Source organism: Silurus aristotelis (assembly GCF_946808225.1).
Source record: "Silurus aristotelis genome assembly, chromosome: 8".
In the NCBI taxonomy this organism is placed as follows: domain Eukaryota; kingdom Metazoa; phylum Chordata; class Actinopteri; order Siluriformes; family Siluridae; genus Silurus; species Silurus aristotelis.
Genome location: NC_139581.1, coordinates 25,830,398 through 25,974,576, shown reverse-complemented (window position 1 = coordinate 25,974,576; position 144,179 = coordinate 25,830,398). Strand labels below are relative to the sequence as shown.

At 39.7% G+C, this 144,179-nt stretch overlaps 3 protein-coding genes and 1 long non-coding RNA gene across 7 annotated transcripts; 2 read left to right on the top strand and 2 right to left on the bottom strand.

Moving 5' to 3' along the window:
• Positions 1-37,323: 37,323 nt before the first annotated feature.
• On the top strand, positions 37,324-37,861 carry LOC310730294. The gene is made up of 2 exons (XR_014534793.1): positions 37,324-37,491; positions 37,628-37,861. It is a non-coding gene; the product is annotated as an uncharacterized lncRNA (long non-coding RNA).
• Positions 37,862-78,305: 40,444 nt separating this feature from the next.
• On the top strand, positions 78,306-121,752 carry wdfy1 (WD repeat and FYVE domain containing 1). 2 transcript variants are annotated; one of them, XM_083548929.1, is made up of 13 exons: positions 78,312-78,587; positions 81,452-81,519; positions 83,722-83,795; positions 83,903-83,957; positions 86,391-86,541; positions 89,074-89,186; positions 89,751-89,846; positions 98,321-98,447; positions 115,556-115,661; positions 120,537-120,638; positions 120,896-121,026; positions 121,160-121,268; positions 121,403-121,752. In XM_083548929.1, the coding sequence occupies exons 1-13, from the start codon at positions 78,451-78,453 to the stop codon at positions 121,454-121,456; spliced, it is 1,323 nt and encodes a 440-aa protein (XP_083405055.1). In that variant the 5' UTR covers positions 78,312-78,450; the 3' UTR covers positions 121,457-121,752. The 2 variants fall into 2 exon arrangements, with proteins under 2 accessions (XP_083405056.1, XP_083405055.1); XM_083548930.1 differs by lacking the exon at positions 89,751-89,846 and having other exon boundaries at positions 78,306-78,587.
• LOC310730124 (uncharacterized protein) lies at positions 86,673-140,253 on the bottom strand. Of its 2 annotated transcripts, XM_083548936.1 has the most exons (3): positions 138,926-140,253; positions 87,058-87,364; positions 86,673-86,965 (listed from the first exon to the last, which is right to left on the bottom strand). In XM_083548936.1, the coding sequence occupies exon 1, from the start codon at positions 140,234-140,236 to the stop codon at positions 139,172-139,174; it is 1,065 nt and encodes a 354-aa protein (XP_083405062.1). In that variant the 5' UTR covers positions 140,237-140,253; the 3' UTR covers positions 86,673-86,965; positions 87,058-87,364; positions 138,926-139,171. The 2 variants fall into 2 exon arrangements, with proteins under 2 accessions (XP_083405062.1, XP_083405061.1); XM_083548935.1 differs by having other exon boundaries at positions 86,673-87,364.
• dhrs12la (dehydrogenase/reductase 12-like a) lies at positions 123,082-136,821 on the bottom strand. 2 transcript variants are annotated; one of them, XM_083548941.1, is made up of 10 exons: positions 135,859-136,821; positions 132,786-132,919; positions 132,619-132,701; positions 125,758-125,853; positions 125,587-125,668; positions 125,282-125,343; positions 125,106-125,210; positions 124,871-124,961; positions 124,640-124,777; positions 123,082-123,934 (listed from the first exon to the last, which is right to left on the bottom strand). In XM_083548941.1, exons 1-10 carry the CDS (start codon positions 135,912-135,914, stop codon positions 123,819-123,821), a joined length of 963 nt encoding a protein of 320 aa, XP_083405067.1. In that variant the 5' UTR covers positions 135,915-136,821; the 3' UTR covers positions 123,082-123,818. The 2 variants fall into 2 exon arrangements, with proteins under 2 accessions (XP_083405067.1, XP_083405068.1); XM_083548942.1 differs by lacking the exon at positions 135,859-136,821 and adding an exon at positions 133,023-133,229.
• Positions 140,254-144,179: the final 3,926 nt, after the last annotated feature.

Genomic DNA, 144,179 nt, shown 5'->3' with positions numbered 1-144,179 from the left:
GGATTCACCGCTGGCTATTTCTCCGAACTCCATTTCCTTATTGAAGTACTCATTGCCGAAAGCTTTACTTGCATTGGGATTAGGCGTTTGACAGTCGCGCTTATAGTGGATACTTCGTTACGAGCGGATGTCTGGGTTTGCTTTTGTTTTCATTGGTGTATGAGTGTTTTGTGTTTTGCACCTCAATAAAGAACATGATTGGACTTTATCTGCTTCCGCGTCTGCAGCCTGACAATAGCCTGAATAACTGCATTAGACATTGAACTTTTGTGCTATAAATGGAATTTCATTTGACTATAAGTTTCATTGAACTAGAAGACATCGGAAAAAAATGCATTAGCTGAGAGATTTATTATATATATTTATTTCTAAATATTAAGAATTCATGAATAAAAGGAAACCATGGCAATTTTAGTTTTAATATAATACAGTGTGTAATGCAACATTTACTTTTAGCCCATGGCCCTTAATCAAGTTAGATTTTTTTGGAGCCTCATAAGAAAAAGTTTAAGCACCTCTTGTGTAGAATGATCATTTCTTTTCATAATTACATAATTTTTTGGATTACAATTACAATTTGATTAAAATATGTACAGGTTTCTTATGTGATGCTGAATGCAAAATCAGCTGAGGGGTGGAGCTTCATGAACGTTTATGATGTTAACTGGTTAGAGCACAGATATATTTCAGAATATTCTCAATCAGATAAAACCATTCATCATGTTCACTGTTATATTGATGTGTCTGTGGCTTTCATTAGGTGAGTTATACATAGATATTTATTACTCATTCAGAAATATTAAATGTTCATTTAATCATTAATTAGACAGTGTAGTGGTGAAAAAGCTTAATATATGGTATATGATAGCTGTAGCTTGATTGTGTAAAGGCTAAAAACATTGTGTTCTCTTCTCTATGACAGGTGACTCCATGGCAGATTCAATAGAACCACTTTTCACTCATAAAGTTGTAGATGAAGGTGATAATGTTACTCTGTCCTGCAGATACAAAACAAGTGCAACAAACATCTACCTGCACTGGTACAGACAACATCCAAAATTTAATCCTGATAGAGTTTCATACAACCCTGTTCACATCCTTCAGAGATACTGATGAATTTGATCATGAATTTCTTAATATTCTCTGTAATATTGTTTGTCTCCTGCATGAAAAAACACATGATGGTGCAGTAAATGAAATGGGATGAGATTCTGTTGTAATGGAGGTTTAACCCTAAACACTTCTAACTTTACTTGTGTACACAATGTTCATGTTTAAATGACACCTAACAGTTATGGAATCAGATGCAATATTTTTTACTCAACTTCCCTTTAAGGCCTGACAGTTCAGTGACATTCAAAACCACCTGTTTTTCTCCTCATATCACCTCAGTCATATACAATCAAAAATGTTAATTATATGCGATAAACTAAATAATATTAATATATATATATAAAAAAGGAGAAATTACTAAATCAAAATACATTTAAATAATCATTCTTAAATAACTATATATATATTTTTCAAAATGTACTCAGGACAGGTTTCCTATGTGAGGCTGAATGTAAAGTCTGGATGCTTCAGAAATCTGACAGTGACACTTGTGACACCATGATGTGATGCTGTGGGGTGGAGCTTCATGAACATTTATTATATTGACATACAGTTAATACAGTGAACATTACATACACGTACAGAAAGAATATTTTCATTCAGCTAAAACCATTGATGATGTTCACTGTTATATTCATGTGTCTGTGGCTTTCACTAGGTGAGTTTTACACCATGCAAATGCAAATTAATGCAAAATAATTTGTAATAAAAAGATAAATGTAAATCTGTTTTGATTTTTACAAGAAAACATTATGTTCTCTTCTCTATGACAGGTGACTCCATGGCAGATTTAATAATGCCACTTTTCACTCATAAAGCTGTAGTTGAAGGTGATGATGTTATTCTGTCCTGCAAATACAAAACAACCGGTGCTTCAGCATACACCTACCTACACTGGTACAGCCAATATCCAAAATCTGGCCTAGTTCCTTCTTTATATTACACAAAGTGGAGATCTAAGTCAGAACAAACCCCCAAGAATGTCTGCTACAGTTAATGGAGATCAAGTGGATCTGATCATCTCCTCTGCTGCTGTATTAGACTCTGTTCTGTACTACTGTGCTCTGCAGCCCACAGTGACAGGAAATCCAGCTGCACTGTACAAAAACTCACAGTTTTGTTATGCTAAAAGCGGAGATACAAGCCTAAGCCATGACACTTCACAAACCATTAATGAACAAAAGATCTCATGTTTCCACTGTTGATTTTTTTCTTGACAGCTTGCACAGTTTTTCTGTCATTATCTGCTGATGTGATCTTTGCCCAAACTTTTCAATGTCTGGTTGTTATTACTTTTTCAAGACATTGTTGTACTGAAAATGCCCAAACCTTTTACAATGGCTTTGATAATTGTCCTCTTCTGTCCACTTCTAAATGACTCCAACAATAGACAGCTCTCTGAGTTCATGTTGGTTTATGTTGGTTTATAATTCACACTAAGCACATTTATAACATTCAGAGCTTTTAATTGTTACAGCTTAAAGATCCACGAATTTACTGTACAACTCATGAACTATAAGGATTTGGACTTGGTTTGGACTGTAATTAATGTCAACAGTCTGCTCCTAAGACATTGTAGCAGACTGTTGACATTAATTACAGTCCAAACCAAGTCCAAATCCTTATAGTTCATGAGTTGTTCAGTAAATTCGTGGATCTTTAAGTCCAAGGAAAGAACAGCTATTTAATGCATGTGGAGAGCGAAGGCTGGCCCATGTGATCCTATCCAACAGATAAGCTACTGTAGCTCAAATTGCTGAAGAAGTTAATGCTGGTTTTGATATAAAGGAGTCAGAAAACCAGTGCATCACATTTTTGTTGCATATATGACTGTGTAGCGAGAGACCAATAAGGATGCCCATGCTGACTCCTGTCCACCACAGAAAGTGCCAACAATGGGCATGTGAGCATCAGAACTGGACCACAGAGCAAGGGAAGAAAGTGGCCTGGTCTGATGAATCACATTTTCTTTTAAATCATGTGAATGGCCGGGGGAGCGAGGTGTAATGCTTTGGGCAATGTTATGCTGGGAAACCTTGGTTCCGGCCATCCACAATACTAGGCAGGTGATCATAATGTTATGCCTGATAGGTACAGTTGTATGCAAAAGTTTAGGAACCCCTGACAATGTAAATGATTTTCATTTATAAATATTTGGGTGTTTGGATCAGCAATTTCATTTTGATCTATCAAATAACTGAAGGACACAGTAATATTTCAGTAGTAAAATGAGGTTTATTGGATTAACAGAAAATGTTTAACAGAATATTTTATGTGGCCTGCCACTTCTGGCCTTAACAAGAACTGTGCCTGTGGTCTTCCATTTCCTCACTATGTTCCTCACACTGGACACTGACAGCTTATATCTCTGCGATACCATTTTTTAGCCTTCCCCTAAACAATAATGTTAAACAATCTTTGTTTTCAGGTCATTTCAGAGTTGTTTTGAGACCCCCAGGTTGCCACTCAGATGATTCTGAAGGAAGAGTACAGTAAGAGTGTAGTGGAGGTGAAGAGAGTTTCTGATAGGGTGATGATCGTGAAGGTGAAAGTTGAAGGGATGAGGAGAAATGTCATCAGTGCCTATGCTCCACAAGTTGGCTGTGAGATGGAGGAGAAGGAAAGATTCTGGAGTGAATTAGATGAAGTGGTAGATGGTGTACCCAGGAAAGAACGATTGGTGATTGGGGCAGACTTTAATGGGCATGTAGGTGAAGGGAACAGAGGTGATGAGGAGGTGATGGGTAGGTATGGTCTTAAGGAGAGGAATGTGGAAGGGCAGATGGTGGTAGATTTTGCCAAAAGGATGGAAATGGCAGTGGTGAACATGTATTTTAAGAAGAAGGAGGATCATAGGGTGACGTATAAGAGTGGAGGAAGGTGCACACAAATGGACTATGTGCTATGCAGGAGATGCAACCTTAAGGGGATTGGAGACTGTAAGGTGTTGGCAGGGGACAGTGTAGCTAGACAGCATCGGGTGGTGGTCTGTAGGATGGTTTTGGAGGTGAAGAAGAAGAGGAGGAGAGTAAGGACTGAAAGAAAAAAAAGATGGTGGAAACTGAAGGAGGAAGAGTGTAGTGTGAGGTTCAGGGAGGAGGTCAGACAGGGGCTTGGTGGTAGTGAAGAGGTGCTGGATGATTGGGCAACTACTGCAGGAGTGATGAGGGAGGCAGCTAGAAAAGTACTTGGTGTGACATCTGGAAATAGAAAGCAAGACAAGGAGACATGGTGGTGTAATGAGGAAGTGCAGGAGAGCATAAGGAGAAAGAGGTTGGCAAAACACAAGTGGGATAGACAGAGTGATGAGAAGAGTAGGCAGGAGTACAAGGAGATGCGGCAGCAGGTAAAAAGGGATGTGGCAAAGCCATGGAAAAGGCATATGAGGAGCTGTATGAAAGGTTGGACACTAAGGAAGGAGAAAAGGATTTATACCGATTGGCCAGGCAGAGGGACCAAGCTGGGAAGGATGTAATGCAAGTTAGAGCAATAAAGGATGGAGAGGGAAATGTGTTGGCTAGTGAGGAGAGTGTGTTGAGAAGGTGGAGGGAGTATTTTAAGCAGCTGATGAATGAGGAAAATCAGAGAGAGAGAAGGTTGGATGATGTGGAGTTGGTGAAGCAGGATGTAGATAGGATTAGTAAGGAGGAAGTGAGAGCAGCGATTAAGAAGATAAGAATGGAAAGTCGGTTGGACCAGATGACATACCGGTGGAAGCGTGGAGATGTTTAGGAGAGATGGCAGTGGAGTTTTTAACCACATTCTTTAACAGGATTTTGGAAGGTGAGAAGATGCCTGAGGAATGGAGAAGGAGTGTGCTGGTACCGATCTTTAAGCATAAGGGAGATGTGCAGACCTGCAGTAACTACAGGGGAATTAAGTTGATCAGTCACACTATGAAGTTATGGGAAAGAGTAGTGGAAGCCAGGCTGAGAGAAGAGGTGACCATCTGTGAGCAACAGTATGGTTTCATGCCGAGGAAGAGCACCACAGATGCCTTATTTGCTTTGAGGATGTTGATGGAGAAGTATAGAGAAGTACAGAAGGAATTGCATTGTGTATTTGTGGATTTAGAGAAAGCGTACGACAGAGTGCCAAGAGAGGAGTTGTGGTATTATATGAGGAAGTCAGGTGTGTCAGAGAAGTATGTGAGGGTGGTGCAGGACATGTATGAGGACAGTGTGACGGCAGTGAAGTGTGCAGTAGGAACGACAGACTGGTTCAGGGTGAAGGCTGGACTGCATCAAGGATCGGCCCTGAGCCCTTTCCTGTTTGCAGTGGTGATGGACAGGTTGACGGACGAGGTCAGACAGGAGTCTCCCTGGACTATGATGTTTGCAGATGATATTGTGATTTGTGGTGAGAGTAGGGAGCAGGTTAAGAAAAAACTGGAGAGGTGGAGATATGCGCTGGAGAGATGGGGAATGAAAGTCAGTAGGAGTAAGACAGAGTACATGTGTGTGAATGAGAGGGAGGGCAGTGGAGTGGTGCGGTTGCAGGAAGAAGAGGTGGAGAAGGTGGAGTAGTTTAGGTACCTGGGGTCAACAGTGCAAAGTAATGGAGAGTGTGTTAGAGAAGTAAAGAAAAGAGTGCAGGCAGGGTGGAGTGGGTGGAGAAGAGTGACAGGAGTGATTTGTGATAGTAGGGTATCTGCAAGAATGAAAGGGAAAGTTTATAAGACTGTGGTGAGACCAGCGATGTTGTATGGTTTAGAGACAATGGCATTGAGTAAAAGACAGGAGGTGGAGCTGGAGGTAGAAGAGCTGAAGATGTTAAGGTTTTCGTTGGGAGTGACGAGGATGGACAAGATTAGAAATTCGTTTATTAGAGGGACAGCGCATGTAGGATGTTTTGGTGACAAGGTGAGGGAGGCGAGATTGAGATGGTTTGGAAATGTGCAGAGGAGGGACATGAATTATATTGGTAGAAGAATGCTGAGGATGGAGCCACCAGGTAGGAGGAAAAGAGGAAGGCCAAGGAGGAGGTTCATGGATGTGGTGAGGGAAGACATGCAGATAGTTGGTGTGAAAGAGGCAGATGTAGAGGACAGGGTGGTATGGAGACGGATGATCCGCTGTGCCGACCCCTAATGGGAGCAGCCGAAAGATGAAGAAGAAGATGTTGCCACTCAGAAGAGAGTCAAAAGAAGAAATTCAAAGAGAACAACAATTGGCCACCTCAAATACCTTTTCTCATGATGGGATGCACCTGTCTATGAAGTTCAAGGCTTAATGAGTTCACAAAACCAATTGTGTGTTCCAATTAATCAGTGCTAAGTAGTTGCAGGTATTCAAATCAACAAAATGACAAGGGTGCCCAAATTTATGCACCTGTCTAATATCGTTTTGATGCATATTGCGCATTTTCTGTTAAACCAATAAACCCTCATTTTACTCATAAAATATTATTGTGTCCTTCAGTTATTTGATAGATCAATTTCATTTTGATCTATCAAATAACTGAAGGACACAGTAATATTTCATGACTAAAATGAGGGTTTATTATCCAAAACAGCCAAGCACACAATGTGTCTGAGACTTTTTTATGACTGATTCTTAATCTTGAGACACAACACAGGTCTCTAATACTAAAATATCTGTGTAAGAAGTGAACTTAGATGCAGTTTATTTGGAGACTCAGTTCACTGTCACAGATACTGTGAAGTGATGATCTGTATAAAGGTATGCTACAACAGCAGCACTTCCTGTGTGTGGCCTTCTAGATACGTGTAAAGTTCATCACATACAGCACTATTATACAGAATCCTCACAGAGCTGTGTTCAGAAATGTCTCAACTCTACAACTTACTGTACATAGTAAGATACACACCACTGATTCTCACTGTAGTTACAGGTATGTTTTCACCAGTTAATAATATTGTTATTGTAATATTGATACAACCAGGGGGCACCGGTTCTCCTCGTGTGGCCGTGCGAATGTTCTCGTCCAACTCCCATGTGATCGGGCTCAGAATGATCGTCGGAGGCAAGATAAGCCCAGGCTCGGCGGGTTCCTCAGGTCCATACACCCTGGAGAGAGCATCGGCCCTACCGTTCTTTGACCCTGGGCGATAGGTGATGCTGAAGTTAAATCGGGTAAAAAAGAGAGCCCACCGTGCCTGACGGGGGTTAAGGCGCTTGGCCTCACGGAGGTACTGAAGGTTCTTGTGATCCATGATGACTGTGAAAGGATGAACAGCCCCCTCCAGCCAGTGTCTCCACTCCTCCAGGGCCAGTTTGATGGCTAGGATTTCTCGGTTACCAATGTCGTAATTCTGTTCAGCTGGAGAAAGCTTTTTTGAGAAGTAGGCACAGGGATGGAGTCGAGGGGGAGTCCCGACTGCTGGGAGAGGGTGGCCCCTACGACCGTGGAAGATGCGTCCACCTCGACAACAAATGGGAGCTGGGGGTCAGGATGACGGAGAAGCGGAGCGGCACAGAACCTTTTGCGTAGGTCCTAGAAGGCCTTTTGCGCCTCTGTGGTCCTGGAGAGAGTCTTGGCTTTTCCTCGCAGGAGAGACGTGAGTGAGGCGGTAACCAGGCTGAAACCTCCAATGAACCGGCGGTAGAAGTTGGCGAAGCCTAGAAACCTCTGGAGTTTACCTCTGGACCCCTAGAAACCTCCGTACGGCCATCACCTTCCTTTCATCCATCCTGATGCCTGCTGCGTCGATGTTGTAACCCAGGAACTGTATCTCCGAGCGATGGAATTCACACTTGTGAAGGTTGAGATACAGCCGGTGTTGAAGTTCCCCGCGGATCCAGAGTCATCTAGGGCAATGGCTGACAGAGAGAGAGCAGGGGTTACCAAGGTGACCCCGAGCTTAGATAAATGAGTAATGTCAGAAGAAAGCGTGACAGTACTCACCGTCCGACAAGGAGGCCTCATTGGGCCACGTGATGTCCTTCCTCTCCACAGTAGAGGCAAGCTCTAGCCTCCCTTACCTGCCGAGACAGCCGCTGTGACCCGAGTGCATGGGTTCGGGTTCTGGAGCTGTGGGCACTGCCATAGCCTGTGCTGGTTTGACCTCGGGGGATTTGCAGGCTGCCAGGTGTTGAGAGACGTGGATGGATCTCTGGATAAAAGCCTCAAGCCCCAGAGAGTCATCATAAGTGGCCATCGCCAGCCGGGGCTCCTGATTTAGGCCTCTGCGATATACTGCCAACAGCGCTTTCTCATCCCAACCAGCAGATGCCGCCAGAGTGTGGAAGCGGAGGCTGTAACTCGACATGCTGTCTGTCCCCTGGTGGAGGTTGAGCAGCTGATCGGCGGTTGAGGTATCCCCGGGGGCGGTGCTAAAAACCTCGGTGAAATGGCTCGTGAAAGCGGCGTATGACGTCAGGGCCGAGCTCGCTGCGCTCCAGAGCGCTCTCGCCCACGCTAGCGCTCTTCCGGTGAGTAGCGAGATCGGAAACGCGACCTTTGCTCGTTCGTATATTTCATAGATTTAATATTTTATTCATTTTCTTCTTTACAGCAGGCAGTTTTGCAGATAAAATTGTTTCAACAGATGAAGATACCATTGGAAAGGAAACAGACACTGTTACTATGACATGTTCATATGAGACAACCAGTGATCACATTTATCTTTACTGGTTCAGACAATATCCTTACAGCGCACCACAATTTTTACTGTATAAAGGTGCAAGATCATATAGTTCTCATAAGAGCACTCCTGCTGACAATCGATTAGAGTCAAAAACAACCAGAGACTCTACTGAACTTATGTTGTGTATTTCGTCGTCTTGATGGAGTGTAGCTGTCGGTTGGAAGGAATCTCCGTAGATGCAGTTATTTTGTGTAAATAATGATTTTTATTCAGCACAGAAATATAGCATCTTTACAGGCCTTCCGGTCAAGCCTGGAGTCAGCACGCTCTGATTCAAAGTCTGACTCCCGATCCATGGCTGCACACTCATTATATATTCTGATCATTCTCTGGGTCCGCCTCTTAATGTATAACAGATGTATATGAGCCTACTGTGCAATAATGTTTATCTTAAAGAGAAACCTGTCTTTGTCCAGATTTAATATATCTCAAATGTACCAGCGCTAACTTTCCCAGACCATTCATCTTAACAAACAGTGAGAACGGGTCAGAGGTCTTTTCCCAAGAGGACATGCATCCTGGATCATATTCTATACTTCGGCTTATACTGATTTAAGGACGACCATCCGTCTCATTTTCCCAGTCACGGCTCATAAGATAAGCACTATGGGCCTTTCATACATTTGGCTTAAAGGAAAACATCTGGCCAGATGGTTCAGTAATTAACTTTGGCCTTTCCAGGACTGTCACCATTTGTAGAATTGTATGAGTTAAGGCTTTTAGATATTACACATTTAAGATACTATACGTTTAAGACACTACATATTTCCCCCCTTCGGGGGATCAATAATCCCACGACAAACGAAAAAATATAGCATACATATTCATCATTGGTTACAGAAATAGTAATAATACATTCTGTCACAGAACCTTAACAATATAATGAATTTATGGAGTGTGAGAGAGAAAAAACCTGTCAGGCAGCCGTTTCTCCTTAGATATCCTTCAAACAATCAAGACAGGAAAACCGCTCTCACGGCCCCTCTGCCCCAGGTGGCCACAAGTTGTACTCCAGCCCAATCAAGATTTTAACAAGAAGTAATACATATGCATTGGTTATGTATCAGAAGAAATTTAAAAACTATCATGACTTACTATGATTACTACTAGTATAAACATTTTCTATCAATGTCACTGGATATACTGTAACACATAAAATCCTGTCGCCGATGTGTAGAATCACAGCATTCCTTGTTCCGAGCCTTCAAATCTCCCCCAATATTGTTTCCTTGGAGAGAAGAAAAGAAAAAAAAAACCAACCAGTATCGTCTTCTCAGGCAACAAATTAATCATATCACATTCCATTCCCCCCTTTCACCCGAACACAGTATAGGGGGAAACTATTAAAAAGTAAGCCTATAGCCAAATAACATGAAGAATCACAATAAGAACTAATATCAAAACGGATACTTCTCCATCAGTTCACCATCTAATTCCATTCCATCCTCATCTGTTGTTCGCAGCAGCGCCATCTGGGTACCGTCCCCAGGCATCACAACTCCAACCCATCGCAATATCATTGCTTTCGCAAAGGTCAGCAACAGCGTGCAAAAGCAAAACATCACACACAACGAAACGACAACTGCCATAAAAATCTGTACTAGGACTGCACCTAACGGCCCTAATTTGTCCTGCAGCCAAGAATTAGCAGACCATCCGGCTCCTTCAGCTGGACCGAAGGCATCTCGTATGTTTCGCAATGCCTCTATAACACTAGTCATATTATCAGAAGAATCGGGGATCAAGGTGTAACATGCGTCACCAGTTAAGTTCAAAGCCACACATAGGCCACCTTGCTTGGCCAATATATAATCTAACGCCATGTCATGCTTTAGCAGGGTCAATCTGTGACTTCTTTGAGTATTAGACAGAAAAATCAAATCCCCTTATTGTCTCATTGGCGAAACCCTGTAATGTATAAGTGATGTTATCAATATGATCAGCTAAAAATGTCACACCATACCATGGGAACAGTCCTATACCCCACTTTTCTCCTAGGCTTATTCTCCAATGGTATGACTCCAAATTATGGAACTGTGCCAATGCTCTTTTCCTCCTATTAGCAGAAACAACATTTGACTGATTTGTATCAGGACCGTCTCCCTTCTGTACTGTAAAAACCTCATATGGGAGCTTCAGTTTTGCCATGTAACAGCATCCTATCCATCCATAAGGCAGAAATATATATGCCTTATCACCACAAACCCACCAAATATCTCTAAAATTTCCTATTGCCACATTTCCAGGCAAATCTTGATTCCTTACCATCAAAGTTTTACTATATTTCTGATGTGGCGCACGAAACTTTACTTCATACAACTTACTAATATTTTTATTATCATGTTGGCCCAAATTCATCAAATAGCTGTCACAATCAGATACTCCCATATACATCCCCGAACCAGTATACGTTTCATTTGAACAGAAACAACCAGCAGCTTTCACTTCCATCGGCTCAGGGACTGCTGTTATTATATTTTCATGTTGATCCAGTAGATTCACATAAGGTAATTCTTCCAACCATGAACAATCATATTTAGGTCTAAACAGACTACTTGACAAAGCCATTATTATATCCGTCGATGCCTGCTGCTGAAACAACAACCATGATAATGCAAAGGACTGACACCTAATAGTTAGTGGTTCTGGCACCGTTTCTGAAATTGAAGGCCATGTGCCTAGTGATGAAACTTTCACCACACATGGACAATTCAAATTTCTAACTGATCTAACAGAATGAGTTATCTGCTGGAACCATAAGTTCCTACTTGCCCAGGGGTCAGCAATCTGTAACACCGATGAATCGAAACCATATGCTTTCCAGTCACTGTCTCTCTTTTGCAAAGTACGAACTTGAGTAGAATTAAAATAGTCACTCATTGTATCTGATATATTTTCCTGAGTTATCTCAGCTGAGGCTACAACATGCTCATCCCACATCTGTTTCCCGGCTTCAAAGGTCTCTTCACTACCATTTACTGTAGGCTTTGTTTTTAACATGGGTTCCTGAGTCATATTTAACACTTCTGTCGACTCTAAGGTCACTACGTCCGGCGCCTGTGTTACGTTTACAAACTTCACAGGCATCAAAGGTATTGGCACTATTGTATCATTATACTCTTTTACAATCGTAGATAAAGTAGGAGTAGTCTGGGTTAATGTAATAACACTCGTAGTTGTATCCAGAGCTGTAGTGACAAGCTTTATCTGTGACAAAGTAGTAGTCTGGGTTGATGTATCAACATTCTTAGTTGTACCCAGCACTACTGTAACAAGCTCTGTTTGAGAATTATTCATTCTCGGAGTAGTCATTGCATTAGATTGATCTTGAACCTTTGTAATATCCGCGACATTCCCACTAGGTTCCAAACATTTTATCACAAGTGTCACTTTACGCGTTACATAATCATCCTCCCAATAATTAAGAATTGGCACAAATTTAAATGCTGGTTCTAAATAAGTGCACACATATTCACCTGCATCTTCCCATGTAGCATTACGCAAAACTAGTGAACAATCCGTCTGCATCTTCACCAACTTCATGTCATTGTACAAAAAATACTTTCTTTGATCGCGAGGCACACTTTCAAATCCGGGTCCTGTCAACAACACATCTTCACCACGATTATTCCTCCACTTAGGAGGATTAGTACTACCAACATTCCATCTTCCACATTGACAAGGAAGAACAACAGCTTTCCCTAACTTAGCTCTGATAACAACCTTCGGAGGAGAGGGTGTTGTAGCGATCTGCTGAGGAACTATAGCCACATGGGCTCTAGTTCTCGTATCGTTTTGGTCTAACCCTTCTCCGAGCCGGCCTCGGACTCCTTCTGTCAGCTGTCTCTCTTGATTCTCCTGCAGTTGAGTTACAGTCCTTCTTAACCTGTGACGCATTTCTCTCCACCGCCACAGGCTCTGCTGATTCGGGAACCTGCTGGAAATCAATGTCCCCAAATGTTCTTTCCTGTCCGTTAACTGTACTGTCATTTCTGGCATCATCAAAAGCTTACACATCATCATCACCATTGCCCATATCACGGACAATCTCCCCTTCTGGGATTTGACTCTGGTTATTGTCATGCATCTCTTCTCCTGCTGCATGCTCACCCATACCTTCTTCCAATTCTCTTGAACCTTCAACATCCTGACTCTGGGAACACGTTATCTCCTTTTTTGGTGCTTTAACACAATGTGATAAATGATACCACGTTGGAGACCCTTTGACCTGGACCGCTGTTCCAGTACTGCGGACCACTTCAAATGGTCCTTCCCGACGTTCGTTATACCACTTTCTTCTAAACACTTTCACAAACACCTTGTCTCCGGGTTGCACTGTGGTGCTCTTTTGCTTATCAAGTTTCTGCTGCGCCTCGTCTTACCTCTGCCTGTCAAAAACATATGTGGATATCTTTTTATGTAAGCTGACCATATATGTTACATAAGTTCGCATTTCGTCTTCCAAAAGTGCTAGACTTGGACCTTTCCCACTGGTACGCAAACAAGGAGTCGGCATCCGTCTTCCCGTTAGCAACTCATGAGGTGTCATATGCAAATCACGCAGCTCACTTGATCGACACGCCATCAGTGCCAACGGAAGCGCTGTTACCCAATTTAAACCCGTATGCTGACAGATCTTAACAATGCGATTCTTTAAAACACCATTCATTCTTTCACACATTCCTTGACTTTGTGGGTGGTACACTGCTCCAAGACGCTGTTTAATTCTCAACTTTTGTAAGATTAATTTGACTGTTTTATCCACAAATTCTTTACCGTTATCTGAGGATATTCGATCCGGAAGTCCCCACCTGCTTATAACCTCTCTGCACAAAAACTTGGCAACAGACTGAGCATCCTTTCGCTTAGTTGGACAGGCCTCAGGCCAACGAGAAAACCTATCCACGACGACCAACATATACCTTTTCCCTTCAACTGGTCTTATCATATCAACAAAATCCACAACTAATTCGCGCATAGGACCCCTCGGAGTGGGAATGTGCCCAGGAGGAACTGGCACACACCTTCGAACGTTATTTTTCAAACAGATAATGCACCTACCTATGACATAATCAATCTGTTTAAGTAAACAGGGTGCCCAAAAACCATATTCCTTCATGATTTTCCTTCTAACTTCCCCCCTTGCCACATGAGCTAACCCATGTGCTTCCTGAATTAACAAACCTAACAAATCTGGAGGTGCTATTATCAGTCCCTCATGATTTCTCCAGAGACCAGCAGAATCCTGAGTAGCACCTCGATCTAGCCACAACTGTTTATCCATGGCGGGAGCCGCTTCCTGCATTAAAATCACATCTCTAATGGTAATTTTGTCTTCCAAATCCACTCCATGAGTAATCAGAAACACTTTACCCAATTTGTCCGCTCCTGTGACAGCCTTAGCAGCTTCATCAGCCGCCTTATTCCCTTGAGTGACCCTTGACATATCCATCCTATGTGCTGCACACTTAGCTATTGCTATTTCCTTAGGTCTCATCATAGCATGTAACAGCTTCATTATTTGAGCATGATGTTGTATTGGAGAACCATCTGTCTTCTTAAACCCTCGGTTCTTCCATACAGCTCCAAACAAGTGGCACACATTATGCGCATACGCGGAATCAGTATATATTGTCACTCGCTTGCCTTCGGCTAGCAGACATGCTTCAGTCAGCCCCACAAGTTCAGCAAGCTGAGCAGATGCAGGCTGTGGTATAACTTCAGCCTTTTCTACTACAAACCCTGCTCCTTGTGCTCTTACCACTGCGTAGCCAGCACTCAATTTATCTCCCACCCGATAGCAGGACCCATCAGTCCAGTACTCCAAATCTGACTCACGCAGCGGGAGGGCTTGCAGATCTGATCTATGCCTTGAATATTTTTTCTGCTTCTTGTACACAGAAGCAGAAAAAAGATGGGGTTCGCCATCTTCTAGAGTTGGCAAAGTTTCAGCTGGGTTCACTGTAGCACATCTCACTAGAGTAACATCTTCCTGCTCTAGGAGTCTATAGTAATCTCTGAGTCTAGGCATAGTTAATGTGTATTTACCATAATTCAAGAGATTTCTAAGGCTATGATGGGTAAGGATTGTTACTGGGTAACCCATAGTGACAGATGAAGCTTTATCGTACATCAAATAGACCCCTACCATTGTACGATAACACCACGGTAGCCCTAGCTCTACTTCTGAATATGCGGTGGAATAATAAGAAATGGGTTGGGGGCTTGTCCCAATACCTGTTGGCTGACAAAGAACTGCACATGCATATTTACCTCCGGTTGAAGTAGATACATACAACAAAAAATTATTTGTGTAGTCAGGAAGTGCTAACGCTGGAGCCTCCTGCAGTCTCTGTTTAATCGTTTCAAATGACAAAAGGCCATCCTGCGTCCAGGTAAGATTACAATGAAGCTGAGCATTGCCAGTGTCTTTAATCATAGCTCTCAAAGGCCCTGTTAAACTAGCATAATCTTCTACCCATGCTGAGGAATAACCAGCAATACCAAGAAATGTCATCAACTCTCTGACAGTCCTAGGCTTTGGGGCCTTACGGATGGCTTCTACCTGGTTGCCGGAGATGCTTCTGTGTCCCTGCATTATTGTCTGACCCAAATAAACTACCTTCTCTTGACAATACTGTAGCTTTTTCTGAGAGGCCTTATGTCCCTTCTCAGCCAGTATCTGTAGCAATTTAATTGAGTCCTTGTGACACGTTTCCTTATCTGGTGAACAAATAATAATATCATCCACGTATTGAACAACAGTACTTTTCAATACCTGATCTATCCCTGTCAAATCATCCTTCAATACTTTGTTGAAAATATGAGGACTATGCTTAAACCCTTGTGGCAATCTTCTGTATTCATAACTCTGTCCATTGTACGTAAACCCAAACAATCCCTGACTTTCAGCACTGAGTGGAACACTGAAAAATGCACCACACAAATCTAAAACTGTAAAATGTGTTGCATCAGGCGGAATTTGAGCTAATAAAGTATGTGGATCCGGTACGTCTGCCGGAAAATCCGCTGCTATGTCATTTACTGCTCTTAAATCATGCACCAAACGATAAGAATTATCAGGTTTCCGCAAAGGTAGCAACGGTGTATTACTCTGTGGATTTTGAGTTATTTTCAAAACATCGGCTTTTAAAAGTCCCTCAATTTGTGATCCAATCTCTCTTATTGCCTCTTCTTTCAGTGGATATTGATTTCTCCACGGGGGTTTAACTCCTGGTCTAAGTTCCACTTTCACTGGTTGTGCTGACTTCACAAGTCCTATATCCGTGCTATGTTGAGACCACAGACTTTCTGGGACTTGCTTCAACATCTCCTCTCTCATGGGGTCTGAGTCTATTTTGACATTACAAATTGACTCATGTGTCAGCCGCACAGTTTGTGGCTGTCCCAAACCTTGAGCAGAGATCATGATCTTAATAAATCGTTGATCTTCACTCTTCCAAATGGTTAAATTCTCTGTTAACGGCACAAAAACGGCTTTCCCTGCTTCTGCCATCATCTCTCCTACATGCTTCTGATCATACTCCTCAGCTACCAACAAAGTCAGATGTGGAACACTTTTCTGAATATCAAATTCCTTTTCCAAATAATCATCCACGTGCACCTTCATAGCTGCTCCTTGTGGTCCTAAAATGATACAGCTCGAACTGAGTTGAACTTGGTATGGCTGATTCCTCAACCATTCATCTGGGCTTATTTGAGCAGTATTCTTAAAATACTTAAGCGTGCAATGTAGTGGATACTCGGGAATTTGCACATTGGGCATATTTGCCATAATAAATTTTTCCCACAACTTAGCAGGCTCCAAAAATTCAGCACTAAGACTTCCAACCCAGAATACAGAGGAAGCTTCAGTTTCCTTAGTCATCAACAATTCGCAAGCAGTGTCATTTGGCACTTCCACCCGACAACCGTCAGGTGTGCATTTTATAGTACAATTCAATCTACACAAAGCATCTCTTCCCAAAAGTGCAATAGGTGTATGTTCTGACACTAATATAGGTATTGTAGTTTTCAGATTTTTATAGCAGAGCTCGATTGGTTCCGTGAGAGGAATCAGCTGTTTTATTCCCTCAAACCCGATTGTCCGAATCAATTGACCAGACATGGGGAGATGTGTAGCATCTTCAGGCCGAATACAGGTGAAAGCAGCTCCGCTATCTGCCATTACTTCTAATGGTTTATTGTTTACTTTCACCACTATTGTTGGATCTATCTCCGGCCCCGATACTACCAGCTGACATCCCCCGCTCGGATCCTCTGGGCACCCCTAAAAACCTGGTTCTGGGCCCCTAAACGGGTTCACCAGTCGTCCAGATGGCCTAAACTGGCCCCTGAAATTTCCTCTGAAATTTCCTCTGGAATTTTCTCCTTGTCTATTGCACTCACGGGCGAAATGACCAATCTGTCCACAATTGTAACATGCTTCCTGTGGCTGTTGGAAGTTTGAATTAAATCTTCCTTCCTTCAATCTCTGTTGAGGCACTATCTTGGCGCTCCTCTAATCCCGGGCTAAATTTCTTTGAATAAAATTCTCTCAAACCACTCTTATTCTCCAAATCCTCATCACTATCTCCTTCCTCACTATCTGTAGAGCTATCGTTCCTTACCAACTCTCTATCCCTCATTCTATCTCCTTGTTTTTCTGCCTTGGATAATATACGCCTGACAGCAGGATGATATCCACCTAATGCTCCGCCTTCACTCTGATCACCATCATCCATAACCTTTGTCCTTCTAACCCTCAGATTTCCTTTGTTTCCCAAACGTGTTGCTTTTCCCTTACTTTTGGTACTTGGATACATTTCTATAGTCATATCTGCCTGCCCTGTTTCTATTATCCGATCATTATCGTCTCTGATACTGTAACCACCTTCCTGGTTAATTACTGGGAGCTGAGGATAAATGTCCTCAAACTTTACCTGTTTCTCATATGGTGGGGGATCCTTTACTAAATCCACATGAGAGAAAGGTGCATTAATCTTTGCCATCAACTTTTCTGTCTCTTTCACACTTTTTGCTATGGTCTCCACACCCTTATTTCTCTCATCATTAACAGCCTTTGACCGCTTCTGTCCCTCATTTTCAAATAACTTGAGAATACCCAGCTCTATCTGTCTTTTATCATTACGCTTTTTCCCTCTTTTACCGGTTTTCTGCTCCGCTTTATACGTTGATATAAGCACATGCATTGTCTGGATCACCTCGGGGTTAAAGGTCCCCTCTTTGGGCCATGGTCGTTCAATATCAGGCCATCGCTTATGCCATTTCTCCATCATCTTTACGATGCCCTTAATTAAAGGATTATACTTCTGTACCACATCTACAGGAGTAATTATTTTCGACATTATTACAACTTTCTGTACTTTTGTACGCATAAATTGATACCAACTACCAAATTAAATACTACTTAAATTTAACTTCAACGAAAAACCCACAGATAAATTGTAAAACTTACGACAACAATGCTTGACCGAGTACAAATCAAATAATTAACTAGTTAAATACCACGACTGGTCAGTCCGTTGCCAAGTCTCCTTTTAAACTGCATTCTTTCTCAAGTAGAGAGATCAAACGGCACAGTAAAAATTTATATTTTTGAATATGCACACATATGTTCACATACACATCCAAATACTTAAAATTTTGTGGATAAAACAGCACTAGCCTCAATCAAACAGGAGCCATGCGTTGATCATGTTGCTCCGGTCGTGGGCCTCTATTCATGTGTCGTTCTGGACAGCAGTTCCACGTACCACAAATCACACAGAGAAAACAGACAGGGCCTTAGTACCACATGCTCCACACACACACACACAACATCCATTAACAGCCAGGATTCTATACTCTACAGATTGCTTATCTCCTTTTAACCTCTAAACATCATTATTGCTTAAACTTTAATTTATTTTACTTAATAATCACCCCAACTTTTCATCAATCAGTATTACTCACAAACAATACATATACATATACAATAATCACTTTATTATAATAGTTGCTCATACACACACACACACACACACACCCTCATTAATTTCTCTACTTGAAAATGTCCTTTTTTGGGAATTATATTATTCATTCAGGGCAGGGGAGTGTTTTGTCTCACTGTAGGGATATCTTTATTCATTCAGTATTAAGGGGCTTTGACTTCGTATTTAGGTCCTCTTTAGAGGCTCATAAAGTTTATTTGGCCATAAAATATTTTCCCAAAAAGGCTCATTGTTTTTATCTTGTCTTCTGTTATTTAACAGAAAAAGGTCTTCCGACGGAAGCTCATAAGTTTTAACAGATTCAGTCCTCTCATGTAATGAGGCTCATTGTTTTATTCTTAATAGAAGATAAATATTATCCTTATAGTTACTAGAAACTAACCCTTGTTTTCCACCTTAACTCTCCTATGTATTTATTCATATCTATATATCACACATCTCAGCACATATTGCAATCAGTCACGCACACACAAATTTTCCAGAGAGTGAGAGAGAGAGAGAAAGGGAGGGGATCCCGCCCGCCCGCAGCGGAGCGCAGACCCTCACACGCAGAGAGACAAAAAAGCAGAGGAAGAGGGGGGGGGTTTCGCCCACAGCGGAGAAAGAGGGACTTCACTCGTAGCTGAGCGCACACGCGCAAACACAAACAAACACTTAGTTCCGCGCGCACAGAAAGGGAGAGACACCCCTTATCTTCTCTTATTATTTTATTTATTTATTTATTTATTTATTTATTTATTTATTTATTTATTTATTTATTTATTTATTTTTTATTTTATTTTTTTTTTTCAAAGCGCACACACGTTTTCCTCAACACACACACACAAATTCCACATACACTATAGTCGACTCAGTCATACAAACTTATAGCATGCTATTTTGCCGCACCTTTATTCTATTTTCTCTTTATTTCCTTCCTTTATTAAATTTTTGCTACCTTATTGATATGCAGAAATTCAAATGACAGTTGCATCATCACCTAGCTCGTCAGCTAATTAGTCAGAGTGGGAACTTCAATTGAATTTTAATTCTGCATCATCCAGTTCCCAGAACTGACCTGAAATCCACCTAGTGAATGCCCAGGTTTTGTGGCCTGACTTAAATGTTACCTCCCTGAGGGTTTTTGTCCAAATCTTGCGGCTTCCTCTTTAAACCTTATTCTTACTTTTCATTTTTTATTTCAACCTTTATATTCCTGTTTTCCTTTATTTCCTCAACTTTTTACCATATTTAACTCATTATGGTAAAGTCATTCACCTTTTACTTTTTACTTTAGCTTCAACTCTTATTTTCTTCACTTCTCTCTTTATTCCTGTTCCTTTTTTTTTTCTCTTGAACTTTTTACTTCGCTTCTTTTCTATTGTAATTCAACGTTTAATTTTCCTTAAAGCATTATTACAGTCAAATCCCCCCTTTTGCGCTGCCCAGCAGTGCAAACATTTTAGAACGGAGAGCCACCCAAACCGACAATCACAACACAACACTCAACAACCCAACACACAGGCCTTTAACGGTGCGACCCAACAGCAGATAAACGGAACCCCAAACGCTCACCGTTTTAGCTGGCCGGACAGATCAGGGAGCCGTCGTCGGAGCAGATCCGCGAAGCTGAGAAGGCCGCAAACCGCCCAGGATTCGTGACGCCAGGAAATGTTGTGTATTTCGTCGTCTTGATGGAGTGTGGCTGTCGGTTGGAAGGAATCTCCGTAGACGCAGTTATTTTGTGTAAATAATGATTTTTATTCAGCACAGAAATATAGCATCTTTACAGGCCTTCCGGTCAAGCCTGGAGTCAGCACGCTCTGATTCAAAGTCTGACTCCCGATCCATGGCTGCACACTCATTATATATTCTGATCATTCTCTGGGTCCGCCTCTTAATGTATAACAGATGTATATGAGCCTACTGTGCAATAATGTTTATCTTAAAGAGAAACCTGTCTTTGTCCAGATTTAATATATCTCAAATGTACCAGCGCTAACTTTCCCAGACCATTCATCTTAACATACAGTGAGAACGGGTCAGAGGTCTTTTCCCAAGAGGACATGCATCCTGGATCATATTCTATACTTCGGCTTATACTGATTTAAGGACGACCATCCGTCTCATTTTCCCAGTCACGGCTCATAAGATAAGCACTATAGGCCTTTCATACATTTGGCTTAAAGGAAAACATCTGGCCAGATGGTTCAGTAATTAACTTTGGCCTTTCCAGGACTGTCACCATTTGTAGAATTGTATGAGTTAAGGCTTTTAGATATTACACATTTAAGATACTATACGTTTAAGACACTACACTTACTATCAGAAGTCTAAAGCTCTCAGATTCTGCTCTCTATCACTGCGCTCTTAGAGACGTAGCACAGTAATACAGTCAGTAAAAGACTGTACAAAAACTCATCAAAGATATTTCTTTTACCTACTTGTTATCAGTAAACCACAAACACAAGAAAAACAGATGCAGGTGTATAAATTAGGACAGAAGAATAAAGGGGAATTAAAGATGCCAAATACACATCATTCACATTACATTCACAAATATACAGTAGGTTTACTCTTTTCATAATAATAAAATAAAGAAAGAAAACTGTTCAGTTTTCTTTCTGATTAATTGTTATACATTTTTCTGCCTTCCTTCATTTGTGTGCATGAGTATAAACATTTATGTTACTTTGCTGGATGAGAGCAGCTTTTTATTGCCTGAAGACAAATCTGAAGGCAGAAGATTTACAAATGAGCAGAACTGAAGGCAGCTGCAGTAAAGAATCTCAAGGGAGGAAACTCAGTATTTGGTGAAGTTCATGGGTTCCAGATTTCAGTCATTTACTGCAAAGATTTTACATTTAAATATTAAAAATAATCCATATGTTTATAATTATATTAGTTTGTCTAATTTGTTTTGAGGCTGTGAAAGGGACTGCACAAAAAATCTTTGTAAATGTAATATTATCAAACTTCTTAAATTAAAGCTGAAAGTATACACTTAAGTATCATCATTATTGCTTAATTATTATTCAATCCACTGTGTTGGTGTACAGAGGTGAAATTATAGAAATTGAGTCAGTGTCCAAATATATATGGAGTCACTTGTAATAATTCATGGCCTTTTACTATTAATTGATTTTATTACTTAAGCAGAGTGAATAAACAAACTGAATGAATCCTGTAACACAATAATCTGTCAGGCCGCTTTTACAGTATGAGATGAAGCAGAGTTGTGATGAATATGAATAAATATGAGTGGGTGGAGCTACATGTGGAGACAATCTCATATACACAACCCTGACATTTATTTCTAAAGCTGGAGGTCTGAACTAAACACTCAGGATCACAATGTTACTCCTCTTCTTACTTTTCTTCACTATTGCTGATATTGGTAAGTCTTATATTACACATGAAATTAATCATTTTTAATGAAGCAAAACAGATTTCACTTAAATTTATTATTGAAAAAATGTTTATGATATTATTGTAATTTATTTTATAATAGAAGCTGCTGATATCAGCATTAAACCAGAAGAAACCACTTCATCTGGAACTGAAGGCAGCAACACCACACTGTCCTGCACATATACTGGATCAGCTTACAGTCTTCATTGGTATCAACTGTAGTATCTGAAATATGTAATATCTGAAAATATGTAGTACCTTTATTCGACTTTATTCTGTATTGCGGGAATGCAGGCCAGATCTTTTCCCTACAAGACGATGTTGAAAGACCATAGCGTTTATAGCAGAGTCTGGGCCAAATGTTTATGTTGAATGGTGTACGTGCAGCTTCTGAAATCCCCCACGAGCCGACTGTACAACGAGACATGCTTGCGTGTCCATATATTTGGTGATGTTCCTTATGCTAAACATTCTGGAGAAATGAGCTCACTTACATCTTGCATGTTTTGAGATGCGGACAATAGCAACTGTCCATATGTGGTAATGTTCCTTATGCTAAACATTCTGGAAAAATGAGCTCACTTACATCTTGCATGTTTTGAGATGCGGTCAATAGCAACGGCTCAGATATATATAGATGAGACAGGACGTTAGATCAGGAGGACGGTTCGTTTGGCTCTGAACCCCTCTGAGCAAATCCTGGATGCTCGTATCAAGATGCTGTACCTTCTGTGAATAAACCTGGTTTGCAAGAAAGACGGTGTCTACAGAGATTTCTTCCAAGCAACAGCTACACTCCTGCACAACCCGAAATATACATAATTTCCTGGCGTCACGAATCCTGGGCGTGTTGTGGCCTTCAGCTTTGCGGATCTGCTCCATCGTCTGCTCCTGAATCTGTCCGGCCAGCTGAAACGGTGAGCTTTCGCCCCCTGGGGTGGTTCTGTTTTTCTGTGGCTGGGTCGCACCGTTTAATGGCCTGTGTGTGGATTTTGTGTGTGTGTTGTGGCTGTTTTTGGGTGATTCTCCGTTCAAAATTTTTTTTTTGCACTGCTGGGCAGCGCAAAAGGGGGGATTTGACTGTGATAATGTTTTAAAGAAAATAAAACATTGAAATACAATAGAAAAGAAGTGAAGTAAAAAAGTTTAAGTGATAAAAGAAACAGGAATAAAAAGAGAAGTGAAGAAAATAATAGTTGAAGCTGAAGTAAAAAGCATAAAGGTGATTGCTTTTGAGAAACAGTTGAATATGGTAAAAAAGTTAAAGAAAAAGAAAAATAAGGCTTAAAGAAAAGGAGCCGCAAGATTTGGATAAAAACCCTCAGGGAGGTGACATTTAAGTCAGGCCACAAAACCTGGGCATTCACTAGGTGGATTTCAGGTCAGTTTTTGACGAACTGGGCATGTGGAATTAAAATTAATTTGTAGCTCCCACTCGGACAACACTTGATGAAGTGTGTGATGATGCAGCTGTCATTTGAGTTTCTGCATGTCAAAGAGGTAGCATAAATTTAATGAAGGAAGGAAAATAATGAAGAGAAAATAAATAGGAAAAAGGTGCGGCAAAATAGCATGCTAAAAGTTTGTATGACTGAGTCGACTATAGTGTATGTGAAATTTAAATGTTGTGTATGTATTTACTGCGAGTTTTTTGATTTAAGAGAGATGTGTGTGTGTGTGTGTGTGTTTGAGGAAAAAGTGTCTCTCCCTCTCTGTGCGTGCGGAACTAAGTGTGTGTGTTCCATGTGCACTCAGCTGCGGGTGAAGACCCCCCCTCTATGTTTGCGCGTGTGCGCTCAGTGCTGCGGGTGGGGTCCCTCTGCGCTCCGCTGTGGGGGGGAAACCCCTTCTCCCTCTCTCTCTCTCTCTCTCTCTCTCTCTCTCTCTCTCTCTCTCTCTCTCTCTTTCTGAGTGTGTGTATGTGCGTTTTCCTAAAAGGGACCCCCTCCCCTCCCGCTTTGTGTCTGAATTTTTGTGTGTGAAAGTCTGCAGCCGTGTGTGCGTGTGAGATACATTATATATGAATATATATTTATGGAAATAATACATATATAGGTTATGGTTAAAATCAAGGGTTAGTTTCTAGTAATACAAGGGAAATATTTGTCTTCTTTTAAGAATAAAACAATGAGCCTCAACATAAGGGAACTAAAATCTGCTAAAATCTATGAGCTTCCCTCAGGAGGACTTTTTGTTCTGTTAATGACAAAAGAGAAAGATAAAAAACAATGAGCCTTTTGGGGAAAATATTTATGTATGGCCAAAAAAACTTATGAGCCTCTGAAGAGAACCCGACAGCAAAGTTAAAGCACCCTGGACACTAAATGAATAAAAATACCTTAAACACTGAGAGATACCCCCACAGTGAGACAAACACTCCCCTGAATAATATAATTCCCAAAAAGGACATTTTTAAGTAGAGAAATTAATAAAGGTGGTGAGTGTGTGCGTGTATGAGCAACTATTATAATAAGTGATTATTGTATATATATATTATATATTGTTTGTGAGTGATAACAATTGATAAAAGAGTTAGGGTGATTATTAAAGTAAAATAAATTCAAGTTTAAGCAATAATGATGTTTAAAGGTTAAAAGGAGATAGGAAATCTGTAGAGCATAAAACTCTGAATGCTAATGGACATTGTGTGTGTGAAGTATGTGGTGTTATCTGTAGAGAACTAAAAAAAGATCTAAGGTCCTGTCTGCTTCTCTTGTTAAATCTTTGGTGTGCGCGTGGCTGAGACAGTTGCTCAGAACGTCACACGGATTGAAGCACGCTGACGAAACAACATGGTCAGCGCATGTCTTCTGTGTGATTAAGGCCAGTGCTGTTTTATCCAAAAATAAATAAATAATTAAAATACATTTTTTTAAATGCTTGGATGTGTATGTGAACATGTGTGTGCATATCCAAATATACATTTTTACTGTGCCGTTTGATCTTTCAGCTTGAGAAGTATCGCAGTAAATTACATTTTGTGTGTGACCTTTGTGTTATGCAGTTTAAAGGACATTCGGCAACGGACTGACCAGTCATGGTGTTTAACTAGTTGATGAGGTACAATCGTTTGATTTGAACTCGGTTACAAGTTGTTGATGCAAGTTTTAGAATTTGTTTATGGGTTTTGCTGAAGTAAGTTTCAAGTAATCTTTAATTGTAGTAGCTAGTTTCAATTCATGCGTACAAGAATACAGAAAGTTATCATAATGTCAAAAATAATTACTCCTGTAGATGTGGTACAAAAGAATAATCCTCTAATTAAAGGCATTGTAAAATGGCATAAACGCCGGCCTGAGATTACCAGACTCAAAACCCAGAAGGGGAGATTGTCCGTGATATGGACAATGTTGATGATTCTGTGTACATTTATGATAATGCCAGAAATGACATTACAGTTAACGGACCGGAAAGAACATTTGGGGACATTGATTTCCAGCAGGTCCCTGAAACAGCAGAGCCTGTGGCAGTCGAGAGACAAGCGTCACAGGTTAGGAAGGACTGTGACTCAACTGCAGGAGAATCAAGGGAGACAGTTGAAAGAAGGAGTCCAAGACCAGCTCGGAAAAGGTTTAGACCAAAACGGTACGAGAACTAGAGCCCATGCAACTATAGTTCCCCAACAGATTGCTACAACGCCCTCTCCTCCGAAGGTTGTTATTAGAGTTAAGTTAGGGAAAGCGACTGTTCTTCCTTGTCGATGTGGAAGATGGAATGTTGGTAATACTGATCCTCCTCAGTGGAGGAATAATCGTGGTGAAGATCTGTTGTTGACAGGACCCAAATTTGAAAGTGTGCCTCGCGATCAAAGAAAGTATTTTTTGTATAATAACATGAAGTTGGTGAAGATGCAGACAGATTGTTCACTAGTCTTGTGTAATGCTACATGGGAAGATGAAGGTGAATATGTGTGCACTTATATAGAACCAGCATTTAAATTTGTACCAATTCTTAATTATTGGGTGGATGATTATGTAACGCGTAAAGTGACACTTGTGATAAAAGATTTGGAACCCAGTGAGAGGGTCACAAATACTAAAGAGGTTCAAGATCAACCTATTACAATAACTATTCCAAGGATGAATAATACTCGAATAGAGCTTGTTACTGTAGCTCTGGATACAACTAAAAATGTTAATACATCAACTCAGACTACTACTACTTTATCTAGGACTGTGAAGGAGAATAATGATACAACAGTGACGACGCCTTTGATGTCTGTGAAATTTGTAAACGTAACACAGGCACCTGACATAGTGACCTTAAAGTCAAAAGAGGTGGTAAATGTAACTCAGAAGCCTATATTGAAAACTGAGCCTAAAGTAAATGGTAGTGAGGAGACCTTTGAAGCTGGGAAACAGATGATGGAAGAGCATGCTGTAGAATCAGCTGAGACAGCTCAGGAAAAAGTACTAGATACAAAGAGTGAGTATTTTGATTCTACTCAAACACTAACTATTAGGTGTCAGTCCTTTGCATTATCGTGGTTGTTGTTTCAGCAGCAGGCATCGATGGATATAATAATGGCTTTGTCAAGTAGTCTGTTTAGGCCTAAATATGATTGTTCATGGTTGAAAGAATTACCTTATGTGAATCTACTGGATCAACATGAAAATATAATAACAGCAGTCCCTAAGTCGATGGAAGTGACACCTGTGAAAGCTGCTAGTTGTTTCTGTTCAAATGAAACGTATACTGGTTCGGGGATGTTTATGGGAGTATCTGATTGTGACAGCTGTTTGATGAATTTGGGCCAACATGATAATAAAAATATTAGTAAGTTGTATGAAGTGAAGTTTCATGCGCCACATCAGAAATATAGTAAAACTTTGATGGTAAGGAATCAAGACTTGCCTGGAAATGTGACAGTAGGGAATTTTTAGAGATATTTGGTGGGTTTGTGGTGATAAGGCGTATATATTTCTACCTTATGGATGGATAGGATGTTGTTACATGGCAAGGCTGAAAATTCCATATGAGGTTTTTGCTGTACGGAAGGGAGAAGGACCTGATAGAAATCAGTCGAATGTTGTTTCTACAAATAGGATGAAAAGAGCATTGGCACAGTTCCATAATTTGGAGTCCTATCATTGGAGGATAAGTCTAGGAGAAAAGTGGGGTATAGGACTGTTCCCATGGTACGGCGTGACATTTTTAGCTGATCATATTGATAACATCACTTATACGTTACAGGGTTTCGCCAATGAGACAGTAAGGGGGTTTGATTTTCTGTCAAATACTCAAAGGAGTCATAGATTGACATTGCTAAAGCATGACATGGCTTTAGATTATATATTGGCCAAGCAAGGTGGCCTATGTGTGGCTTTGAACTTAACTGGTGATGCCTGTTACACCTTGATCCCCGATTCTTCTGATAATATGACTAGTGTTATAGAGGCGCTGCGAAACATACGAGATGCATTTGGTCCATCAGAAGGAGCTGGATAGTCTGCAAATTCTTGGCTGCAGGACAAATTAGGACCTGTAGGTGCAGTCCTGGTACAAATTTTTGTGGCAGTTATCTTATCGTTGTGTGTGATGTTTTGTTTCTGTGCGCTGTTGTTAACCTTTGCGAAGGCAATGATATTGCGATAGGTTGGAGTTGTGATGCCTGGGGATCGAACCCAGATGCCACTATTGCAAACAACTGATATAGATGAAGTGGAATTAGAAGGTGAACTGGTGGAGAAGTATCCATTTTGATATTTGTTTGTATTATAATTTTTTATATATTTTGAATATAGCTTACTTGTTAGTAGTTTCCTCCTATACTGCGTTAGGATGAAAGGGGGGAATGGAATGTGATATTATGATTCATTTGTTGCCTGAGAAGACGATACTGGTTGTTTTTTTTTTTTTCTTTTCTTCTCTCCAAAGAAACAATATTGGGGGAGATACATACGTTCCAGCATGGACAACAATCTGAGATCGGAAGGCTCGGAACGAGGAATGCTGTGAGGAATGCCCACATACATACATATATATGTTTATTATTGGATTTTATGTGTTGCAGTATATCCAGTGACATTGATAGAAAATGTTTGTACATTAATAGTAATCATAGTAAGTCATGATAGTTTTTAAGTTTCTTCTGTTGCATAACAAATGCATATGTATTATTCATTCATTCATTTATTCATTTTCTCCCGCTTATCCGTAATTCGGGTCGCAGGGGCAGCAGTCTAAGCAGGCCCCCGCCTTCGACTGCTGCCCAATCCTCACAGCACCGTCCCTTACGGTCCCTCCTGCAGGTGCTGAGCCCACGGGAAGGCGGCCCCACGTCACGGACCTTGATATTTCCCTCGTAAGGGACCCCCGGAGTATAGAGGGTTAAGGGCCTTGCTCAAGTGCCCAAGAGCGGCAGCTTGGCGATACCGGGGCTTGAACCCCAGACCTTCCGATCGGCAACCCAGCGCCTTAACCGCTGGAGCCACCACCACTCCCTCCCATATGTATTACTTCCTGTTAAAGTTTTGATTGGGCTGGAGTACAATGTGTGGCCACCTGGGGCAGAGGGGCCGTGAGAGCAGTTTTCCTGTCTTGATTGTTTGAAGTATATTTAAGGAGAAACGACTGCCTGACAGGTTTTTTCACTTTCGCACTCCATAAATTCATTATATTGTTAAGGTTATGTGACAGGAAGTATAATTATTATCTCTGTAAACAATGATGAACATGTATGTTATATTCTTTTGTTTGTAGAGGGCTTTAGAGCCCTCTAAGGGGGGGAAATATGTAGTATCTGAAATATGTAATATCTGAAAATATGTAGTACCTTTATTCGACTTTATTCTGTATTGCGGGAATGCAGGCCAGATCTTTTCCCTACAAGACGATGTTGAAAGACCATAGTGTTTATAGCAGAGTCTGGGCCAAATGTTTATGTTGAAGGGTGTACGTGCAGCTTCTGAAATCCCCCACGAGCCGACTGTACAACGAGACATGCTTGCGTGTCCATATGTGGTGATGTTCCTTATGCTAAACATTCTGGAGAAATGAGCTCACTTACATCTTGCATGTTTTGAGATATATATAGATAAGACAGGACGTTAGATCGGGAGGACGGTTCGTTTGGCTCTGAACCCCTCCGAGCAAATCCTGGATGCTCGTATTAAGATGCTGTACCTTCTGTGAATAAACCTGGTTTGCAAGAAAGACGGTGTCTACAGAGATTTCTTCCAAGCAACAGCTACACTCCTGCACAACCCAAAATATACATCACAACAAAAACCTGGATCAAGACTGATTGATGAAACCAGATTGATGAAACCAGTGAACATGTCACAGAAGCTCAACCACCAAATCCATGATTGTCCATAAAACTTGACAAAACTATTAAGAAAGTGGATCTGCACATCTCCTCTGCTGCTGTATCAGACTCTGCACTGTACTACTGCGCTCTGACGCCCACAGTGACAGGAAACCCAACTCCACTGTACAAAAAGCACTACACATGACTGCAGCAGATTCATGCTTTTCTCACTAGATGGAGCTGTTTACATGTTTACCTCTGCATGTTCAACCTCCTGTTTATAATTTCAGCTTCTTTTTGAAGATCAACAATCATTAGGGTAATTTGCTAATGTATTTTATTTGTAAAACCGAAACTTTCTCTTATTTCCTTTATTAACAATAGCTTTGGAAAAAGAAATCTTGTATCAGTTCAGCAGTGTTTCCTACACAGGTGTTATTGAGGAATTCACAAATATATTGTGCCTTAATTAAGCAGATGGAATTTATCAGTAGATGAACCTGAATTTTATTGAACTGGAGTATCGTGATTTGATAGATTTAACATTTACATTCAGGATTTATCTAAAGTTATCAATCCATCTACTGGCATGGAGGGGAAAAGAAAAGGAGAATTTGGAGGACATGGGAAAAACTACAATATAAAATATAAAATAAATACGAAAGGAATTCAAAAGCAATTAAAAATGCGATAGTTTACTCATTTTATTATATCTTTAGTGTAGAGTAGAGATGCCCAAACTAGGGTCCGCAGGCCAAAGTTGGCCCCTGTTGACCTTTGATTTGGCCCGTCATGTCATATATGATAACAGGATAAAAAAAAGAGGAAGAAGGATGCTATTGCCACATTGATTTATAACTAAGTTAACATAACTTTTTTGTTTTACTTTTTAAGCTGCAAAAAAATTGCAGTACCTTCTTCTGTGAGCAAACTTTCAGTCAAAATTTTGAATATAAGGATCAGCTTCATGTCTCTCATTAGAGGTCACTGATATTGCAGGCATATGGCTTTATTGTTTATAGCTTGAATTGTGTTTTAAACTCTATAGTACTGTTAATGGAATTGTTTCTATGTTTGCATTGTGCTATAATTCATTGAACTAAAAAGTGCAGAAAATAAAACTACATTAGCTGAGCTGTTTTCTATTTATTCATTATTTAACATCTAAATATAATGAATTGATAAATGAATGGGAATCATGGCAACTTTCATTTTAGTAATCATTTTGGCCCACAGCCCTTAATCAAGTACAATTTTTTAGCACTTTATAAGAAAAAGATGAGGTGTAGTCACATCAGTTCTGACATCAGGTTGGATAACAATCCATTATTTTAAAGATTTTTTAAAATCAGTGGTAAATGATGATAATACAGTTTAGAATATGCTGGTAATAATGAAGGCTTTGATTTTAATATGCAGCATTTAATGATGACTTTGATTAAAATGTAGACAGATTCCCCATGTGAGGCTGAATGTAAAACCAGTGTGTTTCAGTAAGAATCAACAGTCTGTCAGTAACATTGTTGACTCTGTCATGTGATGCTGTAGGGAGGAGCTTCATGATCTCTAATCATGTTAACTGGTTAGAGCACAGATTATCTTCATTCAGCTAAAACCATTCATCATGTTCACTGTTATATTCATGTGGCTGTGGTTTTCTGTAGGTGAGCTATACATAGATTTATTTTATTATGTTAAATACTGATTAAATTATTTTTTTAAATATTGATCAGAAAAAGCACAATTATAGTTTGTGTGTAGTTTAAACTTGATTGTGTAAAGGTTAAACACATTATGTTCTCTTCTCTATGACAGGTGACTCCATGGCAGATTTAATAAAGCCACTTTTTCTACCCATAAAGCTGTAGATGAAGGTGATAATTTTACTCTGTCCTGCACATATGAAATAACCACTGGTACAAAAAACAACAACCTCCACTGGTATAAACAATATCCAAAACCTAAACCTGTGTTCCTTCTTATTATAATGCAGACTGGAACTCTAGTTTCCAATAAGCCACCACAAATGGATGCTAAAATTCGTGGAGATAAGGTGGATCTGATCATCTCCTCTGCTGCTGTATCAGACTCTGCTCTATACTACTGTGCTCTGCAGCCCACAGTGACAGGAAATCCAGCTGCACTGTACAAAAACCTCTACACACTTTTATTACACTGTTGACAACTAAACTTCTAAATTTCAGTCATTTGCAGCTCTTTAATTCTAATTTACTGAATTCCTTTTTATATAGTAAAGACTATAATAAAAATTATAAACAGTTAACTGATGTACACTCTTTACTAAAACTGGTATTTTTTTTTATTATACAAGAGCAGTATTAAAAACAGATATCATTCCTTTATTGTAAAAATGTATCTATTCATCCATTCATTAATTCATTTTAAGTATCCACATACAGTAATTCAGACCTGTAACAATTTAGAGTTCCTATAGTCCACCTACTGGCATGTGTTTGCAGGGAAGGAGTACTTCTTTATTAAGTAAATTTGCTAAAAGTTCACTACAAATGAAAGTGACTTAAATTAAATTGAAGAAAACTACAGTAAAACCAGTGAGAAAACCGAGGGTCTGGTGATGCCTTCGGATCACAGACTTCATGCAGTTATGACTGCAAAGGATTTTATTTCTTATATTAAAAATGCCAAATGAATTTATAATTATTGTAGTTTGACCCCACACCTGTATGTGGAAAGTTAATAGGATAGTTATGTGGATGTTAATATTTATTAGTAATCCTAAGTGTGTTACAGTTTTTCTCCAGGGGAAACACAAGATGTCGCTGTCAGTTATATTATAGTGGGCCACATACTAGAGCTTTATACAAAACTGTTCACATCCTCCAGAGATACTGATGACTTTAATCATGAATTTCTTAATATTCTTTGTAATATTGTTGTCCCCTGCATGGAAAAGCACATGATGGTGTATTAAATGAAATGGAATGAGATTTTTCAGTTTTTGTAAAATGGCATCTGCTTTCAATAATCATAAGTCTCTTTGGATAAAAGTGTAGATGTAATGCACAAGGAGGAAGAAAGACAAGCAATAGACATAAAACAGCCAGTTTACTGCATACTGCATTTGCAAACTAAATTATAATATTAGTAAAAAAAAAAAAAAACCTTTTTACTTGCTAGCTGATGCCTATAATGTAAAGAAACCATTGAATTTAAACACAGTAAAATAAGATTTTTTTAAAATGATTATTATTATTTTTTAAATGTACTCAGGACTGGTTCTCTATGTGAGTCTGAATGTAAAGTCTGGATGCATCAGTAACTCAGCAGTCTGACAGTTACACTGGTGACACCATCATGTGATGCTGTGGGCTGGAGCTTCATGAACATTTATGATTTTAAAATATGAGTACAGAAAGAATATTTTCATTCAGCAAACACCATCATAATGTTCACTGTTATATTCATGTGTCTGTGGCTTTCACTAGGTGAGTTATACACTCACTTTTTGTCATTGAAGAAATGTGATAAAGTAGTTATTAATTAATGTGTAGTGATGAGAAAAAGTATGAATAAATAAATAAAGTCATGTCAAATGTAAATCTGGTTTAATTATTCCAAGAAAACATTATGTTCTTTTCTTTATGACAGGTGACTCAATGGCAGATTCAATAGAGCCACTTTTTACACATAAAGTTGTAGATGAAGATGATGATGTTATTTTGTCCTGCAAATACAAAACAACCAGTAATGCATACAGCACCGACCTGCACTGGTACAGACAATATCTGAAATCTAGACCCGAGTTCCTTCTTTATATTACACAAAGTGGAGATCTAATTCAGAACAAACCCCCAAGAATGTCTGCTACTATTAATGGATTAATCTTTAAAAAAGCAGTGCTGTTGATTAGGTCAAACATAAGCATTGTTTTCATACTGTATTTTATTGAATCTCCCTTTTTTTATTTTATTGTCATTTTGGATACTGTTCCAACTGCTTCCACTGTGCTCTGATAATCACTTTGGTGGTTTTACCTTCATCATTCATACAAAAGCCTGATGTAGTGTTTCAGTGAACCTGTTCATCACATTTACAGTTCAACAGCATGATACCATGATACAACACAGATCATACTAGTGACTCAGTTCACTGTAACTGATACTGTGAAGTGATGATTTGTACAGTGTTATACTACAACAGCAGCACTTCCTGGGTGTGGCCTTCTAGAGACGTGCTTCCTCATGTGTAAAGTTCAGCACATACAGCGCTATTATACAGAATCCTCACAGAGCTGTGTTCAGAAATGACTCAACTCTACAACTTACTGTACATAGTGAGATACACACCAGTGATTCTCACTGTAGTTACAGGTAATTCATATTCATTAGTTACTTCAGTATACTCTTTTATAATTATGTTTTGAGGCTTTAGACTGTATATTTCTCAAATAAATGCTTTTGTGTGCTTTCTTTATCTTCTTCTTTACAGCAGGCAGTTTTACAGACAAAATTGGACCGACTGATGAAGACGCAAACATAAGTAAAGAAACAGATACTGTTACTTCCAAATGTTCATATGAGACACACAGTGAAAGCTTTTTTCTTTACTGGTACAAACAATATCCTAACAGCACACCACAGTTTTTACTGTATAAAGGTGCAAGGTCAGCATCTGCACAGCGCAAACCCACTGACACTCGATTAGAGTCCAAAACAACTAGAGACTCTACTGAACTTACTATCAGAGGTTTAAAGCTCTCAGATTCTGCTCTCTATCACTGCGCTTTAAGAGTAGCAGCACAGTTATACAGAGTCAGTGAAAGACTGTACAAAAACCTAACAATAGTTTATGTGAAGTGAATAAAACCACAGATTAAAGATAATCCTTTTACCAGTTTATCAGTCAACCACAGACAACAAAAAAAAGTTGTGGTTACATGCAGCTGGAAGAAACTATATAAAATAAATAAATAAATAAAAATGGATTGAATATAAAAAGTACACTTTAATCACACTCAATATTCCATGAATAAAAAGAATTGTATTGACTCTAACAAAGTCATTATGTCAGCTGTTACTGGATTAAAATTTTTTAATTAGAACAAATCTTTCCTGGTCAGTTTTCTTTATGAATCCTTATAATTGTTATGCATCAGTTAATTAATCAGTCACTAAAGTAATTTATTCATCATGAATGCACACACAAGTGCATGTTCCTTTACTGGATGTCAGTTATTGCAGTGTCTTTTGTCAGGATCATGGCCATGAAATAACTTTACCCATCAGCCCCTGAAATCACATAACTTGTTCACATGTCTCTGATCACTCACACTTGTCCTTCTCACCCTTAATTAACATGTACAGTGAATTTTAGGCTCAACTCACAGTTTGTATCAGTATCTTACATGTTCTGACACAAGTCTTTAATAAACTCTCACCTTATTACTTTTTTCATATTTCGGCAATTCTTATGTGCATGTTATTAAGGCACTATGTAGGTTTCATTCAAAAAGCATGACCTTTTTAAAAGATTTGCAATGGAAAACATGATATTAGTGACTTTGATTGTTGTGTAAGCAGACAAAAACAAAATAACATAAGCAACAGTTATTTGTGCAGAAATGTCTAGCTGTTGAAATGTTCAAGTAAAAGGACCAAACTGACTGGAGCTGAGAGAAAAGCTTCAATAATTAAATCAAGAATCTCAATGCACAACACATAGAATATTGAGATGGATGAGATACAACAGCAAAAGCATACATTAAGTTAACTGTGTTAACCAAAAACATGAATCTGAGGCTACAGTGGTGTGATGCGGAGAATAAGGCGGAAGCCGAAGTATGCGCACACAAAGTCTTTAATGAGCAAAGCAGGAAATACACACACCGGCAGCAAAGCTGTATATTCCTGTGAACAAATATGGCAGTTCGTGTAATGTAATCCACAAGACCGCGCTGGGGAAAGCGCGGTGCTGGCAGCAGCAGAGAGAAACAGTGCAGACAGCGGAGCTTGTGGAAAAACAATAACGGACAACGTGTGGGTGAACATGTGCTGCTTATATGTGTGTGTGGTTAATGGAGATCAGGTGCACCGTGTTAATAATCAGGCGAGCAACTCCTTGCGGGCAGGGCTGGTGCGGGTGAAGACGCAGGGTGCTCCCTGACACCACCCCCTCCCCCAGGGGTGGCAACAGACGCCCTGACTCTGCGACGAGGCTGACCCCTAGCCCGGGGCGCCGTGCGACACAGGTGAGCGGCGTGGAACTCTTCCAGCAGTGCCGGGTCCAGCATGTCCTGCCTGGCCACCCAAGAACGCTTTTCCGGGCCGTATCCCTCCCAGTCCACCAAGTACTCGAGGCGACCCCCGCGCCGTCGGGAATCCAACACCTCCCGGACCGCATAGACCCCTGGCTGATCTACGACCTCCGGCTGGACGGGCACGGCGGGGCCACCTGGAGGGTGAGAGACAGACGAGACATAAGGCTTCAACAGGGACACATGAAAAGCCGGGTGGATATAATACCTCTGCGGCAAATCCAACCGGTAGGACACGTCGTTGATCCGCCTGGCAACCCTAAAGGGCCCGATGAACCGAGGGCTTAACTTCTTCCGCTCCGCTTGACCGTTGGACTGAGGATGGTAGCCAGAGGAGAGGTTGACCGATACCCCCAGGAGCTGAAAGAAAGCCTTACAGACACGGCAAGTGAACTGAGGCCCCCTGTCCAAGACAATCTCCTCCGGAAGGCCAAAGGTATGGAAAACGTGGTGGAACAGGGCCTCGGCTGTTTCAAGGGCGGTGTCAGATGCAGTGTGAGTCAGATGCAGTGTGTTAACCAGCAATAGTAGAATAGTTGTATTGGAGATTTAGTTCGCTGTGACAGATACTGTGAAGTGATGATCTGTACAAAGTTATACTACAACAGCAGCACTTCCTGGGTGTGGTCTTCTAGAGACGTGTTCCCTCATGTGTAAAGTTCAGCACATACAGCACTATTATACAGAATCCTCACAGAGCTGTGTTCAGAAATGACTCGACTCTTTTGTTTTAAAAGGGCGGTGGGCAGACCCTTCAGAGGGATGAAGCGGAATCCCTTGGAGAAACGATCCACCACCACTAGGATGCACGTGTTGCCCTCTGACCGTGGTAGGTCGGTCACGAAGTCGACACTCAAGTGGACCAGGGGCGCTGAGGGATCAGGAGCAGCACTAGCTTGCCCACATGCAGGTGACGTGGGACCTTAGACATAGCGCAGGTGGTACATCCCTGGACGAAGCGGGTGATGTCCCTTGTCATACCCGGCCACAAGTATCGCGCTTGGACAAGCTGAACCGTGCACTTCTTGCCTGGGTGGCCTGTGCCCAGCCCCTCGTGGACCAACTGAATGAGACCACGCTGACAGGTGGTGGGGACGAACACCCGTCCTTCCGGACAACCTTCAGGGGCAGGTTCCCGGAGCGAGGCTGTGCGGATCTCCTCGTCGATCTCCCATACAATAGGCCCCACGATGAGTGAGGGTGGAAGGATGGGGTCAGGATCGCAGGGTTCCTCCGGCCCAAACAAGCGGGAGAGAGCATCAGCCTTTCCATTCTGTGCCCCGGCCCAGTGGGTGACATGAAACCGAAACCGGGTAAAGAAAGAGCCCAACGGCCCTGCCTGGGGTTTAGTCTCCAAACCTCTCGCAGGTATTGGAGATTCTTGTGGTCAGTAATTACAGTGAACGGGTGTTCGGCGCCCTCCAACCAGTGTCTCTATTCCTCCAGGGCGAGCTTTATCGCCAGAAGCTCCCGGTTGTCGTAGTTCTGCTCGGCCGTGGAGAGCTTATGGGAGTAGAAAGTGCACGGGTGGAGCCGAGGAGGGGAACCAGACCATTAAGAGAGGGCAGCCCCTACGCCAGTTGAGGAGGCATCGACCTTGACCACAGATACTGTGAAGTGATGATCTGTACAAAGTTATACTACAACAGCAGCACTTTCTGGGTGTGGTCTTCTAGAGACGTGTTCCCTCATGTGTAAAGTTCAGCACATACAGCACTATTATACAGAATCCTCACAGAGCTGTGTTCAAAAATGACTCGACTCTACACCTTACTGTACATAGTGAGATACACACCACTGATTCTCACTGTAGTTACAGGTCATTTATATTCATTAAATTATTATTTGTATTATCTAAAACAAAATTGAATTAAAGGTTTGGATACAGTATGTTTAAAAAAAACTTTTAATTATTTATTTTATGTCTTTATTTAATTAAATTTTGTTCTTTACAGCAGGCAGTCTTGCAGATAAAATTGGGCCGATGGATGAAGATGCCAACACTGTGGGAAAAGAATCAAACACTGTTACTCTGGAATGTTCATATGAGACCAGCAGTGATCGTATTTGGCTTCCCTGGCACAAACAATATCCTAACAGCAGACCACAGTTTGTATTGCTTAAAGGTGCAAAACGAGTAATTTCTGAAGAGTTCAATAAAAGTGGATCTCGATTCAAGGCACAAACCACCTCAAACTCCACTAAACTTACTATCAACAATTTACAGATCTCAGATTCTGCACTTTATTACTGTGCTCTTGATTATGACACACAGTAATACAGAGTCACTGAAAGGCTGTACAAAAACCTAAAGTGTGTAAAAAACCACAGACGATGACAGATATTTCCTTTACCCACTTGATATCAGTTAACCACAGACACACACACAAAAATGTGGAAGCATTTTTAACTGAAAAAAAGAAGTAGAGAATAAAACTAAAGAACGATGAATATATATATTTATTTTATATTCTATACATTAATTTTCATCCTCAGAAATATATTATATTATATATGTCCAGTGACCTGCAAACATTTAATAAGTTTCTTCTTGTATCAGTGAAGTTGAAATTTGTGCTATTTTCTTACACAAAACAACACATTTTATTTAAGAAACGTTAAATGCCTATTCTTTTTTTTTATCATAAAATCCCAATAAAATAATATGCCTCATTGTTGAATTGTAGTATGTTTTAAAACCTGACTGATCTCTGCATCTGTGTAAATCACATTCAACTCATTATTACACTGTGACCAACATTTTTTTGACCTCCTTATTGCCTTTCTTTCTTGCTTCCATCTCAGTGCCTACATCTGTGTTTACTTTACATCAGCTGCACAGCTGTTCTGTGTTTCCTCTGCCCGTGCTACCTGCAAATGGAACCACAGTAACTTCTGTCTCTTCTGCTTTGTCTCCTGTGGGTTGTTCTGCAGCAGCATCAGGGTTCCTCCCAAAAGCCCCAGTCATGGCCACAGGGGGTTTATCATGAGAGACTTTATCATGGAGGGGGGGCGGATACATTCACAGTTATTATGAATATGCATTAACATGCAGAAAAAAGGTGAAGCTTAAGATGGAAAAATTTAAATAAACATCGCTGTTATTTATTCTAAATCTGGAGGTCTGAACTAAACCATTAGTATCACAATGTTATTCCTCTTCTTGCTTTTCCTCACTGTTGCTGATATTGGTAAGTTGTATACATTACACCTTATTTTTTTATTTTATTATCCAGAAGAAGCACAATTTCAATGTAAGTTATTGCCTTGTAATGTTTTATATCAGAAGCTGCTGACATCAGCATTAAACCAGACCAAACCCATGTATTTTCAACTGAAGGCAGCAACATCACACTGTCCTGTACATATACTGGAACAGTTTACAAACTCCACTGGTATCAACAAAAACCTGGATCAAGACCAGAGTTTCTGCTGATGATTGATGAATTTAGTGGATTTGTCACAGAGGCTCAACCTCCTCATCCTCAATTTTCCATCACAAATACTAAAACAGAGGAAAAGAAAGTGGATCTGCACATCTCCTCTGCTGTTGTATCAGACTCTGCACTGTACTTCTGCGCTCTGAGGCCCACAGTGACAGGAAACCCAACTCCACTGTACAAAAAGCACTACACATGACTGCAGCAGATTCATGTTTTTCTCACTAGATAGAGCTGTTTACATGTTTACATTCACTTCCATGATATCGACTACACCTTTTCTGTCATACACAATGTTTGTGTTATCCGAACTCCTGATCTGTTTTTTCTTAGTAACGAGCCTCAGCTGTAATCTACACACTGTCAGCTTGATTTCACAGAACTAAAATTCTCACTAAATATAATTTCTTTACAAAAGCAATATACCTTTTGTATCAAGAAGACTGAGCTCAGGGAAAAGAAAATATTAAGCGCAAAACAGGAAAACAAAATGAGAAAATAAGAAATTAAAATCTAAAAGTTTAAAGATGTATGAATAATAGTTTTTCTGTAAGTCTAGTGTTTCTGTCTGATATTTAATTTATATTTCTGAATATATAAATTGTGAAATATGCCTTTGTTTTCTGATCAAAGTCATATATATATATATATATATATATATATATATATATATATATATATATATATATATATATATATATATATATATATATATATATATATTGATCCGAAATTCTATCCTACACACATTAATGCAAACATTATTAAAAAAAGTAAAAAAAATATTATTATATGTAATAAACAATATTTGTATTAGTATTACAGCGTAATTGAAATATATTTATTATAATTTTACCGTATTCTTCGGACTATAAGCCGCTACTTTTTTCCTACGCTTTGAACCCTGCGGCTTAAACAACGAAGCAGCTAATTTCTGAATTTTTCCTGGGTTTTTCCCGGTTTCTCAAACTTCAAGCCAAAAAATTGAGCGACATAACATTAGACCAATGAAATTTCCGAACGGAAACGAAAAAACGCACCTCACCTGTGTTATGAGCTGCACGGCATCGGGAGTAAAAAAAACGTTACACCGTGTGTAACGTGTCTTTCGTTAAAGCCTGTGTAACGTACATTAGTGTAGACACCTGCGGCTTATAGACAGGTGCAGCTTATTTATGTTAAAAATAAAAATATTTGTTAAATTCAGTGGGTGCGGCTTATATAAGGGTCAAATATAATAACAGGATAAAAGTTTTCATAATTACATATTTTTCTGCTTTCAGTTTGTATATACTGACAGATAAACAACAATCTGTCAGTAACATTGGTGACTCTGTGATGTGATGCTGTGGGGTGGAGCTTCAGGAACCTTTAGAATAGCAGATTAATTTACAGAACTTTTCACTGAACTAAGAGCCTTCATCATGTTCACTGTTATATTCATGTGTCTGTGGCTTTCACTAGGTGAGTTATACACTGACTTTTTGTTACTCAGAAACATTAATAGTGATTTATCAGTGTGTGTGTATGTGTGTGTGTATGTGTGTGTGTGTGTGTGTGTGTGTGTGTGTGTGTGTGTGTGTGTGTGTGTGTGTGTGTGTGTGTGTGTGTGTGTGTGTGTTTAAGTGAGACTTATATAGTTTTCGGTTTGATTAAGTAAAAGCTTAAAACATATGTTCTCTTCTCTATGACAGGTGACTCCATGGCAGATTCAGTAAAGCCACTTTTCACTCATAAAGCTGCAGATGAAGGTGATGATGTTACTCTGTCCTGCAAATATGAAACAAGTGCAACAAACACCATCCTGCAGACAACATCCAAAATCTAAACCTGTGTTCCTTCTTTACATCGATCTATTTGGAGGAAAAACTAACCCCATGCCACCACGTCTGGATGCTGAACTGGATAAAAATAATAAACAAGTGGATCTGATCATCTCCTCTGCTGCTGTATTAGACTCTGATCTATACTACTGTGCTCTGGTGTCCACAGTGACACTAAATCCAGCTGCACTTGTACAAAAACCTCTACACAGTTTTATTACACTAAGGCAAATAAACTATTAAAGTTCAATCATTTGCAGCTCTTTAATGCACTAATTTAGTAATTAGTAATGTTACTAATCACCACTGCGGCCCAGGTTCGATCCCCGATCAGAGAACCAACCCCAGCCACTTTCAGTGCTGGTCCCAAGCCCGGATAAATGGGAAGGGTTGCGTTAGGAAGGGCATCCAGCATAAAAACATGTACCAAATCAAACGTGCGGAGGATCAGTTATTAATTCTTGGTGGTAAAAATTCATCTATTCATCCATTCATTTTCAGTTGCCACATAAAGTGATTCTGACCTAGTAGCAGTTTAGACTAACTTTAGTCCAACTACTGCCATGTGATTGCTGGAAAACATATAAAATGTATTATAAAACAACTTTTGTTCAAAACGGATTCATTTACGCATTTAAAATGTAGATATATTATAAAATTTTTACATTATTTATATGTTGATATTTTTATGTAAAACTGTTTGGTGACAATGTCAATTGCTAAAAGCTCTTTACAAATAAAAGTGACTTGAATTAAATTCAAGAAAGCTACAGTATAAACCTAATCAGTGAGATAACAAGGGTCTGGTGATGCTTCTGTATTCCAGACTTCATGCAGTTATGACTAAAAAATGCTGATTAAATGTATAATTATTGTAGTTTGACCACACACCTGTATGTGAAGTAAATATTTATTAGTAAACCTGAGGGTGTTATCAGTTATCTTATTGTGGGCCAAATACTAGAGTTTCATACAACCCTGTTCACATCCTTCAGAGATACTGATGACTTTGATAATGAATTTCTTAATATTCTCTGTAATATTGTTTGTCTCCTGCATGGAAAAGCACATAATGATGCAATAAATGAAATAGGATGAGATTCTGTTGTATTGGACCCTAAACACTTCTAAATTTACTTGTGTACACAATGTTCATGTTTAAATGACAACCAACAATAATGGAATCAGATCCAATAATTTTACTCAACTCCCCTTTAAGGCCTGACAGCTCAGTGACATACAAAACCACCTGTTTTTCTCCTTATATCACCTCAGTCACATACAATCAAAAATTAAAAAAAAAATAATATTAACAGTAAAAAAAATCAATTCTTTGCTACACATAATGATGCCTGGTGGTGCCATAATGTAGAGAAACTACTGAATCAAAATACATTGCAATGTCATTCTTGAATAACAATATATATTTTTAATGTGCTCAGGACAGATTTCCTATGTGAGGCTGAATGTCTGGATGCTTCAGAAATCTGACAGTGACACATGTGACACCATCATGTGATGCTGTGGGGTGGAGCTTCATGAACCTTTATGTTATTAACAGTTAATACAGTGAACATAACATACAAGTACAGAAAGAATATTTTCATTCAGCTAAAACCATTGATGATGTTCACTGTTATATTCATGTGTCTGTGGCTTTCACTAGGTGAGTTATACATTGACTTTTTAAATGCAGAAATATCTTTTTGAAGTAGTGATGAAATAATGTGTAGTGATGAGAAAAAGTCATGTTAAATGTAAATCTGGTTTGATTATTACAAGAAAACATTATGATCTCTTCTCTATGACAGGTGACTCCATGGCAGATTCAATATAGCCACTTTTCACTCATAAAGCTGTAGATGAAGGTGTTACTCTGTCCTGCAGATACAAACCAACAAGCTCTTCTACAGGAAACAACCTGCACTGGTATGGACATCATCCAAAATCTAATCCTGAGTTTCTTCTGAATATTATGCAAACTGGAACTATAATTTACAAAGTCTTAACAAGAATGGATGCTTAAGTTGATGATGGTGATAATAAACAAGTGGATCTGATCATCTCCTCTGCTGCTGTATCAGACTCTGATCTATACTACTGTGCTCTGGTGCCCACAGTGACAGAAAATTCAGCTGCTCTGTACAAAAACTTTTACACAGTTTTGCCTTATGGGAAGCAGTTTTAATGATTATATTCAGTCATTTACATGCTATCAGGAAGAAAACATTTCTTTCTCTAATCATTTAAAATTTTTATTCTTTTGGGACATGTCTTCACCTAACAGCCTGAAGGTCTCTGAAAAGTAGAAATGTGACAAGAAATTCATGTATAAATGGTGAATATTTATTTTTTACTGACTTTTAACAGTTTTACTATTTTTTTTTTTCACTGTTCTTTGAGATCTGTGCTTGACAATGTACATTTGAAAGCCACCAGCTTAATAGATTTTCCCCTCCTTCCTTCTACCAGACTCTTTACTCCACCGCTATCTAGCAGAAATAATCAGAACATCTGGGCCTCTGCCAGAGTCTGTAACAGCTTCTTCCCTCAGACAGTCTCCCAGATCCTCCACCACCATGTAATTTATATACATCACTAAAATCATGAATGAAATCAACTACTTTAATACGTATTTCAAACACTGCATTCAACATCACACAAGATGAACATTTCTTACATTTCAGGTATTTTGAATATATATAAAATGTAAAAACATTGATATCCATCTGTTTGCTGTTTTGATTTTGGGTCTGGTTTCTCTTATGATTTACTGCTTGTAACTCTACAGATTTCTGTAAATCTGTTTCGAAACAATGTTTTTTTTTTCAAAAGCGCTCTAAAAATATTACATTTAATTAAATTAAATTTACACCTTCGCATAGGAAAAGATGACGGCAGATAAAAACATTCAAATCATCCTTTCAAAATGTTCATCACCATAAAGTCTTCATTAACAGCACACTCTAAACTGTATTATAATCACTCAGTACTGGATTTAATTAAATACTATAATTAATGAATTATTTCTCAACCTGATGCCAGAATTGACATGACTGCACATTTATATCTACTGATCAACTTAAACAATATCCATCAAACTTTATAAACAGAAAGTAGATGTGGAGAACTTTCCTGTGTCAGACTTTGCTCTGTACTACTGCACCATGAAGCCCACAGTTACAGTGACAGTCAAAAGTGAAGACAGAAATGATTTTCTCTCAGGAGATGAAGCTGTTTACATGTTTAAATTAAATACTATTTTTAGCTCCCAGACAAGTTCCAGTTTGCATTTAAAACCAGCAATCATATTTTTACTTATCCATTTAATGATTACTGGTTGAAGAGTCAATAATGAAAAACCTTTTAAACTCAGTATTAATTTTAAATTAAAATAAATTGTTTGTACAATTGTTTTTAATCCTGTTTAAAAGTCTTTCTCCACAAGATGGTGCAGTCACTTATCTTATTGTCAGACATGTACCAGGATCCTGCCACATCTGTCAGCAATGTTGAGCTCTTTGATTATGAATATACTTTGCACAACAACACACATACACACACTCACACAAGTGAATACCACTGCAACCTTCACTGAACCCAGCAAACCTCCCACATTCTGCACTGTAAAATACTTAGAAAAAGGTTATTGTATTTAATAAACATGATTTGTTTTTACAGAATGAATAAATTCATTCATGACAGTAATGTATGAATAATTTATCATATTCTTTAATAAAAATAGTAATAATGACCTTTAAAAAAAATTTACAATGACTTACTTATTCACTTATTATTACTTACATACTTATTCACAGCAATTTATGATGAGGCTGAAGCCCCCAATGCAGCGACACCACTTATAAAAACAAATATAACAGAAAATTTCAATATTTAATAATTTAATCAGCTAATTATAATTTTTGTCAACAACAATCTGTCAGTAACATTGGTGACTTGGTCATGTGATGCTGTTAGGTGGAGCTTCATGAACATTTATGATGCTACAGAGTGCAGAAAGTACAGTATAGATACATTCAGCTAAGAGCATTTATCATGTTCACTATCATTTTCATGTGTCTGTGGTTTTTATTAGGTGAGATTAATTCAGATTATTTTGTTGTTTCAAAAATCTATTGCATAATTTGTGATTAATTATTCTGTGATTCTGCAGTTATATAATAATGGATTATATAATCATTAAATGTTTTCATCTTTATGACAGGTGACTCCATGGCAGATTCAATAGAGCCACTTCTCACTCATAAAGTCGTAGATGAAGGTGATAATGTTACTCTGTCCTGCAGCTACAAAGACTTTAGTGGTTCTGTACAGAATCTGCAGTGGTACAAACAAGATCCAAAATCTAATCCTAAATTCATTCTTTATATTTATGAAAGTGGAGCTTTACGTCCCAACAACCCACCAAGAACGAGTGCTAAAGTTCATGGTAATAAACAAGTACACCTGCTCTTCTGTCATACACAATGTTTATGTGTTATCCAAACTCCTACTCTGGTTTATATTAGTATCGAGCCTCAGCTGTAATCTACACACTGTCAGCTTGATTTCACAGAACTAAAATTCGAATTAAATATTACAAAAGAAATATACCTTCTGTATCAAGAAGCCTGAGTTCAGGGAAAAGCAAAGGAGAAGAGACGCTGTTTAAAGCTGTATAAGTGATGAGTTTTTCTGTAAGTCCAGAGCAGATATCTGTACTTTTTTTGTTTAGTAAGTTTTTTGTTTTGTTTTAGAAGTCAAGTGCTTCTGTCTGATATTTAATTTATAGTTCTGTATATGTAAATTGTGAGATGGTTTCTGATCATAGTCACATATATTATTGAGCCAAAATTCTATTCTACACACATAAATACAAACATTATTGAATAAAGTAAATAATATACCAAAGTGTGCGGAGGCTTATGTACAGTATGTTTGGTAAATAATGAGACACAACATATCCAAAAGATATACATGCAGCATAGTGCAAAAGATGCAGTGTGTTGATCCGCAACAGTGGAATAGTTGTGTGTGTATTGGAGACTCAGTTCACTGGGACTGATTCTGTGAAGTGATGATCTGTACAAAGTTATACTACAACAGCAGCACTTCCTGGGTGTGGTCTTCTAGAGACGTGTTTCCTCATGTGTAAAGTTCAGCACATACAGCACTATTATACAGAATCCTCACAGCGCTGTGATCAGAAATGACTCAACTCTACAACTTACTGTACATAGTGAGATACACAACACTGATTCTTACAGTAGCTACAGGTAATTCATATTCATCTGTAAATTCAGTGTACTTTTTCATATTTATGTTTGAAGCTTAAAACTATGTATTTCTTATTATTAGAAATTATTTGTTTTAGTGTGCTTACAAAACTACTTCATAGATTGATTTCTTTATTATTTTCTTCTTTACAGCAGGCAGTTTAAATTGGGCCAACAGATGAAGATGCCAATGGGAAGGAAACAGAAACTGTTACTCTGAAATGTTCATATGAGACAAGTAATGAATACATTTGGCTTTACTGGTACAAATAAAATCCTAACAGCGCACCACAGTTTTTACTTTTTAATGGTGCAAGATCAAGATCTGGTCAGAGTAGCACTCCTGATGATCATCGATAAGAGTCAGAAACATACAGAAACTCTACTAAACTTACTATCAGAGGACAAAAGTCCCAGGAACTTCAGGACAGCATGGTCCCGTCCCAGGACCTCCAGGAGAGCTCCGCTCCATCCCAGGACCTCCCGGAGACCGCGGCTCCGCCCCAGGACCTCCCGGAAAGCTCGGCTCCGCTCCTGGTCTCCGCAGAGAGCTCGGCTCCGCTCCTGGTCTCCGCAGAGAGCTCGGCTCCGCTCCTGGTCTCCGCAGAGAGCTCGGCTCCGCTCCTGGTCTCCGCAGAGAGCTCCGCCCCGCTCCAGGCTCCTCAAGGGAGCCCCTCCTCGCTCCAGGTCCCTCAAGAGGGCTCAGCTCTGCTTCAGTTCCCTCAAGAGGATCTCCAGGCAAGCTTCTCTCCACTCCCAGGCTGCCCAGCAGGCTCCGATCTGCTCCCAAGGGTCCCCAAGAGCGCCCCTTCACCCAGAGGTTTCCCTGTGCACTCACCTCGGCTCCAGGACTGCGAAAGGGACGTCTAACCGCTGCCCCCGGGCTCCACCGAAGGCGACGGCTCGCCCCACAGTCTCTGTGAAGGTGACGGCTCGCCCCACAGTCCTGCAGAAGGCGAAGTGACGCTCCCGAGCTCCTCCCACGGCGACGTCTCGCTCCCGAGCTCCTCCAACGGCGACGTCTCGCCCCACAGATTCACGGAAGGTCCTCCAGGTCGCTCTGATGGCGACGTCAGGCCTCCCGACTCCACCGGGGACGTCCTCCAACCTCCAGTCGGCACCGAAGGCACCGTCCAGTTCCGGTTCTTGTATGTGCATGTGCATCTGTGCAGGTTCATGGTGGTGTGTCTCTTCGCGTCCGCGTCTCCCGCTACGCTCCTTCTCTACCCCTCGTTCTCTCCATGGTGGCTGGTTCCTTCCCCAACGCACCTCGGATTACTGCCGCTTCTCCGTCACTGCGCTCTCTCCATCCATCACCGTGGATATTTCTTAAAGACTGCTGTTTGCCGGCTTATCCCACTTTCTCGGGTGTTTTTGTGTTGGCTCTACCATTACAGTTTTTCTCAGTTGCTTTGGAGCATTTCTCGAATCATCCTTAAGATTTGTAAATCAGTAAGTGCATTCTCAAAACAATGTGAACAAACAGCGCAATACATTGGATTTCTTGCAAAAGCCTGTTTTCTGCTCAAAATCCTTAGTACTTCTTTTAAAAGTAAGTATTTGTGTCAATGAACATATCATTGCCATCAAAATACCAAGTCCTTTTATCATTGTTTACGAACAATTTTTTCAATATGACAATGCTTTATTTTAGTATTTCTTGATGTAATCTATCTTTTGGAAGTATTGAAAATGCACGAGGCTGAATTGGCAACTATGAATTTCAACAGCACAAATTTACACATTACTGTATGTGGGATATTGATTGTAAGAGGATTCACACTTTTTAATTTTTCTTTACCAGTGGACTGACTAAAAAATTACAATATAATGTCATTGTGATAGAAAATAAAAAGACACAAATTAAAATTCAGTAACAGTTCACGAGATTTAGCTTTGACCTATTTTAGAGAACTAGTTGATTATTGGTTGATCTGAAAGTGAACACGCCTCTTCATTAGTGACATTCAAGGTTCATCTGCACAATCCATCAATTCAAGACACATTTACCAAAAAAGTTTAATAGAACTGTGAAGAAGAAGAGCTTGACAAATTTTGACAACTGCTTTAACTATTTTGCACTAAATGACATATGCAATGAACTGATGCCTAAATGTTTTGGGGGTTGAAACCATTTAGGTGAAACCAGTATAATACATTTTGATCAACATGACATAAACAACTGATAATGTAGGAAACAGCAGGCACTTGTACACAATCGATTAAATAATGTACAAAAGCATTCGCAATTTGATCAAAGTAACGAGAAATGTTCGTATGATTAGCACAAATGACTAAATGATGTGGAGGTTGAACAAGTAGTTTTGAGAATTTCATTTCTGATCTGAGAAATGCTCCAAAGTGACTGAGAAAAACTGTAATTATGAGCACCTACCTAATATTGTGTTGGTCCCCCTTTTGCTGCCAAAACAGTCCTGACCTATCAAGCATTGACAGCATTAACTTCTTCAGCAATTTAAGCAACAGTAGTTTTTCTGTTGAATCGGACCACACGGACCAGCCTTCGCTCTCCACGTGCATCAATGATACCCTGGTCGGCTAGCCATCATAATTTGACTCTGAACAAACTTGACCATTTTTCCTGCTACTAACACATCAACTTTAAAAACAAAATATCCACTTGCTGCAATGAAGACTAAAGAGCTCATTTTGGATTTTTGGAAATCTAACAGCAGAAGACACTCCCCAGTGTACATCAATGGAACTGTGGTAGAGAGAGTCTCCAGCTTTAAGTGCTTGGGAGTTCACATCTCTAAGGATCTCTCCTAGCACCAGAACACTTTAGTTCTGGTTGGGGAGGCACAACAGCACCTGTTCTTCTTGAGGAGTCTTAATAAATAACATCTGTCCTCACAGATTCTAACATGTTTTTATCGTTGCATCATTGAGAGCATCCTGACCATTTCCATCACTGTATGGTATGGAGGATCCTTTGTGTGTGAATGTAAAGCCCTGCAAAGGGTGATCAAAACTGCAAAGAAAAACGCATCACTGGCCCCCAACTACCTGTCATTGAGCACCTTTACCCAGGGTGACTTCACCAATGGAGTGGGTATAGAGGGAGAAAAGGAGGGGACCAAGTACCGAGCCTTGTGGGACACCAGTGGTGAATCTGCTTGGGGCAGATGTGGATCCACTCCATGTTACCTGGTATGAGCGACCTTCCAGGTAGGAAGCAAACCATTCCCATGCTGTTCCGCGGATACCGAGGCTCTTGAGGGTTGACAAAAGTGTCTTGTGGTTGAATGTGTCAAATGCTGCTGAAAGGTCCAGGAAGATAAATACAGATGACAGCTTGGCTGACCGAGCAGCATGCAGTTTCTCAGAAACAGTCAAATGGGCTGTCTCTGTGGAATGTGCTGCTTTGAACCCAGACTGGTTATTGTCATGGAGGTTGTTCTGTGAGAGATAGACAGACAGTTGGTTAAAAACAGTGCGTTCCAGAGATTTAGAAAGAAAGGAGAGAAGTGATACCTGTAGTTGTTAATGTCTGTAGTTGTTGATGTCTGATGGATCCAGAGCAGGCTTCTTCAAGATAGGAACGACCCATGCTTGCTTGAAGGTAGTTGGTACATAGCCAGATGTTATTGACCCGTTGATGATTGTGGAGATGAAGGGCAGGAGCTCATGTGTGATGGTCTGAAGCATAGTTGAAGGGATTGGATCCAGAGGACAGGTGGTGGGATTGCAAGATTGGATGACTTGCAGTATCTCATCTTCTGTTAAGGTTGAGAAGCTTGACAGAGACATAGTAAATTGTCGGCTGTGTTGTGTAGTCATTGTTGGGGAGGAAGTGAAGGTCTGGCAGATTTTCTTAATCTTCTCATCATTTACGAGGATCTTGTGCAGAGGCCTCAAGCTTTTCCTTGTAGAAGGCAGTTTTAGCAGAAGTCACCTCCATAGAAAATTTGGTCAGGAGTGCGCGGTAAGATGCGAGGTTTACATCGAGTTGTGATTTTTTTCCACTTCCTCTCTGCAGATCTGAGTTCTCGTCGATTGCTGTGCAAAACCTCCGACAGCAACGGTGTGGGACAAGAAGTCTTCTTGGGTTTTGTAGTCAAGGGGCAAAGGAGGTCCATGGTTGAGGAAAGGGATGAGAGGAAGCCATGAGAGGATTATCCATGATAAATAAGAATGGATAAATCACAACTTAAACTAACAGACATGTCGCATAGGAGTAGGATAATAATCAGAAACACGAGGGACAGATTGATAACCAGAAAGCATACGGGTGAATGATCGCTGGATACATTGAAAAATACATGGTCCAATTATGCATAGTATCAGGAAAACAATGACAGTCGGGATTATCAAAGAAATGTACGGTGCTGACACGCGTATCATGGACCTGCTGTGTGCTGATGAGCCGTCCAGTTGACGTGTTGCCAGAAGGTGTTGTCGTGTGGGTGAGCCTGGGCGGGTATCCCAGCCCCAAGACTGACGAGAAAGACAACCATACCGGTCACTGGTTGTGTTACTTCCCTTGATTGATGAGAGGTTGTTGTTCCGTTCCTCGCAGCTTTCCTTGACATGGCCTGCAGTTGTGAGGATGCCCGAAGAGTCGGCACAGAAAGGTCTGAGAAGTTGTCACTGGACCTTGATAGATGATGACAGAGGGGAACAGGAACCCGATACACGTCTCCTAGAGAACTTATAGGGATGTCAAAAGGCTATGCTTCTGTAACATAAAGAAAAATAGTTATACGCAGGGTACATGTAGACACAATTAAGAGGGATCACTTCCAGTGGGACATTTCTTGATTCTGGTAGCATAAATCCACTGTGGAAAAAGGTAAGTTAATACACCTGTGCATGTGATCGCGACTATTTCTGCTGGCCCCTCGTATTTGCATTCACCCAATCGCCTAGGTTTTAGAGATTTAATCAGAACAGCATCTCCCACCCGGAAGGGATGGGATGGTGTCACAGAAATGACAGGTATAGATTTAGAGATCTGTTCATAATGTTTTGACAGTGTGTCAATCAGCGCAGCAAAATACTCGGCGATGTGCACATCCAGATCAGCTGTACCTATTGCTGGTTTACCTTTTCTCCAGGGCGTTGGAAATGGTTGCCCAACAATAATTTTGTGTGGTGATAGGTGGACGTCTTTTTGTGGAGTCATTCTCATTTTGGCAAGGACTGCAGGTAGTAAGTCTACCCATTTTTTGTTACCTGTAGCTTGCATGGCCTTAGTCAGTTTGTCCTTAAGCGTCCGGTTAGTTCTCTCTACGATACCGGAGGACTGAGGGTGATAGGGAATATGGAAACGCCATGACAGGGATAGGTATTTACATAAGTCCTGCGTTACCCTTGCAGTGAATGGTGTTCCTTTGTCTGAATTAATCTCGTAAGGAACACCATATCGTGGTATAATCTCTTTGGCTAGGAGACGTGTGACGACATTAGCATTTTCTCATTGACAAGGGAAAGCTTTAATCCACCTTGAGAATTTGTCTACCATCACTAGGAGATACTTAAATGGACCACAGGGAGGCATGTGAGTGAAGTCAATCTGCCATTCAGAGAACGGAGCAGTGGGTAGTGGGAGGCATTCGTGTTTTGCTGCGCTCATAGTCATGTTATTCCGGGCACAGATCAGACATCTAGATAAAATCGAGTCTATCATGCAGTTTAAGTTAGCTATACAAAAAAATCGGTTCATATCTTCCCTCACCCCCCTTCGTGCACGATGTGTAACACCGGGAAATTCACCCACGAGGAAAGGAACACAGTGAGATGGAAGGCATAGGCGACCATCTGCACTGTATCAAAGGCCATCGGAGGCCACGTAGGCATTGTGTGATTGCTAAAAGGCAGAATCATTCGGGGTGGCTGAGGATTGGACAGATGGAAAATGTAAATCAGGAATGAGAGCGGAGGAAAGAAGACAGGTATTATTAGGAGTGCTAAAAGAGGGGAAGAATACCTGAGCTTGAGCCACACTTTTTGCCACTCTGTCAGCCAAGGAATTGCCTTTGGCTCCACATTGTTGTCATAAGAATAGGCTTTTGTTTTGAAGATGGCCAGTGTGCGAGGAAGACAGAAAGCAGTGATAAGGTCCTGAACTAAGGACGAATGAGAAATGGATTTCCCTTCAGCCGAGCGGAAACCACGGGATTGCCGGAATTGCCAAAATCGTGCGCAATACCAAAGGCGTATCGGGAGTCAGTGTGGATGGTGACATCTTTTCCTTCTGAAAGGACACATGCACGAGTCAAGGCAAAGAGTTCATCGGCCAGTGCAGAAGAAAAAGGCAAAAAGTAAGCTTTAACAGTGACATCAGTTAAGGAACAGACAGAGTAACCACACAGAAATTTACCGTCATATGGCTTTGAACATGAGCCATCCACAAAAAGTGACTCACCCCTGTCTAAAGCAGTGGAAGACAAATCAGGGCGTATACTAGTAGAGTGAACGACTCGGAGCAGCAATCATGTGTGGTGTCGTGCAGTGTGTCATCTTGTGCATTAATCAAACGAGCAAGGGCATGACCTAAAGTGTTGAAAGAGGAGGTTAGAAACCTTCATGAATTTGGGAATGTGCAGACTTCAGATATTCAGACTTAAAGGTACCACCACGAGGATAAGTCAGAACTTGAGGTTGTGGTTCAGTCCACCCTGCTAAATTGTCTAGCCAGGGGGTAGTATAAAAGGTGAGACCACAACGATTCATCCAGTCCCGAGGGGCTTCCTCAGGATCTGGTTTAGGATATTTTGTTCCAGAATTACCCATGATCCAATATAGGTACAACTGTTTGACAATGTTAGATACAAAGGTTAGATACAAAGGTTGGAGGCCAGAGATCGAGATAGATAAGGCGGTTTAATAAAATTTTCGATGTCTCAAGTTACTGTGACTGCAGAGATGGTTCAGCGCGCACTACACCGCGGTACAACGTCGACAACAAGTTTGCTTACGAATACAAGGTGCGTGCCTACACATTGAACGGTATGACAAGATACCAAATCAGCACAACATGGATATCAGCATATGAGGTAAGTGCCTACACATTGTACAGTATGACAAGATACCAAACCAGCACTTACCCGAACGCTGATATCCCGGACAAGCCCCCAAGAACTGTAAGGAATGTTTTATCCTCTGTCGCTTAGGCAGGATTGCCTTCTGTCCCCTGGACAGGATACCCCTGAATTCAGCCTTCCCTTTCGATCTCTGCTCTCCTACGTATACGGGGAAGTCTCAATGAAACACACGAGTCAGCTTTCAGAGAGAAGTTCCGAAGTTTATTGTTTCACACATGAAGATATACTTCCAAAGTGTGTGTGTGTGTGTGTGTGTGTGTGTGTGTGTGTGTGTGTGTGTGTGTGTGTGTGTGTGTGTGTGTACAGAAGAGCAAGTTAGGAGAGACAATTCCACAAGGTTATGTTGAGCCTGCAAAAGATAAGCCTAAAACAGAAATACAGGAACCACTGTGTGTACGAGCAAAGTAACACATGCCACAAAAAAGGATAGTTCAGGGTATGGTCAACAGAAACATATAAAAAGGTTATACTAGAAGCATACAGCAGAATTACTATAACTACTAATGGCAACAAGATACATATTATCATATTGTGAGAACATAAAAACGGATAACGATAATACCTCCACATCTGGTCATGTTATTCATTTAGCAGAAGCAACAAAGCGTGGATTAGCCATACCAAAAGGCAACAGTTTGTGTATTTTCACAGCGTAAGCGTATAAAGAGAGGATATAGACAAGAACTGAGTTTTCTGGGTCAACCTGATCTAGGACTAGTGATCAAGGATATCTTACATAGTCATAATTTCATAAAAAAACATGTTAACCTTTACCATAAAAATATGAGTAATTGTAAAAATATAAATCATATTATATTGGAAAACCTTTAAAATAAGTTCAATAAGTGAATGAAAAACAAAAAAGTGTAGTTATTGTGAAAATATGAATTTCCATATTTATAAGCATCATTTAATAAAAAATATAGTGCAATATGTAAGCGAAAAACTCACATGAAAAACATTGGTCTGAGAAAAATATAACTTTTTTAAAATAAAAATATTAGATTAATTGGTAAAATAACCCAGCCATTAGGGGGGCACAAGCCAGCGCACTCTTAGTGCCGGTCCCAAGCCCGGGTAAATGGGGAGGGTTGCGTTAGGAAGGGCATCCAGCGTAAAACATGTGCCAAATCAAATATGCGGATCACAAATGAGAATTTCATACCGGATCGGTCGAGGCCCGGGTTAACAACGACCGCCACAGGTATCGTTAGCCAACAGGGTACCAGTGGAAATTGGGCTACTGTTGGCCGAAGGAGGAGAAGGAGAGGAGGAAGACGTCTACAGAGATGGCAGGAAAAGGAGCAGTGTAGGAGAGTAGAGGTTCGGGTTGGTACTTTAAATGTTGGTACTATGACGGGTAAAGGGAGAGAGGTAGCTGATATGATGGAGAGGAGAAAGGTAGATATGCTGTGTGTTCAGGAGACCAAGTGGAAAGGGAGTAAGGCCAGGAACATTGGAGGTGGGTTTAAACTGTTTTATCATGGTGTGGATGGGAAGAGAAATGGTGTAGGGGTGATTCTGAAGGAAGAGTACAGTAAGAGTGTAGTGGAGGTGAAGAGAGTTTCTGATAGGGTGATGATTGTGAAGGTGTAAGTTGAAGGGATGATGATAAATGTCATCAGTGCCTATGCTCCACAAGTTGGCTGTGAGATGGAGGAGAAGGAAAGATTCTGGAGTGAATTAGATGAAGTGGTAGATGGTGTACCTAGGAAAGAACGATTGGTGATTGGGGCAGACTTTAATGGGCATGTAGGTGAAGGGAACAGAGGTGATGAGGAAGTGATGGGTAGGTATGGTTTTAAGGAGAGGAATGTGGAAGGGCAGATGGTGGTAGATTTTGCTAAAACGATGGAAATGGCAGTGGTGAACACGTATTTTAAGAAGAAGGAGGATCATAGGGTGACGTATAAGAGTGGAGGAAGGTGCACACCGGTGGATTATGTTCTGTGTAGGAGATGCAACCTGAAGGAGATTGGAGACTGTAAGGTGTTGGCGGGGGACAGTGTAGCTAGACAGCATCGGATGGTGGTCTGTAGGATGGTTTTGGAGGTGAAGAAAAAGAGGAAGAAAGTAAGGATTAAAAGAAGAATAAGATGGTGGAAACTGAAGGAGGAAGAGTGTAGTGTGAGGTTCAGGGAAGAGATCAGACAGGGGCTTGGTGGTGGTGAAGAGGTGCCAGATGATTGCGCAACTACTGCAGGAGTGATGAGGGAGGCAGCTAGAAAAGTACTTGGTGTGACATCTGGAAATAGAAAGCAAGACAAGGAGACTTGGTGGTGGAATGAGAAAGTGCAGGAGATCATTAGGGGAAAGAGGTTGGCAAAACAGAAGTGGGATCGACAGAGTGATGAGAAAAGTAGGCAGGAGTACAAGGAGATGCGGCAGCAGGTAAAAAGGGATGTGGCGAAAGCCAAGGAAAAGGCATATGAGGAGCTGTATAAGAGGTTGAACACTAAGGAAGGAGAAAAGGATTTATACCGATTGGCCAGGCAGAGGGACCGAGCTGGGAAGGATGTACTGCAAGTTAGAGCAATAAAGGATGGAGAGGGAAATGTGTTGACTAGTGAGGAGAGTGTGTTGAGAAGGTGGAGGGAATATTTTGAGCAGCTGATGAATGAGGAAAATCAGAGAGAGAGAAGGTTGGAGGATGTGGAGTTGGTGAAGCAGGATGTAGATAGGATTAGTAAGGAGGAAGTGAGAGCAGCGATTAAGAGGATGAAGAATGGAAAGTCGGTTGGACCAGATGACATACCGGTAGAAGCGTGGAGATGTTTAGGAGAGATGGCAGTGGAGTTTTTAACCAGATTGTTTAACAGGATTCTGGAAGGGGAGAGGATGCCTGAGGAATGGAGAAGGAGTGTGCTGGTACCGATCTTTAAGCATAAGGGAGATGTGCAGACCTGCAGTAACTACAGGGGAATTAAGTTGATCAGTCACACCATGAAGAAATGGGAAAGAGTAGTGGAAGCCAGGCTGAGAGAAGAGGTGACCATCTGTGAGCAACAGTATGGTTTCATGCCGAGGTGGGTGGAGAAGAGTGACAGGAGTGATTTGTGATAGTAGGGTATCTGCAAGAATGAAAGGGAAAGTTTATAGGACTGTGGTGAGACCTGCGATGTTGTATGGATTAGAGACAGTGGCATTGAGTAAAAGACAGAAGGTGGAGCTGGAGGTAGCAGAGCTGAAGATTTTACGGTTTTCGTTGGGAGTGACGAGGATGGACAAGATTAGAAATGAGTTCATTAGAGGGACAGCACATGTAGGATGTTTTGGTGACAAGGTGAGGGAGGCGAGATTGAGATGGTTTGGACATGTGCAGAGAAGGGACATGAATTATATTGGTAGAAAAATGCTGAAGATGGAGCCACCAGGTAGGAGGAAAAGAGGAAGGCCAAGGAGGAGGTTCATGGATGTGGTGAGGGAAGACAGTTGGTGTGAAAGAGGCAGATGTAGAGGACAGGGTGGTATGGAGACGGATGATCCGCTGTGGCGACCCCTAATGGGAGCAGCCGAAAGAAGAAGAAGAAGAAGAAGAAGAAGAAGAAGAGATTAATTGGTAAAATATAAATTTTCATATTCATTCGAATAATTTCATAAAAAACTGTTAAAAAGTTAATAAATAACGTAATATGACAAATCAAGTTTTTACAAGTTATTGTGAAAAATTGGACCTCATATTCATAAGCATCATCACCAGAACAGCACAAGTAAATGTCTAGAGCCAAGGCCAGGGAGCAGACAGACAGACCTTGTCTAAATGGCAGAGGAGGTGGAGTCGCAGCTATTTATAATAATAATCTAAACGTCACACAAAAGACTAAACACAAATGTAAAACATTTGAAGTTCTTTACACCAACATCAAATATTTAGTGTCCAAAAGCAGGTCCAGTCAGTCAATTTCACTAATTATTATTTATAGACCCCCAGGGCCCTACTCTGATTTTCTGATAGAATTTGCAGATTTCATCACAAATTTAGCTACTTCTTTAGACAAAGCATTAATTGTTGGTGACTTTAATATTCATTTTGATAATCAGGAAGACTCCTTAAGAGCAGCAGTTGTGTCCATTATAGATTCAGTTGGAATTAATCAGAATGTTATAGGACCCACTCATAGTGGTGGACACACTCTTAATTTGTTGTTAACATTTGGATTGAAAATAAAAAACTTAGTCATAATTCCACAGTCTGAAGCTATTTCAGACCATTATCTCATCTCTTTTAAAATCTGCCTCAGTCATTGCATTACTACCTCACCACGTTATCGTGTTAAGCGTACTTTCACGTCAGCTACAGCAGCGCGTTTTATCAATAATCTTCCAGAAATTACAATAATAAATAGATCTCCGTCTGACCCCGCAGAGCTTGACCAGGCCACTGAATACCTAAAATCAACGTTATGTTATACTCTAGATGATGTAGCTCCCCTTAAGACCAAAATGATCAGGGCGAAAAAATTAGCACAGTGGTATAATGATCATACGCGCATCTTAAAACAGACCACTCGAAAATTAGAACGTAAATGGCGTCAAACAAAATTAACAGTATTTCAAATAGCATGGAAGGAGAGCCTCCTAAATTATAGAAAATCTCTTAGTGCTGCTAGATCAGCATATTTCTCCACCCTCATAGACAATAACAAGCATGATCCTAGATTTTTATTTAGCACGGTAGCAAAATTAACAGGGAATAAAAGCACTGCGCTAACATGCACACCATCATTAGGTAGTAATGATTTCATGAACTTTTTTAACAATAAAGTTAAAAACATCAGGCAAGAAATCCAGATCGTTAATATAAATCCAAATTATTTTACAAGTAACCCTGTAGACAGCAGTGTAATTATAACAGACAATCAATTACAAAGCTTCACTCCTATTCATGAGAATGACTTAATTTAATTAATTACCTCATCAAAATCATCAACCTGCATTCTCGATCCCTTGCCTACAAGTTTCCTCAAACAGATAATTTCAGAGGTAATTAAACCTGTTTTAAAAATAATAAACTCTTCCATTAGCACTGGTTATGTACCTAAATCCTTCAAACTGGCAGTTATCCAACCCCTAATTAAGAAACCTGACCTTGACCCATGTCAGCTGTCCAACTACAGGCCAATATCAAATCTCCCCTTTATATCCAAAATTGTAGAAAAGGTTGTAGGACAGCAGTTATGCTCACATCTACTTATGAATAACATTTTTGAAATGTATCAGTCAGGATTTCGGCCTCATTATAGTACAGAGACGGCGTTAGTTAAGGTGGTAAATGACCTGTTATTGGCCTCTGATCAGGGTTTTGTCTCTTTACTTGTTTTGCTCGACCTTAGTGCAGCTTTTGACACCATTAATAACACTATACTGCTTGCTAGACTTGAGAACGTTGTTGGCTCAGGTCTTATTTGACTGATCACTATCAGTTTGTTGATTTAAATGGTGAGTTCTCCACACTCTCTGAGGTAAAATTTGGTGTTCCTCAAGGATCTGTCTTAGGCCCACTGCTTTTCTCTTTATATATGCTGCCTCTTGTTAAAATTATACATAAACATGGTATTTGCTTCCATTGCTATGCTGATGATACACAGTTGTATATTTCAGCAAAGCCAGATGAGAGAGATCAGCTTAACAATGTTGAGAAGTGTGTAAAGGACATTAGACAGTGGATGCTTGATAACTTTCTTCTGCTCAACTCAGATAAGACGGAAGTACTTTTACAAGGACCACATTCAGCTAGAAGCAAACTTTCTGATTACGTAGCATCTCTGGATGATGTTTCTGTTTCAGCGTGTACGGCTGTCAAAGACCTTGATGTTATTATTGACCCTAGTCTTTCCTTTGAGGCTCACGTGAACAATATCACCAGGATCGCCTTCTTTCACCTTAGAAATATTGCTAAATTTAGAAATATGATGTCGTTACAGGATGCAGAAAAACTAGTTCATGCTTTTGTAACATCTAGATTAGACTACTGTAACGCTTTACTGTCTGGGTGTTCGAGTAAGTGCATAAATAAGCTTTAGTTAGTTCAGAATGGAGCAGCAAGAGTTTTCACTAGTTCTAGGAAATATGACCACATCACTCCTGTTTTAATCAGTCTACACTGGCTCCCAATCAAATCTCGCATTGATTATAAAATACTACTACTGACGTATAAAGCACTTAACAATCTCGCACCGCAGTATCTAAGTGAACTTCTGTACCAGTATGATCCTCCATGCCTACGTAGATTAAAAGGTGCAGGCTATCTGTTGGTTCCTCAAATAATGAAAACTACAGCAGGGGGCAGATCTTTCTCTTATAAAGCCCCACAGTTATGGAACAGCCTTCCAATCAGTGTTCGGGACTCAGACACAGTCTCAGTGTTCAAGTCGAGGTTGAAAACATATTTATTTAGTCAAACCTTTAATCAGTAGATTTCTTCTTAGGTAAAGTCACAGATCTGGAGGGAACATGGATATTGAATGTTTGGTGAACTGTGATATTTGTATACTGTCGTCCCCTCACATTCACACGTTCACTCAGGTTCGTTGACGGTGGTGTAGTGGGTCGTCTTTTGTCCCAGAGATCCTTCATGTCTGTGTTACCTTCTGGTTCTCCCTTGTAGTTATGCTGCCATAGCGAGTCTTGCCGAAGTCCAAACTGCACAGTGACACTAACTTTCATTATACATTTTTTTTTTTTACAATTAAACAATTAAAAACACATTACACACAAAATGTTCGTAGTTTTAACGATAAAAAACTGTAAAGCAGCAACGGGAAAAACATTTTAATTTTAAAAATGTGAAATTACCGTTTAATTAGCAGTTAAAATGTGAAATTACCGTTTAATTAGCAGTTAAATACTGTTAATGTAAATACAAGAAAATGTTATTAATTTTACATGCTTACTTTGTAAAAACTGCATTAAAAATCAATTAAAACAACAGTAAAGTACACTAAAACAATAAAATAAATGCCAGTAGATTTGAAGGTGAATGATTGTAAAGCAGCAACGGTAAAAAACTGTAAACTATAAAATATGAAATAACCATGGAATGAACAGTTAAATGCTATTAAGGTAAATAAATACGGAACATTCAAGAGCTATTTTTATCGGCGCCATAACAACTCTACTGCTGCTGTGACTGCACATGCAGTGGTTGATACGGATTTGATTTGTAGTGTTTCACTCTGTAGTTATCAGTGCCAGGATGTGGCTAGTCTTGTTGCTCACTAAAAGAACCATATTAAGGAAGGTCGTGTAGTTTACTGTCCAGTAAGAGGGTGCAAAAGTGTTTTTCACATCATGTCCTCTTTTACTTCTCATATGTCTAGGAAGCACAAGAACTGTTCAGTTAACAGTATTACTGATTTACATTGGCCTTCTGCATCAGAGATACTGTAAGTGACATCAGAGCATTTAAATACAGGTGAGTCTGAAGTAAGTGAAATGGGCTCATTTCAAATTTTTGATGATTTGTATTTAAGAAATGTGAGCCTATTTTATATGAAATTACAAGGACAGTTTCTTCTTCCAGCTTCTACAATACAAAATATTGTAGATGAGATGCAAAATATTCATAAATTGGGACAGACATATACTTTTAGTAAGCTACATTTACTTTTGCAGAATTTGTCATTACCTAATGAGACTATTTCTGAAATATATGCTACTGTGAAGGAATCAGACTTGTTTTCTGTGTGTCATAAAGGACCAATGCGAACAGAGTATTCAAGGAGTCAGACCTTTAAAAAAGTGTTTAAATACGTTGAACCAAAAATAATACTTTTAGGTAGAGATGAGAATCGGACAGAGCAATTTGCATACTATGTACCTGTGAAAGACACATTGAAGTGTCTGCTGAATTCAGATATTGGGAGAAAGTGCATTTCAATGCACTCGCATGAAAAACTTTGCTGATGTACTTTGTGGTTGCTCAGATGGCCAAATACTGAAGTGCAGGAATTTCTCTCAAGACACCCCAAACCTCCAGCTACTGCTCTATCAGGATGTTTTTGAGGTGGTTAACCCTTTAGGGTCTGCACGAAAAAAACACAAAATTTTGGCTGTATACCTTTCTCTTGTCAATTTGCCAGTTCATCTCAGGTCAAACACAGAACATATGCAGTTGGTTGTGCTGTGTAGAGAAAAAGACTTTAAAGACTTTGGCCATAAAAGTGTTTTCTCATAGCTAGTAACAGACCTGAAAGACCTTGAGGTAAATGGAATTGCTTTGTCAGATCAATCTATTATAAAAGGCACACTTTACTGCATTTCTGGAGACAATCTGGGATCCCACTGCATTGGTGGATTCACTAAAAATTTTAGTCAGTCAAGCTATTTTTGCAGGTACTGACTTACTAAAGAAGAATTTTAGAATGTTGACCCAAATTTTTGTGGTCCGCTGCGCATTGTTGAAAAATACAGTGCTGTTGTTAACCAATTTACAGACCGAAAATGAAACAGTTCAAGGCATTAAGTTTAATTTAGTTTTCAACTCTTTGAAGAACTTTAATGTCGTGACCACCTTGCCTTGGTCACGACATTTCTTAAGGAGTTTTGTCTTACGATGTTGCTTTTTACGTCAAATATTTTGTTAAAAAGAAGTGGTTCACGTACCCAATTCTTAACCGTCGAATCAGGCAGTTCAAATACAATGGTTCTGATGCATTTACAAAACCTTGTGAGTTAAATTCTCATGGACCTAAGCTAGCTGGTCAGGCCATTCAAAATGTTAATTTTTTACATCTTCTACCTGTAATACTTGGTGATAGAGTTGTGAATCCTGCAGTTTGGCAATTAACTCTTCAACTAAAGGACATTGTTGAACTGATTTGCGCTCAGAAGATTTCAGTGTCACAGGTTGCATAATTGGATGTTCTCATTCAAGAATACCTGGAGTCTAGAAAAGCAGCCTTTTCAAAAGTGAATCTAAAACCAAAACATCACTGCCTTCGACACTATCCAGGTCTGATACTCAAATTTGGTCCATTGATCCGATTATGGACAATGAGATTGGAAGTAAACACTGTTACTTCAAAAGATGTACCAGACATCTCAAGAATTTTAAAAATGTGTCGCACCCTTTCTGAAAGGCATCAGTTATTTCAGGCCTATTTGACATCTGGATCTTGTTCCCCATTCTTTCAACTGAAATATAGTTCTCCGTTTTATTCTGAGCTTTACAGTGAAACTGTCAAAGATGCAGTAAGTCTATTCAGATTTAGTGAAACACAAACAAGGGTTCAGAAATACAGTATAAAGGAACTGGGTTAAAAAAGGGCCAGTGGAGTTTGGTGAACTTATGCTCTTGTTCATCACAGAGGAGCATGTTGATTTGCTGACCAGGGTGTTTATAGCAGATTTTATTTCTGAGTATCATTTGTACGCCCTAAAAAAACACCAGTGAAAGGGTTCAGTGTCTGAACATTGACCACTTGCCTGATTATTACCCACTGTCATCTTACATGTTGCAAGGTTGTAGGGTAGTTTCACTGAAACACAGCATAGTGCCTCATTAGATCAATGCAAGCCTGCATAGTTGTAAAATAGTGCAATTCAAACTGATATTTTTGCATCATATTTTACTTTCTGTAGTTTGCACAGCTCAACACACCTAACGTATGAAATTTCTGATATAGTTTCGACATCAATCTGTTACAAGTTTCTTTCTTCTATTGAACATAAAAGAAAACACTTTCAAAATGTATATTAGAATGTAAAAATAAAACTTTAAAAGTCTTTGGTTATATTTTCTTTTTTATTGGAAAATATATTTTATGTGCAAAAGAAGAAAGATACTCATACAGGTTTGAATTTAAACAGTTTAATTGTGCTCAAATGGTCCAATTATACTTTTTAATTAATTTTTGAGTCACCATATTAATTATTTTTCTCTTTTTTAGTCATGAATAAATTGGAGCAAAGCTGCCAAATCCAATGGTAGAAGTTGCCAGAAGCATTGATGCAATGTTTAGAAAGGCAGAAAAGACCAACCCCAAGATTGCGATGAGATATGGTGAAAATTGTCGTGTCCGAAAAGATATGCAGGTCTCCAAGTAAGCAAAACTCTACAGCCATTGCCAAAAAGATGTTAGCCAAATATCCTGCATCCTTGCAGGATGTTATTGATGGTGATATAGTTGGTGCAGGATATCACTCACTACTTAAGCAGATCCAGAATCGTGTAGAAAATGTGAAAAGGACAAATGTTCCGAAAATCTATAAATGCAGCAGAACAGAAGACTCTGACACAGAGAAGATTTCTGCTGAAAGAAAGGCAGTGGTTCAAGACACTTACGGCTGTTTAAATTGGAATGTAAAATTTATGCCATTGAATGAGACCAAAGAGAGCCAGCTAGAAAAACAAGAAATGATGAAGATGAAGTCTAAAGCAACAAATTTTTATTTGGAAGAAGTTAGCCACCTCCTGAAAACAACATACTATACACAGCACAAAGACATAAACAATGGAGCAAGCATACACCAGCTTTGTGAGAACTGCCCATTTCTATTACAAGAGGTTGGTATGTGTACACACTTCAAGCAGCTAACTGGAATTGATCTGAAGGAGATGTTTCTTAAAAGCTTGGATAAAAAAGGACAGCGGCTCCTGAACTTTCTTAAAACAGTTGGTGCAGAAAAAAAGCCAAAAGTTCTTTAAACTGCTGCAAAACTAGATGTTTTGAGATGTCAACCTGAAGGATGCAGTGAGGATTTAAAAGATGTGGTGCTTCTTCTGCTTGCCTACTTTGACGAAAAGAAAGAAGTGACGTTTCATTATGTGGAAGAGTCTTGCCTTGTGGAAGATGTGGATGTAGACAATTTACCAGCAACACCCTGAATCATTGTCTGTGGTGAGTTTAAATTAATACAATTGTTTTTTACAATTTAAAGGATAGTTCAATATTATAATTCTGTAATTTACTCAAATTAAATGTATTCAAAACCTGTATAGATTTATTTGTTCTGCCATTATTTTGAAGAAGGCTTCTAACTGAACAGTTGTGGGTGAATATTGACTTTATTAAGAAAAATACTGTGGAAATCAGTGGCGCCCCAAAACTATGTGGTTAAAAACATTCTACAAATTTTCTTTCTTTGTGTTTAGAAAAAAAAAATTATACAGGTTTTGTTTTACTTGCTGGTGAGTAAAAAATGACATTACTCATTATCATGTCATTCCAAGGCAAGACCAAAGGCATTTAATTGTTTCTTTTTGTCTGTAGGTACCTCATGCTACACATGCTTTTCATGCTGAGCATCGACCAGAAGATTTCAACTCTGCACCTTTCTACATTCGTCGCAGCAATTTGCATGATGTTTAGCAGTTACTATTGTTTTAACATTCATTACCCTTTGAAACGTGGTTCTACTCTGCAATTCATACAAAGGTAGGCATTAAACCATTTTTAACATGTAATTGCAATTTACAGTAATTTCTCATTTGTTAACGTAAGGTAACGTATTCACAAAAATTAACTGACAGTGGGAAAACATTTAACAGTTCTTTGTACATTGTTTCGGTTAGAAAAATAAAGTCGTTCATTGTTTGCTCATGTTAGATATTTTCATCAATAGTGAACTAAGATTTGTACTGTTAACTTAATATGTATGTGTACTATATTAGTTCATGTAAAAAAAAAAAAGGTTTTTTTTTGTTTTTGTTTTTTTAGTGAAGTAATTTGGTTAACTTTTCTGTCTGTATAAAACTGGCAGCTGTGGTTGCCAGAAATCTACCGTAAAAAATAGTCAATGTTTTTCTGTTTACAGTATACTTAAAAGTGAACTGTAAAATTTACAGTAAAAAACTGGCAGCTGTGGTTGCCTGGAATCTACCGTAAAAATTAGTCAATTTTCTTTGTACCGTAAATGAAAACATTTCGACTGTAATTTTTACGGTAGATTTCTGGCAACCACAGCTGCCAGTTTTTTATCGTAAATTTTACAGGATTTTTATTTATTTATTTTTTTTTACAGTGCACCGTTGTCATTGCTTATTTGCTATTTACTGAAACCTGATAAAATACAGTAATTTACAATTTATACAGTTTTACAGTAAATATGCAAATAGGTAATGAATTATAAGCATTTTATTATTTTATTCAAATATATTACTGGAGAAAAAAAAACAGTAAAATAGTGTTTTACAGTTATTGTAATATACTATATTGTAAATACATTTACAGCAAGATAAATTGTAAAATATGAATGCAGTATTTTTGCTGTAAATTTGATCTAAGTTACTGGCAAACTGCTGCCAGTAAGTTTGTCATGCGTCGAACGAACGGAGGCGGAAGCCGGAGCACAGTTCGCTTTGATTTAATGTAATAGAGAGAAAAAATTTAACAAACACACACAGACACGGCAGTCCAGTATAAGTCCCCAGTGAGATATCCGTGGTACGCCCTGGAGGGGCGAGGTCCACACTGTCCAGAGACGAACGCACAGAGGGATAGGGATCGGGATAATCCTGGGTGCGCTTAGGGGAGAAAGCGCAGCCGTGAGGCGAACGTGGAATCCGGGAGGCCGAAAACGTATCGGGATACGCATACGAATCAACACATACCAACAATAACGGACAACGGGTGCGTGTGAGTAAGGGGTTTAAATAGGAGCTGGGGATGAGTGCCAAACGAGTCCCAGGTGTGCACAATTGAAGCCGTGCGCTTCAGGGAAAGCGGAGGTTTGACAGCCGCCGAAGGGGGCGTGGCAGGTGGATTCCTGACAAAGTTATTGTAAATTCTACAGGAAATTTTTAACAGTATATATAATAAAATAAGTCAAATTTTTGTCCAAACATGATTTGCACTTTTACCATTTATTGCACCTTAAAACTATATATATAATATATATAATATTATGCTTTTGAATAAAAAAATTGAAAAAAATTTGAAAAATACTTTCAAAATAACTATGGCATCAAAAAAGTCATATTTTTGTCAAAAAATAATTTGTCATGTTACATTTCGCTCACGGATTGCACTTTTTAATGATTTTAATTAAATTATGCTTTTGAATATGAAAATTTTTATTTTAAGAATAGCTATCATATTCTTATTTAAAAAAAGAAAAACAAATGTTATGAAAATGTTATTTATAATTTATAATATTGTGAAAATATTTGATGCTTTAAATGATTTTATGCCTAAAAAACCGAAAATGTATATTTTCATTAATAACTATTAAGGTTTATGAAAAAAAATCATATTTTGGTCAAAACAAGATTTGTCAGGTCACCTTTTCGTTTACTTCTGGCCCTTTTCATTGTTTTAATTGAAATTATGCTTATAAAAATGAAAATTCATATTTTAAGAATCACTAATCATATATATATATAATTTTTATGAATTTTTAAAAAGTTACATTGTTATCTAAACATGATTTGTCATGTCACTTTTTTACTTTAATTTTACAGTATTGAATATTATTTGTCAAAACATGAATAAATATGAATAAGAAAATTCATATTTTAAGAATCACTATACATTTTTTATAAAAAAAAGTAATATCTTTATCAAAACATGAGTTGTCATGTCATTTTTTTCTTTTGTTACTTTTGTTTGAAAGTATTACACATTATAGTTTAAAATTAAACTTGTTAACGGTTTTTAATGAAATTATTCAATTCAATTCAATTAATTTTTATTTGTATAGCGCTTTTAACAATGAACATTGTCTCAGAGTAGCTTTACACAGATAATGTGGTGATTAAAAGTGAATATGTTCTTTGTAAGTAAGTTTGTCCCTGTTGAGCAAGCCGGTGGCGACTGTGGCAAGGAAAAACTCCCCGAGAATGATGCTTATGAATATGAAAATACATATTTTAAGAATACCATATTTTTATTTTGAGTATATTTTCATTAATAACTGTTATATTTTTATGAAAAACAAAATCATATTTTGGTCAAAACATGATATCAGTAAAACCTTCAGTCATTTCATGAGCTTTGTTATCAATAGCACTATGCAAAACTTTGGATCCATGCTTGGCAGTAGTTCATCAGTCCCAAGAAGCTCTGCATCTGTTTCACAGTCTGAGGTTCTTTTAAACCTAGTCACAAGCTGTACTCGGTTCTATGATATTTTACATTGGCCTTCTGAGATGGTTATGTATTCATTGTTCAGAATTAGGTTCATCCTGCAATTGTTGTGTTGTGCTTTTGGTGGTGCTGTGTGACCCTGTGTATATACTGCTGAACAGTAACTGAGTAAAGAAGAAAACGGTGATTAAGTGCACTCGGCCTCCATTGTGTCTTTTTCCGTTGAATATACTGATATTCAGACAAACACGACAGAGATCACATGCCCCAGATATGAGACCTTTTGCTTCACCCACTGTAGTTTCAGGCATGAAGCTTTAAATCCAGCTTGAGCCAGGACAACCACTGAAGCTTTTTGGCAGTCTTGCTCAGTCAGTCCTGTAAAAAGGATGTCATTTGCATATTGAAAGATGCTGGTTGTTTCTGGCAGGTGAATATCAGCCAATATTCTGGGCACAACAGCGGAGAATACGGCTGGAAAGTCAACAAATCCCTGAGGAAGATGAATCCAGGTAAATTGGCATCCCCTATAGGCAAATATGAAAATCGGCTGTGTCTTAAAGGCCAAAGGGACACTGAAAAAGGCAGAAAAAGTAAAAAATCTGTGAGGTACTGGTATAGAATTAACAATGGTAGCTACATCTGGCACCAAAGCCTCCAGCATTTTTATCTGCCTTTTGGATTTATGGATTGTGGATTATTTGGTGTGTTATAAATAAAATGTGACATGACCTTGTGACAATACATTTTTAATAACTGGAGCAATGCCAGCATTCTTCCCTTCTAACAACGGACATTGCTTAATAAAAAGCGGATGGTGTGTTTTTATGAGTGCATGATACGTTTTTGCCTGGATGAAACTTGCCTCGTCCTCGTGAGAGGCCTATAATTTAGGGTTAACTTCACCTAAATTTGGTTAATCAGGAAAGACTTCTGTACTATCATGGACGAAATCTTCAGAATGTGGCTGTGGCTCAGTTGAGAGCATGAGTATAGAAGGAATACACAGTGAAACATTGGTTTCAAAAAACAGAATATCCATTCCCATTTTATGCATCATATCTCTTCCTCAAAGGTTCAAAGCCGAGTTTGGAATTATTGTAAAGCTATGATAAAAATTTGTACCAGTCGGTGTCACAACACGTGAGTGAGTGAAAGGACATGAAATTGGAACTCTATCTATTCCCTAATAGATTAACTTTCCCTTTCTCATTGGACCTCATTGGAGTTTTGTGCTGAGGCTGGAATGCACAACTTCCTGTTGCAGCGAAGAGCATAACGGGTTAACCAAACCTGGAGCAGAATAGAAACCTCTAGCAGCATATATAGGAAAAAGTATCTATATGTGACACAATTTTACTCCATCACTGAAATAATCATGGCTACCCATCATCCCTTGTCTACTTACATCATCCTCCAATATAGTTTCGCAATCGTTTGTACATTCAAGCTCTGAAACCCAAATCCATACCACAGTCCTCTGGTCAGGTGCAGGCTGAGGCAAGTGTTCGAGCGTTTGGGCTTTTTTTGGACCCCACACACTTTTCACACTTACTGGTTCTACTGCAACATCAACAGGCATTAGCAGAAAATGTACAGGCATGATCAAATTATGATGAACACTCTTCATTTGGCCTGTGGAAGAATTTTCAATCTTGTAAATATTGGTTTCAGCATTGTTTCTCACTACGATGTACAGACTACTCTACCAATGTCAGACAAATTTTGTTTTCCTCGCTCTCCCCAATTCGCTAGCAGAACCCTGTCCCAAACATCTACTGTAGCACCCTTGAGGTTTCTGTTATACAGAATAGCATGTCTTTTCAGTTGCTTACCAGCATTCGTCCTCAAAATTGTCATCGCGTATTTAAGGTCTTTTAGCAAGGCATGCTACACGATACGATACACATCGTAATCGACAGCATCATTGTCTTGCAAGACTGACCCAATCACCACATCACCAGAAAATCTTGGAGTCCTGCTAAACAACAGTTGAAAAGGTGTTCCGTAGTTTCGTGGATCTTACAATTGTATGCAAATTTGAGCATTTGAGGCCAAAAACTGTGTCTCACCAGATACAATGTTCTTTGCTGGCCCACATGACCACAATCATCATGTACTCCCCTTAACCAGTTTTCAACAATGATTTTTGAACAACATACTGGAATGTCTTTTTTTTTGACACAACATCTCTCGAATCTCTGTAAAGTACCCCTGCTCTCATCTCAAACTTATTCCAGAATCTAAGCAACTTTTCAACTTCAGCTGGCTCCCATTAGCACTCACAACTAGATGGTTTCTTACCCTTCTCCACATAAGAGATCACTCTGGCCAGTTTCAGGTTTTGTCAGTATATTTAATATAATTAATATAATTCGGTTTTGTCAGTATATACGTGAGTGTGTTGTTATCGGTCCATACTGTGAAGGGGCGACCTCTCAACCAGTGACTAAATTTATAACATGCGGCCCACTTTACCACAAAAAAATCCAACTGAAGTGCTGGATATTTCGACTGGGCAAAGGAAAGTGACTTACTGGCAAAACAAACTGGTCTTGCAGTTCCCCCATTATCTGGCACCTGTGCCAATACAGTGCCTAGGCCACTGCTAGAAACAGAAACCAGAAACTAAAAATAGCCTGTTGAAATCTGGATGGGCCAACAAAACACAGTCAATCAAAGCCTGTTTAAGATCACTAAATGCTTGTTTACAGTCATCTGTTCAATCCCCTGCAGTAAGCGTTCTTTGTAACATTGTTTTATCCTTTTTGTATCTATGACCCTTAGGACAAGTAGTTAACTGGAATAGTGGCCTTGCAATTACTGAACACTGTTCTATAAACTACTGGTAATATACAACCATCCCGAGAAAAGAATGCGTCTTCTGTTGAAGTGGTGTACCAGTTTTTTCATCCATAAAATCAGATTCCAACCTGCTGGGTATTAAGTTACACGGTAGGGACGTAGTAGCGTCAGGGTATTACAGGCGTAGCGCGTCAAGGCGAAGCCTTCGGAGGGCTAACTACCCTGCGAACATCGGCAGACTAACGTGTTTTGACGAGTCTAATATTCCCCGTACTCAGCAATGTCGACGATCATCCCCCCCATCAAAGGGAATGAGTCGAAGATCAGGGAGGTTGCATCCCACCCGTGTCCATCATCATGTGGAGCAACCATCTCGGGCAGGGACCCTCACCCGATGTGCATTACGTGCATGGGCCCGAAACACGCTCAAACGGCCCAGGACGCGGGGGGAGCTGTGAGAGACCTTTACGGCGGGAAAAGGCTGCCGCCTGCTCAACCCGCTGCTAGACATCTCCTGCCCGCCGTGCCAGCTTGCATGAAGGAGATGTCTCGTTACTGGTCTAGCCCCTTTAAGAGCAAGCTTCCCGCAAAAGGGTGCTCCAAGCTGGAGATTCAAGGGATGGAGGAGCTGGGGTTGGCCGGACCCCTAGCTGTGGAGCCTCACCTCCATCCGAACCGGCATTCTATATCTGCCTCCTCTCAAATTGCGCTGCCATCAAAGAACCCGGGATTACGTTAAGTAACGCATCCTTATGCACTTCAACATTGTAACAGCCAGATGTCAGATCATAGTAGAAAAGTAACCATTTTCACTTAGCGCAGCTAAAGCATTGGCTTGATGTGGCAGTGGATAAGCATTTTCTGTAGCTTATCATACTGATTAGGTCAAAGTATGGAAGTCTAAATGGATGCTATCATTCATCCTAATCCGATGTACACTTAAAAAAATTAAATGTGGCTGCTGTTGGCCCAAAGAATATAATTATGTTTAAATTAAATAATGTACTTAAGTTTGTGTATTAAAATTTAAAAGAGTCGTGTTGACAAAATTTAAAAATAGTAAGATTTCAGTTTAACACCTGTGATGCTCCGTAGTGCCTTTCTGATATCAGGGAAGAAGAAATACACAGCACACAGAATGTAGCAATGTTTCCTCTCTTCAGTTTATTGCAGGTGGCAGACACGTATTTATACACAGGATGATACAGTCCACGCACACACACGAACACGCACACACATATTCGGGAGAAAGCTGACCTTAAGTGTTTCCTGTTTAGACAAGAGGATATACCAGTCAGAGATTTATGAGCCCAGATAAGACTCTCTGTTTACCTTACAGACTAACATCCTATAGACACTGAACGGACAAAGGAATGTGTGTGAGATAGTGTGAAAACAGTTTTAACACTAACAATGGCCACTTTAAATCATTTATAATTTAGCATCACACACCAAAACATAGGCTGTTCATCCTGGGAACAGAAACTGCGAATTGAAAGATAAAGACAAACAAAAACATACAGATTCCATTTCATTCTTTCCCTACATGCAAATAATCCTTCATCATCACCACTCAAATCGAGGCCTTTATGGCCTGTCTTACCATCGTCATCAACATACATAATACAATTCCAACAACATACAAGAATCATTCCTAAAACAAAATAGTGTTCAACACTCGTAAACAAATTCTTAATCTTTTCCAAAAACCTTGTTCAGCAGTTGTTTCACGTTCTCCAAGACATCATGAGACCATTGTTTCTTGTTTGTTCAGTATGTCTATAATCAGTAATATAAGGTATACATAACAGTTTCTTCTCTGAATAATGTATTCAAAGAGAATAAAAAAGTTTGGAGTCTAGTTACATCTATGCACACATAGTTATAGAATTTAGACCTAGAGCGGGTATCAGGGTAAGCTAAACTAAACAGTCAAGTGAGTTTGATCTTCACCCCGGAGGTGGCCCCCTTTCTACTAAAAAGAAAAGATCTTTCCGTGGGCTTTCAACTGTTTCAGCCCTGAAAACTCACTTAGGCTGGCTTCTTAGGCCAACAGACCAATTAATGCATAGATTAAATGGGTGCTGTTTTGATCCTGCTTGCACGTATCCACTGTGGCTGATAATCAGTCAGAACTCCAGTTCTGGTTACAGCTAGGACAGTCGCTGGACCCAGATACTTCGGTTCACCGACCTTGATGGGGTTCAGACTTCTTATCAGGACCTGCTGATTAGGCACAAAAGGGTGTGTTGGCTTATCTGTGGGCAGAGGAAGAGTTAGTGAAACATCTACACTGATAGAATTAAATTTCTCAACCAGGGCAGAAACGTAGTCGTCCACCATCACTTCCAGGTTACCTAAGAAAGAAATGCCAGTGCGTCTCCTGACCCATGGGGTCATGAAAGGTTAGAACATAAAACTTTCAAAGGATTAGTTTTGTTAGAGATAGGGTTAGTTTTGTTAAAGATAGGGTTATTTTCATTTCTGTGAGTACTACCGGGAGAACAACAGTCCAATTTTGGCCTGTTTCAATGCAGGCTTTAGTAATACGCTTAATGGTTCTGTTTGTTCTCTCTACCACTCCAGCTGACTGTGGGTGATAGGGAATATTAAAATAACAATCAATTGCTAAACTTTTAGCCAAAAGTTGTCTTACCTTCGAAGCAAAAGGTGTGCCGTTATCACTTTCAATCACGCTACGAATACCAAACCTAGAGATGATCTCTTTTGTTAATATTTTGACAACCGTTTTAGCATTCTCTGTCACACATGCAAATGCTTCTGGCCACTTACTGAATCTGTCAACTATAACCAACAGGTATGTCACATTTCCTACAGGTGGCATATGTGTAAAATCTATGGCCACTTTGGCAGGGAGTTGAACAGCTTTTAATAAGTCGCCTATGATATTAAAATGTGCTATGGGCTTTCCATCAGCTGTTTTAAAGTCTCTTTGCTTCCATGTTTCAGCAAAATCATGCACAACACCATAAGCATACTTAGAATCAGTGTATATAATCACTACTTCACCTTTAGACAAGTGACATGATCTTGTAAGTGTGACCAATTCTGCAGCTTGTGCCGATGTGTATGGTAATGATTTAGCTTCAACTATTACATCAGGTAATCTTACAACCGCATATCCACATAAATACACACTAGAAGGTTCTAAACATAAACATCTACTTATAGACAATCCCCCTCTTCCAGGGCCGTATCTAAAAGATCGGGCCTACAAGAGGTCTCACGTTCAATTTGTCTAAGGCAATCATGTGCGCCATCAAAACCATCTAAGTCAATATCGTCTAGCAGAGCACGCAGAGCTACTACAGCTGAATGCGGCTGAGAAGAAGGCTTAATAGTTAAGTTTTCCGTTACCAAGAGTGTAGTTTCATAACCAGATCTACGTTGTGCTGTCATATGTTGTTTGTTGAGGTTGTGAACTTCCCCTTTTTCCAAGGACCTCCTCCTTGAGTTCTGTGCTGAGGCTGGAATGCACCACTTCCTGTTGCAGTGCAGAGCATAAAGGGTTAACTTAACCTGAAGCATAGCAGAAACCTCTAGCAGCATGTAAATCTCTATGGAAAAGTATCTAGATGTGACACAATTTCACTCCATAATGCCAAATGATCTAAATAAGGATTAGTCCAAAAACCAGCACAATTAAAATCTTTGGGATTTTCTTCCGGCAGTAAGCGAGAAATGTTATGACCCATCATCTTTACACAGAACAAAAAACAGACACACAACACTTAATACACAGACAATACACAAAACACATAACACTCAGACAATACAGCTGCGCAGGCACCAGGGAGATCACAGTCTTCAAACAAAAAAGGTAATCCAGTCTCTCCAATTGGATCACAAATTTTGTAAATTAGGAGAAAAAAATAAACTTTGAAGCCAAAACAAGATTGAAGTCTTTTGAAAAATTTTAAAGTCTTTTCAAAATGTCCGTTTTTCTTTAGTTCCTTTTCTCTTTTCTCACTTTTTTTTTTTTTTTTTTCTTAAAACAATTAATTTTTAATTTATCTATTTTTTTTCGGGCATATAAAAAATTATGGTGGATTCTTTTGGATACTTCAGACAATATCGCCTATATTAGACAGACCGTAAAAAACGTCTTCTAATCTTGCATCTTACATCTAAGGTGAGGAAAACCATGTCGCGACGAAATCATCCCACCAAAGGAAATTATCATTAATTAAACAATTAATGCATAACCAAGACACGAACACACATGCAGCCCTTTTGGCTGGCAAACGGGACAATCCCCGCAAACAAGGGAATACATTAAATTCTACCTTGATGCGTGATCTCCCTCTGGATATTGTCGGAAAGTATCCCACTTCTGACACCAAAACAGTTAGATTTTTATCATGCCCAAAACGAAACTTAATTCATGGAGAGATTTTCCATACAACCTGTATTTCAGATTTCAGTTTAACACCTGTGATGCTCCGTAGTGCATTTCTGATATCAGGGAAGAAGAAATACACAGCACACAGAATGTAGCAATGTTTCCTCTCTTCAGTTTATTGCAGGTGGCAGACACGTATTTATACACAGGATGATACAGTCCACGCACACACACGAACACACACATATTGGGGAGAAAGCTGACCTTAAGTGTTTCCTGTTTAGACAAGAGGATATACCAGTCAGAGATTTATGAGCCCAGATAAGACTCTCTGTTTACCTTACAGACTAACATCCTATAGACACTGAACGGACAAAGGAATGTGTGTGAGATAGTGTGAAAACAGTTTTAACACTAACATATTTGTTGAAATGTGATTATTTGATTTTATTATTCGATTCTTATTATTAGGGTAATATTAATCTTTGCCATGTATGTGTGTGTGTGTGTGTGTGTGTGTGTGTGTATATATATGTATATATATATATATATATATATATATATATATATATATATATATATATATATATATATATATATATATGTATATGTATGTATATGTATGTGTATTTGTATGTATATGTATATGAACACCCTATTTTGCAAGTTCTCCCACTTAGAAATCATGGAGGGGTCTGAAATTGTCATCGTAGGTGCATGTCCACTGTGAGAGACATAATCTAAAAAAAAAATCCAGAAATTACAATGTATGATTTTTTAACTATTTATTTGTATGATACAGCTGCAAATAAGTATTTGAACACCTGAGAAAGTCAATGTTAATATTTGGTGCAGTAGCCTTTGTTTGCAATTACAGAGGTCAAACGTTTCCTGTAGTTTTTCACCAGGTTTGCACACACTGCAGGAGGGATTTTGGCCCACTCCTCCACACAGATCTTCTCTAGATCAGTCAGGTTTCTGGCCTGTTGCTGAGAAACACGGACTTTGAGCTCCCTCCAAAGATTCTCTATTGGGTTTAGGTCTGGAGACTGGCTAGGCCATGCCAGAACAGTAAAAAGTAACGCGTTACCGCCCAACACTGTGTGCGCATATATATATATACATACACACACACATACATACATATATATATATATATACACACATACATACATACATACATATATATATATATACACACATACATATATATATATATATATATATACATACATACATACATACAAACACACACACATTGTGTGTATATATATGCGCACACAGTGTTGGGCGGTAACGCGTTACTTTTAAAAATAAAGTAACTCCGTTACCGTATGGTGCGTTACCCGTTACTTTTATAAATGAATTAATTTCGGCTAAAGTGTAGCCTACAGCCTAACCTGCTTACAGCAGCGTCGCATTGTAGGATTGGTGGATGAACCACTGTAAACAAGAAGAAGACTCCGTTTATTTAGGTCTGTGCGGCAGTAATGGCGAGTCGAGACGAGAGCAAGACGAGTTTCTCAAAGTGGAAATAGGCTAATTATTTCACTTTAGTTGAGTATAAAGACAAAAACTTTTAAGTCAAATGTACGTTGTGTACATTAAGGTCCAGGTCGAGGTCCTGAAAAATAAACTCTTTTCATAAGGCAGGACATACTGTATGTTTTCTCCATAAAGTTGTGCTGTTTGCTGTAGCATTACATTTGTTTCAGTACTGATCATGTTCATTCCTTGATGTTGGTCTTGCATTGAATAACTGATGCATTGTTAGCTTTTTTTCAGTTTCAAAGAAAAAGGAAATATAAAAAAATAAGGCTTTTGTATTATTATTTGTTTTGTATTATTATTTTTTAAATGCTTATAGTTTTATTAGTATTATTGAAATAAGTAAAAATAAATTAGAGTTTTGGAAAATAAATATTTCCATATTTTGTACTGTACACATTCTTGTTGAAAAAAATTTAAATACCTGTAGATTCATTGAATAAACTAATCAATAAAACCGGATTATTTGTTTTGGTTGAAGGCAACAATATACATTTTAGAATAATTGAACTTAATTAACTTAATATATTAAAACTAAATTAAGAATGTTAAGCTGATTTAACTAAACAACATTACATTAACTTAAGTTTACTGAAATTAATATTGTTAATTAAATGCAACATAACTGAGTTACGTGGAACCTGTTGACATAAGAAAGGTAAGTAAGTCCAACATTCAATTTTTTTCAGTGTACATACCCCTCAGCCTTGCCACAGTCAAGATGATACACTCATAATTTGTAATTAGATCAACAAGTTTCTCCTTTCATTTTGAACACGACTGTCTTCAAGCTCAAATCAATGTATGCAAGCCCTAGATTTGTTAACTTGTCACTACACTCACAGCCTCCTACAGGTACACCGATATCATACAAACTGCCAGCGCTTGCATTATCAAAAAACTCTTTTTTTGATACCAAAAAATTTTTGGTATGTTGTCCGATAGCATATGGTAACACTACCTATGAGACACACAAATCAGGGTCAAAAGCTCCCAATGCCAAACAGTGATTGGTCTTGAAGAAGAGTTAAGGACCTTAACAGGTACCCATCCATCAGCCCATAATGTTACTACTGAAAGACCAATCAGAATATTCTAAGGTCTTGAGCAGACTCTGCAAGGATCTGCAATGATAGCACTACCTGCTGACAAATCTTTTAGATTAGGAAATTTTGTCCAGACAAAATTCTCCTGTAAAGGTTCAAGTGTTACTGAATTCTTTAGTTTCCATTTCCATTCCACTTGTAAATATTACGTTGGAGGTCCTTTTCTCTATTACACCTCCCTGATGTTTCAGCTCTTTGATTAGATATTTTATAACGTTACTGACCTCAATGTGGCTGCGGTGGGTTTGTTTTTGACCCACTGCAGCCAATCAGTACTATATCAAATGAAATCACAGAATTCAAGACCACACCAGCATTCCGTAATTTGGATACAGTCACAGGACTGCATCCATAGAACCACAATCAGTCAGTCTGACCTCACACAGCAGAATGCAATGACTCTAGATCAACATTGTAAATATATATATATATTGGTACCTTCGACATGGATACTTAGAAGCTAGATTACAGCACCAATGTAGCTGGTCTCTTCTTCTCCTGCATTGTGTTAATGAAACCCGTGCTCCAAGTAGTTTTCCTCTGATTTATTCACTGAGAATACAGTGATATAGTGAGTAACATCTCTCCAGCATATTCAGCAGTCCTCATGCTGGACTGCAGGCCTTACAACACATAAACTAATAAGTGTACCCAGCTCAGAGAATCAGCCAGCTAATAAAAAATTGTTTAACCATTTCATTATTAGCAAGTGGAGATGCTTACAATTTATAACTCTGTTACATACATGTTAGTGTTAAGACGGTTCTCACACTGCTTCGCACACATTCCTTTGTCTATTTAGTGTCTATAGAATATTTACGATGTTAGTATGTAAGGTATACAGGGAGTCTTTATCTGGTCTCACAAATCTCCGGCTAGTATATCCTCTTGTCTAAACAGGAAACAACTTTAGGTCAGCTTTCTCTCCAATGTGTGTATATATACGTGTCTGCTGCCTGCAATAAACCAAAGAAGAACATTTGCTGTGTGATTCTTCCCTGAATTCAAGAATTAGGTTTTGTTTGGGCATGATAAAAATCTAACAATACGATAACTTTTGGTTTACAGAATTTAAGATAAAAAAAAAAAAATTGTAACCTCCACGCGTGCTCCACACACCAATCCAGTTGGTGGCGGTAATGCACTATAAAGCTGGTTCAAGAACCGTCAAGAAGAAGAAGAAGAAGAAGAAGAAGAAGAATCAAAAGAATCAAACCAAAACAAACCAACAATAAAAAAAAACAACAAAAAAAAAGTAGCAGCAGCGATCAGCTGTCTGCTTGAATACCTACAGGGAGGGGAGATCAAAATACGAATTCACCTATGGCGGCCGAAATTCATTCAAGGCAACAGAGCTTCAGGCCTGTCCTCCTGAACAAAATCGAAGGGCACCAAGATTCAGTAACTGCCGCAGTCTTAATTCAGAAAGAGGACGGAGTCATCACGGTCAGTGAAGACAGGTACAATAAGACTGCTTCTTCTCTGATATTAGTGGTATGAGTCTGTTAGTCAGTTGAGTTAGCACGCTTGACTGCATAAACGCGGATCCAGCTACATTTGTGTTTATTAAAGCGGCCCTGAAATTGTTGTTGTTGTTGTTGTTGTTGTTGTTGTTGTTGTTATTATTATTATTATTATAATAATAATAATAATAATAATAATAATAATAATAATAATAATAATAGGTCCCCTGGTGGTCTAGTGGTTAAGATGCAGCGCTCCCACCGCTGCGACCCGGGTTCGATTCCCGGTCAGGGAACCATCCCCAGCCACTCTTAGTGCCGGTCCCAAACCCGGATAAATTGGGGAGGGTTGCGTTAGGAAGGGCATCCAGTGTAAAACATGTGCCAAATCAAACGTGCGGAGGATCCGCTGTGGCGACCCCTAACGGGAGAAGCCGAAAAGAAAGTTTTTATTATTATTATTATTATACAGAATTAAGCCTTAGTAAATGCCGTAAATGTTTGCTAGTATTTTGTTTAGATGTGTTGTTATATACAGTATGTATTTCTTTATATCTTTATATCCTTATAAGTTGGTGGGCCAGTGGCTGGGAGATTAACCTGTTAGCCTTCGCTTCGGGACTCACAGCTGAAAATGCCCTACCTAACTTTAAATGTTAACAGTTCCTGACAAAAATGTGCTACATACACAATTAAAAAAGTGTTATAGAAAGTTATAGGTGATGAAGTACCATGAATATAAATTTCCTGAATTATTTTTTTCATAATTTATAAATACATGCAATCAGTCCTGGAGCAATCCAGAAAAGTAATGGGACTCATGTCACATGTCTGATGAGAGATATTAAATGAAGATATCATGAAAATTAATATTTGAGACTATGTCTGGTTCACCCCTTTCTGGTTCACTTTAAATTTAAATGTTAACAGTTCTTGTTAAAAATGTGCTACATACACAATTTAGATATCTTTGGAAAGAAGACACTTTGAGCTTTACACTCATCAACGTTGATATTGCTCTAACATATATTAAGTTATAGATAATGAAGTGCCATGGATATTCGTTTCCTGCATTGAACATTTATATATATTTCATATATAAAAACAAGAAATCAGTCCTGGACCAATCCAGAAAAGTACTGGGTTGAAAGCGACATGTCTCATGAGTTTCTGTTTTAAATCATGAGATTCCTACAAACATTTATCTGGGACTATGTCTGATCATTTTCTCCCTTCCCCTGTTTGAGAGTCACCTGCTAAACTCAGGTGACCATTCATACTCAATACAGTCTGCATATTTATTAATGACTGACCATTAAAGGCTTTTATTTATACATGTTTGGATATTGATATTGAGTTGGCATTCATATTGATGGCCAGGTAGCCAGACAAGCTATTGTTTTATATTCATATTTGTCCATTCATATTGGTGTCTGGCCATTCCAATCCCAACAATTCACTCACACACGCACGCGCGCACACACACACACACACTTACTTTTCAAGAATTTTTTTATAAAACAAATGGGCAATAAAACATAACACCATATAAAACTGTAAATAGATATATTTTAGCTTACAGATGTAAAATAGGCTCAGATTTTCCATCTCCGTGCAGATGGTCTCTGTTGTTACTCCGCACCAAGAATGTTTATCACTGCTTTGTGCAAATCTCAGATAAAACAACTTTTTTGACTGTCCATTTTTTTGGTTTGTTTTCTCTTTTTCTTGTAAACAAAGCCCAGTTAGCACAAGCTAAAAACAGCTGTTTGTGCCGAACTGAGAGCTGCATCACTTCCTGGGGCGTCACAGCACGTGCTGCTTCGACCACTAAGAGTTTGTAAAGAGTAATAAAACTAAGACTCTCACACGTGGAGAAAAGTTCTATAATGGTACTGGCTTGAAGTAAAAGGTTTGAAATGATAGGTGATGCATAATAAAAACGTCACCACAGCTGCAGACTGAGTGAATACTCAAGCCCGAGATTCTGCCCTTTTTACTGTTTTTTTTTTTTGTTTTGTTTTTTTAGTGTGTGGTCTCATTTGTTTTGTAACTATATACTACCAGCCATATTTGTTTTCTTACCAGCAAGATGTCGTTTTTTTTTTTTTTATGCGAAAGTTATTACGAAACATATACACACAAACACCAACCGAAATTCTGTTACATCAACAAAAGAATAACGATCTAAATTTCAACACTATTGTTTGGTTGGAGCAAATGCTTTACGGCATGTTGTTCGGTGGACCCTTATCTTTCCAAATAAACCGGGATTAGCAGCAGTGGATGTGTTTGTGACTCTTTATTACAATAATAATTTAAGTAGTGCATTTTTATTTTTTTTAATGCATGTTGTTGTTGTGTACTGCTTACACAAATTCAGCAAATGGATTCGTTATACGTTTTTCATTGGAAAAACTGACCTGAAATTGCTGCTTGAGGCTTAGACCTTTATATTGATGTATAGTTAGTCATGGTTACTCTTCTCCCTTTTTATTTAATCTATTGCTAAACATTAACACCTGAGCACAATGGGATATCGTCGTGCTGGCGCGGCACTGACGACTAAGAGGTAAAGTATTTATTGGCCAGGAAAAAAAGGTAGTAGTTCCAAACTGTGGGTTAGGAACAAAAAGCTTGAAACTTTAATTAATTTCCACATACCAAAGCTCTTGTTATATTTACAAGATTAGGAATTAACTCATTTATAACAACACACTGTTATTCAGCTAATACTTTAGCACCACTCAATCAGTATTTATTTGCTATTTATTTGGTAAAAAACATTTTAAGTGTTTTAAGTATTTATGTGCCAATACAATTTTGCAATTCTGAAATGGCATTTTTAATTCTTGTTTTAGGTCTATTCGAGTATGGCTGAAGAGAGACAGTGGACAATACTGGCCCAGCATTTATCATTCTATGTCCTGTGAGTTCAAAGCATACATAAACATGCTGACCTCTGCATTCAGCATGAAAGTGAACTCTCTACCTCTATGAAAATAATTTTTTTTCCAAGTAGCTTTGTATGCTTTTTCTTTTCCAAAGAAATAATTTGCATACATTGTGTCTTTACACTTGGGCTGAAAAAAAAAAAGATTCCTTGAGTAATTTGAATACAAAAAATTATAGAGGCTAATTATTTCCCTCAATGCTTCGTTTAGTCTATTTAACTACACACTTAGCACCTTGTTTCCCATTGGACCATTATTACTGTCACACCACCCACTAAACTCTGGAGCGCTTTGGACAGGTAAACACAGGAGGCGCTGCAGCATGAAAAATGTACGAACGAGGAAAAAACAGTGAGGGGTGAGAAGATTCATATGGAAGCCTGCCACATTAAAAAAAAGTTTGCCTAATTCCAACTTTATTTCTCGCAATCCCTCCTTTTCTTTTAGCCAATCGGGCAGCATCAACCCCTCTGTAGTGCCAGAAAGCTTTACACATTAAAAATTAAATGGGCTACCATCAATAGAATTGCATGGATCAAACTAAGCCTTCGATCCCTGAAGAGAACTCTGTCTAACAATCAGCTCTGGAGGAGACTGAACAAGATGAAGCAGAGGAGCCTCGTTCATACACCAACAGCTTCAAACTTCAGGCCAACAACATGGTTAGTGATGGATACACCATAAATGTTGGACGTTGACGAGAAGTAAAGTCTGAATTGCGAGGAATGAAGTCAGAATTGGGAGAAAAAATTGAGGGGAAAAAAGTCTGCATTAAGCAAACTTTCTTTTTTAATGTGGCAGAAATGGGCTTCCATAGGTTTCCACGAAGTTTCCAATGTTTGGGTTCATTTCATTCTAAACTAAACACCATATAGTCTGTTTGCTTGTGTTTTTTTTATTTGTATTTGCATTTGCATTTTGATTTAATATGGCAATTAAATTCAGTAAATGGGTTTATTTTTTAGAGATCCGTCTTATTTTCTCTCTCTTATTTATACTCTAAAATTAAAATATAAATTTGTGGATCGATCAAAATTTTTGCTTTCTTTGCATATATATGTCAAAAAACCTGCCAACTGGGTTGTCTTTAGCTGAACACGAAATAACACCTGATCACCTATATCTTGCTTTTAATATGTGTATCAATATGTGCATATCTATGCAATTTCTTCCCAAACAGCCAATGAAATACTCTTATTTATAGTTTACTTACAATCCATTATATTTTTAAAATATGGCACACTACAAGAGAATGATTCAGTCTGCCTCCACTGTTCTTGACAGATGACATTGTATGTTTTGGATATCATTATTATTATTATTATTCATTTTAATATGCTGTCCTTTTCATCAATTTGTTTAAGGTTTTTCTTCATTAAAAAAAAATCTGTAGATCATGTAGGCTTTCTGATTTTTACTGCTAACAAGGGGTTTGCATCTTTGGTTTAATGTCTGGTTGTTAGAGCACCAGTGGTTTATTTTTTTTCCAACATGTTCCTTTACCATTTTAACAACAACTGCAGTGTTTAGAGGCAACAGCTAGGGCTCAAACCAATGTTAGACTTTTAGATCTATGAATTGTTTAAACAATTAGTCTACCACTGCACACCTGGGCAGCACTTGTTGATCACATGTTCCAAGTTTTAATCACTTGAAAGAAGATTTATATTACCGTAATTTCCAGACTATTAAACGCACCCAAATATAAGCCGCACCCACTGAATTTTACAAATTTTTTTTATTGTAAACATTTTGAACGCTTCATTGTTTAAGCCGCAGGGTCAAAGCGTGGGAAAAAAGTAGCGGCTTATAGTCTGGAAAATACGGTACTGTCCTCGTGTGTAGTGAAAACACACAAAACTGGTATTGCCATTCCAGTACTTTCAGGGGGCTCTGTATATTTCTATTTAAGGAAACTGTATCTATATAACAAGGAAAAACATTTTTTAGGCTTCCTACTACATTTGCTCCTGTCTAGGAGATGAGGTAGCATGTTAAAATGTATTTAAAATCCCTTGTTTTGTGCTGCTCTGTTCGTGGTTTTGCCTTGCTTGAATAAAGGTCTGGTCAGTTGCCTGGTACCCATTTTCTGTTTTCTCAGCAAATTAAACATCTGACTTATTGACTTATACTTTTTTCTATCCTTGTTTTGATTTAATTATTTTGCCTCCCTCCAGCTCCATGTTCATGCATGGCATACCATCAAGAAAGCAGGCGGATCTTTATAGGACAGGACAATGGATCAATTGTGGTAAAATAGTCTCTGGTCAAGTCTACCAGTCAGTTAAGATAAGGACATTGTCCTACAAAATTCATTGTGGAATTCTGACTATTTATTTATTTATTTTTGCTATGCAGGAGTTTCTTATTTCTGAAGATTTCAACAAGATGAACAATGTAAAAACCTATCCAGGTAACATAACATGTACACACACACACACACACACACACATATATACATATATATATATATAATGATAGCGTGTTCCAGTTCCTGTCAATATCCAGCAACTTCGCACAGACATTGAAGAGGAGTGTATCAACACCCCACAATCAACAACCTGATCAACGCTACGCTAAGGAGATATGTGGCAAATATGTTATGTTACCTGCATTTGCCACATATCTCCTTAGCATAGCGTTGATCAGGTTGTTGATTGTGGGGTGTTGATCCACTCCTCTTTAATGTCTGTGCGAAGTTGCTGGATATTGACAGGAACTGGAACATGCTATCATATACGGCGATGAGGATGTCGAGCATGCAGATGAGCTTCCCATTAGCCTTTTATTGTGGCCAGCCTAAAACACACCTGTGCAATAATCATGATGTCTAATCAGCATCTTGATATGCCACACCTGAGAGGTGGATGGATTATCTCGGCAAAGGAGAAGTGCTCACTAACACAGATTTAGACAGATTTGTGAACAGTATTTGAGAGACATAGGCCTTTTTGTGTATATAGAAAAGGTCTTAGAACTTTGAGTTCAGCTCATAAAAAATTGGGGCAAAAACAAAAGTGTTGCGTTAATCATTTTGTTCAGTGTATATAGCAGGCTACCAAAAAGTCAAAGGTTTAGCACAGCAAATAAACAAAATAACTCTTCTTTTTATGTAATTAAAAGAGGCTTCTGAGGGTTCTCCTCTGTAGTTCATGGAAAATTTTAAGTTGTTTCATTTTTTATAGTGCATTCAACAACGCATGATAATGCTTATTCTCTCTTTCCTTCATCTATAACTGACATTCTTGCAAACAAAACCAGCATATACTGCTCCAGCATCATGAAGTTGATGAGATCATTATCATGCTCTTTATCCAGCAGCCAATTCTGGCAGGAGTCAAGAAGGGGTTTTGTGAATGTGAACAGGAAAAAGTTTGGTTCAGGGATGCAGCTCACCCGCTGCAAGAATTGCCTGCAAGAATTCTCCAGCATGCTGTCAACAGGAAACTGTAGGGCAATGTGTTGGAATTCTTGAAGCCTGGCTGCTGGGGCTGCAGCTGGATTACACCTTTTTTTGAGCAACCGCCAGTCCTCCACCTGGGCACGGAGAAGGGCCTGGAAGTGCTACTTTTCTTCTGTTCACATCTCAAGGAGGGACTGGTGTTGTATCTGCTGAACGGTAGTGGAGCATTTTTCTCCAAAGAGCATGGCATCAATATTGGACGGGCTACTTTTTCATGGCCCACCCTGTAACTATTTTTTTCAAGCTAAAAAGTAACTAAATGCAGTATGTAACCCATCACATAGACGCCAATCAAAAATTTCCAAATCTCTAAAATGCTTATTAAAACGTACTGGCCAGTTTATTTATTTATTTATTTAAACCGGTACAAAATGTACCCAAGACAATTTTTATAGAACCAAGTATTAATAATGTATTACTGTTATTTTCTGTTTATAGTAGATCTTTTATATAGAAATTATATATTATATAATTTTATTTAAATAGATTTCATTATTAACTCTTGTCTGAGTACTGCACGTCTGGGAAGGAGCCATAAAAGTGTCCACTGACTTCCACTCAGAACAAGATATTTCTTATCATCTTTCAAAACATTGTTTCTTATTAACAGTGCAATTGTGCCCCAACCCACCCCCAAACTGATGTTTGTGTTACATCTTCAATCCTACTCATTATTCTTACATTTCATTCTCAGACACAACTGCTGCTACTGATCTACCAGTGCTATTTTTGCCCAGTTACACTTTGGACAGACTTGACATTAATTTAATGTCTCATGCATCAATACCAAACAAAACTTTCACTAAGACAGTTGCAAGGTTATAAAGTCTTGTAATCATATACTTAAATTGGAATCTGACTAATAGTCCCACTATCCAGTATCAACCAAAAAAGCGATGGGTTCTTTTAAGTATTGTTATTTTTAAGAGTTCTTCCTGCTTTCATATCATGGAGTATTTTATTAACACTGTTGCCTTCGGGACATAATTTAATATATGTCTGGAATTCTGTTAAACTGCTTTGTGGCTGAAAATCAGTTTGTTTAGAACCCCATTCATTACAGCAACATCAAACAGATTTTCACATACCGTCCGACAGGCTGCCAGTCAAAGGTTTTAAAGTTTTAACCTGGAACACGTTTTATGTCAATTAATCTGTATTAGTGGCACAGAAAATAAATGGGCTATTAAATAAAGAAAAACATAGCTTCTCGCATTCATATTCTAACCATGATTTTTTGATTTATTAAAAGCAGGTGCACTTTAAAACTTAAAAACCTTTATACTTAATTAAACCTTAAAAGTCTGTGCTAGTATCATAACTGTGACTGTTTTTTTGACTAGTTTAATATGTTAGTTTTTCTTCTTTTCTCTTGTGTTTCAGCTCATCAAAGCCGTGTGTCAGATATGGTGTTCTCCTTGCTGAGTCAGTGGGTGGTGAGCACAGGATATGATAAAAGTGTCAGCTGGATGTGCACCCAAAGTGGTTCCATGCTGGGATGCCACTATTTTAGCTCCTGGGCCTCATGTCTTCAGTATCCTTCAGCAAGTGCAAATACTTGATATATTTGGTCTTTCCAGTATTGTAAATGTCCTGGTTTTTATTCTTTCTTTGTGTACTCTTCTTTCTTCTTTCGGCTTCTCCTATTAGGGGTCGCCACAGTGGATCATCCATCTCCATACCCCCCTGTCCTCTATATCTGCCTCTTTCAACCCAACTACCTGCATGTCTTCCCTCACCACATCCATAAACCTCCTCCTTGGCCTTCCTCTTTTCCTCCTTCCTGGTGTCTCCATCCTCAGCATTCTTCTACTGATATACCCCATGTCCCTCCACTGCACATGTCGAACCATCTCAATCTCCCCTCCCTCACCTTGTCTCCAAAACGTCCTACATGCTCTGTCCCACTAATAAACTCATTTCTAATCCTGTTCATCCTCGTCACTCCCAACGAACATCTCAACATCTTCAGCTCTGCTACCTCCAGCTCCGCCTTCTGTCTTTTACTCAATGCCACTGTCTCTAATCCATACAACATCTCAGGTCTCACCAGAGACCTATAAACTTTACCTTTCACTCTCACAGATACTCTTCTATCACAAATCACTCCTGCTATCACTCTTCTCCACCCACTCCACCCTGCCTGCACTCTTTTCTTCACTTCTCTAACACACTCTCCATTACTCTGCACTGTTGACCCCAGGTACCTGAACTCCTCCACCTTCTCCACCTCTTCTCCCTGCAACCGCATCACTCCACTGCCCTCCCTCTCATTCACACACATGTACTCTGTCTTACTCCTACTGACTTTCATTCCCCTTCTCTCCAGCACATACCTCAACTTCTCCACCTGCTCCCTATTCTCACCACAAATAACTATCATCCAGAAACATCATAGTCCGCAGAGACTCCTGTCTGAACTCGTCCGTCAACCTGTCCATCACCACTGCAAATAGAAAAGGGCTCAGGGCCGATCCTTGATGCAGTCCAACCTTCACCCTGAACCAGTCTGTCGTACCTACTGCACACTTTCCTTCCTCAGGCATCTTCTCACCTTCCAGAATCCTGTTAAACAATCTGGTTAAAAACTCCACTGCATCTCTTCTAAACATCTCCACGCTTCTACCGGTATGTCATCTGGTCCTATTGACTTTCCACTCTTCATCCTCTTAATCGCTGCTCTCACTTCCTCCTTCCTAATCCTATTTACTTAGTGCTTCACCATCTCCACACCATCCAACCTTCTCTCTTTTATTTTCCTCGTTCATCAGCTGCTCAAGATACTCCCTCCATCTTCTCAACACACTCTCCTCACAGAGGTCACTCCAAGTACCTTTCTAGCTGACTCCCTTATCACTTCTGCAGTAGCTGCCCAAACATCCAGCACTTCTTCACCACCACTGAGCCAATGTCTGACCTCTTCCCTGAATCTTACACTACAGTCTTCCACCTTCAGTTTCCACCATCTTATTATTCTTTTAGTCCTCACTCTCCTCTTCTTCTTCACCTCCAAAACCATCCTACAGACCACCATATGATGCTGTCTAGCTACACTGTCCCCTGCCCACACCGTACAGTCTACAATCTCCTTCAGGTTGCATCTCCTACGAAGAACATAGTCCACCTGTTTGCACCTTCTTCCACTCTTATACGTCACCCTATGATCCTCCTTCTTCTTAAAATGCGTGTTCACCACTGCCATTTCCATCCTTTTAGCAAAATCTACCACCATCTGCCCTTCCACATTCCTCTCCTTAAAGCCATCACCTCCTCATCACCTCTGTTCCCTTCACCTACATGACCATTGAAATCTGTCTATTTCACAACCCACTTGTGGAGCATAAGCACTGATGACATTTATCATCATCCCTTCAACTTCCAGCTCACGATCATCACCCTATCAGAAACTCTCTTCACCTCCACTACACTCTTACTGTACTCTTCCTTCAGAATCACTCCTACACCATTTCTCTTTCCATCCACACCATGATAGAACAGTTTAAACACCTCCAATGTTCCTGCTCTTACTCCCTTTCCACTTGGTCTCCTGAACACACAACATATCTACCTTTCTCCTCTCCATCATCTCTCTCTCCCTTTACCAGTCATAGTACCAACATTTAAAGTACCCACCCGAACCTCTACTCTCCTACACTGCTCCTTTTCCTGCCGTCTCTGTAGACGTCTTCCTCCTCTCCTTCTCCTCCTTCGGCCAACAGTAGCCCAATTTCCACCGGTACCCTGTCGGCTAACGATACCTGTGGCGGTCGTTGTTAACCCGGGCCTCGACCGATCCGGTATGAAATTCTCATTTGTGATCCGCATATTTGATTTGGCACATGTTTTACGCTGGATGCCCTTCCTAACGCAACCCTCCCCATTTACCCGGGCTTGGGACCGGCACTAAGAGTGCACTGGCTTGTGCCCCCCTAATGGCTGGGTTCTTTCTTTGTGTACATCAAGTCTATTATTATTCTACTTGATGTATGTTTGCGTTCTCCATCTGCCTTGCGTGTGATTTAAAAAAAAAAAAATTTTATTTGAGCTTCCTTGACTGCCTGCTTAGGTATGATGAAGATACCCAACATGCGTTTGTTGGTGATTGCTCGGGACAAATCAGCCTGCTGAAATTGGAAAGACATACATATTCCACCATAACTACTTTGAAGGGACATGAAGGTAGGGTGCCCAAAAATACACATACATACACATTTATTTACCACAATAGTAAGGAAGGTTGTATGCTGTACGCTGATCAGGAGATTGTACTTGCCCCAGTGTGTTGGTAAAAACACGGTACAGGCTTCAGAACAGTCAAACTTTACTGGGTTTATGGATTTGACTGTGTGTGTGGTGTTATTCTTGTTGTCATCTGCCAACTGCTGTTCAATAGGTTGTACAATGTTGTATGCTGGCTGCTGCTCAGTGTTCTGCCCTTTAAGCACACTGACGAGAGCGGTTCACTATGATGTCACAGAGGTAACTTATCATGATTGGCACTGTGAATCTCCCTTTAGTAGTGAAACATTGAAATACAAGTAAAGGGAAAGGTTCTCCTACACCACCAGCCCCCAAAATTTCAGGCATATTTGTCTCTGAATCAAGGTTAAAAGCCTGGTGGATTAATGTTGGTGTCATTCTCATCAGCTATCTCTGGTAGATTAATGAGACGGGTATCAGGCCGTGTGTATAGTCGACCCTTAATGTTGATCTCTGCAGACCTTATGTGTCTATTTACTCCAGGGAATGTTTCTATCACCCTCCCAATCAACCAAAGGGCACGTGGTAGCTGGGGGTCAACCATCATTACAACAGATTTATGTCGCAGCTGGAGGTTGGGTAAGTAGTGTCTCACAAAGCTTGACCAAAAATTATCAGTGGGATCTTGGCTCTGTCTCCATCTACATCGTCCATTTATGAGCTTATTAGCAGGGTATATCACTTGAGGTAGAGAGCTGTGTGGCTGCCCCATGAGCAGGAGATTTGGGATAATCGGGTCTAAGTCAGTTATATTGGAGGAGACATAACCTAGAGGCTTAATTTTAAGAATTCCCTCTATCTCTATAAGTACTGTTCAAAACTTACTCTGTTACTGTTTGTGCACCTACTACTGTACGGAAGGGATTATTAAGAGATCGGATCTCTGTTTCACAGCTGCCACCAAAGTGGGGAGCGTTAGGTGGGTTTAGCTGGAATTCGATTTTTTGTTTGGCGAGATGTTGTTGAAGCTCCTGGCTGCAATTGGTTAAGGCATCTTTTGGCTCTCTCTCTCTCTCCACCCTGAAGTTAGTGCCCTGGTCAGATAACAGTTCTGAGGGGGTGCCTCAGCATGCAATAAATCTTTTCAGAGCCATAAGGAAGGAATCAGTGTCTACAGCTGTGAGGAGCCCAATGTGTACACATCGAGTCATGAGACACTTAAAGATTATTCCCCATCTTTTCTCTAAACGTCTGCCTATTTTGTTTGGAAAGGTCTTAATCAATCTATACCAGTGCTATAAAAGGGAGGTTTGTGGAGTTTTAGGTGTGCTGGAGGTAGATCAGCTATTTTAGGGACCTTAGGTTTAGCCTTTCACTAACAACATTTTATGCAGTTATGTTGGGTCTTCCGAGTTGCCTCACAACCTCTTAGTATTCACACATTTCTCATTTCAGCAGATACCTGTTCCCATCCTGGGTGACACAGCTTACTGTCATAGTCCTGTATGAGTAGTTTGGTGGCTCGATGGTGAGGATCTAGGACAAAAGGGTGAACCTTCAGCATGACGTAGACGTCCCCCGACCCGTATAAGCTGACTTGCTTTCTGCAAACTCTGGGGCTAAAGTGAGTAATCGGCTTGTAGTTTATACAGGCTTGCCAGACTTTAGTTGTTCATATTCCTCTGGAAAGCTGTCTTGTTGGATGTTACAGAAAAGGAAATGTTCTGCTGTAGATTAACTGGATTAGTTTGAATCAAGATGTTGAACTGTGGCTTCAACAAGGTCTTTCCAGGAATGGTATTCACCGGGATATAAGGAATTTGATTTCATGCTTAGGGGTTTTAAGGGAGGCCACTCTGATTCAGCTTGTAGTAAAAAAAAAGGTGGGTCTTGACGCCACCTGTTTGGCATAACAAGCAGTACTAAACCGGGTTTCTAGAGGAGTCTATGTATCGCCATTCATGTTTATCAGTTAGGTCTTGGATCTTGGTCCCTACAAAGACTTTGAAACTGCAAGATTTAGATTTCAGCCATGAAAGAACTGTGATCGAATCAGTCCACTTGGCTGATCTCAAGAGTGAGTTAATTTTTGAGCAGCTTTGACAGATGTGCACCAATAAGGGCTGCATAAAGCTTAAGTCTAGGAACAGTTTGTTTGCGTTTAGGGGCAACTTTAAATCTGGCGATCAGGAAAGCAAGCTGAATTCTACCCTCTACAATTTCAATTCTTCGGGATGCCACAGCACCGTTTACTAGATTCCATGGTTCTTGCAAAAATACAACTACACTGATGGTAAGTTTAGAGGTGGCAGGTCTTTCGCTAAACACTATTAGTCCACTGCAAATGATCCAAAATGCAGCTGCACGACTTGTGTTCAATCTGCCCAAGTTCTCCCACACCACCCGACTGCTGCGCTCCCTTCATTGGCTTCCAGTAGCTGCACGTATCAGATTCAAAACACTGATGCTTGCCTACAAGGCCAAAAATGGACCAGCGCCATCTTACCTCAGAGACCTCATCACATCTCGCACTGCACAACGTTGTCTGAGATCCTCCAGCACTGGTACCACCTTCTCTCAGAATGAGAGGTAAGTATTCTTCAAGGTTTTTCTCTGTTCTGGCACCGAGGTGGTGGAATGAACTTCCCCTCTTGAAACACTTAAATTAGCACTTTCCAAGTTTGCTTTGTAGAATTCAAGAGTTATATTTATATTAAGTTTGTAATCTTGCGTACCAGTGTAGATTTATTCATTGCTAGAGACTCAAAGCACTTTTGTATGTCGCACTGGATAAGGGCGTCTGCTAAATGCCGTAAATGTAAATGTAGATGTGGGACCTCTATGTACCAGATTGGTTTATCAAGCACATCCCACAGGTGCTTGAGATCTGGGGAATTTCGAGGCCACTAAACACATTGAACAAGCTTAAAACCAATAACTTTTGCAACATGGCAGGTCGCAAAAAGGGGCCACATGATAATAACCTCCACATCAATACCAGGACCAAACGTTTCTCAGCAGAACATTGCTCAGATCATTGCAATATGCCGGCTTGCCTGCTTCTTTTAGTGCTTTCTGTATTATCTACAGTCATGTGATACATTTGTCTATGAATTCCATGGTTTTACGTGTCAGGACGACATAAACAATCTGGTTCTCATCAGATCTTAGAATTGGGTAAATACAAACTTAGATGAGCAACACTGAATGGTCATCATTTATTTTACAAAATTCAAGCCAAAATGGAGAAGCCATGTGTGGGAAAAACTCCAGCTTAAGGTTTACTAGCTTGTACAGTAAAACCACTTTTAGCAGCAAAAAGTTCTTTTTTTCATCATTATGGCAGAATTTTGGCTCATTGAGTTTAACAAGCATTTGTTAATATACAGCTTACTTAAAGTTCTGCCACAGCCCTTTAATTTTTGTCTTGGTGCATGATCTATTTTCGTCCAAGCTTAAGCTGTCAGACAACCTAACAATTGGCAAAAGAATACTTTGGTATACAGAAGACCAAATCACCACCTTGCTTGAGAGTTGGTATGAGTTGTTTTGTTGATATGCTGTGTTTAGGTTTTGCCAAACATGACACTATGCATTATGAACAAACATCTCCACTTTGTCTCGTCTGTCCAAAAGGACATTGTTTCAGTAGGAGAGGTTTTCTTCTGGCAACCATTAAAAACAACGCCTAAATCATCCAGACCAGCAAAATTATAAAATTTGGATTATTATAGAGGTGGTTACTCTTTCTAATGTCGTGTGTTCTTTCTCTGAGGTTGTATTTAATTATTTGTTTAATTTTAAGACCAGATAGAGACTTAATGATTACTAAGTGCTTATATGTAAAACTATTGAATTCAAAGAGGATATTCATAAGTCTTTGCAATTTGATGTTGAACATTATCTTAAAATTGTAGACACATTTTGCAGATTGGTAAACCTCTGCCCATCTTTTGGGCTTTGCCTCTCTAAGAAAACTTCTTTATATCCTATCATATTACCAGCTGACCTGTTGCAAATTAAACTAATTAGCTGGAAAATATTAATCTAGCTGTTTTTTTTTAGTAATACATACAATGTTTTTTGTTATTTGTTATAAAGAGAACACAGATTAAATTCCTTTGCAAATCATTGCATTTTGTTTTTATTTACATTTCACACAGCATTCCAACTTTTTTGGAATTTGTACCGTGTGTATACCCCGGTGGTATTTGGGTTAACAAACCAAAGGTTTTGAGAATGACACAAATATAAAATAAAATACATTAAAATTACTAATACAAATACATTTTTCACAAAGTCTGCTCCCTCAGTTTTTATGATGCCTCTTTGCATATACTCCACTAAAAATTTCCACTGCATTTTAGCCTTGCCACAAAAGGACCAGCTGACATCATGTCGGTGATTCTCTCATTACCACAGGTGAGAATGTTGACAAGAACAAGTCTGGAAATCACTCTGTCATGCTGATCAACTTAGAATAACAGACTGAAAACTTTAAAAGAAGGGTGGTGCTTGAAATCACTGGTCTTCCTCTGTTAACCATGGTCCATGGACCTTTAAGGAAGCACATGCAGTCATCATTGCTTTGTGCAAAAGGGATTTACAGGCAAGGATATTGCTGCTATTAAGATTAACCATTTATTGGACTTTATACAAAGAACTTCAACGAGAGAGGTTCAATAATTGTTAAGAAGGCTCCAGGGTGCCCAAGAAAGTCCAGCAAGTGCCAGGACAATCTGCTAAAGTTCATTTACCTGCAGGATTGGGGCATCACCAGTGCAGCGCATTAAATTCATTATATATTTTAGATGCTTATATCTTCACAAATTATTTTTAAACAAAAATAGTAAAAACAATTGTGGCAGCGGGGCGCGAGTGGAGGGCGGAGCCGGACGGAACGAGCGGTAAGAAACACGTGCAGCTGATGAGAGTAATCAGTGCGCTCTGTTTCAGTCCGGCGATACCAATAAAGAGGAGAGAGATGTCAACCTCGAGGAGACTGCTGGCAAACGTCGGGAAGGAAAGGCGTCACGAACTGCGAGTGTGTGGGTGAGCCCTGGCGTGAATACTGGAAAGGAAAGCGCCAGGGTGAAAACGAAAGTAATTAAAGATGGCTCTGCTGGTGAACTATTGCCTGTCTGTTTTTCTTCCAGTACGGGGTCAGTGAGTTTGTTACGGTGGTGCCGAACCCTGGGACTGGAAGAGGGGTATGACGCCAGGAAGACTACGCTATAGAGGGAGCGGGACCAGGTCAACAAAGAGTGCTGCAGCCGCTGCGGTGCCAACTGCGTCGTGTGCGGCGGCATGGGATGGCCAGCAAAAACAGCACTCCATCGTCTGCCACGCCTCTTCAGGGAAGTCCAAATGGCAGTGTACCCAGGGACAGGCAGTTTCTTTCTTTCTCTCTCTTCCCCCCCCCCCCCAGACACCTTCCCGCTCCTCGGAATCTGGAAGCACCCTTCGCTACCTTCTGCTTCTCGTGCTGCGGGGGGGGGGTCAGCTCAGGCCCGACGGTTCCCTGGCCTGAGGTCGGGCGTTGGGGGTATGTGGCAGCGGGGCGCGAGTGGAGGGCGGAGCTGGACAGAACGAGTGATAAGAAACATCTGCAGCTGATGAGAGTAATCAGTGCGCTCTGTTTTAGTCCGGCGACACCAATAAAGAGGAGAGAGATGCCAACCTCGAAGAGAGTCACCTAGCAGAGAGACGAGAGGAAGGGTCGCCGAACGGGGACTAAGCACGAGCGGGTGCCGGTGGAAAGACGTGTCGGCCGGCGAGTGATCTCGGGCGGACACGAGAAAAGGTGTGCCCGTCGGCAAGGAAACTCAGGCGGCGCTAAGAGAGAAAGCGGCTGATCCGTAACTGAGACAGGCGGACGCTGAAGGAAGCCCGTGCTGACCTGGGAGCGATTGCCAGCAAACGTCGGGAAGGAAAGGCGTCCCGAACCGCGAGTGTGTGGATGAGCCCTGGCGTGAATACTGGAAAGGAAAGCGCCAGGGTGAAAAAGAAAGTAAATAAAGATAGCTCTGCTTGGTGAACTATTGCCTTCTGTCTTTCTTCCAGTACAGAGTCAGTGAGTTTGTTACAACAATATTTTATGTTTTATATTGATTTGATTGGTGGGGGGGTGGTGGCTCCAGCGGTTAAGGCGCTGGGTTGCCGATCGGAAGGTCTGGGGTTCAAGCCCCGATATCGCCAAGCTGCCACTCTTGGGCCCTTGAGCAAGGCCCTTAACCCTCTATGCTCCGGGGGTCCCTTACGAGGGAAATATCAAGGTCCGTGACGTCGGAGTGACGTGGGGCCGCCTTCCCATGGGCTCAACACCTGCAGGAGGGACCGTAAGGGACGGTGCTGTGAGGATTGGGCAGCAGTCGAAGGGGGGGCCTGCTTAGACTGCTGCCCCCGCGACCCGAATTACGGATAAGCGGGAGAAAATGAATGAATGAATTAATGAATATTGATTTTTAAGCATGGTTGTAAACTTTCGATCTGCAAAATACAATACAAATGTTGATTTACACAAACTGTTTCACCTTGCATACTCAAATGCTGTTTTAAGTACAATTGTTATACTTTTATACATAAATATGGTTTTAAATTATGGATTATTTAAATGACAGAATTATGGTTTTAAATAATTATAATAAGCAAAACATAAAAAATTAAAAAATTTAATCGATTATCAAAATAATAGTTGCTCCATAGTGTGAACAAAAAAAAAAACAACCCGGAAATTCTGACATATTTCAAGCATTGTTTATGCAAGAATGGGCTGCCATCAGTTGATTGATTGCATGCCTGAGGGAATTGCAAAATAAGTGTTGAAAAAGAAGGGTCAATGCCGCAAATATTGACTCTTGACATAAACAATGTAATTTGTCAATAAAAGACTTTCACACTTATGAAACACTTGTAATTATACAGTATACCATAGTAACATCTGACAAAAAAATCTAAAACACTAAAGCAGCAGACTTTTTGGCCACCAAAGTCACTGCACCTGTTTACCAAGAAACTTTAGAGCACTTAATGCTTCTTTCTGCTGACCAGCTATTCAAAGATGTTTAATTTTCCAGGAGGATACACCACCAGTCAAAGTTTGGACAAACCTTTTATACAATACTTGGAAGGGGCTCATTTTGCTTTAATTACTGTCTCAATTCGGCATGGCATGGAGGTGATCAGTCAACGAGCACTGCTGAGGTGGTATGGAAGTCCAAGTTTCTTTAAAAGGGGCCTTCAGCTTATTTGCATTTTTTGGTCTTCTGTTTCTCATTTTCCTCTTAAAATACGCCATAGATTCTCTTCAGGATCAGGTTTGGCGAGTTTACTGGCCAGTCAAGCACACCAACACCATGGTCAGTTAACTAACTTTTGGTGCTTTTGGACAGTGTGGACAGGTGCCAAGTCCTGCCGGAAAATTAAACATCTTTGAAAAGCTGGTCAGCAGAAAGAAGCATCTAAAGAAGTGCTCTAAAGTTTCTTGGTAAACAGGTGCAGTGACTTTGGTTTCCAAAAAACACAGTGGAACAGCACCAGCAGATGACATTGCACCCCAAATCATCAAAGACTGTGGAAACTTAACACTGGACTTCGAGCAACTTGGGCTATGAGCCTCTCCACCCTTCTTCCAGACTCTAGGACCTTGGTTTCCAAATTGAATACAAAACTTGCTGAAAAACTTGCTGACTTTGGACCACTGGGCAACAGTCCACTTTAAGCCTGTGACATTGTTTGTGGCTTAACAAGAGAAATACGACATCTGTAGCAAAATTTCTTACCATGTCTGTGTGTGGTGGTTCTTAATGCCTTCTCCAAAGCCTCGGTCCATTCCTTGTGAAGTTCACCCAAATTCTTGAAACAATTTTGCTTGACAAGGCTCTCAAGGCTGCAGTTCTCTCGTTTTTTTTTTTTTCTTTCACATTTTTTCCTTCCACTCAACTATCTGTTAATATGTTAACATTACTTTTCTCTTAATCTATGAATTTGTGTATATATATGTGTGTGTGTGTGTGTGTGTATATGTGTATATGTGTATAAGGGTAGTTTAAATTTCCTTAAGCGTCTCAGATGGTACAGATGCTGGCGTGCCATCTTCACCAGGGTGTTAATGTGACAGGACCAAGACAGGTCCTGCCTGATCTGAACACCTAGGCACCAGAAACTGTCCACTCTCTCCACTGGGAGATCTTTAGCGTATGGTATGACTGCTCCTGCTCGTGCTAAAGTCCACTATTAACTCCTTACTCTTGCTAACATTCAGGAGAAGATTGTTCTCCCTGCACCATCTTTCCAGGTTGAATTTCAGTATAGTTAGGGGGAGGAAATAAATAAAAAAAAAACATAAAATTGCTTGTTGTTTTGTATTAACAGATTATAATTATTAACTTTTTTGATCATTGACTGTTGAACAGTTAATTTTTTTTTTTAAACAATTAAAATAAAATGTCTGGTTGGTTAAATCTTATATAAAATTATATTTTATAAAATTAAAATAGAATAAATCGAATTAATGCAATACACATTTATTCATTCATCCTCATTCATTTTCTCCTGCTTATCCGTAATTCGGGTCGCGGGGGCAGCAGTCTAAGCAGGCCCCCGCCTTCGACTGCTGCCCAATCCTCACAGCACCGTCCCTTACGGTCCCTCCTGCAGGTGGTGAGCCCACGGGAAGGCGGCCCCACGTCACTCCGACGTCACGGACCTTGATATTTCCCTCGTAAGGGACCCCCGGAGCATAGAGGGTTAAGGGCCGTGCTCAAGGGCCCAAGAGTTGCAGCTTAGCGATACCGGGGCTTGAACCCCAGACCTTCCGATCGACAACCGAGCGCCTTAACCGCTGGAGCCACCACTCCCCCCCATACACATTTATTATATTTATTAAAATGACTGATCAATTAAATTGAATCAAATTAAATTTATTAATAAAATTAAATAAATGGAAAAATGTAATTAAAATAGTTTACATTTGTTAGATAATTTGTATGTGTGTGTGTGTGTGTGTGTGTGTGTGTGTGTGTGTGTGTGTGTGATTATGTGATTATTAGAAACTTATATAAATACCTCTGAAGGTCTGTCTTTACAGGTTCAAATGATCTCTGTGTTTTTAGGAAGCATAGGAGCGCTGTGGTGGGACCCGGTAAATAGATGGCTGTTCTCTGGTGCATCAGATCACAGTATAATCATGTGGGATATTGGCGGGAGAAGGGGGCGCACACTATTACTGCAGGGACATCAGTGAGTACATGCACACACATACCTACATTTATAAGTATACAAGTCTTTAAATATACAGTTCAACAATTCTTTCCATTCTGTCTCGAACATCTTTTGTCTCCCTTTCTTTTGGCTGGCCAGTGTGTTTTAGCACTTAGAAAAGATAAAAGCTATAGAAAAGATATTAGCAAATTCATACAATATTTTTTAATTTATCAAATTTATAATCTTATGATAACTATAGCGATCCGACAAAATTGTAAAAATATGTAGTTTTTTGCAGTCCGGCCAAAAAAAGTCTCACACTAATATTTCGTTGGACCGCCTTTGGCTTTGATTATGGCACGCATTCGCTGTGGCATCCTTTTGATAAGCTTCTGCAATGTCACAACATTTTTCCTGTGCAGAGCTGCAGTCATTTTTCACCAAGATCTTGTATTGATGATTGGAGAATCGGACCGCTGCGCAAAGTCTTCTACAGCACATCCTAAATATTCTAAATGGCGTTAAGGTCTGGACTCTGTGGTGGCCAATCCATGTGTAAAAATAATGTCTCATGCTCCCCACAAGACTCCTTCACAAGTTGAGCCTGATGAATCCTGGCATTGTCATTTTGGAATATGCCCGTGCCATCAGGGAAGAAAAATACATTGATTTGCTCTCTAACTTGGTCATTCAGTATATTTAGGTAGTCAGCTAACCTCATTTTTTGGGCACACAACGTTGCTGAACCGAGACCTGAATAACTGCAGCAACCCCAGATCATAGCACTGCCCCCACAGTCTTGTACGATAGGCACTAGGCATGATGGGTGCATCAGTTCATTTTCCTCTCTTCTTATCCTGATGCACCAATCACTCTGGAACAGGGTAAATCAGGATTCATCAAACCATGTGACCTCCTTCCATTGCTTCATTGAGTCCAATCTTTATTCCCCCCAGCTAATTGAAGCCTTTTTTCTGTTAAGCCTCAATAATAAGTGATTTTCCTAAGACTACACAGCTGTTTAGTCCCAATCCCTTGAGTTCCCTTCACATTGTGCATGTCATGTGAAAATGCTCTTACTTTCACTATTAAACATAGCTGTGAGTTCTACTGTTGTTTTTTTTATTAATTGATTTCACCAAATGTGTAAATGATCTCCAAATAAGATGAGAAAACTGTTTACTGAGGGTCAAATAACTTGTTTCCAACTGAAACATAAACATCCATGCAGTATTTATCCAATGGGATAATTGTATCTTACCCACTTGCTTATTTATATCCAGGTGGTGACTTTGTTTTGGAAAGGCAGTGTATACAGTGGGTACGGAAAGTATTCAGACCCCCTTAAATTTTTCACTCTGTTATATTGCAGCCATTTGCTAAAATCATTTAAGTTCATTCTTATTCCTCATGAATGTACACACAGCTCCCCATATTGACAGAAAAACACAAAATTGTTGACATTGTTGCAGATTTATTAAAAAAGAAAAACTGAAATATCACATGGTCCTAAGTATTCAGACCCTTTGCTGTGACACTCATATATTTAACTCAGGTGCTTTCCATTTCTTCTGATCATCCTTGAGATGGTTCTACACCTTCAGTCCAGCTGTGTTTGATTATACTGATTGGACTTGATTAGGAAAGCCACACACCTGTCTATATAAGACCTTCAAGATCACAATGCATGTCAGAGCAAATGAGAATCATGAGGTCAAAGGAACTGCCTGAAGAGCTCAGAGACAGAATTGTGGCAAGGCACAGATCTGGCCAAGGTTACAAAAAGATTTCTGCTGCACTTAAGGTTCCTAAGAGCACAGTGGCCTCCATAATTCTCAAATGGAAGACGTTTGGGACGACCAGAACCCTTCCTAGAGCTGGCCGTCCGGCCAAACTGAGCTATCGGGGGAGAAGAGCCTTGGTGAGAGAGGTAAAGAAGAACCCAAAGATCACTGTGGCTGAGCTCCAGAGATGCAGTCAGGAGATGGGAGAAAGTTGTAGAAAGTCAACCATCACTGCAGCCCTCCACCAGTCGGGGCTTTATGGCAGAGTGGCCCGACGAAAGCCTCTCCTCAGTGTAAGACACATGAAAGCCCGCATGGAGTTTGCTAAAAAACACCTGAAGGACTCCAAGATGGTGAGAAATAAGATTCTCTGGTCTGATGAGACCAAAATAGAACTTTTTGGCCTTAATTCTAAGCGGTATGTGTGGAGAAAACCAGGCACTGCTTATCACCTGTCCAATACAGTCCCAACAGTGAAGCATGGTGGTGGCAGCATCATTCTGTGGGGGTGTTTTTCAGCTGCAGGGACAGGACGACTGGTTGCAATCGAGGGAAAGATGAATGCGGCCAAGTACAGGGATATCCTGGACAAAAACCTTCTCCAGAGTGCTCTGGACTTCAGACTGGGCCGAAGGTTAACCTTCCAACAAGACAATGACCCTAAGCACACAGCTAAAAATAACGAAGGAGTGGCTTCACAACAACTCCGTGACTGTTCTTGAATGGCCCAGCCAGAGCCCTGACTTAAACCCAATTGAGCATCTCTGGAGAGACCTAAAAATGGCTGTCCACCAACGTTTACCATCCAACCTGACAGAACTGGAGAGGACCTGCAAGGAGGAATGGCAGAGGATCCCCAAATCCAGGTGTGAAAGACTTATTGCATCTTTCCCAAAAAGACTCCTGGCTGTATTAGATCAAAAGGGGGCTTCTACTAAATACTGAGCAAAGGGTCTGAATACTTAGGACCATGTGATATTTCAGTTTTTCTTTTTTAATAAATCTGCAACAATGTCAACAATTCTGTGTTTTTTTTTTTTGTCAGTATGGGGTGCTATGTGTGTCCCCTGGTGGTCTAGTGGTTAAGATGCAGCGCTCCCACCGCTGCGACCCGGGTTCGATTCCCGGTCAGGGAACCATCCCCAGCCACTCTTAGTGCCGGTCCCAAGCCCGGATAAATTGGGGAGGGTTGCGTTAGGAAGGGCATCCAGCGTAAAACATGTGCCAAATCAAACGTGCGGAGGATCCGCTGTGGCGACCCCTAACGGGAGAAGCCGAAAAGGAAGTTTTTATGGGGTGCTATGTGTACACTCATGAGGAAAAAGAATGAACCTAAATGATTTTAGCAAATGGCTGCAATATACCAAAGAGTGAAAAATTTAAGGGGGTCTAAATACTTAATAAGACCAATCAAAAAAAATTTTTTTGTGAATTGTTGGCCTTCTGGAAAGTATGTTCATATAATGTATTTGTACTCAATACTTGGTAGGGGCTCCTTTTGCTGAAATTAAACACCTCTGACGTTGTCTCTGGTTCAGGAGTGGCTTGGCAAGTAATGTCAGTTGTAGCCCATGGATACGCCTGTATGTGGTGGCTCTTGAAGCACTGACTCCAGCTGCAGTCCACTCTTTGTGAATCTCCCTCAAATGTTTTAATGGGCTTCGTTTCAACTTTTTCTACCACATTTTTTCCTTATATTTAACTTTCCATCAATGTGCTTGGATACAGCACTCTGAAATACTGAATTTGGGGTTTTCATTAGCTGTAAGCCATAATCATCAATATTAAAATAAATAAACTCTTGAAATACATCAGTCTGTGTTTGATGAATCTGTGTAAGTTTCACTTTTTGTATTGAATTACTAAAATAAATAAACATTTCAATGATCTTTAAATTTATTGAGATGCACCTGTAAATTCATGTGTGTGTGTGTGTGTGTGTGTGTGTATATATATACAGTGAGGAAAATAAGTATTTGAACACCCTGCTATTTTGCAAGTTCTCCCACTTAGAATAATGGAGGGGTCTGAAATTGTCATCGTAGGTGCATGTCCACTGTGAGAGACATAATCTAAAAAAAAAAATCCAGAAATCACAATGTATGATTTTTTTAACTATTTATTTGTATGATACAGCTGCAAATAAGTATTTGAACACCTGAGAAAGTCAATGATAATATTTGGTACAGTAGCCTTTGTTTGCAATTACAGAGGTCAAACATTTCCTGTAGTTTTTCACCAGGTTTGCACACACTGCAGGAGGGATTTTGGCCCACTCCTCCACACAGATCTTCTCTAGATCAGTCAGGTCTCTGGCCTATCGCTGAGAAACACGGAGTTTGAGCTCCCTCCAAAGATTCTCTATTGGGTTTAGGTCTGGAGACTGGCTAGGCCATGCCAGAACCTTGATATGCTTCTTACAGAGCCAGTCCTTGGTTATCCTGGCTGTGTGCTTCGGGTCATTGTCATGTTGAAAGACCCAGCCTCGACCCATCTTCAATGCTCTAACTAAGGGAAGGAGGTTGTTCCCCAAAATCTCGCAATACATGGCCCGGTCATCCTCTCCTTAATACAGTGCAGTCGCCCTGTCCCATGTGCAGAGAAACACCCCCAAAGCATGATGCTACCACCCCCATGCTTCACAGTAGGGATGGTGTTCTTGGGATGGTACTCATCATTCTTCTTCCTCCAAACACGTTTAGTGGAATTATGACCCAAAAGTTCTATTTTGGTCTCATCTGACCACATGACTTTCTCCCATGACTCCTCTGGATCATCCAAATGGTCATTGGCAAACTTAAGACGTGCCTGGACATGTGCTGGTTTAAGCAGGGGAACCTTCCGTGCCATGCATGATTTCAAACCATGACGTCTTAGTGTATTACCAACATTAACCTTGGAAATGGTGGTCCCAGCTCTTTTCAGGTCATTGACCAGCTTCTCCCGTGTAGTTCTGGGCTGATTTCTCACCTTCCTTAGGATCATTGAAACCCCACGAGGTGAGATCTTGCATGGAGCCCCAGTCCGAGGGAGATTGACAGTCATGTTTAGCTCCTTCCTTTTTCTAATGATTGCTCCAACAGTGGACCTTTTTTCACCAAGCTGCTTGCCAATTTCCCTGTAGCCCTTTCCAGCCTCGTGGAGGTGTACAATTTTGTCTCTAGTGTCTTTGGACAGCTCTTTGGTCTTGGCCATGTTAGTAGTTGGATTCTTACTGATTGTATGGGGTGGACAGGTGTCTTTATGCAGCTAACGACCTCAAACAGGTGAATCTAGATTAGGTTAATAAATGTAGTGGAGGTGGACATTTTAAGGGCAGACTAACAGGTCTTTGAGAGTCAGAATTCTAGCTGATAGACAGGTGTTCAAATACTTATTTGCAGCTGTATCATACAAATAAATAGTTTAAAAATCATATATTGTGATTTCTGGATTTTTTTTTTAGATTATGTCTCTCACAGTGGACATGCACCTACGATGACAATTTCAGACCCCTCCATGATTTCTAAGTGGGAGAACTTGCAAAATAGCAGGGTGGTCAAATACTTATTTTCCTCACTGTATATGTGTATATATATATATATATATATATATATATATATATATATATATATATATATATATATATATATATATATATATATAATGTGTGTGTGTATATGTATGTTTGTATGTATATATACACATATACAGAGGTGGAAAGACTAATAAAATATCCTACTCAAGTAAAAGTACTATTACTTCTAAGAAATGTTACTGAAGTACAAGTTACCAGTATAAAAATAAAAAGTAAAAGTAAAAAGAAAAAAATAATTGTAAAAAAGGTTGAATTTCCTCAGTTGGCGAAGGAAGTACAACTTCTCCTGGCAATGAAGTGAATATTATTGTCCTACTTCAGGGCCTGAGAGATGGCGGTACCCAGAAACTTGAATGAGCGCTGTTTTTACAGTGCTGTTCATGATGGTGAGTGGGGGAGTTCTCCCCAAGTCCAGTCATCTTCACTGTTTTGAGCATGTTGAGCTCCAGGTTGTTGTGATTGAACCCGACAGCCAACTCTTTAACCTCCTATCTGTAAGCAGACTCATCTCCATCTTGGATGAGGCTGATGACTGTCATGTCATCTGCAAACTTCAGGAGCTTGACAGAGGGGTTTTAGAGTTGCAGTCATTTGTGTACAAGAAGAAGAGCAGTGGGGAGAAAACGCAACCCTGGGGCACACCGCTGGTGATAGTGAGAGACCTGGATGTGAGTTTGCCCACCCTCACTATCTGCTGCCTGTCTGTCAGGAAGCTGGTGATCCACTGACCAATTAGGCTGGGCACAGAGAGCTGGGTCAGTTTGGCTGAGAGAAGGTCAGGAATTATGGTATTAAAGGCCGAACTGAAGTCTAAAAGCAAGATCCTTGGGTCCCAGGTCTATCAAGATGTTGCAGAATATATTGCAGTCCCATGTTGACTGCATCATCCACAGACCTGACGCGACCCGTACCGGCGTCCGCGAGGGAAACAAGCCGGCGTCAGGAACAGGCTGAGGGCACACGCACACCGCGCTCCCTTACCTAGTATCCTGTTCACCAATGTCCAGTCACTGGAAAACAAGCTTAACGACCTCAGGGCAAGGGTTAAGTTCCAGATGGACATTCGAGAATGCAATCTTTTTTGCTTCACAGAGACATGGCTAAATTTAGCAGTACCTGACCACGCCATCCAGCCGGCCGAGTTCTTGGTTTACCGCATGGACAGAACACTGGAGTCGGGGAAGTCAAAAGAAGGTGGAGTGTGTGTAATAGTAAACAACAAAGTGGATAGTAAACAACCACTGGTGCGACAGCGTGAGTATCGTTCCCCTTTCATGCTTTTGCACACCAAATTTGGAACTACTGACCAACAAATGTCAGCCCTTCTATCTACCTCGGAAATTCAGCTCAGTCATAGTCAGTGCCGTTTATATTCCACCTCAAGTGGACACGGACACTGCAGTATGAGGCTTAAACGAATCAATAACACTACACCAAACACCGCATCAGGACGCTGCGCTTCTTGTAGTGGGAGACTTTAACAGTGCCACCCTCAAGCGCGCACTACCGAACTTTCAGCAGCACATCACCTGCCCCACCAGGGGCGAAAGGACACTGGAACACTGCTACACACCATTTAAGAACAGCTTCAAGGCTGTCCACCTTTCGGGAAATCAGACCATGCCGCCATCTTCCTCATGCCTGTTTACAAACAAAGGCTGAAACGGGAAGCTCCGGTTTAGAGAGAGGTCGCGCGTTGGACTGACCAATCGGTTGCCGCTCTGCAGGACGCTTTGAATGACGCAGACTGGGACATGTTCAGGCGCAGCTCTGATGACATCAACATGTTTACAGAAGCGGTTGTGGGATTCATCGTGAAGCTAGCAGATGATACGGTGCAGAATACCACCATCAGAATGTTTCCCAACCAGAAGCCGTGGGTGGATAAAACCATCCGCGATGCTCTAAAATCCCGCTCTGCTGCCTACAACATGGGGCTCACCACGCATCTTGCAGTGTATGCAGTGCGGTGAAGGAAGCAAAGCGTTGCTACGGGAGGAAACTAGAGTCACAGTTCCAACATGGTGGCTCTAGGAGCCTGTGGACTAAGTAACATCACGGACTATAGAACACCATCTTCTAGAATGGGGAATGCGGACGCTACTCTGGCAGACAAGCTAAACATCTTTTACGCTCGCTTCAAGGCAGCAGCTAACAATGCTAGCGGCGCTAGCGCCACAAACAGCATGCACACTGAGAGAGCAGGAGAGGTAAACAGGTCACTGTCTGGGAGTTCTAAAAGCCTGCGCTGACCAGCTAGCACCGGTGTTCACTGAGATATTCAACCTCTCACTGAAACAGTCTGTTGTCCCCTCATGCTTCAAACAGTCCTGTCCCGAAAAAGCCCCAGCTCACCTGTCTCAATGACTACCGCCCTGTAGCCTTGACCTCAGTAGTGATGAAGTGCTTTGAAAGACTGGTCAGAGACTTCGTCAGTACGACACTACCAGACACACTGGACCCTCTACAGTTTGTGTACCGCCAAAACCGTTCTACTGAGGACACCATCACAAATCTTCTACACACAACAATGAGCCACCTGGACTACAGAAAAGGGAATTATGCAAAGATGCTGTTCAGCTGTACAGTTCAGCATTCAACACCATTATTCCCCTCCACGCTCACCTCTAATTTGGAGGTCCTGGGACTCACCCTGCCGCTGTGTCAATGGATCTCTAACTTACTGACAGACAGATCACAAGCCGTACGGGTGGGCAAACACACCTCATCCACCCTAACCCTCAGCACTGGAGCTCCCCAGGGTTGTTTTCTAAGCCCCCTGCTGTACTCAATGTACACATATGACTGTGTGACCACTTCCAACTCCACCACCACCATCAAGTTTGCTGTTGTGGTGGGCCTGATCTCCAACAACGACGAGACGGCCTACCTACAGGAGGTTAAAAACCTGGAGAGATGGTGCCAGGAGAACAACCTTCTCCTGAACGTCAGCAAGACTAAGGGGTTGATAGTGGACTTCAGCACGAAGCAGGAGCGGTCATACCAACCGCTAAACATCAAAGGGACCCCAGTGGAGAGAGTGGACAGTTTCCGGTACTTAGGTGTTCACATCACACAGGACCTGTCTTGGTCCAGTCACATCAACACCCTGTTGAAGAAGGCCCGGCAGCATCCGTACCATCTAAAACTCTTAAGGGACTTTAAACTTCCCTCTCATGTGCTAAAGACTCTCTACAACTGCACCATTGAGAGCGTTCTGAAGGGTAGCATTACTTCCTGGTTCGGGAAACAGCACCGTGCAGGACAGGCGAGCCCTCCAGAGGGTGGTGCGGTCAGCCGAACATACCATTTACACCAAGCTCCCTAACCTGCAGGACATCTACAGCTGGCACATCCGGCACACGGTGCTGGACCAGAGCCAGAAAGATTGTGAAGGACCTCAGTCATCCCAACAACTCTTTTATTTGTTGCTTTCAGATAAACACTTCTGCTCCTTAAAAGCAAACACAGAGAGAATGAGTAGGAGCTTCTTCCCGCAGGCCATTCGGAGTTTAAACCAGGAAACACCCAGGATCTAGAACTGGTCCTCTCTCTCCACCTTCACACTTTTTCTGCACAATTTTCTTTTTGCACTATGACACTTTAATCTCTGGACTGTCATTTTAACTCTGTACTTGCACAGCACAGTGCACTTTATACCACAACATACCGCATATAGTCACTTTAAGGACAATCACGTCAATCACCATAAATTTTACTGTTTACTGTTCATACGCATCCATGTATATACACTTTTCACATATATCTTTATATATTTTATATAGTTTATACTTTTATTTTTGTCCTCATTCTATTTCCTCATGCCGGACCATTGTAAAAAGCATTTCACTGTATGTCGTACTCTGTATGTATGTGTATGTGACAAATAAAATTTGATTTGAATTTGATTTATTTTTAATCATTAACAATAAGCATAACAATGCTCATGTATTTAATAAGAGACAATAAAGAAATTAATTACTTAATGAACAGTTTATTAATTTAACTGAAATTATGCATAATGTTGAGCAAGTTCTCCAATTTTTCTAATGAACTGACTCAAACTTTCATTATTACAACAATCTAATTATTATTACTACAACACAGTCATAAACTCGCAGCGTTCATTTATTACTAACATTTGTGAACATCAATCATTAAATAAAAAAATTTGAACATAACATTTTTAAACAATTTTAAATTGAATGCCTGCTTGGTTAAATATTATATACAATAATATTTTTTAATATTTTATAAAAATAATCCATCCATCCATCCATCCATCCATCTTCTCCCGCTTATCCGATGCCGGGTCGCGGGGGCAGCAGTCTAAGCAAAGATGCCCAGACTTCCCTCTCCCTAGACACTTCTTCCAGCTCTTCCGGGGGAACACCAAGGCGTTCCCAGGCCAGCCGGGAGACATAGTCTCTCCAGCGTGTCCTAGGTCTTCCCCGGGGTCTCCTCCCAGTGGGACGCGCCCGGAACACCTTCCCAGGAAGGCGTCCAGGAGGCATCCGGAACAGATGCCCGAGCCACCTCAGCTGACCCCTCTCGATGTGGAGGAGCAGCGGATCTACTCTGAGCTCCTCCCGAGTGACTAAGCTTCTCACCCTATCTCTAAGGGATCGCCCAGCCACCCTGCGGAGGAAGCACATTTCGGCCGCCTGTATCCGGGATCTTGTCCTTTCGGTCATGACCCAGAGCTCATGACCATAGGTGAGAGTGGGAACGTAGATTGACCGGTAAATCGAAAGTTTCGCCTTGCGGCTCAGCTCCTTCTTCACCACGACAGACTGGTACATCGACCGCATTACTGCAGAAGCTGCACCGATCCGTCTGTCAATCTCCCGTTCCACCCTTCCCTCACTCGTGAACAAAACCCCAAGATACTTAAACTCCTCCACTTGCGGCAGGAACTCCCCACCAACCTGAAGTGGGCAAGCCACCCTTTTCCGACTGAGGACCATGGCCTCGGATTTGGAGGTGCTGATTCTCATCCCAGCCGCTTCACACTCGGCTGCAAACCGTCCCAGTGCATGCTGAAGGTCCTGGTCTGATGAAGCCAACACGACAACATCATCTGCAAAGAGCAAAGACGAAATCGTGTCGTCACCAAACCGGACACCCTCCGACCCCTGGCTGCGCCTAGAAATTCTGTCCATAAAAATTATGAACAGATACGGTGACAAAGGGCAGCCCTGCCGGAGTCCAACATGCACCGGGAACAAGTCTGACTTACTGCCGGCAATGCAAACCAAGCTCCTGCTTCGGTCATACAGGGACCGGACAGCCCTTAGTAAAGGGCCCCCGACCCCATACTCCCGGAGCACCCTCCACAGGCCGCCGCGAGGGACACAGTCGAATGCCTTTTCCAAATCCACAAAGCACATGTGGACTGGTTGGGCAAACTCCCATGAACCCTCCAGCACCCTGTAGAGGGTATAGAGCTGGTCCAGTGTTCCACGGCCTGGACGAAAACCACATTGTTCCTCCTGAATCCGAGGTTCTACTATCGGCCGTATTCTCCTCTCCAGTACCCTGGCATAGACTTTCCCAGGTAGGCTGAGAAGTGTGATCCCCCTATAGTTGGAACACACCCTCCGGTCCCCCTTCTTAAAAAGAGGGACCACCTCTGGAATTTGTGAACATCAATCATTAAATAAAAAAATTTGAACATAACATTTTTAAACAATTTTAAATTGAATGCCTGCTTGGTTAAATATTATATACAATAATATTTTTTAATATTTTATAAAAATAATCCATCCATCCATCCATCCATCCATCTTCCTTCTCCCGCTTATCCGATGCCGGGTCGCGGGGGCAGCAGTCTAAGCAAAGATGCCCAGACTTCCCTCTCCCTAGACACTTCTTCCAGCTCTTCCGGGGGAACACCAAGGCGTTCCCAGGCCAGCCGGGAGACATAGTCTCTCCAGCGTGTCCTAGGTCTTCCCCGGGGTCTCCTCCCAGTGGGACGCGCCCGGAACACCTTCCCAGGAAGGCGTCCAGGAGGCATCCGGAACAGATGCCCGAGCCACCTCAGCTGACCCCTCTCGATGTGGAGGAGCAGCGGATCTACTCTGAGCTCCTCCCGAGTGACTAAGCTTCTCACCCTATCTCTAAGGGATCGCCCAGCCACCCTGCGGAGGAAGCACATTTCGGCCGCCTGTATCCGGGATCTTGTCCTTTCGGTCATGACCCAGAGCTCATGACCATAGGTGAGAATGGCACAAATTCTGCCATTCCAGAGGCACTGTCCCCGACGGCCACGCGATGCTGCAGAGGCGTGTCAGCCAAGACAGCCCCACAACATCCAGAGACTTGAGGTACTCAGGGCGGATCTCATCCACCCCCGGTGCCCTGCCACCAAGGAGTTTCTTTACTACCTCGGTGACTTCAGCTTGGGTGATGGACTAGTCCGCCTCTGAGCCCTCAGCCTCTGCTTCCTCAATGGAAGACGTGACGGCGGGATTGAGGAGATCCTCGAAGTATTCCTTCCACCGTCCAACGACATCCCCAGTTGAGGTCAACAGCTCCCCACCTCTACTGCAAACAGCATTGGTGGGGCACTGCTTTCCCCTCCTGAGGCGCCGGACGGTTTGCCAGAATCTCTTCGAGGCCAGCCGATAGTCCTTCTCCATGGCCTCACCGAACTCCTCCCAGGCCCGAGTTTTTGCCTCGATAACCACCCGGGCTGCAGTTCGCTTGGCCTGCCGGTACCCGTCAGCTGCCTCAGGAGTCCCACAAGCCAACCAGGCCAGGTAGGACTCCTTCTTCAGCTTGACGGCATCCCTTACTTCCGGTTTCCACCACCGGGTTCGGGGATTGCCGCCTCGACAGGCACCGGAGACCTTACTGCCACAGCTCCGAGCGGCCGCTTCGACAATGGAGGTGGAGAACATGGTCCACTCGGACTCAATATCTCCGGCCTCCCTCGGGATCTGGTCAAAGCTCCGCCGGAGGTGGGAGATGAAGATCTCTCTGACAGGAGGCTCGGCCAAACGTTCCCAGCAGACCCTCACAGTACGCTTGGGTCTGCCGAGTCTGTCCAGCTTCCTCCCCCGCCATCGGATCCAACTCACCACCAGGTGGTGATTAGTTGACAGCTCCGCTCCTCTCTTTACCCGAGTGTCCAAGACATACGGCCGCAGGTCAGATGAAACGACCACAAAGTCGATCATCGACCTACGGCCTAGGGTGTCCTGGTGCCACGTGTACTGATGGACACCCTTATGCTTGAACATGGTGTTCGTTATGGACAAACTGTAACTAGCACAGAAGTCCAATAACTGAACACCGCTCGGGTTCAGATCAGGGGGGCCGTTCCTCCCAATCACGCCCCTCCAGGTGTCACTGTCGCTGCCAACGTGTGCATTGAAGTCTCCTAGTAGAACGACGGAGTCCCCAGTCGGAGCACTGTCCAGCACCCCTCCCAGAGACCCCAAGAAGGCCGGGTACTCTATACTGCCGTTTGGCCCGTAGGCACACACGACAGTGAGAGACCTATCCCCGACCCGTAGGCGCAGGGAAACGACCCTCTCGTTCACCGGGGTAAACTCCAACACATGGCGGCTGAGCTGGGGGGCTATAAGCAAACCCACACCAGCCCGACGCCTTTCACCATGGGCAGCTCCAGAGTTGTAAAGAGTCCATCCTCTCTCGAGGAGTGTGGTTCCAGAGCCCAGGCCATGCGTAGAGGTGATCCCGACTATCTCTAGTCGGAACCTCTCAACCTCACGCACAATCTCAGGCTCCTTCCCCGCCAGCGAGGTGACATTCCACGTCCCTAGAGCTAGCTTCCGTGTCCAGGGATCGGGTTGTCGAGGCCTCCACCTTCGACTGCTGCCCGATCCTCTTAGCACCGGCCCCTTACGGTCCCTCCTGCAGGTGGTGAGCCCACTGGAAGGCGGCCCCACGTCGCTCCTTCGGGCTGAGCCCGGCCGGACCCTGTGGGGGAAGGCCCGGCCACCAGGCGCTCGCATACGATCCCCAACCCCGGGCCTGGCTCCAGGGTGGGGCCCCGGCTGCGCCATACCGGGCGACGTCACGGTCCCTGATGTAGTATCTCTCATAAGGGGTTTTGAACCGCTCTTAGTCTGACCCGTCGCCCAGGACCTGTTTGCCTTGGGAGACCCTACCAGGGGCATATAGCCCCGGACAACATAGCTCCTAGGGTCATTCGAGTACTCAAACCCCTCCACCACGTTAAGGTGGCAGTTCAAGGAGAGGTATAAAAATAATATATATAAAAATATAATCTATAAATATATATATATATATATATATATATATATATATATATATATGAAAATAAATCTAATTAGTGCAATTGACTTTTTTACTTTTACATTGAGTAATCTTTACAAATTAAATTGAATAAAATCTAATTTAATACATGGAAATTTTTAATTAAATAGTTTGTTTGATAAACCCCATTTGGGTAATACACACATCTGTATTACCCATTCTGGATGCTTTTGGCTAATAATGGCTTCCACATGAAATGCAATGTCATGGTTAAGTGAAGAACAACATAATTGCTTGGGTGAAATGTGGTGGACCTCCAGTGGCTGAAATGTTGCTGTTCATTAAGGACACAATCAGATTAAGACACTTCAATGTTTGCCACATGAGTTTGTGAGCTGCTGGTGACACTGTGTGGGATGTGAAAGCATTCACTTGGAGTAATGTTTGTGTCAATGGTAACTTCTACAGTAACATTGTGTTTGCTATGATATGCTGATGGTGATCAAATTATTCTACACATAGAGGAGTCTAAATAGATATCTAGACAAAGGAGACTTTTACATGACAAGTAAATTTGTGAAAAACAAGTGAAAATATAAAGATGTACAAAGATCTGGGATTGCTAATGTGCACATGAATTGAGTACATGTGTTAAAATTCTCTCGAGCCAGGGGACTGTGTGCATTTACTTTAAATAATTTCATACTGAGTATTTAAACCAAACTATTGCAATGATGCTCCCTTATGATAGCATCATTGCAATAGTTTGGTTTGAATTTTCAATATGAGTATAGAAGTTGTTGGGTTCATTGTGGAGGCAAGCTGGAGGGTCAAGAAGAGGAGCTAGAAATGTTCTTGCAGTCCACATCACATCATTGATCAGTAATACAATAGCTGTTGATTGTGGAGGAAACTTAGCTTTTCCTAGCATCCATACAGCACTCCAGCTGGTGCAAAAAGTAATCTGCTCAGTGTAATAGAGCTATCTGGGGTGTTAGATCCCTCAAATATCTGATTAAATGTATAGTATATTTGACTAATATTTATTTTTTTTGGTCATTGAAACATTTCATGAAATCATTGCTGATACCTTTTGATGGTGTGCATGTTAGTGTGGTGCTTCTATTTGTAGTTAATTTTGCTAACAGTTTGGAATAAAAATCTAGGATTATGTTTATCTTCTATAAGGGTACAAATATATGTTGATGTAGCAGCATTAAGAGCTAATCTCCTTAAAAATATTGTTTATTCTTTGTATATGTACCTTGTTATGTTACAAGTCAAGTCAGCAACTGCAACAACTTTTATCAATAATTTACACAAGTTAAATTGCTTAAATAAAATTAAATAAATAGAAAATATAAATTAATTTGCATTTCTTAGACCCATTTGTGTAATACGGTGTGTGTGTGTGTGTGTGTGTGTGTGTGTGTGTGTGTGTGTGTGTGTGTGTGTGTGTGAGTGTGTGTGATGTGGAATTGTCAAGATTGCTTCTTTTAAGAGCAATTCTTAAAGTATCCTTAGTGCTAGCATTAGCCACTAACTTCTAGGTTAGCGGCTAATTCTAACGCTATGGATTCTTTAGCGTTTTTTATGCATGCACAAAACAAATCTTATTTCCTGTATGGAGTCAGTGGCCACAGTGACACCGCTCACTTTAGTTTCCTTTTTCTTTTTTTCTTTATTTATTTTTAATACCCCTGGGATTGTGTAAGTTTTAAAGTTTAATAATACTAATAAAAAAATGCACCAGAAGTGCGAGGCAGAGACTAAACAATTTTGTGGTCCCCCACTTAATTCATTTCTAAAGGGAACTCAGATTTTAACTATATTCCACATGTACCGTTACACCCCTTAGTAACGGTACCTTAGTGTAGTGTATGACATATGACTGTTGAATCTACTTTTGCAAACAATAAGATTGCACTTAGCAGTCACATGTCATTAATGAAATGCACAAGGTTTTTGCCTGTGATACCTACTGTTGGGCTGTGCTTAGTTAAATTGTTTATTTTTGAAGCACAGGAGCCATCAGCAATGCCAGTAAATGCTTTTACCACACTTAGCATAACTTAAAATCGAGAGCCAGAAGGAACCTGTGTAATATAAGGTGGCCAGCAACTCCACTGTCACCAAATCTGAGTGAATGTACTGTACTAAAGTTGGGGGATGATAGCATCCAAACGTCCTACTTAACTCAAACACACTATTGCTTATTTAACTAAGAAAAAGCTTTTCACAGAATTCACAAATGTTTTCATTTAGTGCTTCATACATCAGTAGTAGTATAACTATTATTAGAAAGCACACCTTTAAAAAAGATGGAGACATGAAAATAGGGGTTATCAACAAAAGGTCCACCATTATAAATTAGTCCTGGGATTTGCATTACATTACATATATGGGACAGGTATAAAAAAAAAAACGGCAGCACTTCAAGCAGGAATTACAGTTATTATATATCTCTTCCTCCCTCTTGCTTCCAAAGGAGAAAAAGTAATTGAACAGTAAAATTAGTCACTTTATTGTTTTATTTACAAGCATGCAGATGAAAGGTGATAAAACTAATATAAATTTTGGCATTTTCATTTGGAATCTCTTTTTGTTGCTCTTAATATACATTTTTTATTGCTGTCATTGCAAGAGAAACAAGCCTCAGTATCACCAAGCTAGTACAGTTGGGGCCCTTGAGCGATGCCCTTAACCCATTGTGCTCCAGAAGCACTGTAACATGGCTGATCTTGCCTTCCTAACATCGCTGGGATAGGTGGAAAAAAAATTATCTGTGGGATCGATAAAGTATTCTAAAATAAAAATTGTATGTCTTTTGCATTGTATTTTATAAGGTGTTTTGACCAGTGACAAATTCTTATGTTAATATTTGTTATAATAAAATATACAATAATATAACTATAGAAAATGCCTTCACCATTCACAACAAAAGTTTATGTTAATGTAGGTAGATAGTTTTGATCTGTGACACTGCTTCTGCTGCTAAACAAGTCTAAAGACTGCTCTGTTAAGCATGTTTACCCTACAGATTTTAAGAACCATGCTGCAGCCACAAGCCATGCATGTTAATGCCAAGGCAATTGTACATGTTGCTTGGGCTACCCAAAATGTTTTGTTCTTTCTATTTAAGTGGGAACGTTTCTTTATTCTTTCATCTCATAAAGTGTGGGCATGACCCAACCCTGTACCAGCACTGGTACCACATTTAGATCTCATAAATGGTTTGGTATCAGTAAAGGTTTTTACATTGACTCTAACATATTGTTTTATAAGCGGCTGAAGACAAAGAGCACATTTCAACATTTCTGGTAGCTTTGAATTTAAGCAATAGTAAATAAACAAGATTAAATTAGATAGAATATTCCTAATTGCATACCACACTACTGCTTTAGTGAGAATGGTCCACCAGGAAAAATAGGAGCGCAAAATTGTTTAAAAAAGAGTTCAGTTGTAGATATTTAACTTAATTTTATATGTGTGGAATAAGCCAAGTGGTTTTAAAAGCTTTTTTAATTGTCTTTCAGTGAAAAGGTTCAGGCTCTGCACTATCTGCAGCTGTCTAAGCAGCTGGTCTCCTGCTCGGCTGATGGAGCGATTTCAGTCTGGAGTATGGACATGCCACGGGAGGAGGTATAAAAACATGTAGTTTTATCAAGTTTTGGCATTCAATACACAAAATATTAAATACAATCAAATTGTTTTACACTAAAACAGCCTAGTACAAATGAGTTCAAAAGTTTGCATTCTTTTGAAAAAGATTTATTTTAAATATTTAAAGTTTTACTGTACTGTGCCTTTTTCAAACTGGGGTATCTCTTACAAGATCCATTAGATCCATTTAAGAATTGACATGAAAAAATACATTATTTAACAGGAATGTTTATTGGATTTAATGTATTTATCCAGCACATTCCACAAATTTTAATTCAGATTCAGATCTGGGGAGTTTGGAGGCCAAGTCTACATCTTTAACTTTTTGTCATATTTTTTGGACCGTTCCGAAACACATTTTGCAGTGTTTTGGAGTGTATCCTGCTAAATTGATCAATATTATTAGGAAATACCCTAGCAATGATGGTATGTGCAGTACTTGGTTTGCAACAATGTTTAACTGGGTAGTATTTATCAAATACTTATGTGAATTCCAGGACTCAATGCTTCTTAGTTAAACATTTCCCAAAATATCAGGTTCCACCAGTTTGTCTTCCCATAGTGCACCCTTGTGCTACCTCTTACCCACATAGGTACACACATGCTCCTGGGTGTCCATATGATGTAAGAGGAAACATGAGGAAAAAATGGGTCACCACATTGCTTTTGAAAAATGACTGTTAGACATTTGGTGCCTAACATATCCGATCCCTTGGTAGGTGCCATTGTAACCATATCCGTATCTGCTTATACGCATAATTACTAACACCAAATGGTTATATTATGTGCACTTGTCCTCTCACTTATACCAGATACAGAAAAGCACTACATACTAACATATGTGGGTATGTATGGATGGGAGACTTTTAATGCAGTTAGGTGTTGAAATAATTCTCATGCTTGAGAAGATGATGACAAAAATTCAAAAGTAAAATAACTTTAATTGTAATATGATTACCATAAAGACCACCCACTGATTTTGACTGTGACTTTTCTGTTGGTGCCAGACAGGCTGGTTTGTGTATTTTTTTTTTAACATGATTATTTGAGATTTTGACATAACAGCCCTGAGATTTTACTCAGAATGGTTTAATAAAGAAAAACTATGCAGTAAGTGTCACTTCTGTAGATTTAAGCACCTTGTCAATAGGGGAGGTAAACGGAAAATGGCCAGACTGGTTCAAACAGGTTCACCAAGACTGGACATTTCTGGAGTTTCAGATTTCTGCCGAGGCACATAGATGGTACGGACAGAATTTGAAAACAGAATAAATCTAGCAACTAGCCTTGTGTACTGGTATGGGGAAAGTTTTCTTGACTTATTAATACCAATCGATCATTGCTTGAATGCTACAGGCTATTTAAATATTGTTGCTAATCATGCGCATCTCTTTATAGCCAAAATTTAACCATTTTCTGAAAGCACCCTCTAAACGTTAAGCATGGTAACTCACCATATCAATAAGCAAAAGTTGACTAATCTCATTAATTAGTCTCTTTTGTCCATATTAATCTGTCAATTACCTTAAATGTTTTAATGGCCAGTGTTGTAATTCTCATTTGCTGAAATGGGAGGTGACAGCAGATAATTTTAAACAATTTGCTTACTGCTATTGCTGAAGATGCCAGACCTCATAATTTCTGTGGTCTTAAAAGTACCAATATTTTGTTTTTTGTTTCAGGCTTGGTTTAAATAAGTGAATAAAAGAGGAACATAACTTATCAGGTTTCTCTCCTTTTTGCTTGCTGAATGAATGGCAAAGCAAAGCATTTAAAATATTTTTTCCGTGTAACTATTAACATTTACAAAATGACAGTGATCAGTCTGGTCCTATTTAGGAAAAGAGCAAAATATTTGACTCCAATTTATATAAAAGTATTTTGTGATCTTTGGTATCAAAAGCTACAATAATAAATGAATGCGGTCAAATAATATAATACAAGAAAATAATTGCAACATGAATTGGAGGGTAATAGTAGATAGTGTATACAGTAATAGTAGATACATACATACAATAGATTTTACATACAGTAAAATGTATCATATTGATTTCACATAAAGGATTCTAATCACTCTGGTGTTTGGAATTCGTGCCAAGAAAGTTTTGGAATTAAATAAATAAAAAAAAAGCTTTGCTCATTCATACTGATGGTATTTGTGCTTTAGTGTCAAAGATTTTAAAATTAAATTAATCACTCTGGACAGACAGTCTGTTTTTAGTGTAAAACAGTATAACTTATTTCCACATTGTCAATAAGAACTAGCTCACACAAATATTTATAGACACAAAACAATAGGTTACTGTATGTAACCCCGGTTCTCTGAAACATCGAGTGGAAAGATCCACATATGGGAAGGGCATCCGTACCTCTGCAGAAGCATCCAATTGCACCAAGTCTGGCTTGACAGACAGGAGCGCGTGCCCAATGGCAGGTAAGAAAACGCCCCATACCCGAATGCATAGGCACCTGCACATGCTACCTTTCCTCAGTGAGCATATTCGCTTCTCGTGCCGCAAACGGGGCGGCAAACTTGGTGGATCTCTCCATTTGATGTTTCAGAGAACCAGGGTTACAAACAGAAACCTATTTTTCTCTTTCATCATCTCGTGTTCGAGATCAATCTATAGGCGATATGGACAGCTCCCCGGTTGCCCAATACACTCACAGCGAGGCCCTGTAAGCCAGAGAACAGCCCTCAAGGTGGTGCTCAGCATGTCACAGAGTAGTAGACCTCACACATTGGAGGGTGAAAAACCCAGCCATATAATCTGCCAAGCCTTTAGTGGCTGCACTCCCTTAGATTCATATGCCAAGGAGATAGCTTTAACAAGCAAATGAGAGAGGTGTTGCTTAGAGATGGAATTCCCCGTAACTCCGCAGGGCAAACATAGCATAAAGCATTCAGCCTCTGGTCCTCCACAGAGAAAAAAGCAGGAAAGTAAAAAGCGGAGAGCTCGGTCAAACCAACAGTGAAAGCTGGGAAGCATTTAGGCATAAAAAAAATTCTTATCCCCATTGAGCGAGAATTTGGTGCATGAGGAATGAACCAAGAGTGCATGCAAATTTACTGACACGTTTGGCGGAAGCCAAGGCCAGAAGCAGAGCTGTCTTTAAGGACAAAAGTTTGAGGGAGATATCCCCTAGTGGCTCAAAAGGCCGTTGGGCCAGCACCTCCAGCACCATGGAGAGGTCCCATTCTGGGACTACACTTCTGGTGACTGGTAAGGAGCGGTGAGCACCCTTCATAAATCTACAGATAAGTGGGTGTTGCCCCACCATAGTGCCACCATACCTGGCATGACACGCAGCGATAGCCGCTAAATAGACTTTAATCGTAGAAAAGGTTCTTCCACGATCGATAAGGTCCTGCAAGAGGCCCAAAATATCAGCAACTGAGCACAGATATGAAATGAGCTGGTGCCTCTCGCACCACTCTTCGAACACACGCCACTTGCAATCATAAAGGGAACATGTGAAAGAGGCCTTGGCATTCTGAATAGTGACAATAACACGAGGGGGAAGCCCCAAAGTGTTTAAATTTGCCATCTTATGGGCCAGGCCCAGAGAGCCATACTAACAGCTTGTGAGCTAGAGCATGAAGCTACAGCTGTCATATTGTCACAGCGCGCCAGCACATGATGCCCCTGCAAGCGGGGTATAAAATTATTTAGAGCCTTCCACACAGTAAAGCTCCAAATAGTTTGGATGGGCTGAGTGAAGTGTGTTTGGCCACACACCATTCACTGGTCTGCCTTCCTGTGTGACTCCCCACCCTGTTAAGGAGGCATCTGTCGTTACCACTTTCCACAGCATGATCGGTCAGAGAGGGGTCCCATGAGCGTAAAACTCTGCAAGGCACACGTCTGGCGGAGACTGATCCAAAGATGTGTCCTCCTGAAGACAAATAGTGTGGTTCGATAACCAGGGAGCTGTGAGGTAGGATATATAGAAGTTGCGAACTGAGGAAAGGTAGCGCGTGCAAGTGCCTTATGCACTCGGGTAAATGGTGTTCCCTTAACAGCCATTGGGCACGCGCTCCTGTCTGTCAAGCCAGACTTGCAATTGGATGCTTCTGCAGAGGTCAGGTATGGATGCCCTTCCCATAGGTGTATCTTGAACAATGCCCACCCTATATTGCTATCATGGAATTTCAGATTTCATCATAACAATGCTGTTTAGCAATATGTATTTTACATCTCCATGTTGACAGAGGACATCTATTTTTGCCATTAGTTTATCGTTGGTGGTATGAAAATTAGAGAAAACCAGATGATTGATCAGACAAAATGGCCAAATACACTGGATAACTAAACAGATATTGCTGATGGAGGACAGGTAATTGAGCACTCAAGTGTCACTCGTTCAGAAGAGGAGAATTCCTGCTGTTAGCTGGTGTTAGCGCCGTTGTGCATCCTGAGCAAGATCCGGTGCATTGACTGAAAACCTCTGCAAAAATAGATTCAAGTCGGGCCATTTCAACCAGTAATTTCATTTCCAGCATCGAACGATAGAAAGTTCAGGAAAGAATGGTATGCGAATTATGAAGGCTTTTTATATAGTTTTGCCCTTGATCATGCTTTTTTGTATATAAAATATATGAGAAACACAATTAGCCAGGAGAGATATTGCAGTACTTAACCGTGAACGGGCCATTTATGTAGATTTGGATAAGATAGTTAATTGCTTTGATGCCGTTTAGCCCTTTACTAAGGTAGAACGTTGTTGTAGGATGTAGTTTTTTCTTGCCCCTCCCCTGACTCAAGAGTCAAATGTCGCTCATGGACACCAATACAGTCTGGCTCTTAACATTTTTTTTTTATGTTTTGCTGTTCTCTCTCACTCTGCACATAGGCTCCACAGTGGATGGATAGTGACTCATGTCAGATGTGTGAGCAGCCATTTTTTTGGAACATTAAGCAAATGTGGGACACTAAGACCTTGGGTCTCAGACAAGTATGTTGCAAAGAGTACTATTGCTAAGAATGCAGGTGTATAATGATCCCATATTCTGCATAACAGTTTACCCTGTTTTACTTTTCTTTGTTTTATTATTTGCAACATTTCATCAAACTAGAAAGCCTGTTAAAAAATACGTACTGATTTCATGCTATCATTTGATCGATCATTTTAAAATGCAGCAATAGCTGTGTTCAGGCAGTAATCCTGGATAATTTTGGATGTACCATAATTTTTTTTTTTCTGTGTTGTAGCACCATTGCAGGAAATGTGGTAAGGCAATTTGTGGGAAGTGTAGCTCTAAACAGTCAACCTACCCCATCATGGGCTTTGAGTTCCAGGTGCGAATGTGTGATGACTGCTACAAGACAATAAAAGAGGAAGAGTAAGTATATATTTAAAAAAAAAAGTATCATTATCATTTTGTCACATACACAGTAAGTGTGTGAGAGAATATGCATGTTTTTTTTTGTCTATTTATTTATTTATTAATTTTTTTTAATGAATTTCTTTCACAGTCGATTACCTATGGCTGTGTTCCATGAAGGGAAGCACAACATAACTCACATGGACATTGACATGTCTAGAGGCCTTATGGTCACCTGTGGGAATGACCGTATTGTTAAGGTAGCAAGTGAATTGTTAAGATTTGACTATGCAAATACACATTATGGTTGAAATTGTCTTTTAATTTGCATGAAGAGAATTATACAGCAAAAATAATTCTGGCCCAACTTCACTTATATTTGTTGTTTTTACAGTTATGGGACATGAACCACGTGGTTGGCTACAACAATTCAGGGGGCTCTTTCTGAGTGATTGAACCATTTCAATCTTCACCCATGATTTCTTCCAACAGAAGCCCCATAAAGAAACTCTCAACTTTTTGATACACAACACTGGCCTCTTTGTAGTAACATTTCTGTATGCCTCTGTAAACCTCTCTTTGTTTCTGTCTCTGTCTCTCCCCTGCCTTATTCAACTCAGGTAAAGAACTGTGAGTTTGATTCAGGCTCTAACAGTGACCTATAAATGCAATTGACATTGCCACAGAAAGGTTCTGTAGATAAAGATAAAGGTTCTGTAGATGGAGTTTCCTATAATATATATATATATATATATATATATATATATATATATATATATATATATATATATATATATATATATAGAGAGAGAGAGAGAGAGAGAGAGAGAGAGAGAGAGAGAGAGAGAGAGACTAATATACACCGATCAGCCATAATATTAAAGCAAATGAAAAACATTGTTTTTCTTATTACAATGTTACACGTTAATTCTTATTACACGTCAAGTATATTTATACATGTTAAATATATTACGCAGTGAACAGTCCATTGTCAAAGTTGGTGTATAGGAAGCATGAAACATTTATAAGGGCCTTTTTTAAAGAGGCAATTTGGGAAAGCTAGATGACAAGCCAGATTTCTTGGACCACCCCACAAGATCTGTCATTTTAGAGACACTGTAACTTCATGTCATATAGCAGTCAAGTAGCAGTTTGTCCCCTCTTGAGGTTCAGATTCTTGCTGTACTTCTATGTTTAATTTTTACTTTCAACTGACTGTTCATTTGCTGCCCATTAAATCCCAACCCTTCACATGTGCAGTGTACAGTGTGTGTGTGTGTGTGAGAGAGGGAGAGAAAACCTTAGTGAGGTAGGATGCTTATGTTGTGCAAGAACTGAAAATGACCAGTAAGTGTATATGGTACAGTCTCTCTCTCTCTCTCTCTCTCTCTCTCTCTCTCTCTCTCTCTCTCTCGCTCTCTCTCCCTCTATTTCACAGACAGACACAAACACACCCACATACACTAACTTGTTCATTCACTACATTTGTCCTTCAAAGTTTCTTTGCAATTCAGTGTTTCAAAGTTGCCTTTGTTTTGTTTTTTTCAGTGTGCACGCAGATGAGAATTTCCTAAATAATTTTTATACTGTAAACATGTCCATGCGAAAGCTGTGAACAAATATTGTGCTAGGCCATTTTTTGCTTTTTACTAACAACGTGTTCACCATAGGGCGTGGTTTCATATTTTTTGTAAAAAATGAAAGCCTTAATTAATGTCAGTTTATTTGGGCTGGGTTATTTTGTTCCCCTTGAAACAATATCTGACATAGATGTTGCAGTGCAAGATAAAAGATTTGGAGAGTAAATATCAGAAAAAAAAAATCCTTTTTAAACACCACTATGCTAAAAACTGTTTCAAAATGTATATATTTTATTTGTAACTATAAATTATATGCAGCTGATTATGCCAGTGTACATTACCTAAACTCTTTATTTTTGCTCAGTAAAGTGTGCAAAATGACAGAACATTTTCTGAAACCGTTATAAGTACAGTATAAGGCTCCTAACTCAATTCAAATTGTCATTTTTTTTTCATCTTCCAGCATTCTTCAGAACCACTGTAATACCATTGATTTATTTATATAGACATTTATTAGTTATGTACCATGGGTCATATAACAATAGTTTACATGTTTAGTTACAATGAACACCTTAGTAAAAAAACAACAAAAAAAAAACCATTATTTGCTCATAACATAGTGAAACAGTAAAACATTTTAAAAACATTTTGCATATTAAGAGTAATTGTTGAACCATTCTACAGATCCAGACACTACAACCTTTCAGACAGAATGCACATGAGACCACTCACTGGTTCACTGGGTGAAGAATGAGAGTGATTTTGGTCTAAGCAGGTTCCCACCTGGTTGACCAGATCAGCTGAAGTCACTGTACATTACTGAAAACCCATGGTTAAACCAATGAGATGGCATAAAAGGCAAACAAAATTTTGTAACAACATGGACAAAATATTTTAATATGAATGCAAATGGATGTATGTCATTTTTACAGGAAACATTCTCACTGTTTGCAAACTGTTTTGCACCCTGAACCATGAAGTGTTCATATTTACAATAAGTAATACCCTAGTGTAGACCCAACATTTAAATATATTATTAGTTAAATAATGTGTTATTTGGTAAATTGTGTGTATTAATTTTTTTTAGTTCAGTTTCTGTTTTCTTACCTAATCTGCATAATGTGTACGTGTGTTACATAAATGGCAATGTATGTATTTAAAGGGAAACTGTCCTCTGTGTGTTGTATGGCTAACATTTGTATTAAAGTGATTCTGTTTCTCTTTGTATGTTCAATTAGGTTGGAAGCCTTTTGCTATCTCTTCCATAACGCTCATGAACTTCTCATCTTCCATTTGGGAACTATGTGTCCAGGCCAGTGGCAGATGGGCTGATACCATCCTTCGATCTATACCATGCAAAAGAGTAAAAGTACAACAAATCAATGCAATATGAGAGTTGGATAAAAAATCACATGAAGGTTCTTGTCAGCAAGTCTTTTCTGGCTTGTTTTATTAAACAATTCCAGCCCTATTTTCCCGTTCTACTCTATGAGCTGATTCTTGAGAATATTGCAATGTCCTCTAGAAATGATGAAGGTAAACTCAAAAAAAGAAAGACTCAAAAAGATTCAACACACATGCTCAACACATATGCTCTAATTTAAGCTTTCATGTCATTGAGCTATACAGCATGCTGAGACTTTAAAATTCTGAAATTTATAGTTTTCTTGTTATAACAGGTTTTATTTTTTTGTTAAAATAGATATTACGCATAATAATGATTTTTTTTTCTTAGGAAGATTCTCTTTTTAAATGTTTTTTTTTTTTTTAAGATAAAACATTCTTAATTATAACAAGATGTTATGGAGCAACACATTTAAAATTGTATTACTTGTGTGTCAGACATACTCTTTTTAACTCAACTGGTGGGGATCTTTGAGTTGTAAGCAAGGTAAATCTCCTCTGGCCACTTTTATTAAGATGCATATTTCAACAATATAATTTAGATTATCTGGCATGGTTTGAAAAACAAGTGAAGCCATGTTCGCATGCTTTTATGCATCAAGTTGCTATCTATAAATATTTATGAACTGTATGTGTATTGTTCATACCTTGGAAAAATCTCCCACTGGGATTTGTGACTGCAGCCTCAGACACTGCGAGCCACACCATAGTGTCAGCTCCCTGTTCTGGTGTTCGCAAACGCGCTTTCATTGAGTGGTAGAAGTCAGGCATGGCACTTGCAATCACTAGCAGAGCAGAGAGATGGAAAAAAAAAAAGCTGTCATTTCCACATCTAGCTCAGACTATTTTAATTATATGTATAAACAGTGTGTAATTACTTGGTGTATCCACCCAGCCAGGATGCATTACTGAGAAGTGGATGCTTGTGTGAACTTTAGCAAACTGTTCTGTCATCACCACTTGCTGCCTCTAAAACAACCAATGCTTAAAATTACCCATCACTAAAATATACCAAATATAAATGCACTTATAAGCCTAGTGCCAAATTAGCATGCATATTTTGTTTTGTGGATAAATACCACAAATTTTTGTATGTGTATTGTTTTTGCATACCTTGTTCTGGGCATATACCATAGTGCAATCATATCTGCCTCTTTGTGACTGCAAATTTCCTGTACGTAGTTTTTGCACCAACATCCCACCAGATGTCACTGTGATCTAACAGAAAGACATTAAGTGCCGTCATTGCATTGACTTTTACAGTGTCATGCGTCTATGTTTGAACTTACCACTCTGGGGTCAGTGCTCTTTTCCAAAATGGGAATCAGGCTCTTGATGAGAATGTACATGGCTGGCAGAGTAATGCAAAAACAAGGAGAGACAATAAAAATAAAATTGTAATACTTTAGAAAGCTTTGGGAGAGCAAACAATTGAGTACTAATCCAAATTATGTAGTTATAGTGAAAACTATACCAGATAATTGTATACCAAATTCTATTTATGAAGTCACTGTGTTGCATTTGTATTTGGATGATTTCTATTTTATTTGGAAAATTAACTTTACACCATCCATGTGTGTCAAACTTCACTCACCAAGTGAGTTAACGGCAAAACTCTTTTCAAAGCCCTCTGCATTCACTTCTCGCTTAGTCATCATACAACCTGCATTATTGATCTGCAGTATCACAGCAACATACAATTCATAAAAGATCAGTTCATTACTGCATTTTCCCTGCATAGGCTAAAGGAAAGCAGATCACTTACCAGAACATTAAGCATTTTGTATCTTTTTTTGAATGCCTCTGCAAACTCCCATACCTTCCTGGTCTCAGATAGGTCCAGGATGTGCACATAGACTTCCTGTAGTTACAGACTCAGAATCAGCAGTGTCATATTACAACAATACCTGTTTTCTTACATGGAAAAACAGCACAGTTAAAACAAAATCAATATATAACGTAGGACAAAATCAGTAATTTTATTTGATTTCAGACACGAAAATTATCTGACATGACAAAATGAGCTGTCACATCCAATTTCCACCGATCATCCTTGTGATATTAAAGTGTTGTTATAAAAGATTAAAAAAAATCTATAATCAGGGTGGTTCAACAATGTTACAGATTCAGTGGTGAGTACAAATATACACCCCCCCACATCATGGTCTGTCTCTTTGTCATTCTCATAAACAGAGTTTGCTCGAATGTGTACAGCGTTAGAAAAAAAAAACCTTATATATCGGTGTTATTGTGTTTTACTTTTTTGCCCAAAAGATTTGCCTGCTGTTGCTTGTTTTCTTTCCGGAATGAAAACTGTTCTTTATAAAAAGAATATACTTTGCTATATGTTCTCTGTGAGTAATCATTTCCCCTTCACACTAAACACACACATTTGTTTTTCAGGCGGTTAATCGGGATAAATCCGGAAAAGAGCACAAGGCTGTAGGAGTATCAAAGCGGATGTGTCTTCAGTCTACTTAAAAATGAATAGATTTTAAGTGTGACTTTATAAAAGTAATACACACCACAGACACACACAAACATCGCATACACACACTCACAACACACACATCACACACATGCAAATTCACTCAAAAAAACTGTATATACTTGGGTGTTTTCTTTCATTTCCTTTGTGTTTCTTTCCAGAGTAAATTTTTTTTTACACTTAGATGTATTTCCATAAATGTAATAAGCTTTGGGCTTTTGGTTGACCATTGTTTTTATTTTATACAAATGTTCTGTAAATAAAAATCTGTGTTATTTTCTTTAATGTTATTTAGGATTTATTCTAAGACAGTTTAATAAAAAAGAGATGTTTTGAAACAACTCTCTAAAGCTGATTTACTTCTGTTAAAGAGTACATGTATACATGGTAGTAATGTGGTGTTTTGTAGTTAAACTGGGGCAATTTTTTAAATCACAAGGTTTTACAAAAATGCTAATTATATTTTCAGAAATATACTTTAATGTATAAACAGTGTTATGTTGTATTTGCAAAAACAGTAGCCAACTGTAAATTTCACCAACAATAAGACACTGGTAATTTTACAGTAAGTTGCTGGCAACCGTGCTGCCAGTTCTTTACTGTTTTTTAACTGAAAGATTTTTAACAGTGTAGTTCATGGGCAGCTAATTCTCACTCCCAACAGCTTGAGTGCAAGGTGGGTTATTCTGTTCACTCAGCCCACTGGCCAGCTTTCTATCAGACAACCTCCCTGCAGTGTACACGGTGTAGCCATAAAGGCCATCACACCAGTCACGCCATTACACCAGTCGGCAAGCTCAAGCACCACTCTAGCAAAAAGAGATGGGGCTTGAAATAATCTATCTGTGTTGTAGACCCTGACTAATAGGTCATCTGAACATCTGCACTCAAAAATCCTCCTGCTGAGAAACTGACCAGTGCAGGAGGTTTAATGAATCCAAAATTGGAGGGGTGAGTCCAGATTCACAGTGACTAATGCCAATTTGAATGTATCTTGCAAAGACAGGACTAAATACCATTCCTCTATGTGTGTTCACAAGGTGTAATCAGGCAGCACTGGAACTACTGCAGCAGACTGGCCTGTTGATCTTCCTGTATCCAGCTGTTGTGTGTCAAAATGCTTTATTTGGCAGAAAGAAAGGCAGCACCTACTAAACATGCTGAAGCCTTACAACTGACAGTAAATCTGCAAAAGAGCTATATTGTCTCCTGTTATTCAGCAAGTGGCATGCTGTGATCAGAAATGTAGCAAGGTTCTGAGCAAGATGTGCTACATCAACTTCTTAGGATTGACTGGCTCATTACAGCCTTGGCTGTCATCAATCTAGGGCTGCAACACTTGCAATCCTTTCAGTGCTGGCTGTTAGCCAGGTGGCAATCAGCAGTCCACAGCCGGTTAACACTGGCTTAGGTCACAGCCATCTGCCTCACTGTCACTTTAGCAACAAGATCAGTTTCTCAAGTGGGGTGTACGGATGGGGCTGACTCCTACAGACAAATACTGGCAAAAACAGACAATACAACAATATATTTTTTCATGAATCTTCAGGGGGAATGAGGTCTCAGCCATGAATCTACTTATCACGATCATAGTTTTTATGGGTAGACAGACACCTTATATCAATCAGAGCAATGCATATTCTGGGGCAAAGCAACAAGAGATAGCACAGGCTAATACTGAACCTATAGTCCCAGATAAACAGGTTGAGGTTGTGTCTGGCCACTGGGGCTAAACAGAGGCTGAATTGTCAAATGCAAATAGGTGTCACACTCCACATTTGTAATATTGTACAAAATGAATGTTGCAGCTGTACCCTTGGGTACCTCTGCAATTCTTATGAACATTGCCTAGGGTTTTATGGATCTTACACTTTGTTAAACAGTCCGTGGTGTTCTGGAACAATGAAATAGATGCTGGTTACTGGAAAAAAACATGCTTCCATAAATTGTGGAAGACTGACAGAGTCTCTGGTTACTCAGACTGATTAGAATGACTGCAGAGACAGATGATAACAAAGATGAATTTATTTATGTACTGTGAAGCATCATTGTTTAGGGTAATTGTATTATATAGTTATTATTTAAATAAATTATAATGTCAATGATGTAGATTTTGTCATAGTAAAATTAAATTTTTCTTGAAAATTTTGTTTTTTTAATGAATATTATAAATGTAATTCTATAAATATTTTGATATTTTCTCTTAATCTAATGGCATTTTTCTCAAAATATCAAAGCAAAATATTGTGACATTTATCTAATATATATATATATATATATATATATATATATATATATATATATATATATATACAGTGAGGAAAATAAGTATTTGAACACGCTGCTATTTTGCAAGTTCTCCCACTTAAAAATCATGGAGGGGTCTGAAATTGTCATCGTAGGTGCATGTCCACTGTGAGAGACATAATCTAAAAAAAAAAATCCAGAAATCACAATGTATAATTTTTTAACTATTTATTTGTATGATACAGCTGCAAATAAGTATTTGAACACCTGTCTATTAGCTAGAATTCTGACCCTCAAAGACCTGTTAGTCTGCCTTTAAAATGTCCACCTCCACTACATTTATTATCCTAAATTAGATGCACCTGTTTGAGGTCGTTAGCTGCATAAAGACACCTGTCCACCCCATTCAATCAGTAAGAATCCAACTACTAACATGGCCAAGACCAAAGAGCTGTCCAAAGACACTAGAGACAAAATTGTACACCTCCACAAGGCTGGAAAGGGCTACGGGGAAATTGCCAAGCAGCTTGGTGAAAAAAGGTCCACTGTTGGAGCAATCATTAGAAAATGGAAGAAGCTAAACATGACTGTCAATCTCCCTCGGACAGGGGCTCCATGCAAGATCTCACCTCATGGGGTCTCAATGATCCTAAGGAAGGTGAGAAATCAGCCCAGAACTACACGGGAGGAGCTGGTCAATGACCTGAAAAGAGCTGGGACCACTGTTTCCAAGGTTACTGTTGGTAATACACTAAGACGTCATGTTTTGAAATCATGCATGGCACGGAAGGTTCCCCTGCTTAAACCAGCACATGTCCAGGCACGTCTTAAGTTTGCCAGTGACCATTTGGATGATCCAGAGGAGTCATGGGAGAAAGTCATGTGGTCAGATGAGACCAAAATAGAACTTTTGGGTCATTAATCAACTAAACGTGTTTGGAGGAAGAAGAATGATGAGTACCATCCCGAGAACACCATCCCTACTGTGAAGCATGGGGGTGGTAGCATCATGCTTTGGGGGTGTTTTTCTGCACATGGGACAGGGCGACTGCACTGTATTAAGGAGAGGATGACCGGGGCCATGTATTGCGAGATTTGGGGGAACAACCTCCTTCCCTCAGTTAGAGCATTGAAGATGGGTCGAGGCTGGGTCTTCCAACATGACAATGACCCGAAGCACACAGCCAGGATAACCAAGGAGTGGCTCTGTAAGAAGCATATCAAGGTTCTGGCGTGGCCTAGCCAGTCTCCAGACCTAAACCCAATAGAGAATCTTTGGAGGGAGCTCAAACTCCGTGTTTCTCAGCGACAGGCCAGAAATAGAGAAGATCTGTGTGGAGGAGTGGGCCAAAATCCCTCCTGCAGTGTGTGCAAACCTGGTGAAAAACTACAGGAAACGTTTGACCTCTGTAATTGCAAACAAAGGCTCCTGTACCAAATATTAACACTGACTTTCTCAGGTGTTCAAATACTTATTTGCAGCTGTATCATACAAATAAATAGTTTAAAAATCATACATTGTGATTTCTGGATTTTTTTTTTTAGATTATGTCTTTCACAGTGGACATGCACCTACATTGACAATTTCAGACCCCTCCATGATTTCTAAGTGGGAGAACTTGCAAAATAGCAGCGTGTTCAAATACTTATTTTCCTCACTGTATATATATATATATATATATATATATATATATATATATATATATATATATATATATATATATATACCGTAATTTCCGGACTTTAAATCGCACCCTTATATAAGCGGCACCCACTGAATTTTACAAATATTTTTATTTTTAACATAAATAAGACGCTCCTGTCTATAAGCCGCAAGTGTCTAGACTGAAACTATATATATGTATATATATATATATATATATATATATATATATATATATATATATATATATATATATATATGATTTTATTTAACCAGACAGAAGGACAATTAAGGACAATTATATCACTCCACTAATCAGGCATACATAATTTATAGACTTTTTTGAAAGACTGGTAAAACATTTCACTATTACAATTTCAGAGTTGTAAAACCTTATACCTAGGCACACTAAAAAATTTCTGGCAGCTAGTGGTGGCTCAATACCTTAATAAGACACATCATCTTCGGTTGTCCTCATGTCACATGACACTACCATTTTGCACACACCTTCTCCTTCAGTGTTTTTTTCTTTTTTTTTTTTTTTTTTTTTCCAACATTGCACATTACAGCCACTGACATCCAAAATATGAACACGTATGAAAAAGTGTTAAAAAAAACCCAGAATATGTTTTATATTTTAGATTGTCCAAAGTAGCTACGTTTGGCTTTGATGACAGCTCTCATCAGATTTACACACAAAACAAAAACCAGTAACGAAGTAAATGTAATTGGTTACTGTACTTAGGCAGCTTTTTTGCGTATCTGAACTTTACTGTTCAGATTTCTATTTGGGGAGACTTTTACTTTAACTTCACTACATTTCAAAGTCAAATATCAGACATTCCTTTTTATTTATAAGTGAATAATAAAAATTTACTTAACTTTACTAAGCACAAACATACAGTTAAGTGTCAGTTCAACAGCAAGCAGAACATTTTGAGAGGAATAAATGATAGAAGAAACTCCTGACTCTAACTTTTCAAAACACTCAGCCTTATTTTTGAAGCAGTTGAAAAGAAGGTTTTCGGCTCATGATAAAAAAACTTTCTCTCGGCTTCTCCAATTATGAGTCGCCACAGCGGATCATCCGCATGTTTGATTTGGCACATGTTTTTACGCTGGATGCCCTTCCTAACGCAACCCTCCCCATTTATCTGGGCTTGGGACCGGCACTAAGGCTTGTGCAACCCTAATGGCTGGGGTTGGTTCATGATAATTTTAATAAATATAAATCAGTGTTTGACTAATTCATATCATTCTATTAATAGATTGGTGTGCTAAGAGTAACATTAGAGTCTGTTTACATAAACTGAGTTGATTAACCGATTAAGAGTCTTGTGGCAAAAATAATAATAGGAAACATTATAGCCATAATAAATCATACTTGGATACTTAAGTACATTTGAAGGCAAATACTTTTGTACTTTTACTTAAGTAAAAGTTTAAAGGAAGTGCTTTTTTAACTTCACTGGTGTAAAAATTTACCTTGTGTATCTATACTTTAACTCAAGTGCATAGTTTGTGTACTTCGTCCACCACTGCAATCACCTGATCTAAATCCAGTTGAGATGTTTTGGGATGAGTTGCACTGGAAAGTGAAGGAGCCAAAGAGTATGTAACACCCCTGGGAACTCCTTAAAGAGTGTTGGTAAACCATTTCAGGTGATTACCTCATGAGGCTGAGCTGTCATCAAAGCACAAGGTGGCTACTTTGAAGAATGAAAAATATGGAACATATTCTGGGTTATTTAACACATTTCTGTTGACTACAAAATTCCACATTTGTTCTGTCCTAATCTCACTGTCAGAAACTGTTAAATCATAAATATATATATATATATATATATATATATTTAAAAAGAAGGTGCCCAAACTATTGACTGGTAGTGTATGTATGTTTAGAAGGAGCCCAAAAATAGAACTACTGTGCTTGCAGTGATGCATCCCATTGCAGTGACCTGTTTTCCAAATTCCCTATGCTCATACCCAAGAAAATTGTTCTGTCTTGAATTTGTTGAAAAAAGTTCTTCAAATAAGTATTAAGTAGCAAGTCTGGACAATTGTGTTTGCCATTTTTACACAATTGGAAAAAAGGTTTTAATTAAAAAATAGTTGGGCAGTGAATTAAAAAAAACATTGAAGTAATTGATCTTTTCATTCAAATTTTAAATATCCAAAAAGTTATGCCACTGTTGCAATTGCACAAAGTTATACGTTTGTAATCTTACTTTGTTTCCAGACTCCTTGATAATCTCTGCTCTGGTTTCCTCAGCCTTTTCCTTGTTTCTGCATACCATGTGGATTGTACCACCTGAAATGTGTGTAAACCGTCAATATCAGACAATATTACATTTGTGAATATTTACTATAAACATACACTCACACACTTCCATACCTTTTTTAGCAATGGTCATGGCCACTGCTTTGCCAATGCCACTGTTAGCTCCAGTGATCAAGAAAGATCGACCTGCCACAGAGACTTCCACATCTTTTTCAATAAAATGTTTTGATGCAGACTCAAATGCTCCCCTGGAACAAACCCAAAAAATGCAAACCAATTAAGATTAATTTCCATTGGTATATCAATAGCATAGTGGTATTAAATATCCAATTAGCATACTAAAAGATTTACTTTTAAAATTAGCCGGCTTTTTCCCTGACTTTTCATCACCCCAGCAAAAAATTACATGATTTTACAGCTAAATATTCAATAAAGCACAATAATTTACATCTTTACTAAAAAAACAAGCGCTGAGAGACTGAAATGTCGATTAGCTAACAAGTGCAAATCAGGACATCGCTGTGATGCCACTCGTAGCATGAATAAGTGGCTTTGTCCACTCAAGCCAGAGTCACTAGGCGGTGGGACAAAGGGGCACAAGGAGGCACTGGGGACGCTTGCTCCACTCAGTAAATGAGCACACTGTTAAAGTGTTGTGCAGAGCCTAATGAGGCATATTGGTTCACTGTGGGTCATGGCTGTAGAGTGAAATGCAAACAAAAGTTATATTTATACAGGGAAAATAAAAATGGAAAAAAAAATATTAGATGCATGGTAGGGAAAAAGTAATGCTGAATCTTATACAGGGGCATCTGGAGTGGACCCAGACCTTATATACCAGTCCTACAAAATGTTAATCTTAGTCATTCAAATCTCATACCATTACATAACATAAAATACCAATTACTGCTTTTTAGTGACCATTGATTTAAAAAAATTTTTTATATATATATATATATATATATATATATATATATATATATATATATATATATATATATATATATATATATATATTTTGTTTGTTTTTAACAGATATAAGTCAATATTCCACTGATTTCATTGCTATATTGCACAGCCTTTGCACATTGTTTGGGACTAGGTTGAAAACATTGCTTAGTAAAGGCATCTATAAAAGAGTTTTTCTTAGATAAAGGAGCAGATCTAGAGGATTCACGAGTATATTGTTTTGGTAAACTGGAATGTTTGGATGTTGCCACTTTTACACATCCACTCAGATTTGAAAATGGTGGATGGTACCTTCTGGCTCTCTTGTTGTCATAGTTTTCCTCTCTCTGTCTCTTTCTTAAGTCTTACATGGTCCTAAGATACCAGTGATCCTGTCCCCTTCTGGTCCCCAGACCGGCTTTTTTTGTTAATTTATTTTGTTATCTTGTCAGGTTATCTGTGCCCATAATAACCTGAGATTATCTTTGTTCTTGTTTGTTTTCGGTTGAAAAAAAGTGATTATTTGAAGGAATACGTATTTCCTTCCTGGCATCTTAAACCAATGTTTAAATTGTTTCAATTTCATGTACAGAAGTGTCAATCACTCAATTTTTTTCCACCATTTTGTATAAACTTCACAGGAGATCAGCAGAATTATTGAAAACAGTCCACCTGTCAAAAACAACCATGACATTGTCAGAAATAACAGAATAACATTTTCCCCATACTGATTTTTATGTAAACATTAACCGAAGCCACATTATTGGCTGATTTGTAAGTATTTAAGTAAATGGTTGGTATATATGTGAACATTTATATGTAGGTTTTCTCAGCCTGTCAGGTTACCCATCAGAGAGTTTTCAATAATAATCATATATGAAACATAGAGAGAAGTACTAATTAACATTGTTTACCTCTCAAACTTATTTTTAGATTTTTTTCTTTTTGTTGCAATTAATACAGCCCAAACAGTATAAGCTAATATTGTATTGTGTAGATATTTGTGATGTATTTGGTCTCTATACACTTTACTGTACATAATAAGGTTAAATGCTCACACAAAATTTAAATCCCAACTGCCAACCATTTACTCCGACACAGGGCAGTTCCACAGTGCAGGGCTTCTACCCCTCGCACTGCTTAAATAGGATACCTTTTACATTTTCTCTTTTTCTCTACAGTTTGTATTTTAATTTTTTACTCTCTTTCTTTCAATTTGTTATTTCTATTGCTTTTGTCTTACTTTCTCTCTGTTTATGTAAAATACATATACTGTAAAACTGGACTATGTGAAAAGATACTGTTCTGGCTAAATACTCAAACATTTAGAGTTCATAAACAGCTACAGCTTATCATAAGTAACCTATCTATTTTTTTTTATATTTTTGAATTTAAGTTGAAACACGATATAATGATATAGTCACGAACTTCAGTCTACTGATTCGAGTTCATAGACACAAATTTCCCTCTTTTTTGTGTAACGACTGCCTCCGTCTCCATAGCAACAGAGGCAGAGGATCATGCGCAATGTGATAGAAATGACAACAGTAATCTTTGCCCCCCATTTCTATCAGAGAATAAAGCAGAAAACCTACAGTTATGGTTTGGTTAAGAGTTCTATGGTAATAAATGTGTGTGTCTCTAATTAATGCAGTCTCCTTAATTAACCAGAAGAATATATTACCTGTATTTTGACTGGAAGAAGCCACTGACGATGGTTTATAATAGCGAGTAGCTTACCAAATATATAGCAATAATAACAGGGATAAAATCTCCTGCTTAAATGTTGAGTAATAGTGTTTGCAGATAAAAATAAATAAATAGCAAACGAAAAAAAAACAATACAGCTTCTGTGGTACGCAGTGGCAGAAAGGAAACTTTGGCAGAGGCACCAAAAATATCTATTGATACCTATTGAAATAAATTACATAGAAAGTCGTCCTCAGTGACAAGAAAAAAGAGGGAAAATCCGAGTCTATGAACACGAATCAATAGATTGCATTTTTTGACTATATCACTAAATGCCGTGAGAATTGGCTGGTCTCTTAGCTGTGCATGAATAATCTTTTAAGAAGAATAATAAGAATAATAAAGATTTTTTAAGACAATAAATATAAGTACCTGCTAATCACATGAACTACAAGTCACTATTGCTATTCCTACACATTACTGTGCATTTAGCTATTATTCGGATATGTTTAGCAGTATACGTGTAAAAGATGCAAATTTTGTCTCTTACTTTGTAAATTCGATGAATCCTTTAAGGAACCACGCTGAGTTTCGGTACAAAGACATGGTTAGTTACAACGCAATCCGCTACTTGGTTGTCCGTTTGTTTGTCAGCCCCCCGCTGGGACATTCTGCGCCTCTGCCCTTTTAAAGGGTGTTCACATGAGCGCGCATGGAAACGCGCACAGAACGGAGAGCATTATTATGTGTTCCACTCACATTTCGTCTTGTGCTGAATTTCGATTTGACAAAATAACGTTATTTATCGACATTGTCCCGAATCAAATTTTAAAGTTAATACAAAAACTGATTATAAAGTAACGTAAAGGGCAAACTGGGCAAAGGGCAAATTGCGTTATAATGCTTGCAAACTTTTTTTGTTTTGTGTTTGTTTCTGTGAATAATAAAAATGTTTTCCTATGTCACGCCCTTTTGCCATTAAGTGTATAATACTGTTTAATACTATTTTTGTAGACAGGTCATTGTATTGTCTACATACCGTACATTCACCAGACACACAATCAAGTCTACCCTTAATTTGAGTTTTTTAAATATAACTGCTATACACGTTTAATGAGAGGTTGTGTCAGGGATATAGCAGCCAATTTAAAAGTAAGGTGGACATCTCCTTCAAGTTACTTTTATGCCCCATTTATCCACACCTCACCTGTAAATCTCAAACCAGGTGGTTCTTTGAAAGAAATTACATGTACAAATCCAACACTGCACTTTACAAATGAATGTATATTTTTCTGCTAGTGCTATCACTGTTTCCCTGTCTTAGACCACGTGAACAGAGCAAAAATTAAGCAGGAAATAATAACGGAAATTGAGCTTAATAAATGTAACTAATGACAACCAGTTTAAATCACAGAAATTAAGAAGAACATAATTACTTATCAAGTGGAGAGCAATGCTACTATACTAAAAGGAATTCAGAAACTGCAAATCCCAATCCAATTTCAACTTAACTAAAGCTTTATTTTCATTCCTCCACATACACAGTATGCAAAAGAGCGAAATGCCGTTGCTACGGATCAGGGTGCATAGAGAGTGAAACAGCAAGAGTAACATTAAACTAAGGTGCAATACATATAAGGTAGATGTGATAGATATGAGGTTGAAATGTAGGTAATGTAAGAACAAAGTTAATTAAAGTGTGAGACTGTGACTGTTTGCACCTGCACACAGTCACAGTCTCACGCTTTAATTATCTTTGTTCTTACATGTGAACATGTGTGCAATGTCTAGTGTGCAATGTCAAGAATGTACAAGTGTACACAATGTACAAGTGTGCGTAATGTCCATTGTGTAATATTTGACAGAATTGGCAGATGTCTATAGTAAATAGTAAGTCCCTGAGTGCAGATGTCTGCAGATGTGCTACAGTGTCCAATGTGCATTTTTAATGCACAGTAAAGTGGCTGAATGCGAGTGTGCCTTTTACTCTAAACAAATTCCCTATATCCCCTGTATATACTGGGCCATGTTTATATAACAATAGATTATTATAACAATAAATTATTCCATATATATATATATATATATATATATATATATATATATATATATATATATATATATATATATATATATATATATATATATATAAATGTATTATACCTTGGAATAATATATTGTTTTTCAGGGATCATGAAGCAATACACACATGCTATGACAAGTTTAAAAGTGCAAAATAAACAATAAATACATAGGACAATAAAACTGCACATTAATGAGACAGGACAATGAAACAGTGTTGTAAAACCTGTGCAAACAATTGTCTCTAAACGAACTTGGCACTTCCTGTACCAGGCAGAGAGACAACAGCTGGTCAAGACAATCTCTATTGTCCCCCTTTAGAAGTGGGGATTTGTTGGGGGTTGATTTCCTCATCCTCAGAAGAATGCACCTAGACTTTCTTGGCTAGACACATACTATTCAGCCCAGGAGATGTCCTCTGTAAAGATTTTGACTACGGTTGCTCTATTGATGTGTAATGGAAAGCAATCTCCAAGTGTTCAACAATCATCTCTATTCTTCATTGACATTGAGAAAAATTGACTGAGAAATTGCAACCCTGACCAAGATAAAGTTATCAATGACAAACAAATAAATAAATGAATAAATAAACAAAAATGTTACTGCATTACTTTTAATATACAAAAATAACATCCAAAAAGTCTCCAAAACCAAAGAGAATTTAATTTATTTATTAACAGTTATAATATGTATTAACAGTTATAATAAGAAAACTATAAAATAAGTTCTACTACTACAACTAGTAATAGGTTGCAGAATATTTTGAACACACTCATTGCTATACTTAAATATTATAGTACACATTGCACATTAACCATTCAATGATAATGTCTCCACAAACGTAATCTTCTTCTTCTTTCGGCTGCTCCCATTAGGGGTCGCCACAGCGGATCATCCGTCTCCATACCACCCTGTCCTCTATATCTGCCACTTTCATACCAACTACCTGGATGGTGGCTCCATCCTCAGCATTCTCCTACCAATATAACTCATGTCCCTTCTCTGCACATGTCCAAACCATCTCAATCTCGCCGCCCTCACTTTGTCACCAAAATGTTCAACATGCGCTGTCCCTCTAATAAACTCATTTCTAATCTTGTCCATCCTCGTCACTCCCAACAAAAAACGTAACATCTTCAGCTCTGCTACCTCCAGCTCCGCCTCCTGTCTTTTACTCAATGCCACTGTCTCTAATCCATACAACATCACAGGTCTCACCACAGTCCTATAAACTTTCCCTCTCATTCTTGCAGATACCCTACTATCACAAATCACTCCTGTCACTCTTCTCCACCCACTCCACCCTGCCTGCACTCTTTTCTTCACTTCCCTAACACACTCTCCATTACTTTGCACTGTTGACCCCAGGTACCTGAACTCCACCACCTTCTTCAACTCTTCTTCCTGCAACCGCACCACTCCACTGCCCTCCCTCTCATTTACGCACATGTACTCTGTCTTACTCCCACTGACTTTTATTCTCCTTCTCTCCAGCGCATACCTCCACCTCTACAGGCTCTTCTCAACCTGCTCACTACTCTCACCACAAATCACAATTTCATCCGCGAACATCATAGTCCAGGGAGACTCCTGTCTGACCTCGTCCGTCAAGCTGTCCATCACCATTGCAAACAGAAAAGGGCTCAGCACCGATCCTTGATGCAGTCCAACCTTCACCTTGAACCAGTCTGTCGTTCCTACTGCACACTTCACTGCTGTCACACTGTCCTCATACATGTCCTGCACCACCCTCACATACTTCTCTGACACACCTGACTTCCTCATACAATACCACAACTCCTGTCGTACGCTTTCTCTAAATCCACAAATCCACAATGCAATTCCTTTTGTCCTTCTCTATACTTCTCCATCAACATTCTCAAAGCAAATAAGGCATCTGTGGTGCTCTTCCTTTGCATGAAACAATACTGTTGCTCACAGATGGTCACCTCTTCTCTCAGCCTGGCTTCCACTACTCTTTCCCATAACTTCATGGTGTGACTGATCAACTTAATTCCCCTGTAGTTACTGCAGGTCTGCACATCTCCCTTATGCTTAAAGATCAGTACCAGCACACTCCTTCTCCATTCCTCAGGCATCCTCTCACCTTTTAGAATCTTGTTAAACAATCTGGTTAAAAACTCCACTGCCATCTCTCCTAAACATCTCCATGCTTCTACCGGTATGTCATCTGGTCCAACCGACTTTCCACTCTTTATCCTCTTAATCGCTGCTCTCACTTCCTCCTTACTAATCCTATCCACTTCCTGCTTCACTAACTCCACATCATCCAACCTTCTCTCTCTCTCATTTTCCTCGTTCATCAGCTGCTTAAAATACTCCCTCCATCTTCTCAACACACTCTCCTCACTAGTCAACACATTTCCATCTCCATCCTTTATTGCTCTAACTTGCAACACTTCCTTCCCAGCTCGGTCCCTCTGCCTGGCCAATCGGTACAAATCCTTTTCTCCTTCCTTAAGGTTCAACCTCTCATACAGCTCCTCGTATGCCTTTTCCTTGGCTTTCGCCACATCCCTCTTCACCTGCTGCTGCATCTCCTTGTACTCCTGCCTACTTTTCTCATCACCCTGTCGATCCCACTTCTGTTTTGTTAACCTCTTTCCCCTTATGCTCTCCTGCACTTCCTCATTCCACCACCACGTCTCTTTGTCTTCCTTTCTATTTCCAGATGTCACACCAAGTACTTTTCTAGCTGCCTCCCTCATCACTCCTGCAGTAGTTTCCCAATCATCCAGCACCTCTTCACCACCACCGAGCCTCTGTCTGACCTCTTCGATGAACCTCACACTACACTCTTCCTCCTTCATTTTCCACCATCTCATTCTTCTTTCAGTCCTTACTCTCCTCCTCTTCTTCTTCGCCTTCAAAACTGTCCTACAGACGACCATCCGATGCTGTCTAGCTACATTGTCCCCTGCCAACACCTTACAGTTTCCAATCTCCTTCAGGTTGCATCACCTACATAGAACATAATCCACCTGTGTGCACCTTCCTCCACTCTTAAATGTCACCCTATGATCCTCCTTCTTCCTAAAATACGTATTTACCACTTCCAATTCCATCCTTTTAGCAAAATCTACCACCGTCTGTCCTTCCACATTCCTCTCCTTTAGGCCATACCTACCCATCACCTCCTCATCACCGCTGTTCCCCTCACCTACATGCCCATTAAAGTCTGCCCCAATCACCAATCTTTCATTACTAGGTACACCTTCTACCACTTCATCTAATTCACTCCAGAATCTTTCCTTCTCATCCATCTCACAGCCGACTTGTGGAGCATAGGAACTGATGACATTTATCATCATCCCTTCAACTTCCAGCTTCACGTTCATCACCCAATCAGAAACTCTCTTCACCTCCACTACACTCTTACTGTTCTTCTCCTTCAGAATCAACCCTACACCATTTCTCTTTCCATCCATTTCCTTTACCAGTCATAGTGCCAACATTTAAAGTACCAACCCTAACCTCTACTCTCCTACACTTCTCCTATCCCTGTCGCCTCTGTAGACGTCTTCCTCCTCTCCTTCTCCTCCTTCGGCCAACACTTCCTTCAATAGATTAGTTGGAATGGGATCTAACTGACATGTTTTCGATTTAGCTTTGGTAATTGTGGCAGGAGATGATGTCAGAGGTTGGACCGCCACAATTGTTTTTCTAATGCCATACATTTTTTCAGTGAAGAAATTCATAGTCCCATAGTTCAAGTCCTCACTACTAAACTGTGATGAAACACATTTTTCAGATACCTGATTTGTTGTTAATTTAGCTACTGTACTAAAAAGGAACCTGGGATTGTTTTTGTTGTTTTCTGAGTTTGCTCAGGTGCTCGCTCTAGCAGCTTTTAGCGCCTGTCTGTAGCTAAACATACTGTTTTTATACGTAATTCTAAATACAGCGGGGAAAATAAATATTTGACACATCAGCATTTTTATCAGTAAGGGGATTTCTAAGTGGGCTATTGACACAAAATTCCCACCAGATGTAGCAATCAAGCCAAATATTGAATTCATACAAAGAAATCATTTAAGTATAGAAGTTGAGTCATAATAAATTAAGTAAAATGACACAGGGAATAAGTATTGAACACACTTTATTTAATACTTTGTAGAAAAGCCTTTGTTGGTGATTACAGCTTCTAGACGCCTCTTGTATGGAGAGACTAGTCGTCTGCATTGCGCAGGAGTGATTCTGGCCCATTCTTCCACACAAATGGTCTTTAAATCTTGAAGGTTCCTTGGGCCTCTTTTATGAACTTTGATCTTCAGTTCTCCTAATAGATTTTCTATGGGATTTAGGTCAGGTGATTGACTGGGCCATTCAAGCAACATGATTTTCTTTCTTTGAAACCACTTTATTGTTTCCTTGGCCTTGTGTTTGGGATCATTGTCTTGCTGAAATGTCCACCCTCTTTTCATTTTCAGCTTTCTGGTAGATGGCAGCAGATTTTTATCCAGAATGTCCTGGTACATTTCTCCATTCATCCTGCCTTTAATAATATAAAGTCTGCCAGTACCCCTTGCTGAAAAGCAGCCCCAAACCATGATGCTTCCACCCCCAAACTTAACTGGTGGTATGTTGTTCTTGGGGTGGTGGGCAGTGCCATTTCTTCTCCAAACATGGTGTGTAGAATGACTGCCAAAAAGTTCAATTTTGCTTTCATCTGACCATTTTATAGTCTCCCAATAATCCACAGGCTTCTCCAAATGCTCTTTCGCAAACTTTAAGTGAGCCTCAACATGCTTTTTGTTCAGCAATGGAGTCTTGCATGGTGAGCGTGCATGGATGCCATGGCGGTTCAGTGCATTGCTTATAGTTTTCTTTGAAACCACAGTACCTGCTGATGCAAGGTCTTCCTGTAGTTCTGCCCAAGTGGTTCTTGGCTCTTGGCAAACTCTCCTGATTATTCTTTGGACTCCTCGGACAGGGATCTTACATGGATCACCTGATCGTGGCCAGTTTATGGTGAACTGATGCTCTTTCGATTTCCGGATAATGGCCCCCACAGTGCTCACAGGAACATTCAGCATTCTGGAAATGCACCTATAACCATTTGATTACACATTACAGCAAAATGGTTGTGAATATCAAAATTCCTTTTATAACATTTATTCAGACAAGTCTTAAACCAAACATCTTGACATCCAGACATCTTTTCTATTCTCTTATTTAATCAACTTGGTTTATGTGAAAAGACTCTAATGTTACTCTTAGCACACCATCTATTAATGATATTTATTAGTCAAATACTTCATGAGCCAAAAACATTCAAAAACATTCTTTTAAACTACTAAAAAAAGTGTGCAAATAATAATATTCACATGTTTCTTTTTTGCCACTTCTATGCTGAGAATACTCAACTAATCTTCTCCTTCCCTTCCTCGGATACCACAGCTTCTGCTCAGATCTCGGCATGTCTGGCAAAAATATCATCATGGGTGAGTGCCCATTACTCTAAAAAATAAACTGCTGGTCATCCTAGGTGAATCACCTCCAGGTCAGAACTGCTCTCAACTTCAGGGTAACCATGGACAATCAACTGTCCTTTTCCTCATATGTTGCTAATGTGACACACTTTTGTCGCTTCTTTTGTTTCTTTGCTAGGTCTACCAGGTACACAGGTCTACCGTTGAACACAATTTGTCTATTCGTCCAAAATGCAGCTGTGCAACTTGTATTCAACCTAAGTACGTTCGCCCACACCACCCTACCCCACTGTTGCACTCCCTTCACTGGATTCAAAACACTAATGCTTGCCAACAAAACCAAAAATGGACCAGCACCCTCCTACCGCAAAGACGTTATCACCCCTCTATGTCTGGCGCCCTGGCTCCATACATACACCCTAACCTGTGCTGCTGGTGCCCCTAAAGGCATAGCTAATAGAGTCTTTTAGTTTTCTCAGCGGGTGCTTCACTGAAGAGCATTAAGCACTTACTGTGGATCTTGCAGGCCATGCCATTGACATTATATGTCTTTCCTGTAGGAATGTTTTCACAGATTTTGCCTTATGGCACGATGCATTATCATCCTGAAAAATGATGCTATTATCACCAAACATCCGTTCAATTAATGGAATAAAAAAAGTGTCCAAAATCTCAACATAAACTTGTGCATTTATAGAAGATGTAATGACTGTCATCTCTCCCATACCTTTACCTGACATACAACCCCATATCATTAATGATTGTGGAAATTTGCATGTTTTCTTCAGGCAGTTGTCTTTATAAATTTCATTGGAACGGCACCGAACAAAAGTTCCAGCATCATCACCATGCCCAATGCAGACTTGTGATTCATCACTGAATATAACTCTCATCCAGTCATCCACAGTCCCAGAATGTCTTTCTTTAGCCCACTGAAAATCTCTGTTTAGATGTTAATGATGGTTTTCATTTGGCTTTTCTGTATGTAAATCCCATCAGTCGTATTAAAGGAGTAGATAAGTAAATAAGTGAATATAAATGATCAGTAATGCTATGACAAACTTTAAAAAATCCTTTCATTAGTCAAGAATCCCTCAACCAGTACATTCAACACAGAGAAATAATACATTCTAACAATACTTGTGTATATTCCAGCATATATATATATATATATATATATATATATATATATATATATATATATATATATATATATATATATACTGTATATATATACAAAATGTATATTTGTGGGAACATATAAACTATACATGTGTCTGTGTGTATATCATAATGAGTAATCATAATCAAATAGTGATTCAGAAACCTGTCATAC

Bases quoted from the DNA above. Each gene is read 5' to 3' on its own strand.
- dhrs12la (XM_083548941.1), bottom strand. From the start codon at position 135,914: ATGTCTTTGTACCGAAACTCAGCGTGGTTCCTTAAAGGATTCATCGAA. The intron at 132,920-135,858 runs GTAAGAGACAAA...GGTTTGTTCCAG, and splicing joins GGATTCATCGAATTTACAAA to GGGAGCATTTGAGTCTGCAT. The intron at 125,854-132,618 runs GTAAGATTACAA...CTGTAACTACAG, and splicing joins TCAAGGAGTCTGGAAACAAA to GAAGTCTATGTGCACATCCT.
- LOC310730124 (XM_083548935.1), bottom strand. From the start codon at position 140,236: ATGAGATGGTGGAAAATGAAGGAGGAAGAGTGTAGTGTGAGGTTCATC.
- wdfy1 (XM_083548929.1), top strand. From the start codon at position 78,451: ATGGCGGCCGAAATTCATTCAAGGCAACAGAGCTTCAGGCCTGTCCTC. The intron at 98,448-115,555 runs GTGAGTACATGC...ATTGTCTTTCAG, and splicing joins CTATTACTGCAGGGACATCA to TGAAAAGGTTCAGGCTCTGC. The intron at 115,662-120,536 runs GTATAAAAACAT...CTCTGCACATAG, and splicing joins TGGACATGCCACGGGAGGAG to GCTCCACAGTGGATGGATAG.